Genomic DNA, 102,490 nt, shown 5'->3' with positions numbered 1-102,490 from the left:
ATATATAATATGCTCTTTGTTTATTGTCAAATTTTTGTTATTGCTTGAAGTCTGTGGTCAAATTTAGAATAGGTTGATATTGTTAATTTTTAATATTATTAGTCTATAGCATAGCCTTGGCGAAATTTTTGATTATAGAAGTCTAATAGTCTTTGATAATAGAACCATAATGATGTTCAAACTTATAATTTCAATTAATTATAGTCAAATTTCTACTACTGCGGGATCATTAGTTTAAATAGAAGTGCCTGGAGCATCGAATGCAGAAGCTACTTTAGTACTGAACAATTGCAATCACTTCTATATTTTTATTACGTAAGTAAGACTTACAGTGTAGGTATTAAGTATGCTTAAACAAGTTAACCTTAATTGCACGGCCAAGATATATTTACTTACCTTGAGAGTTGACAGCTACAATCGCAAACATAGCGATCAGTGCAAAAGCGACCTGGAAATACACACGATTTTCAATAAGAAATACGCTACTAAATTAAATCAAATCTTTTTTTTTATTGCTTAAATGGGTGTACGAGCTCACAGCCCACCTGGCTTTAAGTGGTTACTGGAGCCCATAGACATCTACGACGTAAATGCGCCACCCACCTTGAGATACAAGTTCTAAGGTCTCAAGTATAGTTACAACGGCTGCCCCATTCTTCAAACCGAAACGCATTACTGCTTCACGGCAGAAATAGGCAGGGTGGTGGTACCTAACCGCGCGGACTCACAAGAGGTCCTACCACCAGTAAAACATTTACAGAGCTTTCAGTCATTACAGAGTTTTTTTACAGTCATACAGTCATTACAGTCATTACGGAGTTTTTTTAAATCACAGATACTCTTATGAAAAACGAAGCTTGAATTACCCAACATTTTTTAAACCTTTCCCTAAATTGAGTCACAATATTAAAAACTAGCGGCACGCTCCGGCTCCGCTCGGGTCTTTAACAAAAATTTCAACGATATTTGACGTTGTTTTATTTTTTAAATAAAAGAACACTTTGCGGCATAACTACAATAGTTAGACATTTGCTGTCGCGACAATTTTGTAATTAATAATGAGTTCTACAAAGTCGTAGTACATTATTTTATTCTATCATCAATAGTTTTCGCAGGACACGCGATGTAAAGAATATTTTAGGTAATTTTTTTACACCTTGGGTTACATTATTGGAGTTTTAGTAAAGATCCCTAATTTTTCCAAAAAAGATTATAGCCTATGTCACTCGGAAAGACTGTAGCTCCTAAACAGTGAAAGAATTTTTCAAATTGGTTCAGTAGTTTCGGAGCCTACTCAAAACAAACAAACAAACAAATCTTTCCTCTTTATATAGGTAATATTAGTATACTTAGTAGTAGTTAAGTAGATTAACAATTAATCAGTAAGTCACTAAATACAATTCAAAAAAAATTCTCGCACCGTATATAATTAACTTAACGGGATGAACGACGAATGTACACAAAATACCAATAAATTCTAATAATCTATGCAAGAAGACAAATATCTACTAATACCTAATTTGTAAAAAAATCCTTAATCAATTCGTTGTTTTGTCGTATGAGCCAAGTGTTTTAGCAGAAGCGAATTGGCCGCCCACAATGTACACTTTCAATTTTAATAAACAAGTATTGAAAAGGCAGCCTTGGAGTACATGACGTAGCAGACAGGCTGCAGGAAAATCCCCGGGGTAGGCCCAAGAAATGCTGGTTAGATGTCGTAAAGGTGGATATGGACGCGAATAACATCGGCCCGAAGGTTACCGGAGACCGGACAAAATGGAGGAGTTTAAGTAGGAAAACGGACCCTGGTACTAGACCGAGAAAACACTAGGAAGAAGAAGAAGAAGAAGAAGTATTGGAAAGAAACAGCTTACCGTAAATTTCATGATTTCTATTCTTAAAACAGGAAATTGATTATTACTTCGTGCTGCTGGCTAATATTTGATAACTTTTGGTAGCCTCTCAAACATTTATATGAGTCTTAAGCCGGCGGATAACCCCGGTGTACCCATATAATTGTTTCGAAATTGATAACAAAATTTTAAGAAACGTATTACGTTTAACTCAATTTAAAAAAAACATGATATATAAAATGTAAACAGTCTCTTGACAATGGTTCTGATTGTTAAATCGGACCTCACACATTGATAACTAAGCAACCTTTGTAATCTAATCAAGCGGATTTATAATTAACTTTGTTTTTTTTTTATCCTACCTATGCTGATAGCCTTGAGAGGCTATTTCAGCTTACCCTAGCTTGTGTAGGTGAGTTCACGGGGCTCAAACCGGAGAATTGCTAACACTGACCCTAGCAAGAGCAGTGCTTCGCAGAATCTACCACCGGATCGGAAACGCGACCCACTGAGAGGATCCGGCGAGAAACTCAGTGGGCTGTGTCTGTGGGTTAGGATTCACTACTTCCAGAACACATAAGCGGGCAATGGGTATGGTGTTATTCGGATATTTATAAATACCCATAATTTATTGTTTGAACAATTGACGTGATGTTATGCGCGATAGTTAGCTCGAAAGCCAATTCAACGAAAAACAATTTTTCTTGAGCACGGATGCAATTGAGGGATTTGAATATATGTGTTTATGGTTATATTTTTATTAAGCTTGATATTAAGAGTAGCGTGGAGTATTATATTGTAGTTTAAAATTTATGTTTATGTTTAAAATTTATGTTTGGAACAACTATGTGTTCCAAAATCCGAAACTACATTAAAGAATAATAGTATACTAAGCATGAGCGTTAGGATATTTAATAAACTACCAAAGAAATTAAGAGACTTAACCGATTTTCATTTTAAGAAAAAACTAAAAGATAATCTTATTAGTGAAAATTATTATCACATAAATGATTTTCTTAGGGACGACATTGAAAATAAATGGTTTTTTCAATTATTAGTTGAATTATGGATGAATGAATGGTAAATTATATAATATTATAATATCTTGCACATGTCAAATAATGACAAAGCATACACGCTGCTTTTAACTTATGTAATAACTCATTTTCACTATGCTTGGCGAATAAAGGATTTCTTTCTTTCTTTTTAAATCGGAAGGGTACGAGGCTGGTCGAATTATGAAGTAGAAGTCTCAACGAAGTAAGAAATTTCATACTATATGAATCAGAATAGTTTGTGTGGTAGTACTGACCCGTGCCAATCAAAATAAGTCCATAAAAATTTGTGATGTAAGCAATGCATTGTATAATTGCTGTCATATCGGAACAAGGTTCATGTAAATGTTGTACAACAAATTATCACGTACGTTTTAATGAAACTAGTGACACTCTTGTTTACATGTTCTGTTCGCAAGTTCTGATATATTAGCGTCAGCACTTTGGTTTTGATGTCTCTGATAGATGCCGCTAAATATATACTTGGATATACACGTACGATGATTCATTTTTTTTTTCTCATTTACAATCCATATAAAAGATCTCCAGTCTTTTGAAATGAATAGTTCAAGTTTAACTGGAATACAAGACACAGGTTGACAGGTACGTCGATGCACATTACTTTTTCATAAGATTGAAGATCTACTAGATGGCCTTTCATCGAGTCAAATTCTATACAGTCCAATTTATTGATTAGTGTAGTCGTTCGACATCTAAAAAGTGAAACAATTTGTAAAAAATTTATTGGCACTGTTGTGTGCGAATATAATAATTTTAAGCACTCCTTGTCTAGTTAATGAATTATTTTGGTATTTATTAAACGTTATTTTTAGTTTATTAGTTGTTATTTTATTAAGCGTTATTAAAACGTTATTAAATTAAAGGAATATAAATTATACCGTATTAAAATTTGCCTCGAGTATTATAGCTTAGATCAGTTTTCATACATTGTCTTTAGGATTGTCATGTAACACATATTAACATGAATACCGAAGAAAGCAATCTCTTGGGAATAGTATTTTGACCTTTTTTGTACCCATTACAAAATGAATGTAAAATTTAATGATTATCGATTGAATAGTAGCAGACGTGAAAGTATGTATAACTAACAAACTACAACTTAACAGACCTGGATTGCGAATAATATCAACTAAAATTCAAGATCAGCTATGCTCTCTTTTTGCAAATTATCTACATTTATTTATTTATTTTTATTGTATACTATAATCACAGTTTATTTTAATTTTAGTAAACATGAAGACGATCTTGATTTTATGCGCGTTAGTATCGGTCGTTGTTTGCCGACCGGAAGAATACTACAGCAGTCAATATGATAATTTTGACGTCGAGCAGCTGGTGGGCAACTTGCGCCTCTTGAAGAACTATGCCAAGTGCTTCCTCGACCAAGGCCCCTGTACCGCCGAAGGAACAGAATTTAAGAGTAAGTTGATAAGTTACAATGTTTATTTTTTGTTATTCTGTTCTTAACTCTTATCAGTTTGCCGATGTCGAGAAATGATGAAGATAAAAACATCCTTTTCTGTATAGTTAAATTAGAATCAATTGATCGATTATCCACGATTCCAACTATTCAAATTAAGCATTTCTAATTTTAAGGAGCTCTCTTATATTATAAGTATCTAATGTTATTTGTGACCACTTTTAGATGTGATCTCTTTATGTACTGGATAAAAATGATAGCGTAGTGAGAGAGATCTCAATAAAACTAACAAACGAAAAGAAAACTAGAGTTTAAACAGTATTATAAGCATGTGATTCATTAGACATGCATTCATTAAAAGCCTTTTTTTCTGTGAAAGTTCCTTTTTTATAAATTGTTAGTTGTGCCCAAGGACATTGTCGCCACTCATCTTGAGATAACTGTTTGAAGTCTCATTTGCGCTGTATTTGTGCTGTCGGCCATTTCTTTACGCTGGAAAGCATTACTGCTTCGCGGCATAAATACGCAAAATATATATACATATCCGGACAAGCTTACAAGTCATTATTATTAATGTGGTATCACTCCTGGTCGGGAGTAGATTTCCATTTAGGTCCCTTTAATGAGTGCAGTAGAATGGCCTCGAGCAGAGAGAAATGGCAGGACATCTTGAGACGCCTCAAGTCTGCCCCTTCCAACACTACATGAAGATCACGACCACTCTGTCAAGAGCATAGAGTTACTGTTGTAGGTACTTATTAACTCCATGGTCAAGAGTGACACGATTGAGAGAAAATTACTCCTGATAGTATCATAACAATAAGTAAATGTGTGTGTTCACAGAAAGAATCCCCGAGGCGCTTAGAACTAAATGCGCCAAATGCAACCCGAAACAGCGTCATCTGATCCGTACAGTGGTAAAGGCTTTCCAGACTAAACTGCCTGACCTGTGGGAAGAGCTTGCCATAAAGGAGGACCCCAAGGGCCAATACAAACATGAATTTACTGCTTTCATCAACGCCATGGACTAAAGAGGAATGCCTACACGAAACTAAATAACAAAGCTCGCTATGAAATATTGCCATGATACTTTGAATGGGTTCTTTGAAGCAAACGTGCGCTAAAATGTATTGTTGCAACATCACATTAGTATATTAAAGGATATAGAGTTAAGGATGCACATATATGTTAATTTATTGAACAAAATAAAACTACGTAGACTTATGTGATCTTTGATATTTTGTATTTAAGTTTGTGCCCTCTGATGAACATGGTTGGCAGCCAATAAATTTGCATACCAAAAAGTTGGCTTCTGCCATATTGTATTTTTTTTGCAGATGTTTATTGTATGAACTCATGGCCCACCTGGTGTTAAGAGGTTTTCAGAGCTCATATATATCACAACGTGAATGCAGCAATAGCATAACGACTGTTGTACACTTCAAACAGAAATGGGCTAATACGGCACAAGTAAACAAGGTGGTGATACGATGCCGGTAGTTAGTGCTAATAAAGCATAACAAAAGTAAGACTCTATGTCAAGTGAAATCAGTACAAAGTATCTTTAGACATAAATATTATTAGGCCTGAGATAATAGGAGCCTACGTCCCATGATAGAGAGTGGTGACCACCGTTAATGAACACAGACAAGTCGCTGCAAATATATAGATTTGCGGTTCCAGCCTCCTCAAGATGCTCAAGTCTTCTATGCCCATCCTGGTGATCGTTCTCGTTGAAACCGTCGCTTGCGACAAAGGGCTCGACGAGTAAATTAACCCACAGACACAGTCCACTGAGTTTCTCACCGGATCTTCTCAGTGGGTTGCGTTTCCGATCCGGTGGTAGATTCTGCGAAGCACGGCTCTTGCTAGGGTTCGTGTTAGCAGCGTCGTCAGGTTTGAGCCCTGTGAGCTCACCTACTAGTTAAGGTTACGCTGAAATAGCCTTTCAAGGCTATCAGCTTAGATAGGAAAAAAAATATGCCCATGTTCATTCATATCAATACGTACATTTTTTTCTAACGGAATACGCACACGAAACCGGTATACGACAAATTTTCTCAATGAAGGAATAACATCGTGTAATAAAAATTTAACCAGTGTAGTTTAAAAATTTACGTAACTTCTGATAGTAGGGCGTTTGATATGCAAGTCCCCACCGTCTTGTCTATTTCTGTTGTGAGTTATTTAAATGGGTCAACGAAATATAGGATTTCCACCACACAAAGCCTCGATCACATCACGTGTCATCTGTCTATGAGCATTTAATAAAACATAGTTAAAAAAATTGAAATTACTGGTGGCAGGACCTCTTATGGGTCCGCGCGGGTGGGTACCACCACCCTGCCTGTTTCTGCCGTGAAGCAGTAATGCGTTTCGGTTTGAAGGGTGGGGCAGGGGTGGGGGTTGAAACCTTAGAACTTATATCTCAAGGTGGGTGGCGCATTTACGTTGTAGATGTCTATGGGCTCCAGTAACCACTTAAGCACCAGGTGGCTTGGGAGCTCGTCCACCCATCTAAGCAATAATAATAAAAACATGTTTTTCTATAATAATTCGATTCACCCTCTAATGGAGACTGCTATTATTTTATTTATATACAAAATGTACGACAGAATATTTTGTTAAACTTAATTAAAACGACTTTATATTGCTGATAGTGTGTAACTTTCCTCGGTCATTTATGTTTGTTTGTTGATAAGCTCTTTGTAACTATCACTCCCAACGCTGTCGTTATGTTAAAATATTATTTTTAATTTCATACGAATGCTTAATGTGAGATTGCGTCGTGACTTTGATTGTTATTTCATTTCCATTCTGGTTTAAGAGCTCGGCGTGTGCAGAGTATAGAATAATCTTCCGAATCAGTAAGTCTGTTTTGTTATTTTTTTATATTGGTAGCCTTGACTTGCAACTTGACTTGACTGAGTTGAAAATATTCGCATTCTTTCGGATGATTTTCTTCTTCATTCTTCTCGTCTAAAAATCACGATTATACAAGAAAGAGTATCATATCACAAAAAAAAAGTTTATTAGCGTACGTTCCACTGCTCGACACAGAGGCTTATTGGTGCTGTTCTCTGATTAGCACACGATGGCGATTTAGGCGCTATTTTCACGTAAATGTATAATGTTATCGCTCAATGATTACTCCTGAACAGATTTCATCACGATAAGTATCTATGATATCGGAAAGTTGAACACGCATTATGAATTTTTAAGATTTAATGAGAATAATTGGCTCAGTGAGATTAGCTTGATGATTGGAAGTGATGATATTATCATAAGGCTCTCCATTCCCTGGCGCTTTCCGAGTTCTGCTCCGGTTGCTTTGTGAGTCATCGGGCTGTTGTGTTAGTGAGTTAGATTACTAATACGTAAATAATAGAACTCAAAAACGGATGAAGACAAAGAGCCAGACAAGGGCCTCCCCCTATAGCACTTTACAATGGATATATGAAGATTTAATGTAAGGAGAGTTGTCAACAGGCGCCCCGTTTTAGAACACATGCCAAATCTCTATGCTTTATGATAATAGGATTTGCTGAGCCAATCTCACATAGCGTGGGATAAGAGGAAGAAGAAGAAGACATAACAGAAAAGGGAGAACAATTCGTAGTAATCGGTTTCATCTGAACTAACAATGCCTTGTGTTGAACTCATTAATTTTAGTTTAGTCAGGCACTCGCCACGTCGCGACCAAAACTGCACCGTTCCGTGGTTGCTTTAGTTAATCAAAGTTAGTTAAGGTCATTTGCATCATTAACTCTATACGCTTATAATATAATTTGTATTCCGTTCGAACACAAAAAGAGATCATTTTAGAATTTGATTATATCATCACGTTTCTGTGTGTGTACGTGATTTTCAATTAAATGTATAATTTTTTTGGTAATTACGGTGTGTTAAAATTCATAAACTTTTTGTTATTAATGACTAAAAACAGAAGACTCTTGAATTAGATTAGATAAATGATATACGGGTATTTTATTAATAGTTTTCTTTTTTGTTATTACTTCATATATTTTTGTTTAGATTTAGTAGGTGGATGAGAGCTCATGGTCCATATAATGACAAGTATTATATTTACCGTAGTCTATGGAATTTACATGATAGCATGGAATGGAAGAAATCCGGCAAAAACCGGAATCGCACTAAACATATTTACAACATAAGCTTGCATAAATATACAATTTTTGCAACAACCGCACTGAGTTCCTCGCGGGATCTTCTCAGAGGTGACCTGGTTGTAGATTTAACAAAGCACTGTTCTTGCTAGGGCAGACGTTGGCAACTCTCCCAGGCTGACTCCCGTGAGCTCGTTCATCAGTGAAGATACGTCCACGGAGAAGCCAGGATATCCTCTCGAGGTCACTGCCAGATAGCTAGGCAATAAAACTGACTGACAATATTCGGATCGTCATTTTAAGGAGTGCTCGGTGGAAGTTCTTCCCTGTTGTCAATATACGGTACACCGATATAGCATCATCTGCGTTTCCTGTTTGACTATTATTAAAAACGTCAGTGTCTTTATTTTATCATATCTACGTACCCTATAAATCTGGCGGTAAACATAAAAGATTCATTTCAATCCACGTATATAGCATTTATCCTTTATTTAAATCTTCTTTGCTTTAAATCGCTTTTGCTATTTTAAATTCGTGAACACAAAAAAATTGAAGAGTTGCCCTGCATATGTCTTATATTCAATATCGATAGTTCTAGAATCGTCTCGATAGTTCTAGTGTTTTTTGCAACACGGAACTGTTATTGGTAGCCCGATCTTCCTACTTTAATTCAAATCTAGCTTGACATTCAAGACATTTAGTCATGGTTTGTTTAAGTAATTGCGAAATGTTTTATTTACAGATAAAATTAGTTGTGGTCAGTTGGCCCAGAGTTGTATAATCGATTACGTTGCAAGTAACCTATGTTTGCTTCATTGGGCTTGGAATTGCGATTTTCTGTTACTTCTTCTAGATTTTAATCGCATCATATATTCGTTTTTACTCAAAGGTTTTAGTACAATACAATATAAGTACATCGCGTCTTGACTAATACTTTGTACTTTATTTAAATTTATCCTTGTATTGCACAACTTTCTGGTTTTTTGTATTTATTGTAGCTAATAAATTTATTTTTTACTTTCCTCTGTATTCGCTACTTTGGTAAACCGAAATTCAAGTAGCTTAGCTGCAAACTTTTACTTCTCTTAAGTTAAATAATAGTCCACATTTATTCTGTAAAATAAAAATTTTAATAACAAATAACTGCGTTCCAAACGTTTGAACTCAGTTAAAAAATTACGTGACAAATTTTCTGTAGAATTACATTTAGACGGTTAACAAGTTCTTTGTCAATATTTAGATTGAATTACCGCGAGCTTGGGATTCCCAACTTCAAAGTGCTACCTATCTGATAAACAGTATTTTAAATGAAGAACTGTCAGCATGAACGTCAAATAAACAGATGCCAGTTCACAGTACAGCAGTTTTTTGTGATTCGCTGATTGCTTTATGCATTATTGAGAATACTTAATTTTCATGTCACGTTCATGTTGTTTTTTTTTAAAGTAGATGTCTTTATGCTCTCAGACTCTCAGCCCACCCGATAAAAATGATTATCGGACGACGCATGTCGATCAACGCGAATAAAAATTGCAAATGAAACAAACAAAAAAAGTTACAGTTCTTATTTCAGTTTTTAAACCGAAGTTGATTGGATATTATGCTCTTATAAACACAGATATGTTTTTTATTTATTTTATTTTATGCTTAGATGGGTGGACGAGCTCACAGCCCACCTGGTGTTAAGTGGTTACTGGAGCCAATAGACATCTACACCGTAAATGCGCCACCCACCTTGAGATATAAGTTCTAAGGTCTCAAGTATAGTTACAACGGCTGCCCCACCCTTCAAACCGAAACGCATTACTGCTTCACGGCAGAAATAGGCAGGGTGGTGGTTGGTACCTACCCGTGCGGAATCACGAGAGGTCCTACCACCAGTAATTACGCAAATTATAATTTGGCGGGTTTGATTTTTATAACACGATGTTATTCCTTCACCGTGGAAGCCAATCGTGAACATTTGTTGAGTACGTATTTCATTAGAAAAATTGGTACCCGCCTGAGATTCGAACACCGGTGGATCGCTCAACACGAATGCACCGGACGTCTTATCCGATGAGCCACGACGACTTCAAAAGTCAGTAGTCGTTATACACAAGCCTCACAAACTATGTTTTAAGGTCGCCCGGACGGGTTCTTAAAGTCAAATCTTTTAATTTCGTACACAGATTGGAGACTATAATTCAAGATGAAGGGTTTCTACGTGCTGTGTTTTGCACTGTTCGCTGCTGTCTACTGTAAAGAGACATACAGCTCGGAAAATGACGATCTGGATATTGAAGCTTTGGTGGGAAATATTGATTCTCTGAAGGCCTTTATTGGATGCTTCTTAGAAACATCCCCTTGCGACGCTGTTTCCGGGGATTTCAAAAGTGAGTACAGCTCGTAGCCCATTAGAATTAACAGTTAAAACACTACTCTTAGATTTTAACACCACATGTATTGTTTGGATATTAGTAGTCAAACACATATTTGCTACCAATTTAACCTAAAATAGATACATTCTTATTTTACGTATATTCAAATTAATGTAGTTAATTAAATCCATCATTAAAAAATAGCATTAATGATGGCTGAGAGAGATAATTTCATAATAGAATATGGACAATATTATATATACTGTCCTATGGCACGTTGTGTTGTTCGGTTTTATTATATGTTTAATATATTTAATCTTACTTCAGAGGACATTCCTGAAGCTGTGGCAGAAGCATGTGGCAAATGTACTCCAGCCCAGAAACATCTATTCAAACGTTTCCTTGAAGTCGTCAAGGACAAGCTACCTCAAGAATACGAAGCCTTCAAAACTAAATACGATCCCCAAGGAAAGCATTTCGATGCTCTGTTATCCGCCGTCGCTAATTCTTAAGGAAATCAATTTTTAATCTTCCCCGCTGTTTTGAATTTGCTCGCCGATATGAATAATTTGTACCTTAATTAAATTTGTTTCTGTGCTTATTGTCGTTTTTATTTTGGTAATCAAAATACTACATAGAATCAGATTATGTAATAAATATATTTTTCAATTTTATGGATTCTCCTTCGTTTCTGTTTTATTTAAAAAACAATAAAGTAATTAATATTATTGTTTTTTAAAACGTATTATTCATTTAAAGGTTCTTATTTATTATTTAATAGTAAATTAGGCCCTTCTAGTTATTTTTGTTACGTTTTCATTTTTATTTTTTGGGTTGGAATAGTTTTGGTAGAAGGTCAACATTTCTCATTAATGAAGTAAATTTAAGAAATTGAAAAAATGTATTAAGCTCTTTTGTGTTACAATGGAACTCACGATTTTCTATTTAATATCTGACTAATCTTAAAAACTTTTTCGATTTCAACCTTTAAACAGTGTTTGTATAATTGTTTAGTACACTGTATCTAAATATAGTTTTTCCTCAAGTACATCAAATGATGACTATAATAACAACCCAACACTCTCAAAACATTGTTAACATGCAGTTTGCAAACATCCATCTTATAGGTAAACATATTATTATACATATATATTGTTATTATATAGACTTAAAATAGATTTATGCTTTGATATTTATCAGCCCACAATCGTCCACTGCTGGACAAAAGCGAGTCTTTAACTCTCTCATGGGCTTACTCCAAGAAATAAACGATTTAGTAAATATACTTAATAAGGAACAAAAAAGTGACCTTTCTTAATATTTTAAAACCGTCTAAATAAATAAATCTAGACGAACCAGTGCTCAAATTTACAAAGGTTTTAATTATACGCCGGCTAATCATTATATCGCAAAGTCGCCGTGTTGGTAATGTTTGGTGGTATGTGTGAGTCAAACTCGAACTAAGATTTCTCCACTTTTTTATTTTATTAATCCTTTATGATCTGATACCAGCCACAATTTACTGTTATGTTTAAAAAAGCATCAAGCAAGCAAAGATTTGACACAGCTTCAGATCTGTATTGAACATAGAATTGTTTAGGTTTCTTTGATTTTACCTCATTGTATATTTTGTGTAGCACTAGAACTTGCAAGCTAATCGCCGGTCGGACACAGCTAGGAATTAGCATAATTTCTACATGACTTGAGTGTAAGTAATGTAATGACATCTATCGGCGAAGAGAAAACAAATTCTACCAACAATTTGAATCACGCTACCAATAATTTCGGGAAAACCTTTACCGTATAATATGGCGATTTTATTGTCACTTTATTATTTCCGTCGTTTCCAGTACTTTAGTTTTTCTATGCACTGACGACACTCACATGAAGGAAGTATTTTTCCATATAAGTAAGTGTTCCTACTGAAACACACATATATGTATGCATTAACTCGTATAGGTAGCTAAGTTTCCGATGCAGTCCTGTTTTCGCTGCGATTGCCGTCAGTAATATTATTACATTAAATACACTAGTAAGACGCATAGCACAATTATTTCCGCTGCTTTAGAAAATCTAAAATTTTCATACGATGCCAACGAAAAGTTTACAAACATTACATTTATAATAAATAGCTTTCCGCTTTGCCTTAAATAAGTTTTTTTTTGTTTTTTCGACGAAAAAAAATCTATGATTGGCTATAATTAAACCCAAATGATGTTAGTAAGTTTTTTAGAGTACCGCAAATATGTATAAGAAGGAGATTAAATCGTCACGCTTGGCAAGTCACGTATGATGCAACTTAGAATTAAAATAATAGTAATTGCAGGTAACTTAATTACCCGACAGTTATGTTAATTTCAAATATGTATGTGTGTAATGGAACGTTCCGGACATTAAAAAAGCACTTGATTTTTTTGTGAATCGTCTTCCTTGTAAATATTATTGAAGGTCAAACAATGCGAATGTTTTAAATCCCAGCATTTAAACAGATAACGCCATTTGCTTTACGTCTATTATGAGATCAATTGATGGGTGAACACATTACGATCATGATCGAGAACTTTTATTCAAAGTGTACGATTAGTAAATCTGTGTTATTCTTATGTTTAATATTTTTACCGTATGCCCTGAATCAGAAATATTACGATTCGCGGTACGATTATTATGATATCGATCATTTGGTACAGAACCCGAGGCTATTGAAAAAATATTTGGATTGTTTTTTGGGTAAAGGACCTTGTACGCCTATAGGAAGACTGTTTAAACGTAAGTATTTAAATGTTTTTTCCTGCAATATACACTGCATAAAGTTTTATGTCTCAAATTAAATTACTCTATGTACTCTCTCTTCATATTGTCTTTTCTGTGTTTTAATTACAAAATTAGATATGTATCATGTAGACTAACCGCGGAAAGAAATAATTTTAGGACTAGATATTTATAATATTTCTTTGATAAAACAAGATTTAAATTGCTGTCGAGTTTCTTTTATTCTGTCAACTACTTATTTTTGTACCACATGATTTTTTTATTTTAATGATACATAACATATACATATAACATTACATATCTTCATATTGATTGCATGCTAAAAATGTTAAGAAAACAATTGCGGGCTATTTATTATACGAGATTTTTGATGTCAACTGATTCATTAAATAGAACAACAGCCTTAATTATACCATATAAAACATACAAAATGCTAAACACAATTCAAAACAACTACTTAAATTAGTACCTACGAAGTTTTTTCACGTAAGCTCTACGATGATGGTCTTTTCCGTATGTTTTTCTAAGTAGGAGGATAATCGCTTATTCGAAATCGGTAAAATCAAAAACACAGCAGAACAAAAGTCGGCAATGAACCAAAAAATAACTAGTTATCTCCTAACATTTTATTATAAGTATTAAGTCATTACTTGCCGTTAATATACAAAAAGCTAAACTCCTTTTTTGGATAAAATTTTCTTCTACAAAACTAAATATGTAGGTACCCATGCCTCTCTGCTAGCGCAGCATTGGTGATTTCAATATCCTTCTTGAAGAATTCCGGTGTACTTAACAAACTCTTCAGAGGCATTTTGTACTGCCTCTCGGGTATTGAAAATTTTCCAAGAAGTTGTCCAACCTAGCTCTTGTAGCTTTGAGACCATTTGTTGTGCCGTGTGAGGTCGAGCGTTGCGTGTAGAAGCGACGGAAACAAGTCGTCTTCTCGCATTAAAACTGTATAATCTCAAAACTTACTAATTTTACAGGAGAATGTTTTAAAGGTTTAACATGTGATATTTTTAATATTAATAATTTTTGCAACATTAATTTTTTATTTTGTACCAGTTACATTTTTTGTCTTTTAAAGAACTAAAAAAAAAAACTAAACTACGCTCTTTTGACAGTATTTATTAGAAAAATACTGGTGATACTAAAAGATTCTGCATATTAACTCAATTTCGAATGTTTTTGGAAAATGTACACTTTTAATGCGAAAAGGCGAAGTGATTAAGCAAGGCTAACCGGAGATTCGTGAGCTTCTTCATTATTGTATCCAGTTTTTTAAAGTGCACATCCGCAGTAAATTTAATACTGGTTCCATTTGGTTACAATGCTGTTATGATTTATACCGATACTAGACGGCCAAACAGTGACAATGTTTTTTCTATGGGTAAGTTTTCGTTTGAGGCACTGCCTAAGAGCAGAACCAGGATCTAAGCGACATGAAGACCACTTACAATTGCAAATTTTTTTCTTCGAAGGGACAATGCGATTTAAAATCCCTTCGTTTCTGTGGCTGTTAAGAAACGCAAGGCATAGCTTAACGCGTTAATCGAGCAGGCGATCATTCAGTTTGTGCAGCACCCACATTGATTTAAATATACCCACATATCAAGTTTTTTACCTTACCAATTTGACGCAAATAGACCAATATTGTTGTAATGGTCACGTTGAAAACAGGAAGCTCAGCTATAGATTCAGTTTCGTTTTCCTTCCATTATCGTCTATAATTCGTTGTTGTTGACAATAGTTTTGTGGCGACCTCGGGGTTCATTGTTTGATTAAAATGTCCATGTCGGAAGAGTTCAAACCAATAACGAGCTATGCATTCATTTGTAGTATTTACCCTGTACACGTCTTGAGGTTGTGAGTCGTTTGTGCGGCATTGCTACCGCAATGGAATTCGTATTCTCTTGTTACTCATATTTTTACCATGTTCATATTGATGAAAAAGATACAAATATAGTGAAAACACAAACACTAATCATTAAGCAAGTGATTGAATTTGAAAATATAATTTTATGTTTTTTTAATAAAGATAATTTGAATTTAGTATTTATTGCCAGTCATACCAAAATGGTATTTCAAATGCTGCGTTGTAAAATGGCAACTTCATAGGAAAAGACCTTTTTTTTTGTAAAATTCTTCCATTTGTAAAATTTGCAAAACAAAGGTCTGTTTTTTTGTGAAGCTTTAATCTTGGTTAACATAGCTTAATAGTTTTTGTCCATTGAGTTTCTCGCCGGATTTTCTCAGTGGGTCGCGTTTCCGATGCGGTGATAGATTCTGCGAAGCACTGCTCTTGTTGGGGTCAGTGTTAGCAACACTCCGGTTTGAGCCCCGTATGCTCACCTACATGTTAGGGCGAAGCTGAAATAGCCTCTGAAGGCTATCAGCATAGATAGGAAAAAAAAAAATGCTTTCAACATCAATTAAGAAATTGTAAGACGAAAGTTCTTGCATATAATCGTTTAACGTTCAATAGCTCATAATATAGACCGAAATGAATAAAACTAACTAACCTCTATGTAAAATAAATGACTAGGCATACAGTAGAGATCATATAAATCACCAGGAAATAAGAAAAATAAAAAAAATCTATAGTATAAGTTTACGATTTTGTCTGTTTCCAGCTTCCAGGTAAATACCTACATAGAATGTTACGAATGCTGGCGTAGCCCTTGAACTAATCAGATTCTAGGCTAACTACTGCGTACTAACATTATAGTTAGCAGCAGCCATTTTACAATTTCTGTATAAGCTCTGTAGAGTATGGAATGAGTTATCCGATTTAATTTTATTGAAATGAATCAGGGCAATAGATCTATAGTTCAAAACATGATACATAAGCGAGCTTTTAATTAGAATTCCAAGACAGTAAGCGTAATATGGTGTCGATTTCTGGGATTTATGGATGGGTGGAAGGGGTAGGCGAAAAAGTATTGGATTATTATTCTCTTTGCATGGAAATCGCAAGCTATCAGTCGCTTAGATTGGTAACAACTATCGCACATCGCCATATTTCTGATTTTTCGGATGGTATAATTTTCGACGAGGTCAATGACCTACTTCTAAAAAATGTTATTTTATGTTTCCATCCTGTAAAATGTGTTCACAAGTAAAATACAATTAAAAACCGTGTTTCAAAAAGAAAATAAAAAGTTTTTATTTATAAAATCAATGCTTTAATTATTTTACAGTATATGTATTTGAAGGGAATTATTTTCTTTTAAGGTTGATACCATATGGCCACAGTCATATAAGACAGCGAAAAAACTTTTGTAACTAACCTTCTTCATCTTGTCCTTATCTCATATGTCGGCTCGGCACAGCATGTCTTATTTTCCCATTCTTTTTCCATTCGTCATCTCTGCACTCACATCCTTCTCCCGCATATCCTCTTTCACACAGTCCCTCCAAGTAATTTGAAGTTATCAGTATGTTTTTTAAACCCTCGACAAAATAGGTTTTATGTTTAAATATTGGTCAAGTATTAAAAAGTTTTTCCTTATAAATTACTTTGGTGTTTGAACTAGGAAAGAATTTGGAATTTTGCTTATCTGCGTAGAAAGATTTTATCAAATCTCAAATCAGCTACATTACTAAAATAAACACCTCGGGTATCTTTTCCATTGTAAAACAAAACAATTGCTTAAGTGTCACGAAATAATCTTAGCAACACATTAATGATTACATAATTACTATTCAATTTTAGAAGTCATGCCTGAAGTGATTACTACAGCCTGCGCCAAATGTACTCCGACGCAAAAGCGATTCGCCAGGAAGACGTTTAATGCTTTTAGAAGATACTTCCCTGAGACGCTCATGGAGCTCAGAAGAAAATTTGATCCTGAAAGCAAATATTATGACGCCTTTGAAAAAGTAATCACTAACGCATGATCATCAAGAACAATCTTTAAATTAAGGTAAGCATTGTTCTGGAACCGTATTATTAAACATAACTCAAACACACTCAGCTTAAAATATTATTATCTATGCTTAGCAAATAAAATCTATGTTATTAATCTAAATTATTTTTTAGTTTTAAATTCCTCGAATGAAATTGGTAATCTGTAAATTTTACTTGTAGTAAAATTAAAAGTGTGATATGGAATATAGGTGATATAGGAAGAAGGATAATATAGAATATAAAAAATAGGTTCCGTGTGTTTGTGCTCGCAAATCTCTGAAAGTACTTCACGAATTTATGCCATTTGATTTTAACTGGACACTTTTTGTGTTGTGACAATGTTTACTTTTTACCATGGATATTCAACGAAAAGTGTAGTTTGAAAAGATGGGTGTTTTTCATACAATTAGCGCTGTCACAGTGGAGCGTGACCAGGTTTTTAATAGATGAAATAAATAGATAGGGAAGTAGGAATTACATGAAATATTACGAACCGGAATAGAAGTTGAATAGTCGTAACTTCTCACTGACAGACCAACATTAAAATATTAGATCTTTTTGCCGAAATATTTTTAACATTGTCGATCAAAATATAAAAGCAGTTCTCTTGAAATAATAAATTTTACTTCACAATAATGTGAAAATGATGTATCCATGTAACATGATGTAGGTAAGAGGTAAATACTTATGAATTCAGTGCATGATTTATTGTATTCGAAAAACAATTAAACGTTGACGAACTCCTTTGTCAAGTAATTTCCTTGCTTATTCATGTTACGATCAATGAATCGAGAAAAATAGAATGATTTTTTAAATTTTCAAATACTCATGTTATTTTCGAAAATATTATCGAATGATAATTTTAGTATATTATTATCTTTTTTAAAGTATTAATGAAAAATTTATTTTAAAAGAGCACCGTAAATTATAAACATAATAATAAATATTATTTGTTTAAAAATATATTTACAAACCTTTTTCAATGGTTTCCTGAACCACTGATATAAGTTTTATTAATAATATATGTTTGGAAATTAGTTGTGAGTGAATCGAAGATAGAGTTTTTTAAAACTGTCTATGTAAAAATACATTCTGAAACCCGAACTTAGAATCGACTTTGGTTATATATGTTTCTTGAGCACGGAAGAGGCATTGTTTAAAAAGGCGATCATCACAATCAATCACAAATTAATCTAAAAAATATTGTGTTCCATATTCGACCTGATTTTTTATCTCTTGGTGAAAATATTAAGCCATATGCCATTAGTCATGGCGTTTTTAAGCTTTCAAAATAATTTCACTTTTTCCTTAACGAGCTAATAATGGCAATTCCGTTGTTGCTCAATTTTCGCGTTAACGTTCAGCAATCTACAACATGCTTTGCTTATGACCTGTAAGAAATGCTTTGCTAACGATGCAGTCTGGCCGGATCAATATTTTTCCAATACGATTCTTATTATGTCCACGAAAAAGTCGAAAGTTAAATGTTTTGTAACTGACCCATGTACCAACAAAGGTTGGTAGTGGTATATCGACGTCAATATAAACCACTGTCGCTTTCGGTCACAGCTAGTTCCCTAAGTATAGTATACAGAGTAAAAGGTGGGTGATTGAACTGCATTCGTATTGCATCAAGTGTTAGATCAGAAGTGAATTGTGTGTATACTATTTCTAGTGATGTTTCAGTGAGATTGGATGATTTATAAAATATTTATAGTTAAAGCATCTCATTGCCAAGAAAGTTGTTCATAATCTAACATATCGATGTTTTTAAGACACACTGAAATTTTAATTAATATTTGATGACTAATGAAACATTAAAATTAATTATTCAAACTGGTAATACCTAATAGTGTGATTAAAATTCACTTCACATTTCACATTGGTCCAATGTCCCTGGAGGCGATGTGTTAACGAGATTTCTTAGTCTGATATTCACATTGTGTCTTCATTCCTTGTTTTGTCGTATACGTTGAAAGATTGATCGGTGTTTGAGCAATTTCGTTATTGATTTCAGAAGTAATTTGTCATCATGAAGAGTTTAATAGTTTTGTCCTGTCTGTTGGCCGCCTGTCTTGCCGCTGATCTCTCAAAATACGAAAACTTTGACGTAGAGCCAATCGTCACAAGCGATAGATTGTTAAAGGCCTATATAAATTGTTTCCTAGACAAAGGCCGGTGTACGCCTGAAGCCTCCGACTTCAAAAGTGAGTAAATCCACAAACTAACGTAAATATTATACAATTGTTCAAAAACCAGATAATTAATGCTAGCTCGGTGCTTCTGGAATCTATCGCAACCATAGTATCAAAGATGATCCGTATCAAAAATGTTCCTAAATATAAACAATAATTGGTTGTACATAGACTTACTCGTGACTAATATTTTGTTTGTATGTTCCTCCTTTTATGAGCAAGCACTGAAAAATAGCCAAGGCAGATCTTAGCATTTGTTGTTAAGAAGGTATTTATTTATGTTTATATAAAAGTTTTAATTTTATACAATGCCGCGATGGAACAAACTTATAAGCACAAACAAAAAACCGCAGAAAATATATTTGTGAAAGAGGGTCACGGTTATACAAACAAGGATATCTTGAAATGTTACATCAACACCGCCATACTGCATTTGTGTTTCGTCAGCAGGACGTTTGTGTGTTTACTTGTTATTAACTCTAAGACAACTTTTAATTACAGCTAAATTGCAAACTTTTGCATACCCCAATTTTACCTTTGCAAGAGTTTTAAAATCGCTTTAAAAGGCCGGTTTTTAATGTTTTCCTATTTGGTAATTTTTGCACATATCTAAATACAATTTTTAATGTATTGCCATGAATTTATGACTATAGAATTTAGTCTTAGTGCCGACGAAGAAATAAATAAATTTAAATGATTTTTAAAAACAACAGGAACAGGTTTCAAAACCCAAGTATCTTTGTTTATAAATCATATTTAAACGGTTTTTACATATTTCAGAAGCCTTACCCGACACCATTGCAACCAACTGCGGGAAGTGCACAGAAAAACAGAAGGCCAACGTCAGGAAAGTGATTAAAGTTATACAGCAGAAACATTCCACAGAATGGGAAAAACTTGTGAAGAAACATGATCCTTCGGGAAAACACCGTGCTGATTTCGACAAATTCCTTCTAGGAAGCTAAATATTTATTAATAAGTTATTTTGGTTTAGGCCACACTTATGTGGGGATGCATAGGCTTAGTAACTGTTTCATTTATATTGTTCACTTCTTACATGTTTTACGATGCTCTCTATTTCACAACTGTTTTTGTTATTCATAGATAAGTTTAAGCAAATATGTTGCTCTAATTAATTGTGATAAACAAAATTCTTTGAGTACGTAAGCTATAAAAGTGGAAGGAAACTGGAGTTTATAATACTTTTTATTTATTGTTGAACGGACAAAGATATTGACTGATATTGTATACATTAAATATCTACTTTAAATATTTTATAGTTTTTTCTTTTAAAGATAATAATATTTTAGGATTGGAGTTTAGGAACATTAATATTTAAGTTAGGTTTGTCATGATATTCATTAATACAAAAATGAATGTCAGATAGACCCGGAAACGTCATAAAATAGGGGCTGGACACGTGCATCTTACTTGAATTACATATTCAAAAAATGAAGTGAAAGATAAAATTTTCGCATTTATGTTCATGGCACCGTTGCATTAAAATGAACAAAACAGCAAATTCGATCAGGTTGTTAGTTCACTCAAGACTCATCACTGAGTTGTCAAGCCATCGACATATCTCAGCAATTCCATATATATCTTAAAACCAAAGAGATTTTATTGAAGTACAATGCTTTGTATGGCTGTGATATGTGGGTTATTGGGTCAGACATCAAGACCAGGTGCGGTTGCGCAGCGCAGTTAACTTACAGTGATGTAAGATTTCACATTACCCAATACTATCATATAATCTTTAATATCGCTCAATCGTTTTGTATTTATTATGCAATGAAACTGTGAAATCATTAGATTGCAATTAAGTTCGGTTGACTTGAATTCGTTTTGGTTTGGTCTTATGGTAAGCATTTGAAGCAGATGAATCGTTTTAAAACTTTCTAAATACAATCACTACCTACTGAAAACGATTTTTAGTCCATATGGTGTTTAAGTGATTAACAGAGCCAGTATACCAATTAAAATATAAGGTCAAAGTCTTTCTCAAGCTACAAGGTATGACTAATTGATGTCAGAAAGGGACAGAATAGCAGTGGTTATCCCTGCGAACTCATAACATGTATCAGCACAAAATAATTATGGAAATTCATAATTTTGCAAGCTTTATTTTTATTACACGATATTTATTATTCATTCGTGGAAATTATGAAATCCTGCTAATTACGTGTTTTATTGTAAACATTGGTACCTGCTTGCGGAATTTGAAAGCTGGCATTGTTGAATTATTTGAAAAGAGAAAAAGGTTGTCTGCGTAATTGCCAATCTGCAGGTAACGCACCGGTCACCTTCCTCAGACAAGCAAACTAGCCCATAGACACAGTCCACTGAGTTTGAGTGATCATTTCAAACAATTCCTCGGAGTATTCCCCATTGACCATACGGTACAAAATACAGAGAAACCTCCGCAAACCCACAAGTTCCAAACCATCCCTGAGAATGGGATTATCGACAATCTAAAAGTTTCTTTTCTGTATGGAGTCAAATGGAAGTAGCTGGTATTTGGGAGCCCTGGTTCACAGGCGGGAGCAGTACTCCACGCGAGGCCGGACTTGTGCTTTGAAAAGCTAAAGTCTTTGTCCAGGCGTGAAGTACCGCTTCGCTCTGTTGAGGACTCCTAGTATTATGGATGCCAACTTGAGTTTGCCCTCCAAATTTTTTTTTTGGAACGAAGTTCCTTACGGCAGGCTTGGAGGGGATAGGGATTTTGCTGCGCGACCGAACTGAAAAAATGTGATAGTAAAACCGTAAGAAAAAATCCGTGGAAAAAAGTGCGTGGAATAAAACCGTTAAATGAGACGTGCGCAGGCGCGAGCGCGACAGTCGTATACACAAGCGAGTAGTGTATAATACCTTTCTCTTTATCCTTCTTTTTTTTGCAAATTGTGTCGATTCTACATTAGCCGAAGGAACTTCGTTCCTACCTGGTGTCCCACGACACCACATTTTAGTTTTTTTATTGCTTTGACGGTTGGACATTCTCACACCCCACCTGGTATTAGGTGGTTACTGGAGCCCATATACATGATACAACGTAAATGCGCCACCCACCTTGAGATATAAGTTCTAAGGTCTCAGTATAGTTACAACGGCTGCCCCACCCTTCAAACCGAAGTGCATTACTACTTCACGACAGAAATAGGCAGGGTTGTGGTACCCACCCGTGCGAACTACAAGAGGTCCTACCACCAGTAAAAAATGACTCAGAAATTGGACATCGCTCAAAATGTCGATCCCAAGTATCCCAATAGTCGTGGGAGTATTTCACCTACACGTCCTACCCGTCAGGGCGTATCAGGAAATAGCTCTAGGTTCCCAAGGGTAGAGAGAAAAAAAAGTAACAGCATTCAATATTTATCTTTTCAGGTTCTCATATTTTACGAACCTGCAGTCTGAGACAAAGGCTGCTAGCCCATACGTCTGTAGTTTCTAATTCAGTCTTAGGGGGCTTTAGTAGCATATAGTTTTGTAATTTTGTTTTAATCGTGTCACAATGGAAACAAGTAGGATTCAGGTTTAGGGCTTAATAATACAATACAAGTAATCATTACGACAAAGAAAATGTTTATTAATCTGTAATGCTCCCCATAGTGCTAGTCGAAAATCCGTTTTCGTTTGCCAGTCTGTTGTTCCGAAATTCTACTATTGGTTTCAATTTAATCTGTTGCCACAACAAAAGCGGCGAATTGCTTTTCATATTCCCCTTTAGGGTCATACTTAGCTCTGAATTGACTAAAATCATCGGGTCTCTTGACGCTCAGCGCTTTGACGGTTTTCCTTAAACCTGTTTTCTGTATTGGTGTACATTTGGCACACGATGTTGCTATCACTTCGGGCAGCAGTTCTAAAAACAGTGTTAATTATTAATAATTACATTTTACATTTTTGATTTCTTCGAATCCTGGGTATAGTTACTGAAAATAGGTAAATTTTTAGCATTCCTAATGGCAGGAAAAAGCTTCAAATTGGTGGTAGGACCTCTTGTGAGTCCGCGAGGGTAGGTACCACCACCCAGCCTATTTCTGCCGTGAAGCAATAATGCGTTTCGGTTTGAAGGGTGGGGCAGCCGTTGTAACTATACTTGAGACCTTAGAACTTATATCTCAAGGTGGGTGGCGCATTTACGTTGTAGATGTCTATAGGCTCCAGTAAACACTTAACACCGGGTGGGCTGTGAGCTCGTCCACCCATCTAAGCAATAAAAAAATTACGTACGTCTGCATCGCAGCATAAATATATGTATTTAGAAGAAAAAAAATTTGATTACATTTCGCTTAGGAATTATAGTTTACGAATTATTTACTTATACTAATAGTATAATAATTGGTATATTTCGGATTCCAGTAGTTAAAAGTTATTAAAATAAACTGATGTAGAATTAAAAAATATTATAAAACATTAGCTCTTTAGATTGTACCCTCCTGTATTAATGTGTATAAATATACATGTCGACGCTTGAAAGGCAAACGTGACTAAGCGACAATGCGTGAACTTTACAGTAGACTAATTTAAAGTGGAAATGCCTGAAAACAAAATTTATTTTAACGAATCTAGCTGTAGTAGAATCTAGCTAGTAGCTGTAGGATTAAAATGATTTTAATGGACCTAGAAATACATATTTTTTGCGCATCGAATATGGTTATTGCCTATCATTTATGTAAAAAGCAGTTATTGTCGCTTAGTCACATTTGCCTTTCATGCGTCGATGTGTATGTGTAATTATATGTGTTTGTAGTAGTAGTTAATGTATTAGTTAATTACGAAAGAGTTATCGAATCATAGCATAGGAATTCGAGATAGGCCGTTGAAGTTTGAAGCCATCAGTGCTAATGTCATTAATCAATTAAGAAATTCTATTAATACGTATTGTAATTAATCTGTAATTTAAGTGTGTAGCGTTGAATACACTTGAAACCGTTTGGATATTTTTATGAAATGTAAATTTAATGTCGCATGATGTATTATTGTTTGTACTAGAGGTCCCGCAGTAGTCGAAATTAGACTATAATAATTGGAATTGTAAGTTTGTACACTATTATGGTTGTATTTTATACTTCTATAATCACAAATTTCGCCAAGGCTACTCTGAAAAATATATTAATAAAAACAAACAATATTTAATCTATTCTCAATTTGACCACAGACGTCGAGAACAAAAGTTTGACAATAAATAGTATGCATGCGTGTGTGCGTCAAATACATGGTATGTAGTGTGTGTAATGTTTTCTTTATTGATTTAATGTATCTTTTATGCATTATTTAAAAAAAATATTAGCATTGTGCACTTCTTCTCTATAGTCTCTATAAGTGTGGAAAACTTCATACTCCTCCGTCCGCGCAATTTTCGTAAAAAGGGATACAAAGTTTTTGCTTCACGTATTAATATATAGATAATGATTGCTTGTATGTGGACTAAATATCGAAGCTTGAAAGGCAAAAGTGACTAAGCTACAATGCGTGACTTTACAGTAGACTAATTTAAACTTTAAATTAATTTCAAATATACATGAGAAATAACTGAAAAAAAAAATTACGAATCTAGCTGTAGGATTGAAATGATTTTAATAGACCTAGAAATATTTTTTTTTGCGCATGAAATATGGTTATTGCCTATCATTTATGTACAAATCAGTTATTGTCGCTTAGTCACGTTTGCCTTTCAAGCGTCGATATGTATTATGTTTAAAGCGTTCGAAATTAGAACAACCAAAATAATTAACAAAGCACTTTTCTAAAAACATTAAACATATTGTGGACAATGGAAATGTTAATAATTAACTATCACACAAATGTAATAGATGTGGTATCTATTGACATATTTGAGTCGTCTATTATCAAAGGTGGCAATCTGTGCATTTGGACAAAAAAAATTATTGATATGTCAATACAGATTGATTTGAATATAATCGTCTCCTTCAAAGAATATGGTTCAAAACCTTTTTTTTTTTTTTTTTTCGGGCCGGGGGCCGAACCTCCTACGAGGTCCCCGCGCCTAGGGGGCGCGCGGGGTATGTGAGACTCAACGATCTGCAGGTGTTGAGAGCAGATCGCGGGCCCAAGGATTTTAGGGCCCACCCACTAAACGACTCCCCTGCACTCTTACACCCGACGTCCGATCTCCGTCCGGGGTCAGAACCCGTTCAGAGTAGGGGGGTTCCCGCGGTCAACACTACAACCAGACACGCGGCGCCACCCCGAGGACGCCCGACCGATGCAGCGATGCTTCAAAACCTGCATTAAATAAAGGTTAATAGTTAACCTGTTATTTATCTAAGATGTCGTTCCGAAGATTTTGTGACTGCCAATGGAATACAAAGTCAATAATTCGTTTTTCTGATTTACCAATCATTGTCCAAAAGTCAGATTGCCGGCTTTGATAATAGTCGACTCATTTAACATAAATTAAATATCGACTCTATTTTTTCTCAAATGACAGTTTTGCTGCATCTATCTATGTATTAATATATCTATGTATCCTTATTTGCAAGAACTAAATAATCTCCAAAGACATATTATAAGAAAGTCGACTTATATGATTTGATGAATTTTACCTTTGAATTCCGAAGAATACTCGACTTCACAGGGTCCTTTATCTAACATACAATTAATGTAGTCCGTGAACAGCTTGTCATCACTCAATATCTTGTCTACATCGATCTTGTCATATTTCTCGTCATAGCACCATATCGAAAATGGAAGCGTCAAAGCCAAAATCGCTATTAGGAGATTGTTCATGTTCTTTGGTTGCTAAAAAAAAAAAATTTGTAATATTTTTTTATTTATTGCTAAGATGGGTGGACGAACTCACGGCCCACCTGCTGTTACGTGATTATAGGAGCCCATAGACATCTACAACGTAAATGCGCCACCCACCTTGAGATATAAGTTCTAAAGTATCAAGTATAGTTACAACGGCTGCCCCGCCCTTCAAACCGAAACGCATTACTGCTTCACGGCAGAAATAGGCGGGGTGGTGGTACCTACCCGTGCGGACTCACAAGAGGTCCTACCACCAGTAATTACGCAAATTATAATTTTGCGGGTTTGATTTTTATTACACGATGTTATTCCTTCACCGTGGAAGTCAATCGTGAACATTTGTTACGTACATATTTCATTCGAAAAATTGGTAGGTACCCACCCGGCTGCGGGATTCAAACACCGTTGCATCGCTAGATAGGATTGTACCAGACATCTTATCCTTTAGGCCACGACGAGTTATACGAATAGTTGGTAATTAATATAATAATTAAAACGTCGCTGTCTAGAATAGTACCACCCAAACTCTTCTCGTGAGTGTTGTAGAAGGTGATTAATGGATTTATCGAAGAATGAGAAGTAGCACTCTGGGAGTATTAGTGGTATGGCGTATTGTAAACAGGCATGGGTAGGTATCTACATCCTGCATATATATTTACGTTATGAAACAGTCATGTGTTTCGCTTTGAAAGGCAACAAGACCTTAAGTTCAAGTAACTCTTAGATTAATAATATCAATAAATTTTATTTAAGCTGAGCCCTTACTAAATAGAATTGAGACGTCGACCTTGTGGTTCAAGGAGGATCGCGACATTAATCTTGCGTTGTCTATGGGTTCCCTTAACGTCGTGACATCATTCAATCATTCAAGCAATAAAAAAATTAGCATATTTTCAATTCTGCATCGGTTTTGAAAATGAAGAGACCAGTTTATAAGGCTTATGTTTATGAAATTATTTAAGGTTGTCGAAAAAAGTGATATGAGTTTGTGGGGTTTTGCAATAATGTGTGCAAAAGATTTTAGTGTTAAGAAGTCCTCTTATAAAGTGGACCGGGAGAGGATATTTTACCATTTTGTGAATTAAACACAATAAGAGTGGCTTAAAAATAATATATTCAATACAGTGCAAAAAATCATAAATGGTATAAAATTCCTCATGACAAAAATCATCGACGAGTTGCTTTATTTTGTTATTAGTTTATTTGATATATATATAAGTTTTTTAAAAATATATTCTGAATGTTACCCTCACCAAAATGTAGTAAATCGGATACCGGCGGCCACAAAATACTATATTTTCATCGGCTCGGACGCAGTATTTATATTGATATGACAAAAGGAAATCTACAATTATTATAATATCATTAAAACATAAAATATAATGGTTTCGTTTTATAAATATAGCATTCGTCATTAATGTCATTATCTATATAACTACACCGAAATTATGAATAAATTGTATTCACTTCCGGTAAAATTTGAACAAAATTCAAAATGTTAATTATGGCATTCAGTCTATTTTTCTGATTGTTTTCATTTAGTGAGAAATAATAAGGTAATTGTATATTGAATTCGTCGCATATTTATTTGCCTTTTATTTGTATCACAAGAACGCTTTCGGACCGCTACTTGGAAATATTGTACTCACCCACACCGCGTTTCTAGAATAAGTTTTGCCACATACCATCAAGCTCTTGACTTATCTTTATTTTTCTGTTTTCCCCCAGTACTACGAGAAGCTAAAATTAATACGGTGCTCTAAAATAGAACTTAGCGGTAGGCAGCAAATTGGCTACCCCTGGCGCTGCCGATGTTTATAATCATGACAATGACAGTTTGAGATAAGGGAAAACGTAAGCCTAGATAACGTTGTTAAAGAAAGTAAGGCTTGCATATTTTAATTCAAGACAAAAGTTTATACTTTTTCGTGAAGCGCCTTATGAAATCGTCTTTGTCTTGCTTGACCTGAGTGATTGCTAATTGAACGATGGAAGGAGCAAATTTGAAATAGGTTAGTACTACCGAGCCTCTTCATACTTACAATTTCATGTTTCTATTAAAACTAACTTATATCGGCTAAACACATCAACTTCAAATTAATATCAAAAGTTCCTGGGGTTTTTTTTGGAAGGAGGGATTTAAACACTGTATGCGAGGCCGTATTTTTTTTAATGGTAAACTTTAATGATGATTCTAGATTTTTCTTTGGTTTTTGCGAGATTGTGAACACAATAATTGAAAATTCATGAAATCTATAAAGTATTCGATACAACTGAATTATAATATAAGTGACATTTAACGAATACGAAATTAAGGCACTAATCTTCTTGGCTATTTTTACCAACAGGCAATTAGACTTTTCGGTTTGTAGGATGAGACATCCGTTCGGAATTTGACATCGTTTCTGTATGTGGGTCACGGTGTTAAAGTTGTGTGAGCCATGGGCTTCAGAAACTATAAGACATTAAATGAGTCGTAGCTTTTCTATCTATCTACAGAAGAAAGTACTTTACACTAAAAAATGTCGAAGAAAAGTAAAGATGCTCTTGATTTTCCTATAACACCTTGAATTATGACTCATTTTAATTTACGCTCTGTACTTGCTTGCAAAATAATTCTAATAATTTAATATACGGCTTACTCCTACCACATTTTTATTTAGTTTATTGATCGCATTTTTTTTACGATGCTTTATGTACACGGCAGTCAATTGTGGTCGTCCGTCTTGAGATATCCGTTGGAATCCTCAACTGTCTTGGAATAACCTCTATCCAACATATAAAAACGGAATGTTCTTTACGCTATTAGGAAGATGGTGGTATCAACCATATGCCGTCCTAAAAATACCCCATTACTAGGTAAAAGGCATCTATACTAATATTATAAAGAGGAAAGATTTGTTTGTTTGTTTGTTTCGAATAGGCTCCGAAACTACTGGACCGATTTGAAAAATTATTTTTCCATTAGAAGCCGACATTGTCCCTGATGAACATAGGCTACTTTTTTTATATATTTTTTTTGGTTTCATGTGTGTTTTAATGTTTCCGATGCGAAGCGAGGGTGGGTCGCTAGTTGAGAGATAAAGCTATGTTTGGTAATGGTAATTAAGTAGGTAACGTCTCTACATATTAGTTCTACTTGACGTGTGATTTAAATATGTTTTGAATTAATTCTAAATTTAATTGGATTTATTTATTAAAAGTAAATAATGTTAAACATTAAATCTATTTGAAAGGCTATTTAACTTAAGCGTTATTTTTGCAACTTTCATGGAGAGCCATTTAAAGTTTAAAATTTGGACAACAATAAACTTCTTCAACTATTTGAATGGAGTAAATTCAATTGCAGTTGAATTAAAAACATCGAACTCTCGATGCCAATACCAAGTAAAACGCATCTTTAATAATAATTACAAAGATAAAGGTCGCGTATTAAGCAGAATGTTTTCCTCGATATCTTGATTGTACGTATTTTACTTTTGATTTCTTATAATCTCATTATTGTATACCAAATATTTGGCACACACTGTTAATACATCAGAACCTCTACAATAACTATCCTACAGCAATTAAGCGTTTTAGATTTACCGTTTTTGGCCTGCAAACAATCGTGACACACTTTTCTACACATAAATAAAGAACAGTTAAAGATTACGTTTGTCAATAAGAAACATTTATATGTACTTTTTTTCGCCTTTTCGATTTAACGATTTAATAAACGGCTGTCTGATGTAGTGGTAAGTGACATGGTCACTACACAAGGGGGTCGCGGTTTCGAATCCCACCAAGGTAAGATATTTGTATGATAAATATAAATGTCTTTTCCAGGGTTATGGATGTATGTTAAATATATTCATGTGTATAATAAAAATCTTACATTTATATCCGTTATCTGGTACCTGTAACACAAGTTCTTTACGAACTTATCACGGGACAAGTTAACGTGGCGTGATTGTTATAGTAAATATTTATTTATTTATTTATAATGTTTCATGATAGAGCTCTATTGGTACAGATACAAGGTAGCCCGATTTCTTCATTATTACTTACTATTTTAAATTATGTTCATTTATGAAGATTACTATGACTTTTTCTAATATATTGTTTTTTTTTGTCTGCACACTTCGGAGCCATAAAATTTTTCTTGAGACGGAGCATATGAATAATGACGTAGTTATGCCCGTATCTTTAGACGTTTCGTCAAATATTCCTCAACTCTTTACTCATACGATGTCGCTCGCGAATTCTTCCCAAACTTACTCGAGTTTGGTATTTTTAGTCGACCATTACATTATTCCTCAACTCTACTCGAGTGAGGTAGAGCCGTGGTATTGCGTCACCACGACGTCATCAGTTTTAGAAAAATTTGGTCAAGCTAGCATCAAACCCATAGAGTTCTGTACCCGGTCCCGAGTAATGCTGAAGGGTACATTTTTGACTACGGAACACGTTGTTCCATATTATTCATATTTCATAACAATATATTACTCTTAACAAGCTTAATCACGTTTGCATTTAAGGTTAGACTATATAACAAGAGTCTTTCTGAGCCGCAAAATATTATTCATAATCTAGCGATACATATCTTAGTTTCAAAGATAGTAGGTATAGGATAATTACTGGTGGTAGGATCTCTTGTGAGTCCGCTTGGGTAGGTACCACCACCCTTCCTATTTCTGCGCTGAAGCAGTAATGCGTTTCGCAGCCGGCATCCGTTGTAGCTATACTGAGACCTTAGAACTTATGTCTCAAGGTGGGTGGCGCATTTACGTTGTAGATGTCTATGGGCTCCATAACCACTTAACATCAGGTGGGCTGTGAGCTCGTCCACCCATCTAAACAATAAAAATAAAAATAATAATAATAAATGCTTAAAGTATTATCTTTCATGTTACAGCGCGCGATATTTATCTGCAAATTAATGAGTGAAAACAAATTGTCTGCCTTTTTGCTCAAAAGTCTCAGCATAAATCGGAATACGCGCTCCAAACTAGTATCCGATATGAGGTAAAAGGAACAAAAACCCGCGCTGCATGTTGTTAGGCGACCACGCTGCTTTCTTTATTTCCTGGCTTGTTTGTATGCGGTCCGTTACATCGACCTCAAGGCGCCGGAGACTGGTTTGAGAAATGCTTGCACCCTACAGTTTAACCGAGAAACGACCATACCGACGGTGCCAGCCGACCTCGGAGGTCTTCCGCATACTTTCTTTCTGAGTAAGTTAGAAATTATTACGTGAAAGTGTCGTTCGAACGTTAAAACACTCAGTGCGGCAGTATATTTGTGATGTTCTTATGTTTTCTGTATGTAAATATTTCAATCAGCCTTTGTGAGGACCAATTTTGTTGTCACCTTAAAGTTATTGTGCTATCTGTTGTCTGCTATGATATTAGGTGAACTGAATTCGACTATAACTTTCCTTATTACTAGTCACTGTCAACTCGATTAATTTTATTCTTTATATTATTAGATATCTTAAAAAAATTGTGATATTATTTTTTTAATCGTGACCATATTTAATTTTGTCTTTTTAAACTGAATCGTGTTGTATCGAATGTTGTAATTATAATTTTTTTTAACTGTTTTGAATGATTAATATGGAACGCGATTTTTTACAGTTCGATCAGACCTACCTTAACGACCAGTTTAGAATATCGTGTGTTCCTTGTTTGTTTGTAACTTTCTATTTTTTCTACAAGCATTTCACTTGACGGTAAGTGGTCACGATCGCTTATGGACATCAGAAATGCGAGGGGCACAGTTATGACGCTGCCAATCGCTTTTTGCAATTTATCACCTACAGGAGAAGCAGAATTTCAAACTAAAGGCCTTCTACAGATGAGATTTTAAATTCTACGCGTGATCACGTCCAATCAACTCCTCACCCCGTCGCTTTGACATCTATACGTGTGGATGGCACTGGATGGTGTTTTTTTTATTGCTTAGATGCGTGAATGAGCTCACAGCCCACCTGGTGTTAAGTGATTACTGGAACATAGACATTTACAACGTAGATGCGCCACCCACTTTGAGATATAAGTTCTAAGGTCTCAGTATATTTACAACGGCTGCCCCACCCTTCAAGCGGAAATGCATTACTGCTTCACGGCAGAAATAGGCGGGGTGGGTGTACCTACCCGTGCGGACTCACATGAGGTCTTACCACCAGTACGTGGAGTATATTTAAAGGTCTATGTCTAATCTCCCTTCATCTTAGTTACAGCATAAACGACAACATGAAGAGTTCGCTGTTTTGCGTGTTGGTGCTGACGGTGGTGGTATCAAGCTCCCGGCAGCAGAGCTATCCCAGAAACGACAATATCAACATCAACGCTATCTTACAAAACGACCGGATCCTGCTCGGTTATTTTAAATGCGTCATGGACAGGGGACCGTGCACGAAAGATGGAAAAACCTTCAAGCGTACGTTTGTTTACTTTTAAAATATTCAAATAATATGAGCGTGTTCACGAGCGACTCCCACGTTCAAACAGTTTGGTGATAATAGAAAAAGCCTTACAAGCTCCGCGTAATTAGGGGCGGTATAATTTTTTTTATGTTTGAGAGATTACTGGTGGCCCGGAGGCCTTTCTAGTTTTACCAGGGCAGGTGGGCGAGTTAAGGCTCAGCCTGGATTTTTTTATTGCTTAGATGGGTGGACGAGCTCACAGCCCACCTATTGTTAAGTGGTTACTGGAGCCCATAGACATCTATAACGTATATGCGCCACCCACCTTGAGACATCAGCTTGGGGTGGGATTTGCTAAAAGCTACCCGAGCGCCTCCAAAGGAGACCTAACAACTCAAGAGTAGTTGCTTCGCAAATGAATCTAATACCGATCGGAATCTTTTTTTTTTTTTTTTTTTTATGATTGAAAGTTTACTGATGGCCCGAAGGCCTTTCCAGTTTCACCAGGACAGGTGGGCGAGCAAAGGCTCAGCCAGGAGGGGTGGAATTTGCTAACAACTGCCCGAGCGCCTCCGAAGGAGACCTAACAACTCAAGAGCAATTGTTTCGCGAATGAATCTACTACCGGATCGGAATCGCGACCCGCTGAGAAGATCCGGCGAGAAACTCAGCGGGCTGATGCATGGGTTAGGTTGCACGTCGACCTCTTTGTCGAGTTCGACGAGTACGGTTACCGGGGTCCCTAAGCCTGCCCCTAGTATTAGAGCTGAAGGCATCTAATGCAAAGGTTATTGGATCTGATGGATCCGTAAGGACGTGTCTAGGCCGTCGACGGTGACTGGCTCCTGCATGATCAGGATTCGGGGAGTAGTCAGCGGCGGCAACGATAAGGCGATTATCATGACGCATAGCCTTATCGAAGTATCGTTCCGACGCTGACTTTATGTATTTCCGAATTGATTCGAGGCCCAGGTCGTCGTGTAGGTCAACGTTCCTCACGAACCACGGAGCCCCGACAGCTAACCTGCAAAAGCGGGATTGTAGGGATTGGAGGGTGTCTATGTGTGTGCGGGCCGCGTGAGCGAACACCACACTCGCGTAAGTCATGACGGGCCTTATGCAAGTTTTGTAAAGTGTCACCTTGTTCCGAAGGGACATTTTACTCCGCTTACAGATCATGGGGTATAGTCTACCGAGAATAAACGCGGCACGGTCACGGACTGATTTTATATGCGGGCGGAATGTCATCGATGCATCCAGGGTAACGCCCAGGTACTTGACCTTCCTAGCCCAGGGTATGGGTTGTCTAAAGAGAGTAATCGGGGGTGTGAGATTCCTCCTCCTAATCCGGGAGGAAATCCGTGTGGAGCTTCCCCTCTGAAATAGCACCGCAGTACTTTTCGCTGGGTTGATGTCTATGCGCCATTTTCGGAACCACTGTCCTAGGGCTAGGGCTGCGCTCTGAAGCTTCTTCGCGATTAGGGACTTATTTCTACTAGAATAGTAAACAGTCGTGTCGTCGGCGAATAAAGCTAAATGGGTCGGCGGCGACCGGGGAATATCGTTGACGAATAAGCTAAATAGGAGGGGTGAGAGGACAGAGCCTTGCGGGACTCCAGCTGTGAGAGGTCGTGGGGAGGAGCGGGTTCCCTCGACTCGATATCGAAAAGAGCGGTTCGACAAAAAGTCCCGTATGATGAGCACGAGACTATCCGGCACGCCCATGTTGAATAGTTTGAAAATCAAACCATTGTGCCAGACTTTGTCGAACGCTTTTGCGACGTCGAAGAAGAGAGCTCCCGTGTATAACGGTTTTGGTCGATTAAGCCCCACAAGAATGTGCTCCGTGAGGCGGTGCACCTGTTGAACGCATGAGTGATTTGTACGGAATCCGAATTGTTCATCGATGAGAATGCTCTTGGATGAGACGAAGTCTCTGAGGCGTTTGTAGAGCAGACGCTCATACAGTTTGCCTAGAGACATGAGGAGGCTAATCGGGCGGTAGCTCGTCGGATGATTTTTTGGTTTACCGGGTTTATGTATGCCGATAACGTCCGCTTCTTTCCACACCGCGGGAAAGATACAGTTCGCCATAGCGGCATTGAAAATAGATGCCAACATCACGATGAGTTGGACGGGTAGAAGTTTAATAACGCGGTTAGATATACCGTCGGAACCGGGAGCCTTGCGAGGACGTAGGTCTTTGATCAAGTCTTTAACTTCCATCGGGGTGACGGGTGGTAACGCATCCGAGGGTGGCAAGGAGGCTCTGCGTTCTACCTCACTGTCTACTAATTCTACATGAACAGGGTCCACGGATTGAGTGCTGGGCGTGCACTGGGTTTGCAATGTATCGGCCAGCAGCTCTGCTTTTTCATCATCATCGAACGCCGCGAGTCGGCCTGAGGGGCCTACGAGGGGGGGCATAGTTACTACCGTATCCGATTTGAGAGTACGAGCTAAGCGGTAGTAAGACCTTTGGGAGGGCGCGAGTCTTTCTAAGAAATCAGACCATCTGGCATCTCGGACTTCGGCGATGCGAGACTTTACGTCGCGTTGTAGGGCACGCATTCGAATACGATTATCCACGGTAGGATACCTATCTTAGGCGCGGATCGAGGCGTTCTTAGCTCTAAGGAGTTCCCTAATATCGTCGGGCAATTTGAAGCGGTGAAGGAAGTCCTCCTCTTCAACTTGCTTCGATGACCTATCTAATGTCGAGGTGATGTGTGACGTTAAGATGTCTATGGCTTCAGCGGTATCCTGAGGAGACGGGGTAGAGTCCGGGCTAAACGGGCCGATCGGAATCGCGACACGCTGAGAAGATCAAGAGGCGGTATTCGACATGTCTATATGTATGGCAAAGCAGTCATGCGTTCCGATTGGAATAGCTCTTATACAATTTGAAGGATGGGATAGCTCTTATGCAATTTATTTGAGAGTCCGACCTCATGTATCAAAGTGGGTAGAGGCATTCACCTTGTAAAGTCCATGGACTCTGGTAGCACATAACACGAAGCGCGCACCGAAAAAGCAAACTAATATGGATCATACAAATCCTATAATACTTTTCGAATTATCTAGACGGATAATTGTGTTGCACCACTTTACCTTGAGTGTCAACTGTAATTAGCAAACGTTAAAATGAAACCTTATTAACCTGTCTATTGTTTTGAAAATAATTTCGAATTAACAGTGTTGCGTATTCAATAATAAATAATGTGTGTAGTGGAAAATAGGTTCGAATTAAACGTTAGACTAAATATTCGACTAGACACACCAGCCATGGATGAGATATGAATTAGATTCATAAATATAGCGGCGCTTCAAAAATATTAGTTTTAGTCTATTTGACAGAGAGGAAGGCTCTTTGAGTTAAACATAAAAACTCATTTTCGGGATTGACGTTACAAAAATGAAATATGTTACATTGTTACATATACTATAGCGAAATAAAGTCGGCATCAATGCGCCATTTCGACAAAGCGGAACAACACGAGAACCCTCTCATTGTGGTTGCTGGTCGCCTACATTGCCGATCCTGCGGATCAAATGGTAAACAGTCGACGTCGCCCAAAATACGTCATCTCGGATCCTCCCGATCCACTAACAGTACTTTTAGGTACCCCAAGCACCGGTCATAATTCTCGTCGAACCCGTCGCTTGCGACGAAGGGCTCGGCGAGTAAATTAACCCACAGACATAGCCCACTGAGTTTCTCGCCGGATCTTCTCTGTAAGTCGCGTTTCCAATCCGGTGGTAGATTTTGCGAAGCGCGGCTCTTGTTAGTGTTCATGTTAGCAACATCGTCAGGTTTGAGCCCCGTGAGCTCACCCACTAGCCCGGTGACGCTGATATGGTCTCTCTAGACCATCAACTAAAGAAAAGCAAAATAAATAACCAGTATATCGAGGGGTTAAAGGCTATTTGGTTTAAGCGATATTTCGCTTAATACGCGATATTTATCTTTGTAATTAAAGTTGCGTTTTTTTTTTTGTATTACCATCAACAGTTCAACGTTTTAAATTGGACTTCAATTAAGTTAACTGCATTCAAATAGCTGAAGAAGTTTTGTTTTTTATATTTTTATAAAAATTTTGAACTTCAAAGGGCTCTCTTTTAAAGTTACAAAAATGTCGCTTAAACCTTCCTTTCACCCTTCGATATAATTAGCCACGATTAACAGTCACATTGCTTGGGTAGTGAAATTATTTTAGATAATTTTTATTTCTGTTTTATATAGAGCTCATGGCTCATTTGTCGCAATACATAGACATCACATTGTGAATATCGACCCACCTAGACACACGGAGCTTAACTCTATATTGTATAGTACAATGTCATAGGCAACAATTAGGCAAAGTGATGACCTTAATATGAGAATTTCAGAAAATTTCTATTAGAACTAGAATTGATCAATCCTTTAAGAGCTTATTATATATGTAGATGAATATGTAATATTGGGATATATAATATATAATTCCATTAAAATGAACCGCAAAAGTATTTAGCTGTTCATTTTAATGGAATTTAAGTAGGCAGCGGCTTGGATCTGCCCCTGGCATTGCTGAAGCCCATGGGCGACGGTAACCACTCACCATCGGGTAGACCGTATGCTCATCTGCCTACAAGGGCGATAAAAAAAATTAAGTATATTTTGGAACAGATGGGCCCGATAAAACCTGGGCCTCGATAGGGAGATAAAAAGTTAATTTACCGCGTTTCAGTTATACGAGTAATAAAATAGTGACCATATTCCAATGCCTCAGAAATTATATCTTAACGAAATCCATCTATTATATCTATGGCTGTTATTTTTTTATTTTTTTTTATTATGATTGAAAGATTACTGGTGGCCCGGAGGCCTTTCCAGTTTCACCAGGACAGGTGGGCGAGCAAAGGCTCAGCCAGGAGGGGTAGGATTTGCTAACAACTGCCCAAGCGCCTACGAAGCTATGACTGCTAAGTACATAACTTCAGGAGGGATAATAACTCGTTTATTAACTACCCGTGTAATATATAGTAAAAAAATAATAATTTAATTGTATTCTTTTAAATTTAGGTGCTCTTCCGGAGGCATTGCCGACAGCGTGTGCGCGGTGCTCTAATAAGCAGAAGGCAGCTTTCCGGACACTTCTTCTAGCGATCAGGGCCAGAAGCGAACCAAGCTTTCTGGAATTACTCGACAAATACGATCCGTCAAGATCTAATAGAGAATTACTGTATACATTTTTAGCCACAGGCCTTTAGGGGTCCATGCCCTAGATTTAGATTTAATATAGTTATAATAATAGATCTTTATCTATGAAGTTGCCGTATTACAATACTGGCCAGTTGAAACTTATTAATAAATATTTGACTGGCAATAAATTCTAATGAATATTGTTATAAAAACATGGAATTCTATTTTCAAATTCAGTCAGTCTTTTGTTTATTGATTGGTGTTTTGTTTTCACACCATTTATTTATTTTTCATCAATGTGGATACGATTAAAATACGAGTAATTATATATGTATTCCACAGAATACGAATTTGGTCATGATAGCAATGCCACACACGTGGCGTGCATCAATAAGGGAAAAAAAAACTTTTTGGGAAGGAAAAAATTCAATACCCAAGAGGTAGTACGCAAAATGCCTAGAGTTTGTCGGCTCTTATACGCTAGACTTTTTCAAGAAGACTATTGAATAATTACCCCTTCGCTGGTCACCAATCATGGATATTATATTTTAATTGATATAAATAAAACAATATTTATAAAAAAAATGATTAACTTTCTGTATACTAAACGGCAACTTCGTAGTTAAAGAAGACCAATGTTTCGGCATGTGAACGAAAACACTAAATCGGAATCGTAATGTAACTATATGCAAACTCAACTACGATCATATGTAATTCACATCAACAAATAGACTAATTAACGCATTTATTTTTAAATTATTCGTAATTGTTATTTACTAAGAATAAATACAGTAATAACGTAAATGTTTTTCCTTGCAATCAGTTTAATAAATTGTAAGTCATTCGAGAACTTGTAATATTATTGAGATGCCAATAATGTTCGTATTTATCTGTAACGTCAGCTCAGCTTGGCAATTAGTGTTATAGATATAATATATGTATTAAATATGATCCTTCCTTTCTGAGAATCATAGTTGGAATCTTTGCATTTTAATATAAATACAGGACCGGATCATTTTGCAATCATATTGTTTGCAACCTGCATCGCTTGTACTAGGAAATCTTGTGCTAAATTTCAATATGAAACTGCTATTGGTTTTTCTTGGCCTATTCTTAGCCGTACTGGCTCAAGACAAATACGAACCAATCGATGACAGCTTTGATGCTTCTGAAGTCTTGAGTAACGAAAGGCTTCTTAAGTCGTACACTAAGTGTTTACTGAATCAAGGGCCCTGCACTGCAGAATTGAAGAAAATTAAAGGTAATCAGATTTATATTTTTTAATGCATTACTAGTATTAATACAGCTTGGTGTTAAGTGGTCGCTGCTGCCCATAGACATCATAACGTAACATAACATAATAACGCGAACGCCGTCATCCAATTTGAGACATGTGGCCGAAGCCTCAATTTTACTATACAATGGTTCTCCTATCCGCCCTTCAAACCATTGCAGTCAAAATATATATATAATTTTTTTTTAAACTAAATTACTCGTTTCAAATGTACTAAATTATACTCTAAGCTAACGGTATGTTCTATCTATTTTAGGACAGTTAAAATTATTTAGGGCATTTCGAAACGATTGAAGACACACTTCTCCTTGACTATGACATCTCTTAGCTTCGTTCCAAATCTCATTGAAATTTTCATCTGTAAATTTTTCCCCTGCTGCTTCAAAAACTTTTCTGACGACATCCTTATCGCGTTTTGTGTACATGTCACGATGACTTATTCCAAAATGAGAGAGCACAGATGGATTCAAACAGGCTTTCATACAAGATTCTTCGGGAAGGTGGAATCTATCTGCTTTGCAGTATCCTGCCGGCGTTACCGGAAAATCTAAATCAATATATCTTCCTGATGGAACTCCTGCCATCGACGACGTATTTTGATGCTCATAGCTTACCATATCTGTATAAGTTGTACGAAAATCTAAACAGTCTCTTGAGAAAAGTTGTATCTTTGGGAGTTCAGGAGACGGCTTTTGATAATTGATAATGTTTACAAATTTTTTATATTCTATATTTTCACCGTCAAAAGCTTTCCATATTCTTAATAACGGTTCAACGAAATATGGATCAAATCGTATGAGCTTAGTTCTACAATAATTATAAACGACTTCCTTGGGAAGCCATCCAGTTTTAGTCTTATCTAAATATTTCAATCTTAAATTGATATCTCTAAAAAAATTGGAATCGTAGCGCTTAGAAAGGCATTTCCGCAAAGTGTTTAAATGACCAAGAAATTTCCTTATAAGCTCATTTTCTGGATTAATATCGCACATTGACGACCACTCTTGAGTTTTATCCGACGTAGGTTCGGTTTTACCAAAGGTAAAATTCTCAGGAACACATTTAATATTTTCATTCGGTGCAGAATATGTTCCTAGACAGGCTCTGTTAGCCTTCACAAAATCGGCATGAATATAGTTAAGTGGTCTTCTTAAAGCGCTTCCCTCAAGGATTTTTTCATCAGTAAGACAACGTTTTACTCCTGATTCATAGCTAGTTTTGTTTGAATATTTCCCATAAGTTTTTTTATGGTCGTAAGCTGGTCGGCAATATTTTCGATTGGTTTGAACCCCTGGACCTTTTGTTGCGTTTATAATATCAGTTACAGGCTCTGACGGTAAAACAACGTCATAAAGTCGTTCACGTAATGGAACTTTTTCGCCGAGTGCATTCTTGTAAATCTCATAACCTTCTGGTAGCATTGGAGTTGGATCCGGAATTGTACCAACCTCTTTTCTCCAGTAAGAATTATAAGCTGTATTTTTAAAGTCCTCAACGAGCGTTTGAAATTTTGTTTTGACTGGTGGATTTAAAAGCTGGGCTGCTTCACTGAAAGGACCAGCATTCCGCATATCTAATTTTGGTGGATGTCGTAAAGGTGGTAGACGATTTGTTTTTTGTTGAGGAAATATTGTGTCACGTTGAAGAGCTTCTACTTCATCCTGTAAGCCGTATTTTTTTATACAATCTTGAATTTTATCTGAATGTCTACTTGTTTTACCAGCTGCAAAAATTTTTGGTTGCCTATCGATAAATAAACCGAAGTTTCCTTGGCCCCCACTCGAAGTTTGGCATTGTTTTTTTAACATTTTACCTAATTAATCAATTATATCAGAATGTTGTAATTCATACAAATAAATGAAAATTCTAGCTAGTTTCCTTCAAAGACTTATGTCTAAAATTTAGTTATTTATTTGACATAATAGAATTATTGACAGAGTAAAAAGTACATCAGTGATTTTACAATTATTAAAAAACATCATTAATAAAAAGATTTTTTTGGAAAAAGGGTCTTTCTGCTATCAAAAAACGCGATAAAATATTGCTAGATGAACATGTTCAAATATATTCTAAATAAATAAACTATAAAAATACACTACATGCTAGAGAGATTTCACTTGGTATGGTGAAAGTAACTCTTGCATTTCGTTTTGTTCGAAAACAAGTTTTGACGTCATCGTGGCATAAAGAATAAGACGCCGTGCGTACTTGTATAGAGTGATATATTATGTTAAATGCCGCAGACTAGTATACATTTTTATAATTAAATACATACGTAATTAATGTTCACAAATGACTGGATGGAGGAATAATTATAAAAGACAAAAATCATATTTTACTGTTTACTGTTGCGTAGTTACTAGTGGTAGGGCATCTTGTCCGCACGGGTAGGTGTGACCACTTTGGCTATTCCGACTTAAGCCTCATGTCTCAAGTTGAGTAGTGGCATTTAGGCAATTGATGTCTATGCACTTCGATCGTTACTAAACCCCAAGGGGATCGTGAGCTATTTCATGCGCAATAAAAAAACTTAATACCCGTTTATTTTTTAGATAAAATTCCAGAAGCTTTGGAGACCCATTGTGCGAAATGTACTGATAAACAGAAGCAGATGGCGAAACAACTTGCGCAAGGAATTAAGAAGACACACCCGGAGTTATGGGACGAGTTCATTACTTTTTACGACCCTCAAGGAAAATATCAAACTTCTTTCAAAGATTTTCTTGAGTCTTAAATAAATAAAACAGTATTTCAGTTTGTTTAATAGATACATTCATTTGGATTAGGTAATATCTGATTTTTTAGGCATATGTGTATTACAGTGAATAAAATTATTAATTAGAATCAGTCATTTTATTGTCATTGTCCAACTTATGTCTATCCATTGCTAGACGAAATGATTCTATGCAAACCCATCCTTTTGAGTGACATTTCTCAGCTATCTTCCAAATAGTATGGAATTCATCATCACTGAAAACTTCTCCGGTTGCCTCAAACACTTTTCGTATTACTTTAGGATCTCTTTTCTGAAACATATCCCTGTGACTAACATGGAATAATGTAAGCACACTTGGACTAATGCAAGACTTGACATCCGATTCTTGTGGTAGGCATGATCTGTCTGCTTTGCAATATCGTTCAGGTGTTACGGGATCGTCCATGTCGAAATATCTACCAGAAGGAAGTCCTGCCATAGGGCTAGGATCTGGTGTCTTTCCAGCTTTGACCATTTCGGAATAAGTTGTACGAAAATCCAAGCATTCAGCAGGAAGATCTGGTATTTTGGGTAAATCAGGCAACGGTTCTCTGTAGTTAATAAGATAAACAAATGTTTTGTATTCAATGTATTCACCGTTAAAGGCCTGCCACGTGTACAGCAAGGGCTCTATAAGAGATGGATCAAATCTGATTAGTTTCTCTCCACAGCATTCATAGACTATATTTTTTGGTATCCATCCTGATTTGGTTCCATCAAAATATTTTAAGCTTAAATAAAACTGCTGGAAAAACGTGGGTAAAAATCTAGTTGATAAGCATTTACGTAAAGTGTTCAAATGTTTTAAACATTTTCTGATAATGTTTAAATTTGGATTTATCTGACAAGGTGTAAGACACTCAGCCAGATTGTCAGGTTTTTTTATTTTCCCAAAAGAATACCCTTTTGGAACACAAGCAATATTGTCACAAGGGGCCAATACAGACCCTATTCTAGGCTGATTTATATCTTGAAAATTAGATTGTATACTATTTATGATAGTTCTATTTGCTGCTCCTTGTGCGACCCTATCATCCGTTAAACAGCACCTCGCATAAGTTCCTCGTTTATCTACTAAAGTTCTATGCCCATATATAACATCAGATCTGTACGGAGGTGAACAATATTTCCGATTTTTTTGTATTCCAGGTTGCTTAGAAATTTCTGTATCAGGACAAGGCTCTTTTGGCATAACTATTTCGTACAAACGTCCATGGTCCGGTGTTTTCTTGCCAAACGTGGTAGTGCTATCGAAGCCTTCAGGTAACATTGGTACGGAATCTTTTACTTGGCCCAAAGGGCTTTTCCAGTATGAAGAATAAATGGTATTTTTTAAATCTTCAACGAGGGTTTGAAATTTTGTTTTGATAGGCGGATTTACAATTTTTGCTACATTACAGAATGGACCGGCAAAACGCATATCAGGTGGAATTGGATGTCGCAGAGGTGGTAAAGGAAGTGACTTTTTAGGTGGTAATATGGCATCACTTAAAAGTGCATCTGTTTCATCTTTTAGTAAATAATGTTCTAATGAATCACCAACACGGTCATCAGGTTGTGCAGTAGGAAGGCCGGCTGAACATATCCTTGGATCTCGTTCAATAAACATACCTTGGTTACCTTTCCCCCCAGAAGTTGATCTTTGGCAATCCACAGGCATTTTATAAATAAAAAAAAACGTATAAATTAGATAAAACAAGTCAAAATTTTCTTAATATGTTAAAAAGCTAAATTACGAAAAACCGTGTATTTATTTGATAAGAATGAAAACTATCAAAATTCAGAAATTATTGAAATGTCATTAATTGTCAAATTCCACAAAAGTACTTAAAAGAAGGTTTAATGTCAAAAATTTTTTGGTGTAAAAACGAATAATTTAAGTTGCAATTTTTGGATTGCGTAAACTTTTTAACGCACCCTCGTGTTTGCCCGACGCGGTTCGCATCATCTAGCTTGCTTATTCTTGTAGTAGCCTGTCCTACATTCTAATGAAGTTGATTCACGTTATAGTGCACATACATATGTATGTATGCACACAACATAACACTAGATGAGCTGTCTAGCTGTCAAGACTAATAGAAAAGAAACAGTGTTCACAAAAGACAATTACAAAAATAGCATTGAATTCACTGTTTACAACAAATCCAGTAATCTATGTCTGCTATTGTTCAAACAAAGGAAGATATCACATGAATCATCTTGACAAACCAGTAGTAGTTAATTCAGTAATGTACACATTAGAATTGTGCTCACGAATGTAATTGCTGCATGTACGTTTGTATCACTAAACAATAATGACGGGAAAAACTTTATAAAACAGTGGAAAATGTCTCTTAAGCTCATTTCCAACAAGGAAGGATTAAGAATAGACTTAGTGCCTCCCGTTGAATATTTTGCGTTTTATGGGGATATAATAGAATTTCATTCCACCTATATTTTTGGTCCTATATTGTATTGTCAGTAAGTCCAATTTTATTATTTTGGTATTTACAAAAAATAAAACCAAATTTTAATTACATATTAGTAATGTCTTCATTTTTTATTGTCACTTAATAAACAGAGTAGACGGCTCAGGTCACCGTCGTTTATAAAAGTAAACAATACCAGGGGTACAGCTAGCAGGTCAGCCTATTGCTGCTATTGCCTAATTCGAAGAAGAACATGTCATAGCGAACATAGTACCTATAGCATAGACATTAATTTTGTTAAGCAAAAATCGCAGAAAAGTGATTCATTCTTTTATCAACTAAACTTTCATAACTCAATACTCGATTACTTTTATTTAGGAATCTACTCATAGTTTGAAATAATCTTTAGATATTCATTAGATCGTAAGAATGAATATTTCAACCTCACGCAAAATAGGTGACAAGTCTTGCGAATAGACTTATTGCGAATAGACTGAGTGGAAGCAAAAAAAAAGTTGATTTTTTTGACATTAATTTTGTTAAGCAAAAATCGCAGAAAAGTGATACATTCGTTTATCAACTAAACTTTCATAACTCAATACTCGATTACTTTTATTTAGGAATCTACTCATAGTTTGAAATAATCTTTAGGTATTCATTAGATCGTAAGAATGAATTTTTCAACCTCACGCAAAATAGGTGACAAGTCATCGGATTGCGAATAGACTGAGTGGAAGCAAAAAAAGTTGATTTTTTTAAATGAAACATTTATGTTCACGTTCGGCGGTTTCACTGTCTTTTTAAACTTTAGACGCTAAATATTGTCGAATTGGAGGGGAATAATACGCTTCTTCAACTCTTGAAAATTAAGATTTTGCACTTTTGATGGATTTTTTGAAATTATAAATCCATGTTGTTCGCGACGGACATAAATAAATGCAGCTTGATAGACATTGTTCGCGACGGACATTGATAGTTTAATAGATAAATAGTTAAAATAGAGAATAAATAGTTATAAATGTCCGTAAATAGATATTATGTGAAAAATAGCTGTGAAATAGATAGAGATAATGTAAATAGGAATAGTTAAACATGAAAATAAGTAATTTGTTATATTTTGTTTGTAAATAAAGATTGGTCCTCGTGGTCTTTAATTTGGCGTGGGAACGCAGGAGCGAGTCACAATACGGGCAACTAATAGAGCGACTAGGCAAACAATAGGCGAGCGAGGCGGCCGAGAGAACAATGGACGCCCACCGTGCTCGGACTCATAATAGCGCTGGCCGAGTGCGTGTGGGCGACCATAAATAGGGGGCCTACCTCGCTGCAAATTCACAAAAGATTCTCGCTCACGACTCGGTCGTGCGCGGACGTGCTTTCCGATCCGTGGCCCGCTTGCGAGCCGCGTCTCTGAACTCACAGTTGTGCTCGACAGTGTAGTGACCGTGAATACATCGTGCGTACAATTCGGTAGTGCGGACGTGCCGATCCGTTGGTCGCTTGCGATCTGCGTATCGAGGTCCATTTTTGTGCGCTAAAGTTTTGTAACCGCGAACCCACCCTTACCAACTGCCTTTTTCAAGGCAAAACCAATCGCTACGTTCAGCTTCCTGTGGCACTCACAGGCTAGCGATTTCCTAACCCTTCCCAAAAACAACAGTCTTTTTCAAGACTAGACCCCCGCTCGCGATTCTGCCTGCTGTAGCACTATACAGCCCGAGCGGGTTCCTTTCCTTTTCCCCGCCGATTGCCGTTTTCACGGCATAGGCATTCCCCCCCCCTGCTCCTTGCTGTCCTGCAGCACAGGGGGGTTACAAATCCTATCCGGGGCCTCGCCTTTCGGCGAGTTCAACAAAAGTCCCGGGGCCGCCCCCCCCGGGCAAGAAGACCGAAGATGAGCGAAGATTTTGTGTGTGACAGTGAAAGTGCTAGGGACATTGTCGGGTTCCTCCGGGATAGGTACCCGTCAATTAGGGCCGAGTATCTCAGCTATAGGGCCGCTCGTGGCAATCCCTCCCCCCCCGCGTCCGTCGCCGCGTTTCTCAACCGTGCCTCGGAGGCACGCCGCGCGCCCCCCGCCGCCGCGTCAAGTTCGAGCGCACGTTCCCACGATGCGGCTCACATAGCGCCTAACGCTACCCCCACCCCCGCGCCCGCGTCGTTTACGTCATCGCGCGCTTCGTCCGTCGCGACCTCGATCGTTTCGAGTTCAGGCTCCGATACCGAATCGGAGATGGATTTCGAATCCGCGTCAAGCCCTCAGCCTGGAACTTCGGATGGGTTCCAAACCGTAACGCGCGGCAAAAAGCGTACTCGCGCCGTGGAGTCCCGGAGCTCCACGACGAAACAGACTAAATCCGCGACCGCCTCTCGACCAAAAGTAGTAGTTACACCGGAGTCGGACTCCGCGCGCCGCGTAACCCCACCGCCGCGTCCCAAGCCCGCGCCCGCTCCCAAAGTAGCTGCCCCGCCCCCGCTGATACTTCAAGAGAAGACAGCGTGGAATCGCGTGTCCCAGGCCCTTCAGGCAAATAAAATTAACTACACCCATGCGCGTAACGTCGCGCATGGGATTCAGATCAAGGTCGCAACGCCGGGCGACCATAGGGCCCTCTCAGCATACCTCCGAAAGGAGAACATAGGTTTCCACACCTATGCTCTTCAGGAGGACCGCGAGCTCCGCGTAGTAATACGCGGAGTCCCTAAGGAGCTAGAAATAGACTACATTAAGGAGGATCTGACCGCTCAGGCCCTCCCGATAGTTAGTGTGCACCGGATGCACAGCGGGCGGGGCAAACAGCCCTATAATATGATACTCGTGGCGTTAGAACCCACCCCGGAGGCCAAAAAGAAGATCGCATGTCTCACGACAATTTGCGGCCTATCCGGGATCTCGATCGAAGCCCCCCATAAGCGTGGCACTCCCGGGCAGTGCTACAGGTGCCAACTCTATGGCCACTCAGCGCGTAATTGCCACGCGCGCCCCCGCTGCGTGAAATGCCTCGGCGATCACGCTACGTTAGATTGCGTTAGAGATAGGGAAACCGCGACCGAACCTCCCAGCTGTGTCCTATGCCTTAAGCAAGGGCACCCCGCGAACTACCGTGGATGTCCCAGGGCTCCGCGGAAACGTCCAACCCACCCAGCTCCGCGAACCGTCGGCCCAAAGACTTCGGCACCTTCAGTGCCGAAACCCGCCTTCGTGCCGGCTGCAGTTCCCACGGTCTCGGCGTGGAAAAAGCCGCTGCCGTATACGAAGGCGGGAACGGAAACCGCACCCCCGCCCCCGCTCGCGACACGCCCCGCGCCTCAGCCCCTGCTCGCACCTCGCCCCGCGCCCGCGTTCCGTCCCCCGCAACCCTCTGCCGCCAACGACTTCGCGCTCGTGCGCGACTTCGTCACCGCGGTGAACTTCGACCGTCTGCGATCGTTCGCTGACGCTATCCGTAGGTCGACAACCCCCGAACAGCGGCTCGCGGCCGCGTTCGATCACATGGACGTTTACGAGTCCGTGTCGCGTACGTTATAAAATCTTTACCGGTAATCAATGGCGCAAAAAGGTAGAGAAAAACCGTATTCCCTTACGTTAGCATTCTATAATGATAACGGACTCGCGCGGCAACGCGACCAAATTTTTGAATTCCTCCGCGATAATCTTGTAGATATTCTATTAGTGCAGGAAACCTGTCTGAAGCCCTCGCGTCGCGACCCGAAAGTCGCGAACTACGTCATGGTTAGGAATGACAGACTCACCGCCTCCAAAGGCGGGACTGCCATTTACTATAGGCGGGCCCTGCACGTTGTCCCTCTCGATACTCCCTCGCTCTCACATATCGAGGCGTCAGTGTGCCGTATCTCGCTGACGGGACACCAGCCGATCGTCATCGCATCCGTTTATCTCCCCCCGGACAAGCCCCTTCTGAGCAGTGACATCGAGTCACTGTTCGGCATGGGAGACTCCGTCATCCTGGCAGGCGATTTAAATTGCCACCACACTAGGTGGAACTGCCATCGTACTAACGTTAACGGTAGGCGTCTCGACGCGTTTATAGACGACCTCACCTTTGAAATAGTCGGTCCCCCAACTCCAACATGTTATCCGTATAACATCGCGCTCCGTCCGAGCACTATAGACCTGGCATTGCTTAGGAACGTAACTCTGCGCTTGCGTTCCATCGAAGCAATGTCAGAGCTCGACTCAGACCACCGACCTGTCGTTATGCAGCTCGGTCGCCCCCACAACCCAGTCACTGTTACGAGGACCATGGTGGATTGGAATAAGCTGGGCACGTGCCTAGCCGACACCGCTCCGCCAATCCTCCCTTACGGCCCGGATTCGAATCTATCCCCCGAGGACACCGTCGAATCCGTAAACATCATTACCGATCACATCTCTTCCGCGATCATTAGATCTTCTAAAGAAGTCGATGTGGAGGACAGCTTCCACCGCATCAGACTGTCTCCCGATCTTAGGAATCTCTTAAGAGTTAGGAACGCGGCAATCCGGGCCTACGATCGTCTTCCCACGCATTCAAACCGGATTCAGATGCGTCGTCTACAACGCGAAGTCCACTCCCGCTTAAGCGACGCGCGTAACGATAATTGGCATAGTTATTTAGAACAACTCGCGCCCTCCCACCAAGCATACTGGCGACTAGCTAGGACTCTCAAATCCGAAACTACCGCTACTATGCCTCCCCTCGTACGCCCTTCAGGCCAACCACCGGCATTCGATGACGAAGACAAGGCTGAGCTGCTGGCCGATGCACTGCAAGAGCAGTGCACCACCAGCACTCAACACGCGGACCCCGAACACACCGAGTTAGTCGACAGGGAGGTCGAGCGCAGAGCTTCCCTGCCGCCCTCGGACGCGTTACCCCCCATTACCACCGACGAAGTTAGAGACGCGATCCACAACCTACAACCTAGGAAGGCACCCGGCTCCGACGGCATCCACAACCGCGCGCTTAAACTCTTGCCAGTCCAACTGATAGCAATGTTGGCTACAATTTTAAATGCCGCTATGACGCACTGCATCTTTCCCGCGGTGTGGAAAGAAGCGGACGTTATCGGTATACATAAGCCGGGCAAACCGACAAACGAAACTTCTAGTTACCGTCCGATTAGTCTCCTCTCGACGATAGGAAAAATTTACGAACGGCTCCTTAGGAAACGCCTCTGGGATTTTGTTACCGCGAACAAAATTCTCATAGACGAACAGTTCGGATTCCGCTCAAAACACTCGTGCGTACAACAAGTGCACCGCCTCACGGAGCACATTCTGATAGGACTAAATAGGCGTAAACAAATCCCGACCGGCGCCCTCTTCTTCGACATCGCGAAGGCGTTCGACAAAGTCTGGCACAACGGTTTAATTTATAAACTGTACAACATGGGAGTGCCAGACAGACTCGTGCTCATCATACGAGACTTCTTGTCGAACCGTTCGTTTCGATATCGAGTAGAGGGAACTCGTTCTCGTCCCCGTCAACTGACCGCCGGAGTCCCGCAAGGCTCCGCGCTCTCCCCGTTATTATTTAGTTTGTATATCAATGATATACCCCGGTCTCCGGAGACCCATCTAGCGCTCTTCGCCGATGACACGGCTATCTACTACTCGTGTAGGAAGATGTCGCTGCTTCATCGGCGACTCCAGATCGCAGTAGCCACCCTGGGACAGTGGTTCCGGAAGTGGCGAATAGACATCAACCCCACGAAAAGCGCAGCGGTGCTCTTCAAAAGGGGTCGCCCTCCGAACATCACTTCGAGCATCCCACTCCGTAGTAGGCGCGCAAACACCTCCGCCGTTAGTCCCATCACTCTCTTTGGCCAGCCCATTCCGTGGGTCTCGAAGGTCAAATATCTAGGCGTCACCCTCGACAGAGGGATGACATTCCGTCCCCATATAAAAACGGTACGCGACCGCGCCGCGTTTATTCTAGGACGACTCTATCCAATGCTTTGTAGTCGAAGCAAACTGTCCCTCCGTAATAAGGTAACTCTCTACAAAACTTGTATACGCCCCGTCATGACGTATGCAAGCGTAGTGTTCGCTCACGCAGCCCGCACCAACTTGAAATCCCTTCAGGTTATTCAATCACGATTCTGCAGGATAGCCGTCGGAGCGCCTTGGTTCCTTAGGAATGTGGATCTCCACGACGACCTGGAGCTCGACTCTTTTAGTAAGTATCTACAGTCGGCATCGCTGCGCCATTTTGAGAAGGCGGCACGACATGAGAACCCTCTCATCGTAGCCGCTGGAAATTACATACCCGACCCAGTAGACCGAATGGTAAACCGTCGACGTCGCCCAAAGCACGTCATTACGGATCCTCCCGATCCATTAACGGTGCTTTTAGGCACCACAAGCACCGGTCACCGTCCTCGTCGAACCCGTCGCTTGCGACGAAGGGCTCGACGAGCGAACTAACCCATAGACACAGCCCACTGAGTTTCTCGCCGGATCTTCTCAGTGGGTCGCGTTTCCGATCCGGTGGTAGATTCAGCGAAGCACTGCTCTTGCTAGGGTCAGTGTTAGCAACTCTCCGGTTGAGCCCCGCGAGCTCACCTACTAACGTTAGGGTGAAGCTGAAATAGCCTCTCAAGGCTATCAGCATAGGTAGGAAAAAAAAAAAAAAAAAAAAAAATGCAAATTCAGTTCGAGACAGCGAGCCGACGAGTCAAGACCTCTCCAGAAGAAGAGGAGAGAGCCGTCGAACAAGAAGAGACTCGCTCCTACGCCCTGCGCCGGTCAAGCCACGAGGACCGTGTGAACGCCATACTGAAGCCTTCGTTATTTTCCTCGAACCAATCCCAGCACCCGTTCCGCGACAGCCACTGCGGCAATACTCGAGCCACCACGTTTCAACGAGAGTAAGAAGTCTAAAAATCACACGTGGTGGCCGAAACCTGAGCGGTGGCCGTCCGGAATATTGGTCCTTCGAGAGCCGGATTCATTTGAGGAAGATCGAAGAAAATTGAAGATTGAAGAAATGGTGCTCACACGGTCCGAGAAGATGAGGTCGTCACGCCTTGACCGGCCCGGCAACGAAGCTGTCTCGGGCTCAACTTTGCAAGACGCACAGCAACGAGCTGTGTCGGCCGCGCCGCGTTCGGGAGTGACGCAGGGACCGCCACCGATGGCGGCAACCTCCTCCCAGTCAACCGCGCCGCGTTCGGGAGTGACGCAGGGACCGCCACCGATGGCGGCACCCTCCTCCCAAGTGGAAAAGTGTCCGGGAGTGCCGCGGGGCTCACAAGCGATGCCCCCCTCCCGCCAAATATTGCCTACGCAATACTCGCCGGCGTCGCCAACGGGACCGAACAGCGGGGTCTGTCGTCGAGTGGTCAGACCTCCCAGCACCGCGACACCGGCAACAACTTCAGGCGACGCAGCAACGGAGAGCGTCGTATCCGCGAGCCAGAACAAGAAGGAGTCAGCGCTCGCGGCCAATCAAATAGTACACGGGTCCCACATCACGGACGCCGCTGCCAAAATCTCGACGACAGAAGAAGGCTCCACACTCCGCGACGGGATGGCGCCACCAGTACGAGGATCTTCAAGAAAGTCGAGTCAACAGTCACAACGGCTGTTGCTTATGGCGCGCCTCAAAGAAGAGCATCTTCGCGCCAAAGAAGAACAAGCCCGACTCCAAGCAGAGCTCGCCGCCGCCCGCATCTCAACATTAGAAGCCGAAGCGCTCGTTGAAGAAGAGGAAGATGCGCGCACAACACTCACAGAGGACGAGAACGAGCAAACACAGCGCATCGATACATGGCTCAGTCAGCAACGATCGATCGCGCTACAGGGAGTCGAAGAAAGAGTAATGCAGCCAACACACGGATCACCAGCCACCATCGAGCAACCGCAACTGGAACTTCCCGCACCAATAGAACAGCTGAAGCTACCGGCCCCTGCCGCGGCACCGATTGCCGCACCTGTCGCACCGAAGAGCGACATCGCCGAACTAGCAGCTGCCATCGCGACGGCCGCCCGCCAAGCCAGGCCCGGACCATCGCATCGGTACTACGGGGAGCTTCCAGTGTACAGTGGATCGCATCAAGAATGGCTCTCCTTCAAAGTCGCCTACGCCGAATCAGCGGACAGCTTCAGCGCCGCAGAGAACACTGCGAGACTTCGGCGTACGTTGAGAGGAAGAGCAAGAGAAGCGGTCGAAAACTTGTTGCTGCATTACACCGAGCCCGCCGAGATCATGCGGACTCTAGAATCGCGCTTCGGACGTCCAGAAGCAATCGCCGCAACGGAGCTGGAACGACTGCGCGCGCTGCCACGCTGCACGGACACACCGAGGGACATCTGCGTATTCGCGAACAAGGTGAACAACGTCGTCGCCGCTCTGAGGGCCCTCGACCGCGTACATTACATGTACAACCCGGAGCTCACTAACATCACATCGGAGAAGCTGCCGTCCACTCTACGCCACCGCTGGTTCGAATTCTCAGCGACTCAACCGGCGGGAGAACCGGACCTCGTCAAGCTGTCGCGCTTCCTGCAACGCGAGGCGGACCTGTGCAGCCCATACGCACAGCCGGAGCCAGAGACGAGAGTGGAGAACACCAGCGGTCGGCGGAAGATGGTGAACATGCCTCAGAGGACGCACACCACGCAAGCGAAGGAAGAGAGGAAATGCGCAGCATGTCAGAAGCCGGGGCACATCCCACAAGATTGTCCCGAATTCAAGAGAGCAGCCGTCAGCGAGCGCTGGGATACGGCGAAGCGCGAAAATTTGTGTTTCCGGTGCCTACGGTTCCGGTCTCGGGGACACGTATGCAAAAAGAAGAAGTGCGGCGTCGACAGCTGTGAACGCACGCACCACGAGCTGTTGCATAAGAAACCAGCATGGCAGAAGCCGAAGGAAAAAGAAGAGGCGGTCACCTCGACGTGGGCCGCAAGAAGTGCGACAGCCTACCTGAAGATGGCGCCAATTACTGTTATCGGACCGGCGGGAGAGGCAGATACATGGGCCCTGCTGGACGACGGGTCAACGATCTCGCTGATCGACGAAGACTTCGCGAGACGAGTCGGCGCCAAAGGACCGATTGAACCCCTCTTCATCACTGCCATCGGAGACAATAAGATAGACGCAACACGCTCACGACGCGTCCCGCTGAAGCTATGCGGACGCACGGGGGAACCGCAAGAACTGAACCTACGGACAGTCAACGGCTTAAAATTAACACCACAGCGACTGAACATCGAAGTCCTCGCGTCGTGCCATCACCTCACCGACCTCCGCCATCACTTCAAAACAAGCTACGCCTCGCCGAAGATCCTGATCGGCCAAGACAACTGGCACCTGCTGGTGACGGAGGAGATGCGGACGGGACGACGCGATCAACCAGTGGCGTCTCGTACTCCGCTCGGGTGGGTCGTGCACGGAGCACACCCGGGAGGCAAGAGACAGCGCGTCAACTTCGTGGCACACGCGACGACGGCCGACGCGAACATGGACGAAGCCCTCAGGCACTACTTCGCGATCGAGGGACTCACCGTCGCCGCCAAGACGCCAAAGAATGACCCAGACGAGCGCGCGCTGAAGATCCTGAGAGAGACCACTCATCAGCAACCCGACGGCCGCTACGAGACCGCACTGCTGTGGCGTGAGGAGGGCCTGAAGATGCCCAACAATTTCGAAGCCGCGCTAAATCGCCTGACGTCCGTAGAAAAGAAACTGGAGAAGGATCCAAACTTGAAAGAGCGCTACAAACAACAAATGGACGCACTGGTAGCGAAAGGATACGCCGAAGTAGCTCCGTCAACGGGGACGAAGGACCGAACCTGGTACCTGCCGCACTTCGGCGTAACACATCCAATGAAGCCGGACAAGATTCGCATCGTGCACGATGCCGCTGCGAAGACCAGGGGGAAGAGCCTCAACGACTTCCTGCTCACCGGCCCGGACCTGCTGCAGTCTCTGCCTGGAGTGATGATGCGCTTCAGGCAGCACGCCGTCGCCGTCTCAGCGGACATCACAGAGATGTTCATGCAAATAGGCGTCCGAAGCGAGGACCGCGACGCGCTCCGGTACTTGTGGAGGGAGGACCCTTCACAGGAGCCTACAGAGTACCGGATGAAATCTATAATCTTTGGCGCGACAAGCTCACCCGCGACCGCCATCTACGTGAAGAACGCCAACGCGGAGAAGTACCGACTGCAGTACCCGGACGCCGCCGACGCAATCGTACGCAACCACTATATGGACGATTACCTGGGAAGTTACCGGACAAGCGAAGACGCGATCAGAATCGCAAATGAGGTGAGGGCAGTACACCGGCAAGGCCATTTCGAGTTACGCAAATGGACCTCGAACAACGAGGAGGTACGGTGCCACATGACCGACGAGGCCCCACCTACAAGTGTGACGCTGTCCGATGGAACGGAAATAGAACGAGTACTTGGCCTGGTGTGGAGACCTGCTGAAGACGTCCTCGCCTTCAATCTGGACATGGCGCGAATCCCAAAAGAAGTCTTGGAGAGCAGCGCGCCTACGAAGAGACAGGCTCTGCGAATAATGATGTCCGTCTACGATCCCCAAGGCATCGCATCACCAGTCACTGTCGGAGCGAAGAAGATCCTGCAAGAAACGTGGCGCCGAGGGACGGCGTGGGACTCCCCCCTCGATGAAGACCTCTGCGCGATGTGGAGAGAGTGGATCGACCACTTAAGACGCCTGCGCGACGTCTCAGTGCCGCGCTGCTATCCCGGCTACTCAGACGCCGCCAACCTCCAGCTCCACACATACGTAGACGCCAGTGAGTCCGCCTACGCCGCCGCGTTATACTGGCGCGCCGAAATGCCCGACGGGGAGATCAGGACCTCCCTCGTACTCGCCAAAGCCCGAGTCGCGCCCTTGAAACTCACCTCGATACCGCGCCTCGAGCTACAAGCTGCCGTGATGGGCAGCCGCATGGCCGCGGCTGTCACAGAGGAACACGACAGAAAACCAGACGCGAGAGTGTTCTGGACAGACAGCGCCACCGTATTGACCTGGCTACGAACGGGGTCGAGGTCGTATCGACCGTTCGTCGCTCACCGCATTGCAGCGATAGAAGAGAACAGCACTGTGGAGGAATGGCGCTGGGTCCCCACAAAGGAAAATGTCGCCGACGACGCCACTAGAGAACTACCCGTCGGCTTTGAAAGAAACCACCGCTGGTTCATAGGCCCGGAATACCTAAGACGGCATCCGGATGATTGGCCCGTACAACGGACTGCAAGAAGGGCAGAAGATACGGGCGAAGAGAAGTGCGCAACGCTCGCCGTGAGCAGAGAGAGCCTCGGCGAAGCGATCCCGGACCCAAGACGCTTTTCAAAATGGGAAAAGTGCCTGCGTGCAACGGGGCGAATACTACAATTCGTCGACCTATGCCGCAGAAGTCGCGAGCGCACTTATTACAAGAGGACCAGACGGAACCCGCGTTCGGACCCGACGTGGGAGAAGAATAGAAAGAAGACGACTTCGAAGACCCCGCTGAACACACCGCGGACGCCAGAGCAAGCAGTCATTCAATGGAAGACTTTAGACGCCGACACGCTTCGACGCGCCGAGACGCTCATTTGGCAACAGAGCCAGCGGGCGGCCTTCGAGGAAGAGATTTTGACGCTCCAGCGAGGGAAACAAATATCCCCAGCGAGCCGACTGCGAAACTTGTCCGTAACTTACGCGGACGGGATATTGAAAATAAACGGACGCATCGGCAACATAGAGGGAGCTGACGTCATCACCTCGCCTCTCGTGCTAGACGGATCCCGACGCGAAACGAGATTGATGATAGACTTCATCCATAGAAAGATGCACCACGCCGGAACCGAAGCTACGATCGCCGAGTGCCGACAGTCGTACTGGGTCTTACGCCTACGCCCAGTGACACGGAGCGTGATCCACAACTGTCTTCCGTGTCGTATCCGCAAGGACACTCCACCGCGTCCAGCCACAGGCGACCACCCACCGAGCAGACTGGCACACCATCGGCGACCATTTACATACGTGGGCCTCGATTACTTCGGGCCCTATCAAGTTACCACCGGCAGAAGCACCCAGAAGCACTACGTGGCCATCTTCACATGTCTCACTGCGCGTGCGGTACACTTAGAACCGGCAGCGAGCCTCAGCACGGACTCAGCGGTGATGGCACTCCGGCGCATGATCGCGCGCCGGGGAGCTCCGACGGAGATATGGAGCGACAACGGCACCAATTTACGGGGTGCCGACAAGGAGCTGCGCCAAGCTTTGGACAAGGCGACCGAGCACGAAGCGAGCTTAAGACTTATCCAGTGGCGCTTCATCCCACCGGGCGCGCCTTTCATGGGCGGCGCCTGGGAAAGAATGGTACGGGCAGTAAAGACCGCGCTCTCGGCCACGGAGCAGCCGAGGCACCCGACGCCCGAAATATTTCACACTCTGCTAGCGGAGGCAGAGTTCACAGTGAACAGCCGACCTCTCACCCATGTATCGGTGAGCGCCGACGATCCCGACCCTCTAACACCGAACCACTTCCTGCTGGGAGGCCCGGCGCGAGTCCCCGTGCCGGGCAAATTTGACGACGCCGACCTCATAGGGCGCGCACACTGGCGCGCAGCACAACGTCTGGCAGATGTGTTCTGGAGTCCCTGGCTCCGGGAGTACCTGCCCGACCTGCAGAACCGGCGGGAGCCCCACAGCCGCGGGCCCGCCCTGAAGATAGGCGACGTCGTGATAATAGCAGACGGAACGCTCCCACGGAACACCTGGCCACGAGGGATCATCCAGGAGGTTTACCCGGGGGCCGACGGCATCACACGAGTGGTCGACGTGCGCACCGCCGGCGGTATCCTGCGACGCCCGGCAAAGAAGATTATCGTGCTGCCCACGATGCCCGCCGCTCACCAAGGAGGATGCAGCGACGTGAACGACGCTGCACGGCGGGAGGATGTTCGCGACGGACATAAATAAATGCAGCTTGATAGACATTGTTCGCGACGGACATTGATAGTTTAATAGATAAATAGTTAAAATAGAGAATAAATAGTTATAAATGTCCGTAAATAGATATTATGTGAAAAATAGCTGTGAAATAGATAGAGATAATGTAAATAGGAATAGTTAAACATGAAAATAAGTAATTTGTTATATTTTGTTTGTAAATAAAGATTGGTCCTCGTGGTCTTTAATTTGGCGTGGGAACGCAGGAGCGAGTCACAATACGGGCAACTAATAGAGCGACTAGGCAAACAATAGGCGAGCGAGGCGGCCGAGAGAACAATGGACGCCCACCGTGCTCGGACTCATAATAGCGCTGGCCGAGTGCGTGTGGGCGACCATAAATAGGGGGCCTACCTCGCTGCAAATTCAGTTCGAGACAGCGAGCCGACGAGTCCAGACCTCTCCAAAGAAGAGGAGAGCGCCAACCGAAGAAGAAAAGACTCGCTCCTACGCCCTGCGCCGGTCAAGCCACGAGGACCGTGTGAACGCCATACTGAAGCCTTCGTTATTTTCCTCGAACCAATCCCAGCACCCGTTCCGCGACAGCCACTGCGGCAATACTCGAGCCACCACGTTTCAACGAGAGTAAGAAGTCTAAAAATCACACGTGGTGGCCGAAACCTGAGCGGTGGCCGTCCGGAATACATGTAAAGAGCTATATGCATATAATAGCTGCGTATAAGTAGCTCCGATAGGTAAATCAATCCGAAGGATCAAGTCTGAATTGCATCGAAAAAATGGCTTTCTTATTCCTTACTCCGGAATACCATAATCGGTTCAGGAGGTTGGTGATAGCTCCCGTGCGGACTTTTATATAACACTGGTAAAAAGTAATGTTTAAATTAGATCATTACTATCAAACATGGAGTATGGAGTGCAAGAAGTAATGACAACTTACTATCATGCCTGGTTTTTTTTGTTATCGTGTCAATTTAGGCTTAATTAACAACAAAACATTTTTAATTTCAGGTAAAAATGAAACTCACTAGTTTTCTTCTAGTTGGAATGGCTATGGTGTCAGCAGAGTTTTATAGTTCCCGCTATGACGATTTTGATGTCAAGCCATTAGTGGAAAATGATCGAATTTTACAAAGCTACACTAATTGCTTTCTTGACAAAGGACCGTGTACCCCAGATGCCAAGGAATTTAAAAGTAGGCTATTTACACTTTATTCTAAATCGATTTTATTCAATCTAGTTATATTTATTATAGCTAAATAATTTTGCTTAACGTGGCCGATTGATTGGGAGTGATTTCATAGCTACCATTGCGGCTAAACTGATTTATATACTAATAACTATATAAATGAATAATACCATAGTGACAAGTCGATTTTGAAGACGTCGTGGCCTAAAGGATAAGACGTCCGGTGCATTCGTGTTGAAGCGATGCACCGGTGTTCGAATCCCGCAGGCGGGTACCAATTTTTCTAATGAAATATGTACTCAACAAATGTTCACGATTGACTTCCACGGTGAAGGAATAACATCGTGTAATAAAAATCAAACCCGCAAAAATTATAATTTGCGTAATTACTGGTGGTAGGACCTCTTGTGAGTCCGCGCGGGTAGGTACCACCGCCCTGCTTGTTTCTGCCGTGAAGCAGTAATGCGTTTCGGTTTGAAGGGTGGGGTAACCGTTGTAACTGTACTGAGACTTTAGAACTTGTATCTCAAGGTGGGAGGCGCGTCTACACGTTGTAGATGTCTATGGGCTCCAGTAACCACTTAACATCAGGTGGGCTGTGAGCTCGTCCACCCACCTAAGCAATAAAAAAAAAAAAAAAGTCGAACTTATGATAATCCAGTATTCAGAGGCGTGTAATATATCGTACCTGAATCGGGAAGTACATGTGAGGACTTTTAAATGAAAAGGAATATAAATTTCATTTCATAAAGTAGTGTAAATTATAATAATATAAAGTAGTTTAATTTTGATTATTGTTATTCCAGAAGTGATACCCGAAGCTCTGGAAACAACTTGCGGGAAATGCTCGCCAAAACAAAAGCAGTTGATTAAGACGGTGATTAAAGCTGTTATCGAACGCCATCCCGAAGCGTGGGAGGAGCTTGTTAACAAATATGACAAGGACAGAAAATTTAGACCATCTTTCGATAAATTCATTAACGAAGACGACTAACTTTAGCGGCTTGGCTCTGCCCCTGGCATTGGTGAGATCCATGAGCAACGGTAACCACTCACCATCAGGTGGACCGTATGGTCGTCTGACTACAGGGGCAATAAAAAAAATATCTTAGTTTCGTCATAATTGAGTGAAACTTTAGATATTTTAAGTTCAATTAATTAAGACTCATAGCATGTTTTGTCAGATTTTCATAGATCATAGATTTAAATAAAAAAGCCTTTGTCTTAGACCTACCTCGTGCTTAATAATTTTTTTCATAACTTTCATAATGATGATTGCTGGTGTCTTTCGGTTTCAAACGAAAGCTCTAAAGTTTTTAGATCGTATTTTTGTATTTGTATGTTTTCACACTTTATTTTTGTAATTAAAAGTAAAAGTTAAAACAGGAATAGTTGAAATATGTTTTATTAAAGAAAATCCAATTAAAGCTTTTTTTACTAATACTACGTCATTAAAGCTGCAGTTTTAATTCGATCCACGTGCCAAAATGTGCATCTAAGCTTCGTTCTAAGCGGAGCCTTTGACGGCATCGATTTTGTCTTTGTATCTCGCTTGGTAGATGTTGTCGGGATCATATTTAACAGCCAACTCCTTCCATAAGTCCGGCCGTTTATTTACCAAATGTCTAATGACTTTGTCAGCTCCCGACTTCTGTTTCCCAGTACACTTAACACACTCATGTTCAAGAGCATCAGGAAGAGTTTCCTTTAAGGCTTTACCGTCTGGAGTGCAACGACCTTTGCCTAGGAGACAGTCGACGTAACCTTTGAGGAGTCGGTTGGACTCGAGGATCTCATCGACGTTTATGTTATCCCATTTATCAGTATAGGTCGATTCCGGACGCGCCCAAGTGACCGCCACACATGCCATCACTACTATGATCAGTATTTTCATTGTAGGTCTGTAATAAAATGATTCTTTGTATATATATATAAAAATGAATTGCTGTTCGTTAGTCTCGCTAAAATTCAAGAACGGGTGAACCGATTTCGCTAATTTTGGTCTTGAATTATTTGTGGAAGTCCAGAGAAGGTTTAAAAGGTAGATAAATATGAAAATGCTTGGAATTGAATAAAAATAATAATTTTCTATTCCCTTTGATGTGTCCCCGTCGGACGGATCCCTATTGTATGTTTTAAGTTTATTTTATGCAAAAGCTTAGATATTTTATTTATCGATTGAGGCACTACGAAGTCTGCCGGGTCAACTAGTAATAAATATAATCTCGTCTCCCAATCAAATTTAAATCTAAATACCACTTAGCAACCTATTGCATTATAAGGTTTATGTGTATATAATAGATCCCTGAGAAAAGTACCTGTTAGATAATTGTTTGAGTAAACAATGAACATTAGTTTGACATCAATAAAGTTTTGATAAACAGATTGCACAATAAGTTAACAATAGATGGGAAGCGTTTTTCTTGTACCTTGTAGTTACTGGTCGCGACTTGCCAGTGTTGATATTCTTATAATTATTTTGATTGTCCATTGTTTATTGTTGCGCCCGCTGTGGCTATTATAAGGAATAGAAACCTTTACGGTGTTTGCATACGCGAACAGCTTTGTTTGCTTACGAAATGATAATGATCTTTGACGACCTAATAATGGAAATACATATAATGGGAACTGAAAGTTTAGTTACGTTTTAGGTTAGTTTTGAGATATTACTTTTGATATAAATTTATTTATCTATATGAATTTGAGTAAATGAAAAGTTTTTTTGGATCCTCGATCTCAATTTGAACAAGATACTCGAAGCACGGATGAGTCCGCACGGGTAGGCACCACCGCCCCGCCTATTTCTGCCGTGAAGCAGTAATGCGTTTCGGTTTGAAAGGTGGGGCAGCCGTTGTAGCTATACTGAGACCTTAGAACTTATATCTCAAGGTGTGTGGCGCATTTACGTTGTAGATGTCTATGGGCTCCAGTAACCACTTAACACCAGGTGGGCTGTGAGCTCGTCCACACATCTAAGCAATAAAAAAATTAAAAAAACCAAGTGAAATATTCTAAGCTTTGAGTTTGTATATACTCCTATGCCTTAGGGTGAAGTAATGGTAAATTGAACTGAAATATTTGATGTTTTAAGATTTTTTCTGTAGTTACGATAGTCCGATTACGATATGTTCAATTGCGTTTTTTTATTGAATTTAGATAAAATTAACTCATGAGAAAGAAAGAAATTACTGATGGTTTTTTTTTTGTATTATCTTAATTCAAAGAATATCAAATAACAAACAAAATCAATAACAGACACAGAAAATGTGAATTAATAATTAAATTTAAAATTACATTAAAATTTAAAGTCGTACTTCCAATTAAAACACACAAAATATTTTGTGAATTTAATACCATTGAATACAAAATTCACACTTATTTGAGAATATCATAAACGGATGTGAAGGAAATTAAATGTACATTAAATTATAATTTTTCGTTAGAAATAATAAGTTTTAATTAGTTACTATGCGAATAAAAGTATAAGTTTAAATGCGTCGAAAATTTAGAGGTCAAATTGGTTTACACAGAATGAAGGTCATTGGCATAGTTCATAACGTTAGTTATCTTCGGTGGTAGTGGACTAGCCATAAATATTAAAGAATTAACAATCGCTGGAGTAGAAGAGATAATGAAGATTAAAATTAAATATAGATGGCACCCCAACATGATTGAATGACATGTTATAAAGAGCGAGCGACAAGAACTTGGTGAGAAGACTCTAACGCCACATAGTGGTAGGTAAGAGAGAGAGACCCAGCTTATGTAGTAAGCTGCTCTGTGCAAATGAACTATTAATGCTGTAGCTTTCATAATCTTTCATAAAATGAAAAACTGCATTGGATGCTAGTATAACGACTTATTAAACTTATTTTTTTGTAATATGAACTTACAATTACAGACATTCCAGTAATTGAAGTTTGATAGTAATTAATTGATTGTAATTTTTTTTGCTAAGATTTGGAATTGGGAAATCGTTTTCTATTTAATTTGTTAAAACAATGTAATTTAATAGTTTTAAATTCAAAGCAACTACGACCTTGATCATACGAATTTTCTATCTAAAAACTGTAGGTCTTGTATTTTAACTAAAAAAGCGAAATTAGAAAAAAAAAACAGCCAACCACGAGAAAATAAGGAAAAGCAATATTTAATTTTAAACAAGTATCGCAGAAGCTAATAAAAATATTTATAAAGTTCGGTGAACAATAATCACTTACTTACTGTTAATTATTTATCCCGTGAGCACTCTTAGACCCTTCGCTGGGCTGTGACGCCTATTGCACTAGCTATGAGAGTTTTTATACTGCACATTTATTGAGGCTGGTATTGTGACGCCATTTAAATTGATCTATAGGATGAAAGACAATAGTACGCGGAAGATTAGGTACTTAATTGGTCCTGTTCGTTCTCTGTGATGTCACAATTTACGACACAGAAATATAATGATTGGTAAAGAACGGTAAGTTAGTCATGGCACGCTATCAATCTCGAAGGATCCAAGGTATTACACATTGAATTTTTTTTTGTTGCTAATTTTTACCTTGATGTGATTATGAAATTGAATTTGAAATTGAAAATGATTAAAATTTAATAAATTTACGTGTATTTCATTAATTTTGAATCATTACTTAGTTGCGTCTTATTTCATTATATTTTTTTTATGCTTGCAATTCTACTTAAAATTACTGCAGACATGAACTTAGGTAGCGGCTTGATCGTGTTCATGGTATTGGTAATATCTATGGGCGACAGGGACCCGTCACGAGATGAAGCAGTGACCTACAAAGGCAAAAAAAACTATTCAAATTGAAGAAACATTACCTATTGAGACCTTTAAACAAATGTAACGATCTAACAAGGTACTAATGTACCGTCTTTGTTTAAAGCCCAAAGTCATGTGCTGTTTCCTGATTAGTTTTCCTACTAAAGTTTTCCTCGAAATGTTTAAACCATAACCATATAGATATAATCGTGTGACGCCATGTTAAATTTAATAGGGTAATAAAAATGATAAGAATAATAATAACTGGTAACAAATCACGCATGGTTATTCGGCTTTAAACTAGGAATCCCTGTGTTAAGGATACCAAGAATTAACATACATACATATATACGTTTAAGTATATACATATATAGATAATAAGCACCTAGACGAAGGGCAAACAGACCTGTTCATCACACGAATGTTTGCCCCATGTCGGAATCGAATCCACGACCCTTTGCCGGAACAGTAAGGGGCGCTAAGTACTGCGCCACAGAGTCAATCAAGCCAATGTTTAATACAAAGGAGGTATTATGTAAATTATTTATTTTCTTAACTTTGTTTGTGTAATTTTGTTAACTTTGTTTTTGTTTTTTAATAAATTTAATTATTTATTGCTTCTGCGCTTATAGCCACAGAGCTTGTAGCTGTCATAAATTACTTTATGTCGACTGTCAAATGTTAATAAATCAAAAGTATGATCTTCTAGTAGACGTTATTTTTGATTGGAAGTAACTTTAAGAAAATCATTTCGCGGCTTAAGTGTGTTCTTCTTGTCTGTTTTCTTGTTCTTCTTCTTCTTCTTGTCTGTCTTCTCTCTAGTCTCTCTCTCGTCTCTCTCTCTCTCGTCTAGACGTACTGGAGCTATGTTTTGAACAGCTGATGTATTTTCTGTACGCCATCAGATATTAAAAATATGTGTGAGAGAGACCAGGGTTTAAGCTTGTTATGCCATTAGCATAATAATAATCGCAAGGCAAGTGAAACTCCAGGAAAGGTCATTTTATTCAGTCAACCTTCCATTTTTGCATTAATGAATTAATATTATACAGCGGAAATGTTTAAAAACTATCTTCGTCAGCATAAGCAATAATTGGTTGTTTAAAATTTAATTATGAACACAAAATACTCGACACTTAACATCCATCCAAATTATTTTATAAAGAAAAGAATTAACATCGAATTCAGAAAGCTCGTCTACGTCAGTCAAATATACCTAACACAAAGACTTCTATTGAATAAATAAGGCTATATAAATACGACTGGCAAACTATCAAAATATATCCCAGTTAAAACAAAATGTATAGAAACTGTCACCCGCGATGACGTTAGGATTCTAATAAAACTTTATACATACAAATCATTTGAAACAATTAAAAGTTATGATGGAATAAACGAACTCACACACATAAACTAAGAAAATGTTACCACTTCTTTGGATAATTGTTCAAACAATCGATATTTTTGAAACAATAATAAAAAACATTTATCTATGTATTACGCCTCCTAATTCTGATGTTCAAAATTTCAAAGTCGTCAATAAGTTAGTTCGAAATAATATACAAAATTCCTTCGGAAAAGAGATATATGGAATAGAGTTAATAAAATCCTGGCAAAAAGTAATTTTTTTAAAATATTTAAAAAAAATTGTAAAAACGTTTTATATCAATGAACTTCATAGTTATCATTAGAATACTCAGGCTTATGCAATAGCCATAAGCACGTCGTCAATCATGTTCTGCGTGTTCAGTAGTGGAATATTTTCTCGTTATTTTCCCTCAGCGATATGACAATGACACGCTGGGCAATTAGCGATTGATTGACGATTACATATAGCTTTATTAGTGAAAATTCATTATCATTTCATATTGTTTCGTTTGATATTCATTTGTAACTAATTCACGTTATATTTTCACTTTGTTTGTTTACGAATTTTGTTGATTTTAGACTAACACAATTTTTTGTTTGGTTTTGAACGGATTTTATTATTCTTCCCCGTCGGTATTTATAAAATTTACATAGTAAATTAAAAGGAGCGGTTCAGTGTTTTAAGGTATATTTTCTGAATAAAATATGACTAAAATACGGAATCATTTTATTTATTATTGTAACCATAAAACATTTTGAAAGCAACCTAACCTAACATTGACATTTTATAAAGAATTTGCATAATATAAATATTCCTATTCTGTCAATTCCCTGTTTAAGTTAGGTAAAAAAAAAGATCGTTGTATACGTGTAACACAAGTAACAATCAAATTACAAGTTAAATATTGACCGTGATCCGTGAAATACAAAAATAATTCTTTTGGATGCTCTACAGCTTTTGAGGGATTTAAACGAATGAGATGTTATTAGATTTTATTAATTTGTAGGGGTGACGTAACATGTATTATTTCAATTTGGTACCCGGGAAAAAAGAAATTGTTGATTAATATTTATTCATTGTATTCTATAATACTATGGAACACACCATTTTTTTCTTTAAATACAATAAAATAGGTAAAAAGTGTGAAACAAAATAAAATACTTTTACAAATGAAACCAAAATTCTAAGTGAATTAATAATGGTAACTAAAAAGTTAAAAAAACAACCAAGGTTAGTAGAGGTTTCAATGACCGAAAATTATTATCATATTATTATACACATTACGTATTTTGTCTTAGTCGTTCTCGCCAACTAGACGTTTACTAACATAGCTAGCTTTTCGTTTTATGGTTTAGTATTTTTGATGTACGCGATATATTTTTTTCATATAAAAATATATTTTTTTATTTATAATATACTAGCGGCCCGCCCCGGCTTCGTTTGGGAAGTAGCGCTCGCGATGTAAAGAATTTTAGGTATTTTTTTTACACATTGGGTTACATTATTGATGTTTCAGTAAGGATCCCTAATTTTTTTGAAAATAAAATAAATATTCCTATTATGTCACCCGGGGATAGCGTAGCTTTCCAACAGTGGAAGAATTTTTTAAATCGGTTCAGTAGTTTCGGAGCCTATTCAATACAAACAAACAAACAAATCTTTCCTCTTTATAATATTAGTATAGATATAGATATTTTCATCATGTTCACCACCGCACAACCATTGTGTTTCTGATGTAATTTAACTAATTTAACCTACAGCTTTTTAACAGGTCGTCTGTCTGACGTAAATTTTTAGGGATCCTAAGTTCGCGATTGGAAAAAAGATGTAATTTAATTACTACTAAGTAAAGATCTTACTATTAAGGCAGATTATAAGTAGCAATACCTATAGTTGAAGATTGCCTTCTAATCGTATCTGCTGAAAAGGGCTGGACCGAACTAATTATATTGGATTGATGGCATGATTCATATGACTACGGGTATATAATACATTCACATATCATTTTCACTATGCTTTGTCGTCGTCATTCACCAACTGTTTTAAGTTGAATTGCGTGATTAAGAAATCTTTAGATAAGCTTTTTACTTGATAATTAATTGCAAGCTGGTTCACACAGCTCTTAAGTCTTAGCTTTTAACTCTTAAGTTTTCATCATATGTCACAATTCGATCCAATATTCCTTCATTTCTGTATCGATTCAACAAGGCAACACAAGTTTCAACACGCGCTTCTTTCTCCAGATCAGTCAAACCATGAGGCGTCCGTTTTTAATGTTTTTTTTTATCGAATATGGCAATTTTTTTAAAAGAACCTCATTTGAAAAAAGTTTCACTCAAAAATCTCAAACCATGAAGGTTCTATGTCAACTAGAAGTACCTATTACAATTGAACGGCAATTTTACACTTTAACCCCTATTATATGAAATATTAAACGCGTGATTCGACATAATATATTTGTCTGTAGCCCGCGAAACCCTGGTAAATACAAAATCATTTCAATTACCTAGTATCTTTGTGTTATTTTAATATCGCCTTCAATTAAAACAATGGCATTGTAAAACAAGAAAAATATTATACGCAATAAAGCAAAAAACAATCATAACTATTGTTTATCTCGTCCGAAAAAAAAAACAAAATAATGTGATACCACTAATGTATTTTAAGAAAAACAAGTAAAATAAATTCATTGCCGCACCATTTTTATGACGGGTTCACGGTAAAACTTTAATAACACTAATACACCAACTACGTCAGCAATGGACTTCATTATGTATGCAAGATTTTTCCATTCGAGTGCAATTACATACGCGATCAAGCTTTAGTTTAAGACAAACATATTTAGTATTTATTATCTTCGGCTTTAGCGAGTAGTAGACTTAATTAAATCGAATTTTTAAATACTTTACAGTTTTCGTGGTCAAGGAGGGCTGGGCATTATCAACATGACTGATTCAGTTCACACCGACGTGTGACCACGAAAATTGTAAAGATTTCGGAACGTCAGAAACAATAAAATGACAATAAAAACGTGTTATTAAGTCGAAAAAATACTTTAAATTAAGAAACATATCTCTTTAGTTGTGAATTGTGTAGTTTGATGCTATCTCGCCAAAATAACACAAATTATTTTGTAATCATGATTCTTGAAATGTTAACATTGAGAATTGCGAATGAAAATGTACATTTTAGAATTTATTCGTGCTGTGCACAATTATTGTGGTAGAATAGGTGCCACAGACGGCACTTTTTCTATTTCTATCTCTATTTTTATCGTGAAGCAGTCATGTAAACCGGTTTGAAGGTTAGAACAGCCAATATACAGTAAGTGCAATTGAGACTGATCTCATGTCTCAAGGTAGGTGGCAGCGTTCACATTCTGATTTCTATTGGCTTCGGTAACTGCTTAAAATCAGCTGGACTGTGAACTTGTCCTAATAGTCTTAACAGAAGTCCAAGCTTTCACGAAACGAACGCGTCAGACGCATATCTTCGCTTAAGTTTAAGTTTTCAGAACTACTGACTGTTAGGCTGGTTAGCTGGTTAGGTTGACTCAATCTTCTATTATCTTTATATACAAAAATGAATTGCTGTTCGTTAGTCTCGCTAAAACTCGAGAACGGCTGGATCGATTTGGCTAATTTTAGTCCAGAATTATTTGTGGAAGTTCAGAGAAAGTTTAAAAGGCAGATAAATATGAAAATGCTCGGAATTAAATAAAAATAACAATTTTGTTTGTTTTACGTTTATTTTATACAAAAGTTTAGGTCTTTTATTTATCGATTGAGGCACTAAGAACTCTGCCGGGTCAGCTAGTAATTTAATAATTTTCTGTATACGTAAATTACTTTGTAGTGTCGGCTACAGGAACAATTCCTCTATTTATTATGCAGTTGATAAATTAGGATTACGTTTAATAAACACTTTTATACTTATTATATAATTTTTTATTTATTTTAAAGTTAACATTACGCTATAAAACACATAACATTATGCTATATATCTTAATATAAATATATATAGAAGAAGCCTACGCTGCAGTGAGTACCTACCAAGGGGCTGAAGATGACGAAACTTGTTTTGACTGCAAGTCATAAAAACAAGGTTACGTAAATCTTTTTGCTAGGCTAAAATAACTTGTTAATACCACTTAGGTATAAAACAATACTGTAGACTCAAATGCAGAATTTTAATATAAAGAACTAAATTATACCTTGAGTGAAGGAGTAATAAGGGATATCAATTAATTGGTTTGATAATGCGTTATGCCGTGTACATGATTATAGGGCGTCTCGCGAACTCGCACTCGCATCGGTAGGTTATTGCCTACTTCTAAAGCAAAGCCGACATGCATGTTGTTTTGTCGAGTGGGATCCATATTAGATAATACACCGGAAACTTTGACTTCGTGTTTCAAACTGAGAGTCAAAATTCACGCTATGAGGTTAATGGGCTCCATTAACCACTTAAAACTGGGTGAGCCGTAAGATCGTTTTTTTTTTGCTCTGATGGGGGACTCACAGTCCACCTGGTGTTAAGTGGTTAATGGAGCCCATAGACATCTACAACGTAAATGCGCTACCCACATTGAGATAAACGTTCTAAGGTCTCAAGTATAGTTACAATGGCTGCCTCACCCTTCAAACCGAAACGCGTTACTGCTTCACGGCAGAAATAGGCCATTATTAAAGCAATCACCCATTAATAAAATCAAAACAAGACACTTCTTCGAAAATCGACTAAATCAAATCGGTCTCGCACACTCCAATGCAGATAGTAAGGGTAATAAGGTAAGTAAGTTATACGGGAAGTAAGATGTGTTGTAGTCCCGAACCTGTTTTAATTTTTTATTTATTGTTCTACAACTAAACTATATATGTAGTAATCTTAGAGCGTTATGCCACCGCAACCGAGCGAATAGGTGAGTCCACGGAGCTCTAACGTGGTGAGAATGAACCTGTTTTACTGGAAGTAGTTTGTTGTAGTCCCGAACATATTTTTATATAACTTAGGTGAACGCGCACATGACTCACCTTGTATTGAGTGGCTAGGGAACAAAGAGATATCAAAAACGTAATTGTCGCCACCCACCTTGATACTTAGGTATTAAGTCTCAGTTCTATCGTACAACGGTTCCATCTGGTTGCATTACCCTTCAAGTGCATTACTGCTTCGCGACAGAACTATGGAGGGTAGTGAAATCCACACGTGCGGGTTCATAGGACGCTCTACGACCAGTTGTACTAAAAGTTGCATATGTTGTAGTTCCGGACGTTATCAATTTAAATATATACTTATATGCATAATAAACACCCAGACAAAGAGCTAACAAACCTGTTCATCATATGGATATTTGCCGAATGTGAGAATCGAACCCGCGACCCTCGGCGTAACTGTCAGGTGCGCTAATTATTGCACCACCGAGTCGTTCTATATGGAGCTATATTTTGATTTTTAGAATATAACGATTTGTATGTAGATAGTTTTTTTTTTGCTACCTTAGCTGATAGCCTTGAGAGGCTATTTCAGCGTAACTTAGCTAGTAGGTAAGCTCACGGGCTCAAACCGGAGTGATGCTAACACTGACCCTAGCAAGAGCAGTGCTTCGCAGAATCTATCACCGGATCGGAAACGCGACCCACTGAGAAGACCCGGCGAGAAACTCAGTGGGCTGTGTCTGTGGGTTAATTCGCTCGTCGAGCCCTTCGCCGCAAGCGACGGGTTCGACGAGGACGGTGACCAGTGTTCGTGGTACCTAAAAGCATCATAGATCGGGAGGATCCGTAATGACGTGTTTTGGGCGACGTCGACTGTCTATCATTCGGTCTACAGGATCGAGTATGTAGATAATTTTGACTATTCGCCTGTATTTATAATTTTGGCATAGATGGCTTATATTTGATCTGTAATGGCTATGTTATCGACAAATAGATGTGCAACAAAGTTGTGTGCAAAGCCGAAACCGTGATTCCTGTAGTGTTTGCGTCGTATTAATATAAAATCAATTACATTACACAATTGAGTGCACGGAAAAATTGGCAAAACACGGTTGTCGCTTCTAGTTCTGCTTGCGTCTCTCTGTGGCAGATTAATGTCACGGATAATTTTTTATTTTTTTATTTTTTTTCTACTCAGTGATATAAATAATGATCTTTTGTTGCTGTATGAATACCCATTTGGGTTTTTACGTTAATTGTGTTCAAAGCCAACATAATTAATATTACAATAGGGTTCAAAACATAACTGCTTTGTTTATTGGCTATGTTGCATTATTCAAATCAGAATATTCCATCTGTTCGGTCCCGGTAGGCTGCGTGGTACCTACCCAAAAGACTATGTATTTACGAAAATGTATTAATTCCACAAGATCCTTCATATAAGCCAAGTTTAAGCCCAAATATAATCAAATCCAACGATTTTAACATCACATCTCTTACGTCGAGATTTTTCGAACATAATTTAAAAAATAAGAGACATGTACAAACTAAACTTACTTCAAAAAACTGTGTTCTTGTATTTATCAATAACAAAGCAAATTTTTTAAGTACATATTATTTAAAAGTTTTATTGAAATATATAACATGTTATATTCTATAGATTTACAATATATATATAGATTTACTATAATAATATAATATTTTTTGGTATACCAAAGAAGAAATCGAAACCATTAGTCACTAAACATATTGAAGACGAACTAACTTCAATAGGAAATGAAATATGAAACGATTCAAATGAAGTACGTAAACAGACACATTAAGTTACACGTCGTTACTCCTACACATGAAAAACAGATCATCATTAAAATTTTTTTGCTCACATTTAAAATTTTAATTTATATCGAGATCCCGGGTTCGATTTGTAAAGCAAGGTTCAGTTTGGACATCGCTTAGAAGCCATAACGGCCTTAAAATTTTAGGGGTCCGGCAGGGCGAGTAGACCAAAGCGTAGGTCATATCGCTCGTGGCGCTCTACTCTCACTTCTGTAGCAGGGCTACCAAATACTATTTGACTCTTGACTCTTTGAATCTTGAAGTCGTCGTGGCCTAAAGGATAAGACTTCCGGTGCATTCGTATGTGGCGATGCAACGGTACCAATATTTCTAATGAAATATAATACGTAGTTAACAAATGTTCAAGATTGACTTCCACGGTGAAGGAATAACATCGTGTAATAAGCATCAAACCCGTAAAATTATAATTTGCGTAATTACTCGTGGTAGGATCTCTTGTGAGTCCGCACGGGTAGGTATCACCGCCCTGCCTATTTCTGCCGTGAAGCAGTAATGCGTTTCGGTTTGAAGGCTTGGACTCTTGGACAGCCTTTGTAACTATACTGAGAACTTAGAACTTATATCCCAAGATGGGTGGCGCATTTACCTTGTAGATTTCTATGTGCTCCAGTAACCACTTAACACCAGGTGGGCTGTGAGCTCGTCCACACATCTAAGCAATAAAGAAATAAATGATTTCTTTAGAAAAGAGCCGATCGAATCAGCAGGGATCCCAGTGTCTCTGCTAAATTGGAGCCGTAGCGATTGTGGAGAGACTTGGGTATCTCTGCAAACTATATGAAGTGAAGTATTCTGAGGAACTTTGCGTGGACCCTTTTTGTTATTTTTACTTTAGTGCTAATCGTCGAATAGGATCAAAATACATCTTGGCACTGACTGGCAGTCGACAAGCTGAAACGGAGTCACGATCCTCAGCAATGAGGGAGCGATGGAGAAGAAGCTAATCGTCGTCATTTTAGAGCTCACCCATACTACCTTTGAACCCTTTGGATAAATGTACAATGCTTGCCTAGATGTAGTTGAAGTTTTGTAATGAGCTTCAAATCGGGTATTCCCTTGCTGCTATGTTCTACCACTTTTAAACAAGATTAACTGAAGGATAATATCATGTGATAAAACTCACAAAGGTACAGCTGAGACTGCATTGGGTGGTATTATTCTGCCACAAACATGCGCTCAAATATAAAGTGCGTTAGGTAGGGGGGTCGGTATTTATGTAGGTAGGACAGGCGTTATTCTATTCCCAATGACTTTGATAGACGGTATTTCGGTTATGATGTCTACTTGACCCGGAAACTGAGCTGTGAATTCTTCTCTGTCTCTACTCAACTCCGTTGAAAAAAATGTCCATTTAAAGAACAGCTTGTTCGATCTTAATTCATGAAGGTTTAGTGGTCAACATGAACAAGGCGTTACGTCACAAGGCTTTAATCCTATTAATTTATCATAAATAAAAAAAGTGTAGTCAGTAAAACTGAAGCTAATTGGCTCGCGAGTATCAAGCAATCTACATACATTTTCTTTGTTTTTTAATTCCATTATAACCTTGCGCTTAACTTTATCTCCGAGTTTGCAGGAAAGCAAAATTAGTAAAAAAACAAACCACAAAAACTGTAAATGACGTAAACGCGGTTTCAAGAAATTTAATAAATGGTCATGGAAAACGGAAGAACTCGTAATGTTGTTGTGTTTCCCCATAATATTTTTATTTTTTATACACAGGATGTTCGTAAATATTATTTATTTTAAAATAAAATGAGATTATAACAAAATCCTCTACTACTACGCCCATTATACTACGTGCTTTTAAAAACTGTTAGACATTTCTTTTTTTTATATTCACTCACTATAGATGTTCAAGTCTATATTTGAACTAACTGGGCTTCCAACATCTTTCTGCCTTGTTTCAGTTTTATTATTTCCTGCTTTTGTTTGCTTTCTTGTTCTGTTTTTTTTTCCAAGACGAATACATGAGATCATAGCTAATATACCCGACCCAAACGACGGGGGGACACAAAGCCACCGTCACCCTAAGCGCGCCCTATGGGATTTTTGGTGTTTTTGGGCACTTCAGGCACCGGTCGTCCTTTTAAGCTTGTCGAATGCGACGAAGAGTTCGATATACAACTTAGGCTATAAACCCTAAAGTTGTCGTGGCCTAAAGGATAAGACATAAGATATTCGTATCAAACGATGACTCTGTGCCTGTGTTCAATTCCCGCATGTATGTATGTACCAATTTTTCTAATAAAATATATACTTAGCACTTAAAAATTGTTCACGAAAGACTTCCACGGTGAAGGTATAATATCATGTAATAAAAATCAAACTCACAAAATTTCCATCTAAGCGATTAAAAAAAAGGGAACACAACCCACGGCTCTTGCTAGAGGTAGGACTTAACACTAGGTTAACAAGTCCTCCCAGGTTGAGCTCCACAAACTCACCTAGCAAATCGTGCGTTGCTGGAATAGCTCCTCGAGGCTACTAGCGATTAGGTACGAAAAAGACTAGCTCAAATGCGAACATTACCATCCAAAGGCCCGTAGTTTCAATAACATTGAATAATTAAGATCCATCAAAATGGACGCGTGATTTTTTCCCGTCAGAAATAGGTTACCTCTTACATTCCTTTACGTGCTCACAATATGGTTCGCTACCCGTAATTACGTAACTGAATAAAAACTTGTGGGTCTTGTTAAAAGTCTTTATCATAGAAATGGTGCATGTATGTTGGCGTCGATGAATGCCTGAATCCCCGAGATTCCCACTCGCTATCAAAAAGCTGATGTAAAAAACCTGCAAAACTTGTATTAGTTTTTATGTGATTTTTTCAACAATCTCAATTTAAAAATATTAAATACGTATGACCTCTAGAGGGCATTGTGTCCTCAGATAAATAGTAGCATGCTATTACCAACGCTAAAAACGGTCACAGAGGATTAAATGGGAAGGGATTCTTTAGCGGTATAGATCGGCTTGAATACTTCAGGAATTACTTATGCATTATAAACAAAGAACATGTTTCGAATAACATTTTTAATATTCATTTTTTATATCATTTATATCACATAAGAAACTTAAAAAAATCTGTAGAGAAACTATGAGTTATATTACGAAGAACTTTCATGAATATTTCTTTAAATAAAAATAAAAAATAATAATAATAAGGTAGCCAAATTTTTACCAAATAAGTTTGTTTGTCAAATCTGAAAAAATATGTGTAAGTCTTATTGCGAATGTCATCAAAGATTCCGAATATCATCGAAGATAATCCAAAAGAAATTCTTAAAACAAAAATCAGTTTTGCAACTAAGCCTGTTGCAATGCTCATTAATTTCTCTAATCGAGTGCTAATAGTTAATTGCCATCCTAAAAGTAAGCTTACTAATGCTTTTATTTATTATATATTTCATTCTATTCCGAAACAAAGTCAAAAAAGACAACAAAAATTAATACGAACAAAAACAAAAAACATTATCTGCTTACCTTTTTAACCAACCTGTATTCGAAAAGGTTTTTATGCATCGAAGACAGATGAAATAATGAACCGACCTAGCAAATTAGATGCTTTGAACACATCGCTGGCGACTATAAATACTGGTATATCATTACATTCAACATCATAAGACACTGCAGACCACTGGAATCACTTACGTGCTGAGCAGGTAGGTGACTGAATTGCATAAAATTTTCTTGTTTTAATTGTGAATGAAGTAAATATTTATACATTATAAATTTAACATTGCATTGTTTTTGTTAATTAGTGTTCGTGAATTTTTTATAATAAGAGCCATATGTGAGTTTTTTTTTTGGCTATATATTGTGTATAGTAATATCATTTGGTGGTGAGATTATGTGGATTAATTTATTTCAATGTCCAGCGTAGTCGCACGGTTTTGTAAACCCCAAAACTCTACGTGGGCTTAGATCATCGATTGATAAAACGCCACTAGTCCCGATTTTATACTATTTCTTATTGGGTTCTTAAAGCTGACGTAGGTACACCTCTATGATATCAATCCTGCGGTATTGAGACTAGCAGATTGGTCTACGTAGAACTCCAAGATAATAATATGCTCTTTTGATGATATTGCAAATTATCTATCGTTGACGTATCGGGGACGGTCCTAGACTTTGGTTTTCTCTCTTAACATTTAACTTAGATATGTCGTTTACAAACTTTTATAATTGTCTATCTTTCGTCCCAGATTGGGTTTAAAGCTTTTGAAAAATAAAAATCTATTCTTGCTCGCATCTATTCTTAATAGCTTACTGTTGCTGTAGAAGGCCAGCTTGCAGCCAACTTAACATTAAACGGTGAATAAAAAACTTACAGTGAATGTCGCCTAATTTAGATCAAGGCGTCCTTATATTAGGATAGAGTCTGTGCCAACCGTACAAAACGCAGTGGCGACAAACGCTAAATACTTTATTGAAATTTCAATTTTTTATTTGGCTTTGAGGACAGACGAACTTACGATTATGGTTTAGTGATAACCAGTCAATGGTCACCGTCACTCTAATGAACGCTGTTCCTGTAGCGAGTGGTATGGTGGTAGAAAAATAAATATTATTATATAAACAATCTCAAAAAATTCCTAAAAATAACCTTCATAAAACATAAAAAAATACAGATGGCATAGCAATAATATATCCGTCAGGTCCGCGGTCCCAAACGAAGCTTCGCTTGTATAAGTCTGCACGTATTGGATTAATGGGTAGCTTACATTTAAGCTCGTATTGGATTCGCAGCAGAAATACGCAAAACACGGGTGGTCGACCCATGTGAGCTCACGACATATCCTACCACCCATAACACATTGGAGGGCGAAAACTGAAATAACAAATTTATGTAAGTTTGATAACAGAAAATGAATTTTCTTGCAGGATCATCAACCATGAAGGTCCTTATAGTTTTGAGCTGTGTACTCGTGGCCGTACTTGCTGATGATAAGTACACTGACAAATATGACAAAATTAACTTGCAAGAAATTTTGGAGAACAAGAGGCTCCTGGAGTCGTATATGGATTGCGTGCTCGGCAAGGGCAAGTGTACTCCCGAAGGGAAGGAACTGAAAGGTTTGTTGTTTGATATCAGAGCTGAATATTGTAAAAGAAATAATGACTTTTATTTCTTTAAACGTAAAGTTTATTATTCTACCCGTTATGGGTAAGGGATTTTACAGCTTTGGTTACTTTTTAGACTGTCCAGTTGATATTGAGTCTACAAAATCAATTCCAAGGTTTTTATTTTGGGAATCCCACTAAAATGTACCCTGATGGTTTTTCAGGCTTTTTTTTTATTGCTTAGATGAGCCCACCTGGTGTTAAGTGGTTACTGGAGCCCATAGACATCTACAACGTAAATGCGCCACGCACCTTGTGATATGAGTTCTAAGGTCTCAGTACAGTTACAACGGCTGCCCCACCCTACAAACCGAAACGCATTACTGCTTCACGGGTGAAGTAGACAGGGTGGTGGTACCTACCCGTGCGGACTCACAAGAGGTCCTACCACCAGTCAAAGCTTAAAGCACGCTTAGTATATTTCGTAATTTGACTTCTTCTATTGGTATAAGTACAAAAAAAGAATTCCTTTAACATAATATCACATATCAATTATTATGGATTAAACGTAAATTCAACTTTGTTTGTTTAGATCATCTTCAAGAAGCTCTAGAGACTGGTTGCGAGAAATGCACTGAAGCCCAAGAAAAGGGCGCTGAAACTAGTATTGATTATTTAATCAAGAATGAACTGGAAATTTGGAAGGAGCTGACAGCCCATTTCGACCCCGACGGCAAATGGAGGAAGAAGTACGAAGACCGCGCTAAGGCCAAGGGCATCGTCATCCCTGAATAAAACTTCAATAAAGTTGAACACTAACTAGAATTTTAATTCAACAACGGAATCCTAAATTTTTTATTGTTATGAAATCTGATTTTGTACTTTTCGTTTTTTAAATAAATAAATTTCTTAATGTATTTTGCGTTTTATGTTTGTTTTTTCCGGATCTTTCATTATCCCGCACAGGTGAGCTCCAAATAACTACTTATTTTCGCCGTTCTGAAAGGATTCTAATCGTATTAGCAACGTATTGAATCTATCAGCTTATGTTGCCACTTTATGCATTTATTCTGTATTGTCTTTAGGCTACATTAAACACAAGGAGGAATTGAAAGAAATGAGGATTGAACTCAAATTCTCTCGAATGTGAAATAAAATAATTACGTTTTAAGGTTAGATTTTCCAACTCAGTTCAGGTTTTACATGTACAATTTACAGATTTTTTTTATTTATTTTTTATTGCCTAGATATGTGGACGAGCTCGCAGCCCACCTGGTGTTAAGTGGTTACTGGAACCCATAGACATCTACAACGTAAATGCGCCACACACCTTGAGATATAAGTTCTAAGGTCTCAGTATAGTTACAACGGCTGCCCCACCCTTCAAACCGAAACGCATTACTGCTTCACGGCAGAAATAGGTGGGGTGATGGTACCTAGCCGTGCGGACTCAAAATCATTATTTACAATACAATTATTCATTTTATTATTAAATACAGTTTTACGGTTGAATTTTGAATTTAGGTTTCGCCTTTATTATTGCCATCACATTACTTCTCGATACATTAACAGTTTTCGTGGTCACGAAGAAATGATGATCCATGTTAAAGCGTAAAACTAGTTTTAATTATGTTTATGATTCGAGAATACCAACGAAAATATCACATTCACATTACTTTGTCTAAACTAGACATCAACGAGTTCTCATAGTTACATTGCTCAGATAAAACAGAAAGGGACGATTTGTCGGTAATTATCTATATATTAATACGTGAAGCAAAAACTTTGTATCCCTTTTTACGAAAATTGCGCGGACGGAGGAGTATGAAATTTTCCACACTTATAGAGAATATAGAGAAGAAGTGCACAATGCTAATATTTTTTTTAAAATAATGCATAAAGGATACATTAAATCAATAAAGAAAACATTACACACATTACATACGATGTATTTGACGCACACACGCATGCATGCATACTATTTATTGTCAAACTTTGGTTCTTGACGTCTGTGGTCAAATTGAGAATAGATTAAATATTGTTTGTCTTTATTAATATTTTTTTATAGAAGTATAAAATACAATCATAATATTGTACACACTTACAATGCAAATTATAGTCGAATTTCGACTACTGCGGGACCTCTAGTATTTATTATTGAATTCCGGACACCACATACATGCTGTAGCCATGGCGACGTACAAGATGTATCGACGACCTAGTGAAAATCGCTAGGTCACGTTGGATGCAGGTGGCAACGGGTTGGATGTGCTTGAGATCAATTGGAGAGGGCAGCAGTGAATAGTGGTCTTAACCCACAGACACAGCCCACTGATTTTCTTGCCGGATCTTCTCAGTGGGTCTCAGCACTACCCTTGCTAGGGCCAGTGTTAGCAACACCTCCGGTTTGAGACCCGAGAGCTCACATACACGCTAGGATATCGCTGATATAGCCTCCCAGGGCTATCAGTATAGGTATATATGATGATAAGATGATGATATGTTCTCCGTTATGTTGTGTTAGCATTCGTGTTTCAAGCAAAAGCGTCGCAGTGGTATTCTTCGCCACTGTTTTTAGGATTTCTGTTCTCGAAAAGAATAGAAAGAAAAAAAGAACATATCCCTACGCGATCAACTTGTTGTCTTACAAGTAAAACCTTTTGTTTTAGGTATCGGGTAAAGCTGTAAACGTCAAATATGCACCAAATTAAATGCATATGTCTGTTACTTACTATTCCTGTACTTATTACGAGTATATATCTACGATGGAAGAAGTCATATAAATTTGAAGCTTCTAACGGCCGATCTCAAAAACTAATCGTTTGTTAGATGATTAAATGCTCACAAAAGATAGCTTATGCTTATATCTGTAATTATTGTTCGGAGAAAATTTATTAGAAAGCTTATATAAAAAGGGGTTGTTTGAATAGCGCTATGACTGTTTGCTGGCGACAGGTTACAGTAGTAGAATGTTAGGGATAGTCTCAAGATAATCATTAATATATCTATTGTATCGTTGTTGGTAAATTAAACATTTTAATTTGTTCAGTGATGAAATTTGTAACGAAATGCTCGTACAAGTATGTACGTCAAGTTTTTAATTCTAGATCAAGATTAGAATGTGAGGATCGCTCAAATGTATTCTCGAATAAATTTTAAAGTTGAATTTTGCTAACAGAATTTACGTACTTAGACTAATTAAAATTTTGAATTATAATGATGACTAAATATTAAGAATATTAAAAGTGTCTAGCTCAAGGTGAGTGAGTGGGTTAATAAAGCCAAACTTTTAAGTATGTTTGGAAATACTATTTTTATTTTATAAAAGTTATAGAAATATATACGAAATACTATATTTATATTATAAAAAAAATTTCATTCACTGCTCTGCTATGTTATCATCATCATCATCATCATCATGCTTTCCTATTACCCTCTGCTGGGGTGTAGGGCTCGAATCAAATTTTTCCATTTATATCGGTCTTGGGCAGTCTGTTCTAACTCCTCCCACGTCATGCCCAAGACCCCTAGCTCCTGCTCCACCGAGCGACGCCAAGTTGTTCTGGGGCGGCCTCTCCTCCTTTTACCAGACACTTTCCAGGTCAGTGCTCTCTTTGATAGGTGTGTATCGGGCTTTCTCAAAGTGTGACCAATCCAATGCCACTTCCGCGTAAGGATCTCCTTCTCCATTGGTGTCTGCTTAGTGATCCTCCACAGCTCTTTGTTAGTGATCTTCTCAGGCCAAAAGATTTTCAAAATCTGACGGAGGAACTTATTCACAAACACTTGAAGTTTTTTGATCAAGTCCTTGCGAACAAACCAAGTTTCGCTCCCGTACAGCAATACAGACTTTACATTTGAGTTGAAGATCCTCACCTTTGTTCGTCTTGTTAAGGTTGAGGAACTCCACACTGGCCTAAGTTGACTAAACGCGGCTCTGGCTTTATTTATACGAGCCGCAATGTCTGCCTCGGTGCCTCCCCTATCGTCCACAATGCTGCCCAGGTAACAGAAGCTTCCCACCTGCTCGATGTGCCTCCCTTTGATCGACATAGGAGCCGAATCGGTGGTATTTATGCGCATTTCTTTTGTTTTTGAGAAATTAATACGCAGCCCTACTTTTTCAGCTTCATCTACTAGATCATCTGCTTTGTTTTGTAGCTGCTGCCGATTGGTTGCTAGGAGGCAAATGTCATCAGCAAAGTCGATGTCCTCAAGGTCTTCATCCGCGGTCCAAGGCAGTCCTTGTCGGCATTTACAGGTGACTCTGCGCATCACATCATCAAGCACCATTATAAACAGCAGGGGAGACAGCAAGCAACCTTGCTTGACGCCTGCGATGACCACGATATTATCCGTGAGTTTTCCCCTGTGGAGCATATTTTATTTTCTGCTATGTTATACATTACTAAAATCAAACAAACAAACATGTGCATCATTGCCCGATGTGGAAATTGAACGCTAGTAACCCAATGTTAGTCATTATACAGTTTTTTTTTCCACAGGAGAAAATCGCCGGATCCCTATCGGCGCAGCGTGTGGGTTATGTGGGATTTGAACCTCACTAAAAACTCCTGCCGCTCACAGCCGGTGCCTTACCCCGGACCGGGCCGGAGCCCAGTCGGAGTTATTGAGACGGCGGGACAGGGTTTCCGCAGAGCATATTACATCCATCCCGCTGTCCCCCAGACGCCGGACCGGCGGCCGCCGACGACAAGACCACCGGTTCCCACGGTCGACTGGCTGGGAGCCCACCTTGATGGTGCCACGCTGCACCTTCCCCCAGAGCTGTTGGGGGAACGCGGTCTACCATCACCCGGCTTCCTATTACGGGCGTGGTGTAAATCACCCCGTCCCACGGCTGGGTCGCTCCCCGCATAAAGCAAGTGGAGCCCGAAGCTCTTAGGGGGCGGGGTCACGGATGGAACCCGGTCTCGACCCCCTGCTCAGCGGCGAGTCATGAAGAGACGGCGAGAAATGAAGCTGCGGTTAAAATTTAGCGCTATCCCAAAGTAACTATTCCACGCGGACGAAGTCGCGAGCAAAAGCTATTATTTTATAAGAGTAAAAACGGTTCTTGACATGTGTACTTAATTACAGTAAAACACAGCATTCATAAAAATACAACTATGCTAGCACCATATCATAGTCTTTTTTTATTAATTTTCCGACCTTACTTTCTTAAAAATTCTAAGAAAGAAAAGTCGGAAAATGTGGAGCAATTTGTTAAAGTTTTTAGTTTACGATAATATTTCAGACAATCATCGTAATTAATGAGTTTAAAAATATTTAAAACATTTGCATGCGATTCACAAACCTAGGTCTGGTCGGTAAACTACATTATTGGTGTGTGGAAATTAATTGCAAAATAAAAACCTTCAAATAAATTCCATAGTGTCGTCTAGGCATAGATTACAGAGCTATTTTGACTAAAATCGCAAACAATGCTTTGAGTTTAAGTTCAACATTACAAATAGAAGACTAGTAAATAAACAAATAAATTGTAAATTTCTATTGAAAAAAAAGGTAATTGAAATGAAGTTGGTATCTTCTGTGATGTTTTCTCTCTTTAAGTCTTAGGTAAGAGCTTTGTAGCAGGCAGCGGTGGTGTTCTTGGGAAGAACATTTATTTATGGGCCTACCCGATAACATGAAAACAAATATCTCAAAAAAAAATTAGCTACTTACAGGGATAAGAAATTACAAATGGGTATTTTCAGAGATTTATGAGAACATTTTGAATGGAAGAAGACTGTTTGGAGAAACAGAACAGAATTTTATGATTATGCTTACATTCCGTTAAAATGAAGGTACAATTTAGAATTTTTTTATTTTTTTTTATTTCATTTTTATTGCGTAGATGAGTAGACGAGCTCACAGCCCACCTGGCGTTAAGTGGTTACCGGAATCCATGGAGATCTATAATATAAATACCGCCACCCAGCTTGAGATATGAGTCCTAAGGTCTTAATATATAAGTAGTTACAACGGCTGTCCCACCCTTCAAACCGAAACGCATTACTGCTTCACGGCAGAAATAGGCAGGGTGGCACCTGCCCGTGCAGACTCACAAGAGATCCTACCACCAGTAATTACGCAAATTATAATTTTGCGGGTTTAATTTTTATTGCACGATGCTATTCCTTCACCGTGGAAGTTAATCGTGAACATTTGTTAAGTACGTATTTCATTAGAAAAATTAGCACTCACCAGCATGACTTTTTTAAAACAGAATAATTAAAAGTACATAATATGATATCTAACCATTCGTTTGATTCTAACGAAGAAATTCGATGCATTTTAGAGTTATTAAAAGGAAAAATGCATCCTAACGCGACACATTTTTTTACTGGTGGTAGAACAGTTTGTCAGTCTTACGGGTGGATAATATACTACTGCCCTGCCTTCTTTTACCGTGAAGCAGTAATGCGTTTCGGTGATGGGCGTGGCAGTCGTTGTACTGCAAAATCGGACTTAGAACTCATTGCTCAAGCTGGGCAGTGACATTTTCATTGTTGATGTCTACGGGCTCCGGTAGCCACTTAACATCAGATGGGCAGTGAGCTCGTTCACCCATCAAAGCAATAAAAAAGGGTGAAATTATCGAATATATGTACTGCATTAGCAGTATCAATAAGAGTAGCAAAAAACTGACCCAAGCATATTTATATACGACGAATACCTAGAAATATGTATGTCAAGGATGTACGTAAATCGCTTTCGTCGACCCGTAACGGATAAAGCCAATGCCATTTTCTAAAAAGCGGTATTTGATTACATACCTATTAGTACTTTCAAGACAGCAGAAGAGCCAGTGGTTGATCAGAAAATAGACAATAGTTTTGAGCAATTTCAAAAGTCTTGATTTCCATAAAAACTGCTTGGGCACCACATGAGATCACCGATAGTTAGTTAGCTAAAAAATTTCCTAGCATCGTCAACTGTACACCTAAAGTGTCGACTCGTACACCTAAAGTGTCGACAGTAAAGTGTCGCATTGAATAAACAATGCATGAACAAACGCAAACAGACAAACCAATATTTTTAAAAGGATATACATATATTAAAGTTCACAATGAGAACAAGACATGTTACGTGTTCACTTAGCTTTATTGGTTTAGTTAAAACTTGATCTCAGTCAACTCACTATTTGCGATTCTAGATAAGCGTGTTTATTCCTGCTAGTCACACCATTTTGAAGTATTCCTCCGCTAGCATCATTGTTTTCGACGTTTTTTCTAATACCACTTACATTTTATTAAGTCATTAATATGACAGTTAAATTGAGAAAACTAGTAAGACAGGAGGACAAAGTTCATTTTTAGATAAGATTGTTTACTGAAAAGGATAATCATGTTCTACGTACCTTTTTTTAAACACACAATCACTGTGTTTTCTGTTTGAAACATGCTCATAAATAAATATTAATAAATTAGAAGAATCAACTCTCATTAGATAAGCTAGCAAGATAGCTCACTCGATGATAAGTCTTTGTTGGAAACCCAACAAATTGGTATAAAACCTTTTTTATTGTTGTGGTTGTGGTATTTGACATTACATTTGAATTTTGAATTTTGGAATGTCTTAGATTTGTCATTCTCTTTTTTCCGTGCTATTGTACGCGAATTATAAAATTTCTAAAATATACCGCAAGTACCAGACATTTTACTTACTAGGAGATTTTATACGGTGCCTCACAGTTGCACAGGTAGCGGCCCAGCTCTGTTCCTGTTCTGACTAGAATTGTATTGGTGATTTCCATGAGCGACGGTAACCACTCACTTTTAACTGGGCCGAAACTCGTCTGCATAGAAGGGCAATAAAAAAAGAAAAATAATTAAAGGTGTTAGTTAATGTTTATGTGCTATATGATCTTAAAGTATATATTAGGAAGTCGTCGTGGCCTAAAAGATAAGACGTCCGATACATCCGTATCTAGCGATGTACCGGTATTCGAATCCCGCTGACAAGTACCAATTTTCCTAATGAAATACGTACTTAACAAATGTTCACGTTTGATTTCCACGGTGAAGGATAGATGTCTATGGGCTCCGGTAACTACTTAACATCAGGTGGCCTGTGAGTTCGTCCATTCAACTAGGCTCAGCCAGGAGGGGTGGGATTTTCTTATAACTGCCCGAGCGCCTCCGAAGCAGATCTAAAAACTCAAGAGCAATCGCTTCGCGAACGAATCTACGGAATCGCGACCCGCTGAGAAGATCCAGCGAGGAACTCAGCGGGTTGATCCATGGGTTAGGTTGCACGTCGACCTCTTTGTCGAGTTCGACGAGTACGGCTACCGGGGTTCCTAAGCCCACTCCTAGTGTTAGAGCTGAAGACGTCTAATGCAAAGGTTATTGGATCTGATGGAACCGTAAGAATGTGTCTAAGGCGTCGATGGTGACTGGCTCCTGCATGATCAGGGTTCGGGGAGTAGTTAGAGGCGGCAACCATAAGGCAATTATCATGACGCATAGCCTTATGGAAGTACCGTTCCGACGCTGACTTCATGTATTTCCGGATTGATTCGAGGCCCAGGTTGTCGTGTAGATCAACGTTCCTAACGAACCACGGAGCCCCGACGGCTAACCTGCAAAAGCGGGATTATAGGGATTGGAGGGTGTCTATGTGTGTGTCATGACGGGCCTTATGCAAGTTTTGTAAAGTGTCACCTTGTTCCGAAGGGACATTTTACTCCGTTTACATATCATAGGGTAAAGTCTGCCGAGAATAAATGCCGCACGGACGCAGACTGTTTTTATATGCGGGCGGAATGTCATGGATGCATCCAGGGTGGCTCCCAGGTATTTGACCTTCCTGGCCCAGGGTATAGGTTGGCCGAAGAAGGTGATCGGGGATGTGATATTTCTCCTCCTAATGCGAGAGGAAATAAGCGGTGAGTTTCCCCTTTGAAATAATACTGCTGTGCTTTTCGCTGGGTTGATGTCTATGCGCCATTTTCGGAACCACTGTCCGAGGGTTAACGCTGCGCTTTGGAGTTTACTCGCTATTAGGGACTTGTTTCTACTTGAGTAGTAGACGGTTGTGTCGTCAGCGAATAAGGCTAGCTGGGTCGACGGCGACCGGGGAATATCGTTAATAAATAAAATAAATACAAAGGGAGAGAGAACGGAGACTTGCGGGACTCCAACAGTGAATGGTCGCGGGGAGGAGCGGGTTCCTTCTACTCGATATCGAAAAGAGCAGTTCGACAAGAAGTCTCATAAGATGAGCACGAGACTGTCCGGTACGCCCATGCTGAAAAATTTGAAAATCAAACCGTTGTGCCAGACTTTGTCGAACGCTTTTGCGACGTCGAAGAAGAGAGCTCCCATGTATAACGGTTTTGGTCGGTTAAGCCCCACGAGAATATGTTCCATGAGGCGGTGCACCTGTTGTATGCATGAGTGATTTGCACGGAATCCGAATTGTTCATCGATGAGAATGCCCTTGGAGGAGACGAAGTCTCTGAGGCGTTTGTAGAGCAGACGCTTATACAGTTTGCCTAGAGACATGAGGAGGCTAATTGGGCGGTAACTCGTCGCATTATTTTTTGGTTTACCGGGTTTTTGTATGCCGATAACATCCGTTTCTTTCCACACCGCGAGCAAGATATAGTTAGCCATAGCGACATTGAAAATAGATGCCAATATCACGATGAGTTGGACGGGTAGAAGCTTAATAACGCGGTTAGATATAGCGTCGGAACCGGAAGCCTTGCGAGGACGTAGGTTTTTGATCAGGTCTTTAACTTCCATTGGGGTGGTGGGTGGTAACGCAACCGAGAGTGGCAAGGAATCTCTGCGTTCTACCTCATTGTCTACTAATTCTACATGAACAGGGTCCGCGGATTGAATGTTGAGCGTGCACTGGGTTTGCAATGTATCGGCCAGCAGCTCTGCTATTTCGTCATCATCAAACGCCGCGAGTCAGCCTGAGGGGCCTACGAGGGGGGGGGGCATAGTTACTATCGTATCCGATTAGAGTGTACGAGCTAAGCGGTAGTATAATAAGACCTTTGAGAGGGCACCAGTCCAGCTTCAGCGGTATCCTGGGAGACAGGGTAGAGTCGGGGCTAAACGGGAGCAATGGTAGATCAGATTCAGCCAGGTTGATGCCCAGCGTGTGCCAATCCACACAGTCCTCGTGACGGGAACGGAATCGGGAGCGTGACCGAGCTTCATAACGACGGAACAGTGGTCTGAATCTAACTCTTTTTCACTGGTGGTAGGACATATTGTGAGTCCGCACGGGTAGGTACCACCACCCTGCCTATTTCTGCTGTGAAGCAGTAATGCGTTTCGGCTTGAAGGGTGGGGCAGCCGTTGTAACTATACTGAGATCTTAAAACATAGATCTCAAGGTGGATGGCGCATTTACGTTGTAGATGTCTATGGGCTCCAGTGACCAGTGACTTAACACCAGGTGGGCTGTGAGCTCGTCCACCCATCTAAGCAATAAATAAATAAAAAATAAACTCTGAAACTACTCCAATCGAGTGTTAGCGCAGAGCTATGTTTTTTAATAATGCTATGTCGAGTATATCCGGGCGATGCGCGATATTTAGCGGATAGTGAGTCGGGGTCAGCGGAGCGACGATATCGAAGGCGAGATTATCGACTAACGCGTCAAGGCACCTGCCATTAAGGGTTGTGGTGTGCGAGTTCCACCTGATGTGTTTAGAATTTAGGTCGCCCTCCAGAATGACAGAGCTTCCCATGCCGAGCAGCGCCTCAATATCACTGCTTAGAACGATCTTATCCGGTGGAGCTCTTGCAATCCTTCGGGCTATGTCAGTTACCTTGGTTCTTCGGCCAACCTCCTCATTCCTGATTCGATTTCGCACTATATGTACGGCCCATTCGGACAGAAGCTCGGTAAAATCACTATATCGTCGGAAAGCCGAAGGTGAGTTATGTACAGACCGTTGATTTTGATGTTTAGCCCATTCAAGTCCAGAACTTAAGCAGTAAGCTCCAAATTTAGCCATTGATGAGTTTAAAACACACAGGAACTCCAAAGTATTATATGTTAAAATGTAATATCTGTTCATCTAAACGATGCATTGTTAAACCTTCTGGTTTCTTCTGCTCATTTTGGAAAAAAAATCCATAAGTGGCAATTATATTCAATTTCTCATAAATTATTTTTACCCTTTTTCATAAAACGAATTAATTTGGATTTTTAATTATTAAAAACAAAGCATTTTTAACAAATCCAGTATATTATTAATAGTGTTTAATACAAAGACAAGTTATAATGTATGTTAATTAGCCACAACAATGACACTTGGCAATTATACCTTCAGGTCGGAGATTAATTGTTACGTAACATCTTCAATACTGATGGAGACATTGTAAAAACAATAAAAATTATAATGGTATAAAAGAACATTTTGTTGTGTAACCCTCAGTGTTCCTTGAGCTCAGGCTGGCAAGTCACACTGAATCTGAGTCAAGTGTCTGGGTGACATCGCTTTTGTGTTGATTAAAACCATTGCAGAGTAAGTGCTTTCTGAAAATTAGTAAATAAAGTGTGGAAAGATATCTTTTTCGAAAATAGTTTAATGAAAAAACATTAAGTACCACTAATATAATAGAATATTATATAATATATTACCTATTTTTGAGAAGGGTAGTCATGCTTTACGCTCTGAAGTGTAGGACAGACATTATTACAAAATAAACACACATATGTGTGTAGTCTTACATTTCACAAAGATGGGTGAAGATCTTGAATCTTGATAGGTTGACAATTCTCGATCCTTCTCCGACAGGTCGCAAACGTAAATAGTATATTCATTCTAGCCACCCCACATCATCATAGTCGGTTGCTCTTGGCAGAGCAGTCGTGGTCATGTAGATTCCTTGTTTATTAAAGCCTTGACAGCTGCTCTTCATAGTTCCCACGTCCTCTTGGAAATCCACGAGTATCCTCGACCCTGCAAAAGTAAAGCTATACCCAGACCAAGTTTTGCTATAATTTAGTAGGCCTTCCAATTGATTTCTGTAGTCAAACATAAGCGACATGATCGAAAAGTTGGAAACTTTTATTACAAGCTCAACTACTCCGTTATTGGCTCAGAAGCTACTATGACTTTATCGTTTTATACGCAAATTCCCTTTGGTAAAGTCTGATGACATTCAAAATTTAGATCTGAAGTAACGCTGAGACTGTTGTAGTACCAGCAGGGCAGGTTAATTGTCCGAGAAAATATTTGTGGTCTAGTCAGATACCGTTTTGAAGGCTATCGCTATTATTGCGTACGCAATATTTTTGGGTCATCGGTTACCACCTAAGAACAAGTGTGTCAATACGTCCCCTACCGATTCATTTCTTCTTCTAGCCCTTATCTCACATTATGTGGGACAGGCTATTAACATGATTAGTTAGGATAGCTTATTGACATGCTTATAAGCAATCTTTCTTCTTCGCGATAGTCAAAGAAAACAGTCAACAATTGACTTTCGATCGATTTGGCGTGGTTTTTTCGGTTGTCGATGTTAGGTTCAGTTTCAGACGTTGATAGTCTACCAGAGCGTTGCAAATCTTTCATCATATCTCGACCGCTTTTGAATACTTTGATAAATTCGATTCACCGTAAGCTTTCTGTAACATTTTCAGACTCCGGACAAGAAATTCGATTAAAATTTAAGACAAACACTTTGTTAGATATTTTTGTTAATTAGAAAATTCTCTATCTAAATAAAACAGCACTGTATTTAATTTAAATAACAGATGCAACTTAAGCTTTGTGCCAAAATGTTTTCCATTTTTTGCTAGTTGTGCCAATCTAAAAGCAAAAAGAAACTTTTGTTAGTTAAGAAACATTAATAGATCATTCATTCCCGATAATTTTTTTACTATACATATATATAGTGCACCTGACTGCACCTATTAGGCTGCTTACTGTGATTACTTTTGGTACAATTTCATTGCTCGATACTCAGGGTAGGAAAATTGTGTAAATGTTTTTTTTCTGATAGATTTGTATTATGTTAGGTATAAGCGGGTATGATAATATGTATATATGTATGTGTAAATTGTATATTATTTTATGATATTATAGTATGTAAGGCGTTTTATATTATAGGTATAAAGTGTGCGTTTTATGTTTGTTTTTAATGTTTTTCGGAATAAAGCAGTGCGCCTTCCGTTGCATTGCCCTACTCCACCACCTGCTTAACACAAATGCATTGTAGTAATAAATTAAATTAAAAATTATATCTTCTCAGTGGATGTGAAATCACTATTAAAAGAAGATAAATCCTTTAGTATTGCAGTTTCGGAATATTAGATTTAAAAGAATACAGTAAACAGAGTATATGTGAGTTGTTTTAAAATGTTTATAAAATCTTTTTTCAGCATGAAGTGTCTAACAATTGCTGCACTTTTATTCGTGGCGGGCTTATCGATTGCCGAGAAGTACACTGACAAGTATGACAACATAGATGTTGATGAAATTCTTGAGAACCGAAAGCTACTGGTTCCTTACATAAAATGCGTATTGGACGAAGGCCGCTGCACTCCCGATGGGAAGGAACTTAAAGGTAATTTTAAAATGAACAACCTTTCACATCACTGAGTCAAGGAACATCAAACAGCTCGAGGTACCCGGTATTTAGTGGTTATCGAAAGCCACAGACATCAACAATCTAAGCCCATCTTGAGACATGAGTACTAAGGTCCCAGTTTTACAATACAATGACTGCTGCACCCTTCAAACCGAACGCATTACTGCTTCACGTCAAAAATAGGCAGAGTCGTAGTGCCTACTCCTGCGGGCCCACAAAAGGCCCTACCACATTTAATGAACTAAATAACAAAGCGTGGATGCCACCTCTCACCTTGAAATGCGAGATCGTAGTCTCGATAACTGACAGAGCCAGATATTTCCGCTGTAAAGCCGATTAAATTCTATTTGAAGATCTCACAAAAAGAAGAAGATAAATGTCGCTCCAACGAATTCAATCAATAGCGGCGTGTAGTTTTTTTTTTATTGCTTAGATTGGTGGACGATCTCACAGCCCACCTGGTGTTGAGTGATTACTGGAGCCCATAGACATCTACAACGTAAATGCGCCACCCATCTTGAGATATAAGTTCTAAGGTCTCAAGTACAGCTACAACGGCTGCCCCACCCTTCAAACCGAAACGCATTACTGCTTCACGGCAGAAATAGGCAGGGTGGTGGTACCTACCCGCGCGGACTCTCAAGAGGTCCTACCACCAGTAAGTAGTTGGACTTTAACCGAATTCCCGATACAAATTAACATGTCAATTCTATTCGATTACAGCTCATATCAAAGACGGAATGCAGACAGCGTGTGCGAAGTGTACAGATAAACAGAAGGTGTCAGCCAGAAAGATCGTTAAACACATTAAGCAGCACGAAGCTGATTACTGGGAGCAGATGAAGGCCAAATATGATCCCAAAGATGAATTCAAAGAAATCTACGAGGGATTCCTCGCTGGTCAAAACTAAACTTGTTATAAATGCTTGCGGTGGTACAACAGAATAATTGTTTTTTTTTTGTAAGAAATCATAAATGGCTTTTGGTCTGTAAATTCGAACCATATTTAATTTAATTGTTGTTGATTTTCCCGTTTGTTTCTTTAAGTAAACGTTTTAAAATCTGTATTTAATTATTAAAAAAGAAAAAGAAAATTCTGAATTGGTTTTTATTACTTTTAAAATTAAACGATAATCCGCACATGTTGAGGTGCTTTTTTTTCCTATATAGCTGAGAGCCTTAAGCTAAGCCTTAAGCTAAGCCTTAAGCTATTTCAGCGTAACCTTAACTAGTAGGTGAGCTCACGGGGCTTAAACCCGACGTTGCTAACACGAACCCTAGCAAGAGCCGTGCTTCGCAGAATCTACCACCGGATCGGAAACGCGACCTATTGGGAAGATCCGGTGAGAAACTCAGTGGGCTGTTTCTGAGGGTTAATTTACTCGTCGAGCCCTTCGTAGCAAGCGACGAGCTCGACGAGAACGATAACCGGTGCTTGAGGTACCTAGCACCGTCAGTGGATCGGGAGGATCCGATTTGACGTGTTTGGGGCGACGTCGACTGCTTTCCATTCTGTCGCAGGATCGGGTATGTAGTTACCGGCGGCCACGATGAGAGGGTTCTCATGTCGTACCGCTTTAACGAAGTGGGTTGAGGTGCTTCTGCGTTCCAACGGATGGAAAGCAGGCGGCGAGCTCGTTTTCAACTTTGTTGATAATTAAATAAACGAGTTGCTAAATTATTTACATGAATGACATTAGCCAACTCTGTGCGTCATACATGTACATACTTAAGACGTAACGCATGTGTTTGCCTAGACAGAAAAATAATCCAAAAAAAACTAGAAGACAAAAAGTGGAAGGTACTTAATGCATTTTTCTATTATTATCATACCAAAATTTATTAATAGATATTTTATAATTTCTAACGATAGTTATTTAAAATGCATTTAGCGACAGGAAATAAAGAAATTCAATCAAATTAATACTGAATCTTTAAAAATAAAACTGCTTTTATTCAACACTTCATTCAACAACTCTCAGAGTGTTTTTTTTTCTTACCTATTCGCTGGTAGCCTCAGAGGCTGTTTAAGCCACGGAATAGATAAATATTTATTTATTTTTAAATATTTATTTATTTATCTATTCCGTGGTTTAAGCTACGCGCGAGCGGTGTATGTGAGCTCACACGTTCAACCTGAGAGAATTTGCTAACAGCATCCCTTGCAAAAGCAGCATTTCGCATAATCGCAAGAAACTCAGTGGGCTATGTCTGTTGGGTTAGTTTGCTTGTCGAACTCTTCGTCGTAGTCGAAGAGCTCGACGTGGACGGCGACCGGTGCTTGAAAGGCCTAAAAGCATCCTAGGAGATCCGACAAGCATGTTTCGGGTGACAGCGGCTTTAACTTTCCCCGTCGCCTGGGTTCAATACGTAATTTGCGGTGGCCACGATAAAAGGGCTGTCGTGTCGCGCCGCTTTGTCGAAGTAGCGATCTGACGCTACATTAAAATACTTACTTATCGGTTCTACATTTAGATCGTCGTGAAGGTCGACATTCCTCACGTACCACGGCGCTCCGACGGCTATTCTGCTGTAACGGGACTGAATAACCTGGAGAGAGTTTATATGTTAGAGTTTATGTATATTATGACCCGCATTTATTACCATCTGAATGACGCCATCAACTTTTAGATATGAGTGTTAATATTCTATTAAGGCTCGATGGAAGTGACTATGGTGTTATCAAACTCTTGGACTCAACGCTTCAATTTGGGCGATGTCTTTAAATATATTAAAATTTTAAATCGTTCTATACTTGGCAGCGTAAATCGTTCCACATTATAATTAAGATAATGAAGAGCAAAGCAAACAACTAACTATAGCAAAAACATTACGTGAAACCAATTATTCAAAACGCGTGCAAGTCCTTGCGTTCTTAGATTTTTTAATTTAATTGTTTCGTTGTTGTTATTACGTTAATTACAACACAAAATGGACTTTGAAACTTTTTCATCACATATGATTATATTTGTTTTCCTATTTTTAATTGTAATTCATTAACATTACAAATTACACACGACAAACATCACACCAGTGTTAAATACACAAAAGGTTATTTTATACGAGGAATTTTTCATTTCACTAGTATTTGTTAAATTGTGAGTAGTAGGTATATATGGGCGCAAACGCCACTATTAGCAATAATTAACATAATAATATATAGTTTAGTTTATTCTATGTTAATATTTATTTATTATTAGCAAGATGAAACTGTTATTCTACCATATTTAATAATTAGCAGACACTGTTTTGATGTGAAAATGTTCAGAATATGTTTAATGTTTATATTATTGTTTAAAAACACAAATGACTATATAAATAATTAAATATGAATAAAGATAATAATTTATATTATAATTAACTGTAATAATTAAGTATTGTAATTGTTATGCAATGATGATAGTGGCGCCATCTATTATTAGGCTGGATAATAACAATGTTAGTTAATATTACTTAAAAGTAATTCATATAAAATAAATTAAATGTCAGTCATGTAAAAATCACTTAAATATGTATTGTGAATATTAAGCTATATTTTGTGAATTGTTTCGCAGTAATTACATTTGTTTGTATAAAAGAAGTTGTAGTTGCTATAACCATCAATCACAAAATGGCTAATTGTGTAAATACCACTGAATAACTCAGGCGTGGCTTTTTGTTGTAAACAAGTAATGTTAAAGTTTTATAGAATTGTATTGTATTTTCATTGTAAAAGAACTTATGTGTGAAAACCCTTTTTTTTTTTTTTTTTTTTTTTTTTTTTTCGGGCCGGGGGCCGAACCTCCTACGAGGTCCCCGCGCCTAGGGGGCGCGCGGGGTATGTGAGACTCAACGATCTGCAGGTGTTGAGAGCAGATCGCGGGCCCAAGGATTTTAGGGCCCACCCACTAAACGACTCCCCTGCACTCTTACACCCGACGTCCGATCTCCGTCCGGGGTCAGAACCCGTTCAGAGTAGGGGGGTTCCCGCGGTCAACACTACAACCAGACACGCGGCGCATGTGTGAAAACCCTGGCTTAACGCCGACATTTACATCTGGCGGAGTGATTGTGGTCGTGCATCGTCAAATAATAGTATTTTCTTCTATTTTCGCTCGTCCTAGAGACAATTAAAACTAGTTTTATGGTTTGATCCCGCATTTTGTTGTCATTATATTAATTCAAGCGTTTCGAATACTATTATTGTTATGGTTATATAGCACTAACTGGTCGACATTCAAATAAATAATTCAACATTCTATTGAAAATTACTTCTTGACGTAACGTTTCTTTGTACAAAGAAAAAACTAAAATAACCTTGAGTACGTACACTGTATTGTAAGGAAATCAGTTTTTAAATTCGAAAATCCACTTAACTGTGTTTTTTTTTCTTTCGAATTCCATTATTTGGGTTGAACTATTATTGCCTTGGTTTTTTTTTCAAATATTTTGTCTTGCTCTGTCATAAACCCTGTCTTGTATCCTGTCTTGGATTCTAGTTTTTATAGAATTTAAGGAGTATGCTAGCGGAGCTGGAATTTCTGCGTTCATCCACAATAAGTTTCCAAAGATTTTGTTTGCATGTAACAACCGGCCATAGCAAGAATTCCTACTGGGTGCTTTCCGAACGCTATGACGACATGTCCTTCTTAAAACTAGGTTTTGGGATAATACACATAAATTAGTTATAGATAAGCAACTCAAGCACTCAATAAAAATGTTTACGGGCGTCGGCCACTAGATGTCTTCGCTTCGATTAGTTTCTCATTGCTCCCGTAGTTGGCAGTAACATAAAATATTAACTATCCTATATTTTATTACTAATGAAAGATTTTGTAAATTTTCAGAAACCACAAATTGACAAAGTTTAATCAATTTGCCTATAACAAATAAAGCTATGTATGATAATTTTTTTCTGTGTTTAGTAATACAATAATTAAATACCTTAACTTTAACAACATACAAGTTTAAGGGCATCCGCTACAAGATGTCGCTAGTTTCCATACAGAAAAAATATTTGTCTTAAACTATCGCAGTTTCAGGGCCCTGTCGGGAGAGTCGTCCAATCTCAGACACTTTGGCACTGACCATTAGGTGGGCCATGTGCTCATCGTTTAGACACTACCTAATAAAATATCCACTAAATTACTAAACCTGTTTTCAAGAGTACTTTAATCACCAAAAAAACGAGCGCTTAATAACGTAATAGCTAATCATGCGGTATCAAAAATATTTTAAAACTTTAATAGTGCTATTGAACTTAACTTTTAATATTAGCAACGCGTTTTTGTTTTGTTATATTTTTCTGTTAGTTACTTACTTTTACGAGGGAGGAAATACGCACTTGACAATTATCATCAACTAATGGTTTTTTTTTGTTCAGTTTTTTTCTAGCTATTTTGGTTGTTATAATAAAAAACAGGATAGGATTCCGAATTAATTTCTAAAAACAAAAATAAAAATATAACATCACGATGCGGATGCCGCTATTAAACTTGAGAATTCTAAGTCTAAATGTCTATAGTAAGAGTCTAGTCTAGTCTAGTCTAGTCTAGTATAAATTATAAAGTAAATAGAATATTAGAGTTCGGATTATTTTGACTTCAAACACTCTTAATTTAATTTAAAGTGGAAAATATCGGAGCCCATAGACATCTACAACGTAAATGTTGCTACCCTCCTTGAGACATGATTTCTAGGGTCTAAGTATAGTTACAAAGGCTGCCCCACCCTTCAAACCGAAACGCATTTCTGCGTCATGGCAGAAATAGGCAGGGGCGTGGTATCTACCCGTGCGGACTCACAAGAGGTCCTATCACCAGTAAATGGACTTTAAATTAAATGGAAATACATATTTTAAATAGAACTACATTTTTCCTTATAACATCAGTTCGATACACATTAGATTGAAACTTGAATATCAGAGACACTGAGTCCGAAAAAAGCGAGACAACAATGTTATATTTATTTTTTATTACATTTAGTTGTACTTAACTTAGACAGTTTTCTATTATTTATATACAGGTAAGTAAACTTAAAAAACAATAGTATGTGCCTTATGTTTTCAACCAGGCAAAATCATGTGGTGAGCGAAAGTTTTTTATTTCCAAATATACCTATATATTATTTTATCGTAACAAGAGAACTGTGTTTGTTATATTGCTATTATTCTGCGTAACTTTATCTTCGTAACGAACAAAACACTTGTGTACGAGTCAAAAGAGCGAGTTCCAAGTATTCAATGAATATTTACTAAGGAGTTGTAGTCATTGAAACGTTAGCGGAAATTGAATTAACACAGCGATGCAAATTTATAGAGCGACATTGAAATAAAATTGTTTAATTATCCGTTATTTATAATCGTGTTCGGTTATATGGTTATATCGGTTAGATTCATTTAGCTCCTTCAATAATTGAATTGAATTTAGACTTTATCTTAAGTTACGCAAATTTATCTCAATGTTGTAATAAATAAAACTTGTCCACCCTTCAAAAGGAAAAAAAAATGCATATACTAAAATCGGTAGTCGATTAGAAATCTGTAATCCCGATGCTATTAAGTATAGCTTCCTGTAATTAGACTTTTTAATTTTAGTTTAATTTATTAGTTACTAGATGATGACCGAGCTTACCTCGGTTTTTTTTGACCACGCCATATTATATTGTTGTGTCTTTAAAGCGGTTAGTTGCCCTCAATTAAGAAAAATACTATTATTAATCGCCAATAGATGTCGGGAAGAGTTGATTATTGAAAACACTAATAAAACAAAATTTTCTGAAAATAAATCGTAGCTAGATCGATTTATCGCCCCCGAAATCCCCTTTATACTAAATTTTATGAAAATCGTCGGAACCGTTTCCGAGATTCAGATTATATATATACAAGAATTGCTCGTTTAAAGGTATAAGATTTATTACTTGTTAAAATACTCTAAAACAGCGCATTCATTAAAAACTAAAGCTTTCTACTATTTAGTTCACAAAAAGAAACGTTTTCTTGTTAGTTAGATTCCATTTTAGCTTCGTACTTGATTAAATATTTCCCTTCAGGGTCGTACTTCGATTTGAGTTGGTTCCAGCTTTCCGGTTCGCTGCTCACCAAATAATTAATGACTTTGATGATACTCTTCCGTTGGTCTTCGCTGCATTTGTCACAGTTTTCTTCTAATACGTTTTTTAAACTAGCTGTAATAATGAAATAATCTATATAAACATAGGAAACTTAAATACCCTTTACGGTTTTATTTTATTTTATTTATAATACTATTAATCTATGTATATAAAAAATGAATTGCTGTTCGTTAGTCTCGCTAAAACTCGGAACGGCTGGACCGATTTGGCTAATTTTGGTCTTTATTTATTTGTGGAAGTCCAGAGAAGGTTTAAAAGGTAGATAAATATGAAAATGCTCGGAATTAAATAAATATAACAATTTTGTTTTTTTCTCATGTGTACAAAACTTTAGGTCTTTTATTTATCGATTGAGGCACTACGAAGTCTGCCGGGTCAGCTAGTATTCTAATGAAAATGTAAACGTCAGAAATATCGGGTGTTCATTATTTACTGCCTTGAACGACAGTATCGATCGCCTTGGCAATCGACTTTTCGTCTGGTGTTGAGTAGCAGGAGTCCTCCATGAAAACATCAAGAAGATAATGAATATTAACATGACCGAAAATTTTGTTCAAATTAGGTTGAATTTCGAATACACGTTATGCCAGCTCTGGGAGCTATAATCATAGTAAAATTTTCATTACATTTCAGTTTACTTAAACGCAACACAAAAATAACATATGTTGAAATAAATAAAGTTTGTTGCACATAGATAAGTTTCAGTGCGTAAATCTTATTTAAAGTTATTTTAATATAAATTAAATATAAAATTTAAATATAAAAAGATAATTAAAATTCATTCGAAAATGATTTATTTCTAATATTTTGAAGTTAAATTATTTACTTACATTTAAGGTCTTTTCCGGCACGAGTGCAGTTTCCTCGCTCGAGAATACAGTTAATGTAGCCTAACAATAAACGTCGATTTTCAAAAATTTCCTCAATATTGATGTTGTCAAAAGGTGTTTTTGGACGAGCAATAACTACCGTCGCGACACCCAAAAAACATATCAAAATAACAGACTTCATTCTGAACCTTAATAATTTAAATTAAGTATGTCTTTTTCTTAATTGAATTTCAATTTTTTTTTATGCTTAGTTAGATCGTTCTTTTTTCTTGAATGCTCACTTCACGGCGAACGAGATCGAAAGAAATCTAAAATTATCGTTTTTTTTATTTAAAGCCGTTGACTGTTGATCATTTACTTAGAGTCGTTTCAAAACGAGTTTACTATTGCTTTTTTGTTTCGTTGAATTTTAAACCAGTTTCACGAGGCATCTATGAAAATATTAGCTAATTGTTTTTTTTTTAATTAAGTTTAATTTACTGAGCGGAAATTAATTTGAAAAAATGTTTATTGTTATATTTTGTAGTTGTTGTTGTATAGTTTGTTGTTCATTTGAGATTAGTAGTAAAAATAAAATTTAATTTGAGTTAAAAAAAAAACTTGTTATAGGTGTGAGAAAACAATAGATGTTTTAGTGTATTTTCTTGCCCATGTCGGTAACCATGAACACAAGTATTTTGAACGGTCAACTTTAAATTGGTTATAATATACACATCCGGCAAAGGTTTCCTCGAATTCTTAAATTTGTATATTTGAAAAAGGGTTTGGCTCAAAATTTACACAAAAGAAACGTCCACTGAAAACCGGTTTAGTTAATCGTTATGAAATTGTTTGTGTGACGTACTATATTGTTTTTTTTTTCTATCTACGCTGATAGCGTAAATAGCTATTCCAACTACTCGTGGTTTGGTATTTATCCTTACGGAATTCAACCTGAGAGAACTTGTTAATGCTAACCATAGCAAGAGCGGTGCTTCGTTGAATTTATCGCCATATTGAAATCGTGGCCCATTGAGAAGATCCGGCGAGAAGCTGAGTGTGTTGTATCAATAGGCTAAGTTGTACATGGCTTATAGGCTAAAAGAACAGTGATCGAAGCTTGTAGAGCCTAAAAGTACCTAGACTGGTTCCTGAGAATCCGACAAGACTTGTTGTGGGCGGCGACAGCTTTATGTTGCCCTGACGCGACGCCTGGGTCGGATATGTAATTAGAGGCGGCCGCGATAAGAGGGTCATCGTCATGCCGCTTTCTTGAAGAAGCGTTCTGACGCTCTCTTCAGTTACTTACATATCGATTCTAATTGCAGATCATCGTGAAAATCTACATCTTCACATACTACGGTGCTCCGACGGCTATCCTGCAGAAACTGGATTGGATTACCTGTAGTCTTTGTTAAGCTATTTGGGATTTATGGGGATGTCTGGCTTTATCTGTCTTATCTTATATTGTACATGCTGTTTGCAGTAACATTAATAGAGTAAAAATTGTAAAAACGTATAATTAATTTTTTTTAATATTGACATGATGTGAAGGAAAATATTACCGTATTCCTTTAGTTATGATATGTTTCGATTTTTACAAACAAAACATCTATGCGTTGATCTTCGAAGTGAGTGTTGAAATGTTGAATACGGCCCAAATGCTTTGCGATATCAATGATTATTGCAAGTTATTATTATAAGTACAGAGTTACTCTGACCATAGTCATTGAAAAGGAAAAATAAGAAGTTGTATTAATTATTTATTCATTATTAATATTCGAAAAATATCACATTTCATTGTTTAGCACATTTCATAGCTTAGTTTAGCATTTGTGTCTTAAGCTTTGATTTCACGAAGCTCCTTTTCGTATTTGGCTGTAAATTTATTTTCGGGGTCGTATTTAGCGGTCAGCTCATTCCAGGATTTGCTTTCGTTATTAATTAGATGGCCGATAACACGTCGAGTACCCTTCTTCTGGGCTTCGGTACATTTCGCGCATTCGGTCTCGAGTGCCTCCCTGATGTGTTCTGTGAAAGTATTGCAGATTGAAAGAGATTGAAGAAAAACAGAAACCCTTTCTATTTCAAAAATCTTCAAATTGGTGAAATCTTCTAACTAGTTTCTAAATAACTTCTTATCTAACTGGTGACAGTTATCTATTGAAAATTAAGATAATTTCAATAAATGAATTAGAAAAAACCTTTGTTGAAAAGCTTAGCTACGAATGTCGCAGTTTTATTATTTGCAAAAACTACTTAAGCTTAGCTACTTAGCTTTATCAGTATTATAAATGCAACTTAGGTTATTCCAATAAAATTTGAAGAACTCGTGTGAAAATGCAGCGCAAAGTAATAATAAAATTATTATTTTTTATTATAATACAATGTAAGGTTTTTATTTTATTTTATATACGTGTACAACTTCGCTAACTCCTATTTTAGGTACTATTAAGATATATTGGAAGAATAACTTCAAAATAAGAAATATTTTTGTACATTATTTTTTTGTAACTTTACTTATTTTGTTTTATAATGATTAGCGTCGTGTACCTAAATGTAAATGATTAAAATCACTCTGCGCGATCATAACTTACCCTTCAACTCCTTAGCGTCAGGGGCACACCTGTCCTTGTCGAGGATACATTTGATGTAAGGCTGAAGAAGTCGAGAATTGCTGAGGACCTCATCTAAATTAACGTTGTCGTAGCGATCGGTGTACTTGTCGTCAGGTCTGGCGAGAGCCACGGCCAAAACGGCAAACAGGCAGAATGCGATGAGGGAATTCATATTGATGCTGAAAAAACGGTATTTCAAATACAATCGGTATTGAGAACGCTTTTTACGTACCTACATACGTTTTTACTGGTGGTAGGACCTCTTGTGAGTCCGCGCGGGTAGGTACCACCGCCCTGCCTATTTCTGCCGTGAAGCAGTAATGCGTTTCGGTTTGAAGGGTGGGACAGCCGTTGTAACTATACTGAGATCTTATAACTTATATCTCAAGATGGGTGGCGCATTTACGTTGTAGATGTCTATGGACTCCAGTAACCACTTAACACCAGGTGGGCTGTGAGCTCGTCCACACATCTAAGCAATAAAAAAAAATAAAAAAATAACAGGGAAACTAAAACACCAGATTTTCATGCGTTTTACGTGGTGGATTCCTTAGTCGCGTTTCACGACATCCATGAAAAGGTATGGATGGTGTGCTATTTTAAGCTCAAAATTAACTAATTCATCAACGTAGAGCCTAAGCTAAGGCTGCAAGCTTGAAGTTTTAACAGTTGACGACCTTTTATGTTCTTCTTTTTCTTTTATGGATTTCAGTTTTTTCTCCTATTCGCGGGTAACCTAAGGGGCTATTCTAGCTACTCGCGGACGGAAGATCTTTGTTTTTGTTTTCACCGCTAAACGCGTAAAACAAGCGACAAACGGCTATATTGAAGACATTTTGAATTTTATTTTTATCATTTTGAAAGTAAGTAGCCGAAATTTCATTTAGCCGCGTCTGCTTAAAAAGTGTACACGTATATGGTCATTTATATTACAATTATTCTGGAATTGAATTAGTCGTCACATTCATCACTTTTCAGGGATACGCATGAATTTTGATATTAAAACGTCTTATGTAAAGTTTAAGATAATTAAGATATAATATTAAAAATTTCATTTAATAGTATTATAGACAAAAAATATCATTTTATTAAATTTACTGTAATTTTTTGCTAAATATCCTGATTAATCCGTAAGATGAGTGACGCGATGCTGGTTTTAAAAAAAATGTGCTGGAATAGCTTTTTTGCGTACTTTGCTCAGTGAATATTTATAAAGAACCTCTGAGTAAATTTAAAAACAAATTCAGTGAAAATTAGCTGATAATGATATTTCATCGATTACTTAAAAAATATATGAAAACTTTTGATTCAATCGAATATTGAAAATAAATATTTACAAAATTTATTACACTACATTATTTTACATTACAGACTCGTAAATTTTAAATATTTAATAGTTAAAGCTTCGAACACTAAAGGTTTAAAATAATAATTCAATTTTATTTTAATAAACGTAATAATTCCATAGTGTACTTACGTGTGTAAGATAATACCGTTGTACAGGAGCTAACTGATGCTTATGATAAATATCTCCATACGATTGCCTATATATACTAGTCAGCACTGAAGCAAAAACAATACTCTTAAACTTATGATGACTAATTATATTTAACATGATTTTCGCTTGAGGTTCTTAGGAAGCTCTTACGATTGTTTGTCTGTGAGGGTCAAGGTGATACGTGGTTGTATTATATTTAAATTTAAAAAAAAAACACTGTG

At 38.6% G+C, this 102,490-nt stretch overlaps 14 protein-coding genes across 33 annotated transcripts; 9 read left to right on the top strand and 5 right to left on the bottom strand.

The window, feature by feature from the left end:
- Window positions 1-4,162: 4,162 nt before the first annotated feature.
- CSP8 (chemosensory protein 8) lies at window positions 4,163-5,380 on the top strand. Its single transcript, NM_001043602.1, has 2 exons — window positions 4,163-4,349; window positions 5,193-5,380. The coding sequence occupies exons 1-2, from the start codon at window positions 4,163-4,165 to the stop codon at window positions 5,378-5,380; spliced, it is 375 nt and encodes a 124-aa protein (NP_001037067.1).
- Window positions 5,381-10,667: 5,287 nt separating this feature from the next.
- On the top strand, window positions 10,668-11,348 carry CSP7 (chemosensory protein 7). Its single transcript, NM_001043603.1, has 2 exons — window positions 10,668-10,851; window positions 11,164-11,348. The coding sequence occupies exons 1-2, from the start codon at window positions 10,668-10,670 to the stop codon at window positions 11,346-11,348; spliced, it is 369 nt and encodes a 122-aa protein (NP_001037068.1).
- A 353-nt stretch (window positions 11,349-11,701) lies between these two features.
- Window positions 11,702-17,634, top strand: CSP15 (chemosensory protein 15). 2 transcript variants are annotated; one of them, XM_062673836.1, is made up of 2 exons: window positions 11,702-13,602; window positions 17,321-17,634. In XM_062673836.1, exons 1-2 carry the CDS (start codon window positions 13,365-13,367, stop codon window positions 17,503-17,505), a joined length of 423 nt encoding a protein of 140 aa, XP_062529820.1. In that variant the 5' UTR covers window positions 11,702-13,364; the 3' UTR covers window positions 17,506-17,634.
- On the top strand, window positions 17,321-20,982 carry CSP6 (chemosensory protein 6). Of its 5 annotated transcripts, none has more exons than XM_062673817.1 (3): window positions 17,321-17,531; window positions 19,536-19,722; window positions 20,491-20,982. In XM_062673817.1, exons 2-3 carry the CDS (start codon window positions 19,548-19,550, stop codon window positions 20,673-20,675), a joined length of 360 nt encoding a protein of 119 aa, XP_062529801.1. In that variant the 5' UTR covers window positions 17,321-17,531; window positions 19,536-19,547; the 3' UTR covers window positions 20,676-20,982.
- A 2,284-nt stretch (window positions 20,983-23,266) lies between these two features.
- On the bottom strand, window positions 23,267-27,884 carry LOC101744061 (allergen Tha p 1). Its single transcript, XM_012694482.4, has 3 exons — window positions 27,738-27,884; window positions 26,277-26,472; window positions 23,267-23,569 (listed from the first exon to the last, which is right to left on the bottom strand). The coding sequence occupies exons 2-3, from the start codon at window positions 26,458-26,460 to the stop codon at window positions 23,382-23,384; spliced, it is 372 nt and encodes a 123-aa protein (XP_012549936.3). The 5' UTR covers window positions 26,461-26,472; window positions 27,738-27,884; the 3' UTR covers window positions 23,267-23,381.
- On the top strand, window positions 27,328-38,879 carry CSP14 (chemosensory protein 14). Of its 2 annotated transcripts, XM_062673814.1 has the most exons (4): window positions 27,328-27,627; window positions 28,213-28,496; window positions 32,702-32,907; window positions 37,956-38,879. In XM_062673814.1, the coding sequence occupies exons 3-4, from the start codon at window positions 32,721-32,723 to the stop codon at window positions 38,141-38,143; spliced, it is 375 nt and encodes a 124-aa protein (XP_062529798.1). In that variant the 5' UTR covers window positions 27,328-27,627; window positions 28,213-28,496; window positions 32,702-32,720; the 3' UTR covers window positions 38,144-38,879.
- Window positions 38,880-39,119: 240 nt separating this feature from the next.
- CSP13 (chemosensory protein 13) lies at window positions 39,120-48,061 on the top strand. Of its 2 annotated transcripts, XM_062673813.1 has the most exons (3): window positions 39,120-39,336; window positions 41,922-42,100; window positions 46,241-48,061. In XM_062673813.1, the coding sequence occupies exons 1-3, from the start codon at window positions 39,156-39,158 to the stop codon at window positions 48,059-48,061; spliced, it is 2,181 nt and encodes a 726-aa protein (XP_062529797.1). In that variant the 5' UTR covers window positions 39,120-39,155. The 2 variants fall into 2 exon arrangements, with proteins under 2 accessions (XP_062529797.1, NP_001037180.1); NM_001043715.2 differs by lacking the exon at window positions 46,241-48,061 and having other exon boundaries at window positions 39,123-39,336; window positions 41,922-42,212.
- LOC101743915 (EF-hand domain-containing family member B) lies at window positions 42,119-43,916 on the bottom strand. Its single transcript, XM_004922318.5, has one exon. It carries the CDS (start codon window positions 43,782-43,784, stop codon window positions 42,204-42,206), a length of 1,581 nt encoding a protein of 526 aa, XP_004922375.1. The 5' UTR covers window positions 43,785-43,916; the 3' UTR covers window positions 42,119-42,203.
- On the top strand, window positions 44,430-60,118 carry CSP11 (chemosensory protein 11). 5 transcript variants are annotated; one of them, XM_012693964.4, is made up of 3 exons: window positions 44,430-44,584; window positions 58,485-58,668; window positions 59,469-60,118. In XM_012693964.4, the coding sequence occupies exons 2-3, from the start codon at window positions 58,491-58,493 to the stop codon at window positions 59,654-59,656; spliced, it is 366 nt and encodes a 121-aa protein (XP_012549418.1). In that variant the 5' UTR covers window positions 44,430-44,584; window positions 58,485-58,490; the 3' UTR covers window positions 59,657-60,118.
- Window positions 60,052-63,046, bottom strand: CSP10 (chemosensory protein 10). Of its 2 annotated transcripts, XM_062673807.1 has the most exons (2): window positions 61,092-63,046; window positions 60,052-60,563 (listed from the first exon to the last, which is right to left on the bottom strand). In XM_062673807.1, exons 1-2 carry the CDS (start codon window positions 61,151-61,153, stop codon window positions 60,170-60,172), a joined length of 456 nt encoding a protein of 151 aa, XP_062529791.1. In that variant the 5' UTR covers window positions 61,154-63,046; the 3' UTR covers window positions 60,052-60,169. The 2 variants fall into 2 exon arrangements, with proteins under 2 accessions (XP_062529791.1, NP_001037064.1); NM_001043599.1 differs by lacking the exon at window positions 61,092-63,046 and having other exon boundaries at window positions 60,170-60,532.
- A 12,060-nt stretch (window positions 63,047-75,106) lies between these two features.
- CSP4 (chemosensory protein 4) lies at window positions 75,107-77,577 on the top strand. Of its 2 annotated transcripts, XM_038017462.2 has the most exons (3): window positions 75,107-75,258; window positions 76,481-76,672; window positions 77,253-77,577. In XM_038017462.2, the coding sequence occupies exons 2-3, from the start codon at window positions 76,492-76,494 to the stop codon at window positions 77,453-77,455; spliced, it is 384 nt and encodes a 127-aa protein (XP_037873390.1). In that variant the 5' UTR covers window positions 75,107-75,258; window positions 76,481-76,491; the 3' UTR covers window positions 77,456-77,577.
- Window positions 77,578-82,451: 4,874 nt separating this feature from the next.
- On the top strand, window positions 82,452-91,335 carry CSP1 (chemosensory protein 1). 5 transcript variants are annotated; one of them, XM_062673808.1, is made up of 4 exons: window positions 84,291-84,503; window positions 88,074-88,163; window positions 90,026-90,210; window positions 90,958-91,335. In XM_062673808.1, the coding sequence occupies exons 3-4, from the start codon at window positions 90,027-90,029 to the stop codon at window positions 91,143-91,145; spliced, it is 372 nt and encodes a 123-aa protein (XP_062529792.1). In that variant the 5' UTR covers window positions 84,291-84,503; window positions 88,074-88,163; window position 90,026; the 3' UTR covers window positions 91,146-91,335. The 5 variants fall into 5 exon arrangements, with proteins under 5 accessions (XP_062529794.1, XP_062529793.1, XP_062529792.1 ...); XM_062673810.1 differs by lacking the exons at window positions 84,291-84,503; window positions 88,074-88,163 and adding an exon at window positions 82,452-82,470; XM_062673809.1 differs by lacking the exon at window positions 88,074-88,163 and having other exon boundaries at window positions 84,289-84,503.
- CSP2 (chemosensory protein 2) lies at window positions 88,207-98,484 on the bottom strand. Of its 3 annotated transcripts, none has more exons than XM_062673833.1 (3): window positions 98,175-98,484; window positions 97,272-97,398; window positions 88,207-88,601 (listed from the first exon to the last, which is right to left on the bottom strand). In XM_062673833.1, exons 1-3 carry the CDS (start codon window positions 98,353-98,355, stop codon window positions 88,535-88,537), a joined length of 375 nt encoding a protein of 124 aa, XP_062529817.1. In that variant the 5' UTR covers window positions 98,356-98,484; the 3' UTR covers window positions 88,207-88,534. The 3 variants fall into 3 exon arrangements, with proteins under 3 accessions (XP_062529817.1, XP_062529816.1, NP_001091778.1); XM_062673832.1 differs by having other exon boundaries at window positions 97,242-97,398; window positions 98,175-98,480; NM_001098308.1 differs by lacking the exon at window positions 88,207-88,601 and having other exon boundaries at window positions 97,214-97,398; window positions 98,175-98,355.
- Window positions 98,485-99,907: 1,423 nt separating this feature from the next.
- CSP3 (chemosensory protein 3) lies at window positions 99,908-102,282 on the bottom strand. The gene is given in 3 exon segments (NM_001043598.2): window positions 99,908-100,184; window positions 100,751-100,950; window positions 102,249-102,282. Coding segments are annotated over 2 exon segments (384 nt in total). The 5' UTR covers window positions 100,944-100,950; window positions 102,249-102,282; the 3' UTR covers window positions 99,908-99,993.
- Between the last annotated feature and the right edge of the window lie 208 nt (window positions 102,283-102,490).

This window comes from Bombyx mori, chromosome 19, assembly GCF_030269925.1.
Source record: "Bombyx mori chromosome 19, ASM3026992v2".
NCBI lineage: Eukaryota > Metazoa > Arthropoda > Insecta > Lepidoptera > Bombycidae > Bombyx > Bombyx mori.
Note: the sequence above shows the minus strand (reverse complement) of the source record. Positions and strands in the feature narration are given on the sequence as shown.

Coding starts and splice junctions, on each gene's coding strand:
- CSP14 (XM_062673814.1), top strand. CDS start 32,721: ATGAAGAGTTCGCTGTTTTGCGTGTTGGTGCTGACGGTGGTGGTATCA. Junction 32,908..37,955: donor AGATGGAAAAACCTTCAAGC/GTACGTTTGTTT, acceptor TTTTAAATTTAG/GTGCTCTTCCGGAGGCATTG.
- CSP1 (XM_062673810.1), top strand. CDS start 90,027: ATGAAGTGTCTAACAATTGCTGCACTTTTATTCGTGGCGGGCTTATCG. Junction 90,211..90,957: donor CGATGGGAAGGAACTTAAAG/GTAATTTTAAAA, acceptor ATTCGATTACAG/CTCATATCAAAGACGGAATG.
- LOC101743915 (XM_004922318.5), bottom strand. CDS start 43,784: ATGCCTGTGGATTGCCAAAGATCAACTTCTGGGGGGAAAGGTAACCAA.
- CSP13 (XM_062673813.1), top strand. CDS start 39,156: ATGAAACTGCTATTGGTTTTTCTTGGCCTATTCTTAGCCGTACTGGCT. Junction 39,337..41,921: donor AGAATTGAAGAAAATTAAAG/GTAATCAGATTT, acceptor TTTATTTTTTAG/ATAAAATTCCAGAAGCTTTG. Junction 42,101..46,240: donor TCAAAGATTTTCTTGAGTCT/TAAATAAATAAA, acceptor CTGCTGTAGCAC/TATACAGCCCGAGCGGGTTC.
- CSP6 (XM_062673817.1), top strand. CDS start 19,548: ATGAAGAGTTTAATAGTTTTGTCCTGTCTGTTGGCCGCCTGTCTTGCC. Junction 19,723..20,490: donor TGAAGCCTCCGACTTCAAAA/GTGAGTAAATCC, acceptor TACATATTTCAG/AAGCCTTACCCGACACCATT.
- CSP15 (XM_062673836.1), top strand. CDS start 13,365: ATGGGTGAACACATTACGATCATGATCGAGAACTTTTATTCAAAGTGT. Junction 13,603..17,320: donor TATAGGAAGACTGTTTAAAC/GTAAGTATTTAA, acceptor ATTCAATTTTAG/AAGTCATGCCTGAAGTGATT.
- CSP11 (XM_012693950.4), top strand. CDS start 58,378: ATGGAGTATGGAGTGCAAGAA. Junction 58,399..58,484: donor TGGAGTATGGAGTGCAAGAA/GTAATGACAACT, acceptor TTTTAATTTCAG/GTAAAAATGAAACTCACTAG. Junction 58,669..59,468: donor AGATGCCAAGGAATTTAAAA/GTAGGCTATTTA, acceptor TTGTTATTCCAG/AAGTGATACCCGAAGCTCTG.
- CSP8 (NM_001043602.1), top strand. CDS start 4,163: ATGAAGACGATCTTGATTTTATGCGCGTTAGTATCGGTCGTTGTTTGC. Junction 4,350..5,192: donor CGAAGGAACAGAATTTAAGA/GTAAGTTGATAA, acceptor GTGTGTTCACAG/AAAGAATCCCCGAGGCGCTT.
- CSP2 (XM_062673832.1), bottom strand. CDS start 98,355: ATGAAGTCTGTTATTTTGATATGTTTTTTGGGTGTCGCGACGGTAGTT. Junction 97,399..98,174: donor TGCCGGAAAAGACCTTAAAT/GTAAGTAAATAA, acceptor TCATTATTACAG/CTAGTTTAAAAAACGTATTA. Junction 88,602..97,241: donor GAAGGGAAATATTTAATCAA/GTACGAAGCTAA, acceptor TTACTTTTGCAG/GGTCGAGGATACTCGTGGAT.
- CSP4 (XM_038017462.2), top strand. CDS start 76,492: ATGAAGGTCCTTATAGTTTTGAGCTGTGTACTCGTGGCCGTACTTGCT. Junction 76,673..77,252: donor CGAAGGGAAGGAACTGAAAG/GTTTGTTGTTTG, acceptor TTGTTTGTTTAG/ATCATCTTCAAGAAGCTCTA.
- CSP7 (NM_001043603.1), top strand. CDS start 10,668: ATGAAGGGTTTCTACGTGCTGTGTTTTGCACTGTTCGCTGCTGTCTAC. Junction 10,852..11,163: donor TGTTTCCGGGGATTTCAAAA/GTGAGTACAGCT, acceptor ATCTTACTTCAG/AGGACATTCCTGAAGCTGTG.
- CSP10 (XM_062673807.1), bottom strand. CDS start 61,153: ATGGACAATCAAAATAATTATAAGAATATCAACACTGGCAAGTCGCGA. Junction 60,564..61,091: donor TCGCGACCAGTAACTACAAG/GTACAAGAAAAA, acceptor ATTTTATTACAG/ACCTACAATGAAAATACTGA.
- LOC101744061 (XM_012694482.4), bottom strand. CDS start 26,460: ATGAACAATCTCCTAATAGCGATTTTGGCTTTGACGCTTCCATTTTCG. Junction 23,570..26,276: donor GTATTCTTCGGAATTCAAAG/GTAAAATTCATC, acceptor CACTGTTTTTAG/AACTGCTGCCCGAAGTGATA.